General features: G+C 36.9%; 8 protein-coding genes across 11 annotated transcripts in view; 3 read left to right on the top strand and 5 right to left on the bottom strand.

Annotated features, from left to right (window-relative positions):
- Nucleotides 1-17,519, top strand: part of LOC145781048 (uncharacterized) — an 18,014-nt gene extending 495 nt beyond the window's left edge. The window contains exons 2-16 of the mRNA XM_082592770.1: nucleotides 817-977; nucleotides 1,770-1,871; nucleotides 2,303-2,445; nucleotides 3,003-3,147; nucleotides 4,103-4,249; nucleotides 6,002-6,112; nucleotides 7,143-7,337; nucleotides 7,899-8,059; nucleotides 8,812-8,919; nucleotides 12,454-12,634; nucleotides 12,919-13,099; nucleotides 13,908-14,108; nucleotides 16,299-16,465; nucleotides 16,829-16,922; nucleotides 17,274-17,519. Of these exons, the coding sequence (XP_082448896.1) occupies nucleotides 817-977; nucleotides 1,770-1,871; nucleotides 2,303-2,445; nucleotides 3,003-3,147; nucleotides 4,103-4,249; nucleotides 6,002-6,112; nucleotides 7,143-7,337; nucleotides 7,899-8,059; nucleotides 8,812-8,919; nucleotides 12,454-12,634; nucleotides 12,919-13,099; nucleotides 13,908-14,108; nucleotides 16,299-16,465; nucleotides 16,829-16,922; nucleotides 17,274-17,344 (2,168 nt within the window). The 3' untranslated portion in view covers nucleotides 17,345-17,519. The remainder of the gene's footprint in view (nucleotides 1-816; nucleotides 978-1,769; nucleotides 1,872-2,302; nucleotides 2,446-3,002; nucleotides 3,148-4,102; nucleotides 4,250-6,001; nucleotides 6,113-7,142; nucleotides 7,338-7,898; nucleotides 8,060-8,811; nucleotides 8,920-12,453; nucleotides 12,635-12,918; nucleotides 13,100-13,907; nucleotides 14,109-16,298; nucleotides 16,466-16,828; nucleotides 16,923-17,273) is intronic.
- Nucleotides 17,520-20,734: 3,215 nt separating this feature from the next.
- LOC145781167 (uncharacterized) lies at nucleotides 20,735-38,367 on the bottom strand. Of its 3 annotated transcripts, none has more exons than XM_082592942.1 (3): nucleotides 38,259-38,367; nucleotides 23,715-24,122; nucleotides 20,735-22,357 (listed from the first exon to the last, which is right to left on the bottom strand). In XM_082592942.1, exons 2-3 carry the CDS (start codon nucleotides 24,055-24,057, stop codon nucleotides 22,248-22,250), a joined length of 453 nt encoding a protein of 150 aa, XP_082449068.1. In that variant the 5' UTR covers nucleotides 24,058-24,122; nucleotides 38,259-38,367; the 3' UTR covers nucleotides 20,735-22,247. The 3 variants fall into 3 exon arrangements, with proteins under 3 accessions (XP_082449068.1, XP_082449069.1, XP_082449067.1); XM_082592943.1 differs by lacking the exon at nucleotides 38,259-38,367 and adding an exon at nucleotides 36,128-36,148; XM_082592941.1 differs by lacking the exon at nucleotides 38,259-38,367 and adding an exon at nucleotides 36,020-36,145.
- Nucleotides 30,795-41,265, top strand: LOC145781166 (fibroblast growth factor 4-like). Its single transcript, XM_082592940.1, has 3 exons — nucleotides 30,795-31,338; nucleotides 35,036-35,139; nucleotides 38,960-41,265. Exons 1-3 carry the CDS (start codon nucleotides 30,804-30,806, stop codon nucleotides 39,158-39,160), a joined length of 840 nt encoding a protein of 279 aa, XP_082449066.1. The 5' UTR covers nucleotides 30,795-30,803; the 3' UTR covers nucleotides 39,161-41,265.
- Nucleotides 41,266-50,463: 9,198 nt separating this feature from the next.
- LOC145780552 (uncharacterized) lies at nucleotides 50,464-65,225 on the bottom strand. The gene is made up of 20 exons (XM_082592178.1): nucleotides 65,126-65,225; nucleotides 63,747-63,832; nucleotides 63,201-63,312; nucleotides 62,336-62,549; nucleotides 61,891-62,044; nucleotides 60,592-60,647; nucleotides 60,028-60,091; nucleotides 59,761-59,870; nucleotides 59,461-59,542; nucleotides 58,897-59,033; nucleotides 58,252-58,362; nucleotides 57,863-57,934; nucleotides 57,274-57,409; nucleotides 56,915-57,101; nucleotides 56,109-56,272; nucleotides 55,480-55,632; nucleotides 54,791-54,952; nucleotides 54,051-54,198; nucleotides 53,199-53,264; nucleotides 50,464-52,855 (listed from the first exon to the last, which is right to left on the bottom strand). The coding sequence occupies exons 1-20, from the start codon at nucleotides 65,223-65,225 to the stop codon at nucleotides 52,485-52,487; spliced, it is 2,685 nt and encodes an 894-aa protein (XP_082448304.1). The 3' UTR covers nucleotides 50,464-52,484.
- Nucleotides 65,226-78,994: 13,769 nt separating this feature from the next.
- LOC145780550 (uncharacterized) lies at nucleotides 78,995-84,797 on the top strand. Its single transcript, XM_082592177.1, has 3 exons — nucleotides 78,995-79,607; nucleotides 79,842-81,016; nucleotides 84,729-84,797. The coding sequence occupies exons 1-3, from the start codon at nucleotides 78,995-78,997 to the stop codon at nucleotides 84,795-84,797; spliced, it is 1,857 nt and encodes a 618-aa protein (XP_082448303.1).
- A 656-nt stretch (nucleotides 84,798-85,453) lies between these two features.
- On the bottom strand, nucleotides 85,454-92,120 carry LOC145781105 (splicing factor ESS-2 homolog). Its single transcript, XM_082592860.1, has 11 exons — nucleotides 91,939-92,120; nucleotides 90,919-91,084; nucleotides 90,116-90,251; nucleotides 89,593-89,724; nucleotides 89,246-89,387; nucleotides 88,787-88,883; nucleotides 88,029-88,268; nucleotides 87,369-87,528; nucleotides 86,723-86,865; nucleotides 86,327-86,439; nucleotides 85,454-86,106 (listed from the first exon to the last, which is right to left on the bottom strand). The coding sequence occupies exons 1-11, from the start codon at nucleotides 92,047-92,049 to the stop codon at nucleotides 86,017-86,019; spliced, it is 1,530 nt and encodes a 509-aa protein (XP_082448986.1). The 5' UTR covers nucleotides 92,050-92,120; the 3' UTR covers nucleotides 85,454-86,016.
- Nucleotides 92,121-98,526: 6,406 nt separating this feature from the next.
- LOC145781293 (uncharacterized) lies at nucleotides 98,527-116,025 on the bottom strand. Of its 2 annotated transcripts, none has more exons than XM_082593068.1 (16): nucleotides 115,917-116,025; nucleotides 114,906-115,066; nucleotides 114,139-114,240; nucleotides 113,060-113,202; nucleotides 112,223-112,367; nucleotides 107,931-108,095; nucleotides 106,970-107,080; nucleotides 105,701-105,895; nucleotides 104,884-105,044; nucleotides 104,224-104,331; nucleotides 103,586-103,766; nucleotides 102,988-103,168; nucleotides 102,447-102,647; nucleotides 101,737-101,903; nucleotides 100,435-100,546; nucleotides 98,527-98,682 (listed from the first exon to the last, which is right to left on the bottom strand). In XM_082593068.1, exons 1-16 carry the CDS (start codon nucleotides 115,990-115,992, stop codon nucleotides 98,606-98,608), a joined length of 2,286 nt encoding a protein of 761 aa, XP_082449194.1. In that variant the 5' UTR covers nucleotides 115,993-116,025; the 3' UTR covers nucleotides 98,527-98,605. The 2 variants fall into 2 exon arrangements, with proteins under 2 accessions (XP_082449194.1, XP_082449195.1); XM_082593069.1 differs by having other exon boundaries at nucleotides 107,931-108,077.
- Nucleotides 116,026-117,344: 1,319 nt separating this feature from the next.
- LOC145781168 (serine/threonine-protein phosphatase 2A 56 kDa regulatory subunit alpha isoform-like) lies at nucleotides 117,345-143,878 on the bottom strand. The gene is made up of 13 exons (XM_082592944.1): nucleotides 143,631-143,878; nucleotides 143,095-143,189; nucleotides 142,831-142,932; nucleotides 141,405-141,506; nucleotides 140,622-140,714; nucleotides 139,813-139,943; nucleotides 138,965-139,024; nucleotides 138,412-138,520; nucleotides 137,682-137,735; nucleotides 126,709-126,879; nucleotides 124,960-125,087; nucleotides 122,131-122,232; nucleotides 117,345-121,167 (listed from the first exon to the last, which is right to left on the bottom strand). The coding sequence occupies exons 1-13, from the start codon at nucleotides 143,785-143,787 to the stop codon at nucleotides 121,077-121,079; spliced, it is 1,395 nt and encodes a 464-aa protein (XP_082449070.1). The 5' UTR covers nucleotides 143,788-143,878; the 3' UTR covers nucleotides 117,345-121,076.
- Between the last annotated feature and the right edge of the window lie 301 nt (nucleotides 143,879-144,179).

Below are 144,179 nucleotides of genomic sequence, written 5' to 3'. Positions count from 1 at the left end.
GAACGTTTGAATAAATTTTTCTAAAAATTAAATTTTTACGCTTTCTTTATTCTTTTCCCCAAATGACACAATAGGTTTTAACATTCTCACATGTTGAAAAACAAAGAAAATTTGATTTTGTAGATTTTAGTCAGACTGTTAATTTTCAATAACAGTCTGATTTTGCGTTTTTCAACTTACTTTTTCTCATTTGCTACTGCTTCCCCAAGGCAACAAAAAAGTTTTTTGTCGTTAGGAAACCGCAAAAAGTAAAAACATCTCAAAAAATGTCAGTCAAGCAATAGCAGTAGCTGTAATCAAAATCTGCAAAATGTGACAAATCAGGCCGCATCTCCAGGTGGCCATGGCAGAGACTAGAAAATCAAGCCCTTTTTATACATGTAGCTTTAGTCCTAGTTTTGACCAATCAACGACTGCCCATTGAAAAAATAAAGCGCTGGGAGCAACCTATATCTGTAATAGATACAGCATTACACAAAAATGCTTTACTATCAATATTATTCAAACACTCCTAGCCGTGAAAGTATCAATTGATAGGTTTATTTATTCAAACCAAATAATAACAACCATAAGCATAACGCAGCATGCAATCACAATCTTACCTAATTAAACGTCCATCAAATGAAGTAAGTTAGATTGCATCGCACCAGTGAATGACGACTGGCCGCTACAAAGTGATCAAAACAGTCCCTGTCAAAAAGAGTAAGATTTTGGGCGTTTGCAGTGTCCGCTCTTAAAATAACTTGGATTTGGAAACGGGTATTTTTATTGGACTCCACAGTTCTGAAATAAAATGACTTGTTTTCTCATCCTCAGGTAAGGTCGCAAAAGAGCACATACAATGCTTGATAGATTGCATAAACGAATTGTACTCGGATCACAAAAATGCAAAAGAAAAATTAGAAGAATCAGCGATAAGAGCGAATGGACTAAAGCACCGGTATCAGGTCATGGAAAGAGCAGGCAAATTGGAAATGGTTTGTCCCAGAAAGTTGTTTTTTAAATATAAGCTATAGATTTTTGAGTCTAGGTCGGTGATTGATTCGGCGTCTTTTAGCAGTAATTTGTCTGCCAAGCTTAAATGATTCTCTTCATAGTATTGATTGATCGTTATTAACTTAATTACTAGTAATAATTATTGGCTCAAACAACACTCAGAACGAAACGTTTTAGTGACAAAGTCACAACTCAGCTGACAGGACTATAAATTTTACATTGATTCAATGTTTGTTTGCAATAAAATTGAGTTTGTCACCTGCCCAAATGATACGAAGCACACAAGTCATATCATCACTGCCTATCCTCTGTTCAAACCACTCCATAAGGCTATAAAGGTCCAGATTTCCATTTATCAAGATACCAAAATATGACTAACTGACGTGTTCCTTAATATTCAAAGCAACAATACTAAAGAACGAAAACTTATCAATTTACTAAATCTACAGTACAATCGGATCAATAATTCTTTTTGTGAAAATATTTCAAAATGTTACGTGCGTCTTCGTCGTTACGTGGGTCTTCGTGGTTACGTGGGTGTTCGTGGTTACGTGGGTCTTTGTCGTTACGTGGTCTTCGTCATTCCGTGGGTCTTCGTCAATGTTTTCTGCTGGCTTAAGTTGAGTTGTAGGAAATTGATAAACTGCGTAGCCTACTTCAAATAGAGCGCACTTCAATTATCATCAGTAAGGCACACTCCAACTATAAGCATCCATCACATTGCTGTTTAAAGACGAAGCTGTTCAATAAAGAGTGTATGCAATTTCCTGCAGGATAAAACAGCTTCTTTTGCAAAAACGGAAAACAATCTCACGATGGAGAAATTACAAAAAGAACACAATCATCTTGAAAATGATCTAAAAGTAAATAAAGAGGTAAGTCAAGGTGGCTTAATGGTCTTTGGCGGTCTCCAGCAATAGGAAGATATTTGATGAAGTGTTATAAAGTGTCTTTTTTCTTACGTGTGCTATATCCAGTACCGTGCTGAAACATCTTGTTTATCTTTGTATTTTAAACTAGACAACCTCGTTAGCATTATCAAGTTGAGTTACAGGAAGCCAGCTTTTCACCTCTTTTTAACCAGCAAGTCTGACTTGCGTCGTTTCTGAACGGCAATATGATGTAAAAACTGCAATTTTTGTCTTTGGGTTGCAACCAGATGGCTTGAAGCCAATATAAAACAATTTGCAAAGACTCAACGGTAAACGCATGTGATGCCAGAATCAGAAAATAAAATTCCTACCCGAAAACTTAGAAAATAAAACACAAACTTTTCTTTAGTTTGAGTTAACGTGTTATATTTCAGAAAGTGAAAGAAGTGTCCGCTGAAAACAAAAAATTAAGTATATCAGCGGAAACTCAAAAAGAACAAGCGGAAAAACTGTCTGATTGCCTTGGGACTTTCATTTTACAAAAATCAGATAAGCAAATAGTGATCAAACAGACCAGGTAAGTGCGAGTCATATCATTCAGATAAAACTACTCAATGCCAACAGATAAGGATTGGTAGTCAACGTATGAAGTTCCATAGGTTATAGGTAAGCAAAATTAGTTATGTTTGACAAAAATCAAATCTACTTCACCTTTAAAGTTTTCTTCTCGATTTTTTAGTTTTTTATTATTGAAAGCAGGCACTACCTCTTTTGGACGCTTGGTCAATCTCAACAATATGTAGGCTGCCGAGCCCAAAATGTAAAAATTAAACTAATGGTTCGATCAAGTGCTTTCATCTTCAGTTTGTTTTCTGCGTTTAGGGCTTTGTGGTTTTTATTCAAAACAAAATAAATTTTTGAGTTGAACAAACTAGGAAACAAAATAAGTTGTTTATGTTCTTTACAGATAAAAAAGTACGACATAAAACTATACCAATGCAAATTGCCCTTTTTAACAGCGCATGACTAAGCAAACATATGTTATTTCACTAACTTACCTATTTTAATCATTCAGCTTTTGCAAGAAATTATGATCTATATTTCCTAATGTAAAATAATGTTACTTCTGGATAGGTTGGAGACACATGATGTGCAAGAATGCTTGAACTCCATTGCGTATGAATCGGAGGAAATGGCAACAGACTTAGAAGTGTATTGGAGCTATTGTGTGACACAAACCAACGCAATCAATCTGAGAGCAGAATCATGGAAAGAAAAAGTGAGACATATTTTAAGTTGCACTGTTTGTCCTATTGGTTGATTTTTGCTTTTTCTAAGCCTGTGTTGATTGTCTGCAAAAGACTGTTTCAATGTCGCATCAGTAGCCTATCGTCCTTACAAGGCTTAGTTTCAATGGTGTTGCTTTTGTCTAAGGACTGAGATCCAACTTTTTATCAGACCAGAATTATCTTGGCGTATGGGTTCATTTGGTGCTGTTAATTTAATATTTCACTTCGTTACTAGGATTAACCATAAGGTGGTTGACAACATGAAGCTTTCTCACAAAACATTGTATAGGTTAGGCTACACAACACTTCTAAGTTTTTTGCCAAATGGTTTGTAGTATAATCCCCGAAAGAGAATATATGTCTACAGAACCGTATCATCCTGAATGCTTAGAAATGTATTTTGTTAATGGTGGTTATGGTGATCCACGGGTGATGTAACTGAAATGGCACTTCTTGTCTGTCTATTTTTCTTAACCCTACATTACCACTGAAGCAAATCTGCATTTGCTACAGCATTTTTTCGGTCTTTTTGCGACTTTGTTTCAGCATTGCTTTTAATTATTACCCAATGTAACAAATATGCCATAAATTGGAATGGGAGAGATCACATATACCCAAAATGATTTAACCGGCAAAAATAGTGTTGGCTATCGCACCTATAGTAAAAAATTTCTTAAGGGATACATTTTTTTATACAAATATAAATTTTTATTGTTAATTTAAGTACGTGCTTGTCTTACATGCTACCGAAGTTGTTGTTAAACCTTTGTAACTTGAAGTAAACAAGACCCAAAACATATATTTCGTGGTTATTTTTTTAACGAGTAATTTTTCTCTATTTGTTTTTACATTGCTATTTTCTCCTCTACCAAACCATATTGAATCAATTCAACAACTAACAACGTAAATGCAATGTTAACCAGCCCATTTCCTCGTCGTATCTAGATTCGGTTTGCTGACATAGAACTCGCCGACGCTAAAGCAATTTACGATGAGGTAGCCAGCAAAAACTATAACGCCCAAGTGATCAAAAACAACCTAAATAAAATGATTGCAGAAGAGAATGAGAAACTCCAAGGATGTTTACTAAGGGCAAGTATTTATATCCAACAGACTACGTAATGTTTCTCGTAACTATCAGTGCAGGACAAATGGGTGTACCAAATAAAATTGAAGGCATGAAGCTGTAGCCTACTGCACAGTGTCAACAGCTGATGGGGATACATCAGTAGCGTAGCCAGAAATTTTGAAGGGGGGGGGGTGGGGGGTTTGATGACCTACAAAGCCCGACGGCTTGTTTCACCAAGGCGACACCCAGGGGCGGGAGGTCTGGGGGGCCTCTCCCAGAAAATTTTGAAAAAGTACTTTGAATTTGGTGCATTCTGAGAGCATTTTCAACAAAAATGTGGGTATAAATATTCCTGTAAAATGGTGCTGTCCGGTGGCATAGCAAAAGGATAAGATTATGTTTTCTTGGGAATTTTTCGGTAATAGAGCTAAGTATCTATGTTTTCTAGTTGCTAATTCCTGGCTGAGATATTTGAATGTTTGATATTGGCAAAACTCGCTTTTTTAATGCAGTTTCGTTTAAAATTAGGCAAACTTTGTTTTAGAGACATAAAGACTGAAAGCATCATTGTCAATATCGTGACGTCACACGCGTGCCAAATGGGGGGTTGTAACCTCCAACTCTCCCCCCCCCCCGGGCTACGCCACTGGGTACATATTCATTTAATTAACAAACGGAGCAACAACAAATAAAAAATGGTAGCATTAAATAAAACAGCTTTGGGAGAGAGATAATTCTAGAATACCATTCAGTGGTTCTCAACCGGGGGTCCGCGGACCCCAAGGGGTCCGTGAAGCGATTTCAGGGGGTCCGCGAAAGTTTCCGAGTTTTCAGCATGATTGATAAATTACGAAATTTATAAATTGTTTGTGCTTTGTTTATGTATTAGCCTACAGTGATTCTCAAACTGTACGTTGCAACGCACTGGTGCGTCGTTTAAAATTGCAAAGGACTTGGCACAAAGGTTTGGTTTCTTAACTACAAATATCATATAAATGATTTAAACTCTTTAATAAGGCTATGTTCAACTTAATTCTTTTGAGACAGCAGATTATCGATCAATGATTTACTTAGAAATGCAAACGTTAGTCAGCAGTCTATCACCACTCACAGTTTTGCAATGACTGCGATTATAACGAATTAATATTGATTACAAATTAAAAAAGAGAGAAATTCTTTGTAACGGTCGCAAGTATTCTATTGACTTTTGATGAAATTTATAGAAAAACATAAAATGAGCATATGAATTACTGATGTTTGATCCTGTGTGGCGTGTGCCAACATAGCTCATAAGGTAATTTCATCAATCGTCAAGTGCGTTGCGAATTCAGCAAATTCTTCTAAGTGTGTTGCTTCAAAACTTATGAAACATATGATTCCACAAGGAGACGCGATATACCAAAATTTCAAATATAAATTTTCAGGGGTCCGCGACCTCTTTGAAGGCACCAAAAGGGGTCCACCAAGACAACCAAAAGGGGTCCACCAAAAAAAAAAAAAAAAAAAAAACCACCAAGACAAAAAGGTTGAGAACCACTGCGGCATAGATGCTTCATTTCATTCATTTATTATCACCATTTCACGAATATTTGTTTTGTTGTTTTGTTTTGTTTTCTGACGAGGGCAGAAAGTCTTGCCGAAAACTTTCGTACTTAATACATTAAATAACGGTGTATAAAATTATTTAATACAAAAAATTTGAGTTACTTAAGCAGTACACAACATTTCGAATTACTGAAGCAATTGGCTATATCCAACCTCATATGGTTTTGTAGGCCGAAAAATATGAAAGAATAACCAAGATTAGAAAAATTGATTTCGAACAATCTAAAATAGATGTTGCCTTGCTTCAAGACGAAATTGAACAAGCAAAGCAAACTTTTGAGGTGAGTCAACAAGCTTTACAATTTCATTTATACTTTATAACAGGGGTGGGTAACCTTTTCGGCTTAAATAATAGCCGGCAGTAGTTTTCCCTCCCCTACTTTATAGTAAATAGAAACCACACATTCCCATACCAAGCATTGGTGATCATACAGTCACCTGACAAGCTGAATGGTTTAATACAAATGTACTATTTTAAATATTTGATGCATCATCGTATAGCTTAGTTTAGTTACAGACATTCTAAAAGAAATATAGCTTACAGTAGCTGTCATCATTATCATCATCATCAGTTCAGTCGACTTCGGTTACTCTGTAAATCATCTCCACACCTCTCGATTCCTTACAACCTCATTTGGCTCTTTCATGGCCATCCCGCAGTTATTTGTCACTGAATCAAGTTATCTTGGGACCGCCTCTTCCTCAGCTGACCAAACTAAGCATAATATGTTTTTCCAGTGTTGTGCTTCTTACTATGTGGCCAAAATATGAAAGTTTCTGCTGAATGATTTTAGCTTCTAAAGATTTTAAGCTTCGAAGAGAATACCTGTAGAGTAGGTTATTAAATGAAAAGTTTATATATTTACCAGGTTTCTTTATATACAGTGGGTTTTTCTAAAAAGTGTCTTAATTAAGAGCCTGGGGATATCATTGGTACCGGGACCAAAATATCCTCTTAGCAAACCTGCTGAGGCATGAAATAGTACTGTGGCAATTGACTAGTAGACCGTATGGTCGTCTCGTTGTTTCTCTGTCGGTAGGGGAACTTGGGTAACGTTTGCATTGTGTATATTATACTTGCATATTTCAAATATGTATTATGTTCCTGTTACTGACAAATAAACCATTGATTGATTGATTGAGACATGAAATTAAAATCTTCAAGCACTGGGCAACATACCACCCTGTTGCAAATGTTACTTCCTCGGTAGTCTGATATAAATGTTAAAAAATACATGAATAAAAAAGTAAGAAAATGTCTTCCTTGTTAGGTTGCAGCAAACACTCCAGTAAACCAAATTTTATATTTAGAAAAAATCACTTGACCAAGCCAATCGACACAAAGACGTTTTGACTGACGTCGATTTCAATGAGGAAATGCAGGAGAAATTGATCTCGGAGAGGGCGTCGATCAACAGCGAGAAAGTTGCCAAGAAAGATTTTTTATATTCAGTCAAGACTGAAACACAGAGTGAAAAGATTTGTACAAGCAGGGCCAATCAAATGGTGGCTTACCATAGTTCAATTTTTTGAAGATGGCCACTCCTTTATTTCAATTTGCAGCATTTCAAGGAATCAAATTACTGAAATTTGGTTAAATAGTTTTACAGATGATACAGTGGTTTAGGCTTCTAACGTTCAACTTCCTCAGTAGTAGCGTAACCACGGTAGGCTACATCATTTGAGTGTTTCAAATGTGGAGTCAGTCTGGAAAATGTTTTAAGGGGTATGTGCAAATATGTTCAGGAAAAAGCACAGACACTCAAGAAATGACTGTAAAAATGACTGACATGCGGCCTGCGAGTCAACTACTAATCTCAGATTTGCAATATCTTACGATTCTTAGGTTTATGCGTAAATCACTTTGTTTCCTTTGCGTTGCCCCACCTTTCAAAACTAGACGGCCAATATTTTCGTCAATTCTCTTGAGATACTTTTGATTAAGTTCAGGCGGTTGTTTGTTATAGGCTACCTTGATGCTATCAATGAAGAAAAACCTATCAAACAAACCTCATTGGATGAAAAGCCATCAATCATGAGCAGAAAAATTTAACTGCTGTTTTTTAGATGGTAACTGCGATGAACAAATTGGTCGCAGCAAGGTCCAACAGAATGCGATACAAAGAGAAGTTAATCATGAAAGCTGACGCTCGATCAACAATGAAAAAGATCTACGCAAAGACCTTGAGGCGGTACCGACAACACCTTCAATACGAAGTGGAACAAAGGTTTTATTTTGAACAGTACCGTAAACGTTAAATATGATTACAAAACCAAGCACAAACTACCCTACACAGCCTAAGCACACATTGCAGCCTAAAGTTGACTAACCAGTTTCGTGTTTATTCTGAACTGGATAATTTTGTAACCAACAATAATAATTCATTATTATTATTAGAACATTTTGATTTTGTTACAAAGTTTGAAAGGCAAATTTACAAATTAAAGACAAATACAAAACTTTATAGACTTAGTTGTGTACATAAATCGATAAAACGTGGAAAGAAATGTCTTTCACCTTTTTGAGCACTCATTGTTTACACTTGCCCTTCCACAACTATTATTGCAGCAGCTTTCTCACTCTTTTCTCATTCTCCTCACTTACTCACTCTCAGTTGGTGCTGTGACTGGCTTAAGCTATGATGAGCTGCCACAATAACATTACAAGCCAATGATGTTTTAAATCTCTGAAGATGCTAATTCAAATTTATTTGGAAACCTTCTCTTGGTCTATATCTAACGTTTTTCAAATTGTCTTTCTTTTCATCCATCGGGCTTCCATTCTTTTTTCAGCCAATATGCTTTAATAAATTTCATATACGATAGTTGAAGATGCTTGATTCTGTCTGAGTTTTTTTTTTTTTTTTTTAATATAGGCTTCCGTTGGTTCGTTTGTAAACGCAAAAAGTATCTTTTTATACACACAATTGAACAAGGTACAGTTTTTTGCAGCATTGAAAACAGTTTTTATCTCTATCAGAATAAAAGCAGAAGAAGACCTGGAAATCTCAATAGAAATGTTCAAAATGTTTGAAAAAGAAATGGAGCAATTCCGGCGAGACTCCCGAGGTCTTAGTCTGGGAAACAGGTTAGTGACAACCGAGAAAACAATATTTGTCGTTTTATCATTGACTCAACGTCTGCAAACGTTGAATTAATGTAAACAGGAAGAGCTTTTTTGTCTGGGAAACAACTTGTTTAACCATCAGCTGATAAAAACTACAAAAAAAGAAGATAAAAGATAAAATATATTAAACATTATGAAAAGTTATGATATTGAGTAACAAAATAGCATTGTAAGAACATTTAATAGATTTTGGAGAAGGGGAATTTTGGTCACAAGCCCTTCAAAGAATGAATGATAATATTGTTTTTTTATTATAATTTTTTTTTTAATAAGCAAATTTTTATCAAACTAGAACAGTGAGGTGCTGCTTTTCAATAATGCAAACCTGTTTCGACTCCCAGGTTAAGCTAGCTGCTCATCAACACCACTCACCACTGACCAGGCTATAAACACTTAGGCGGCGTATAGTTGCTGAATAAAAATGGCAAAGAGTGAAGAACTAGCCACTTGACTCTCGTTAGTGCCGAAGGCTTAGTATAATGAAAACCTTATTTTCTCATACCTCGATGCTTGGATCAAGTATGAGATTCACCTTTACCTTTACTTAGTATACCGGTAGTCTATGATGAGAACCATCTTCTTGTTTCCCACAGTTTAATAACTAAATATAGGATATTTACCTTGACCCGACATACGCTCAAACTGTCACCAGACTCACCAACCTTCCTTTGGTCACTCAAAGCGTTGTCAATAAATAAATTGAAATACCAATACTTTAGTTGTCATTGAAGATATAGTTTTAATTTTGAATTCAATTTTAACAAAAGATTTATCCTCCACAGCAGGGGTCGGCAAACTGCGGCCCGCGGGCCAAATGCGGCCGCGGACAAACTTTTTGCGGCCCTCGAACGATCTTACTTTTAGTGCATAAACTAAAGTTTCATCATTATCTACGCATGAATTTATTTTACATCATAACAAAAAGCCTTTTAACATGTGTCCCGACATTACTCGGTAACTCCTATGTACGCTACAAAATCTCTCAAAATTGAAAAATGAATTACGCGAAGAATAAACTTCGCACTCGCCTGTCAGATCGTCATTTGAATGACGTATTGCAAATATCATCAACAAAGTTGCCAGTTGATTTAAACACCTTGGCCATGACACAGAAACAAGCAAACAACATCATCCTTCACATTGATAAATGATAAGATAAGGTTTTAAACCTTTTAAATGCTCAACATCAAAATATCAAATTTATAGTTGAAAAATCTGATGACACTATTGCCTTTTTAGATGTTGAAGTAAAAATAAATTATGACTCGTTTGACACACAAATCTGGAGAAAACCCACCAACACTGGCCTACTTTTAAATTACAACGCTTTTTGCCCAAATAAGTGGAAATCTGGATTAATCTTATGTCTTTTATCTCGTGCCCGTTTGGTTTGCTCGACGGACTTATTGTTCCACAATGAAACTAACAAGTTGAAAAATATGCTACTTTTAAATGGATACACGTCATACTTTCTTCATAAGATATTAAAAGCTTTTTTGGATACGAAACCGAAAGATAAACCCGAAGAAGACGATTTTAGCAACTTTTTTGATGTACCATTCTTGGGAAAAGATTCGGTAAGATTTTCAAAAAATCTGGCTAAAATTGTCAAAAAGAAATTTGATTGTGACATTTACCCTGTATATAGAACGTTCAAAGTAGGGAGATATTTCCAGCTGAAGTCGCTTACGCCCTTTGCTCTATGTTCTAATGTCGTTTATAAATTCAGTTGTTTGCGTGATGCAAGCCTGACATACATCGGTATGTCAACAAGACATTTATCGACTAGAGCTGGGGAACACCTCAATTTGAATTCTGTACAGAAAAGCGCAATTAAAGATCACATTTTCTCATGTACAATGTCAAAACAACGTTTCTATCAAGCAATTTGAGATCATGTCCAGAGGCAGGTCTGAGTATCAGACTAAGATCTTGGAAGCCTTGTACATAAAACGTCACAATCCACTTTTGAACAGACAATTGTATGCTTGCGGCTCGTCTTTCTTGCTCTCCGTATTTTAAAATTAGTTTTTTCGCACCTTGCCTTTCTACCATATCATGTGATCTGTTTAACACTTTTTGATGCAGTTACCTTTGATTCTCGTGGAGCCTATATCGTTGAGTTTGAGCTAGTCAGAAGTACTGTGCAGTTTTTGTCTTTTCCTGTTTATAGATTTAGTTAACCATTGTATTTTATTCAGATGTAGTTAAGTTGTTGTATATTATTCCTGAAGAGGACATCTTGTGATGTCGAAAACGTTCGATATTTAATTGTTGCGTAGTTTTGTGTTTTTTGTAAATATAATAATATTTAAATATTTTAAACTTGATAACGTTGCTTGGCTTCGTATGCCTATGGTTCAAATGATAAGTAAATAAAAACCATGCATTGCGTTTTAATACGTGTTTGATAATAAATATGAAACGGCAACAAACACGTCTCACTGTGCAATAGACACAGGAATAGGAGTTGCAGGTGCGCCATGATTTTAAGGATAATGTGGCGATTGTTTATAGGTTGAAATTTATGCGGCCCGCACGTTACCGGAAGTTTGTAGATTTGGCCCAGTAGTACAGAAAGTTTGCCGACCCCTGCTCCACAGTAACGTTTACAAAAACCTAGGCTTTCCAACAAAAAGGATTTTTGACCCAAAAGTACTCGAAGAGACAAAAAAGGCAAAATTTGTCAACACGTTGTTGGAGCAAGCCCCGTTTAATTCTTTATCATTTTTCAAACTCTCGTTTTTGAAACTGTTACACAGTTTATGAGATTTATTTTAAATTGAAATTTGATGGCCCCATTTTTTTTGATCTGTCACTATTTATAACTACAGTGCTAATATTGATAATTCTGCCACATATATACGTTGAATGGGTTTTGGAATTAGTTTCAAGCTGATCCTTGAAACTAAGCCGGGCTCATTTGGGCCTGATATACAAAAGATTTAGAAACTTTTCGTATAAATCAGCTTGTCTTTGCCAATTTCATATATTTAGAAAATGTAACTTTTCGATCTAATTTGGGCTATAAATAAATCTTCTAGTTCAGTCCTAAACCATAGAGCCAGTTTGTAACTCCTAAGTAAGCTTGCTTGGTTGTGCGAATTTTTATCCTCGAACTGAGAAAGCTTCTTTGAAAGCTTTATCCTGGTAGTTTCGCATACTTGTAGAGGCTCCTGATGCAGGCCCGGACACCGAGTTTGACAGAGTGAAGTTTCCGATTGTTAAAGTGTTGTTGATTGTGAATTATTCCATCTCCAAGATGCCGCTGAATTGAGAGCAGCCCCAATATGCATTGTTTAAGCACACACCCCGAGAGTCGAACCAGCGATCTTGATATTACAATTTCTTGGTTCAGGCGGGCGCTTGACTGATTGATCTGGACGGAACTATTTAAAAACATTGTGAGAGAATTGAATGACATGGTACTAAAATTAATTTAACTAATATCTTTTCGATAAATTAGTTTTAATAAATTTTGTGACGTTTTTGTAGGTTCACATGGGAAGCTTTTGAGAAACAAAAACAAATGTTACAACAAGAATTGATCGAAGCAAAAGTAAAAGTTTGGAAACTTCAATTCAGCTTCAATGCGAAGTTTGAAAAGTATAGCGTGTATAAGGATTCATACTTGGCTGAGATCAAAATTTTAGATGAACGTATTGCTGTGCAAAAGGTGAGCTTACAGATATTTACTAATCAAAACTTCTGAAACTTTTCAGAAAGTTCTGTTGCTGAATAAAAATTTCACTTATAATTTTACAATTTTTTTGCAAACGTAAAAGTATAAAGTAAGCTCTTGCCAATGGTCCAACTATAAATGGTCCAACTACAATTTCAACGTCTGCAGACGTTGAATCAATGTAAAAATGACGGATTCTGAGGTCTGGGCTATTTTCAGAAAAGTTAAAAAATATAGAAAGCTTTTTGTTTAAGAACTAAATTTCATTTTATACGCAGGAGAAATTGAATCAATTGGAATTGATCAAAAGTGAATTGGAGCCAAGATATGACCACATAAGAAGCGAATGCCTTCGTATAGAAAACGAACAAGATGAGATGTCACAGCGCTTTGCCCTTCAAAATAATAGACGCGATCGTTTGCTCACGGAAAATATTCGCTTGAGAAGAAAATTGCAAGGTATGGTCCCTAGATATGTCGAAAAACTGATAATAATAATATAAAAACGTTTTAAATCCTCGTAAATTAGTTACACAACACGGCAGAAGTATTTTTAACAGGAAATAAATTGCTTTGATAAAGAGCCAGAGCAAGAAAATATTTTTTCTTTGGGTTTTCGAAAGTGCCATAAACATGTAGCTTAAAAGTGACTCCATCGTTCTCAATGACAAACATGCTTTTTATAACAAACATGACAAACATGCTTAAACAAAGTTTCTGTCGGCTCGTTGAAACTACTTTCATTCACACGAAAACAAAATACTTAGTTTTGCAAATCAATAAACAGTTTGCTAAGAGAAAGTGGTTCATTGCTTTTTGCTGTCTCTCTAAGAGCTTGTTGTCAAAATGAAGTTGGCTTAACCGCAGTAAGGTTAAAAATGACTAATCAGAAAACAAATTAATAAGCTTTGAACCAACCAAAGTTTAGTAATTTTAGAGTGAAATGAAACTGAAACTACTCAACTCTTAATGAAACTAATCCACTTTAATTGGTATATTTTTTTTTCAACTACTCTAATTCTTTTGAATCATTAATTTTAACAAATGAAATAGCTTCTGTTAATATCAGATGTATTTAATAAACTTGATGATAAAATATAAATAAAGTAATTATATATGCTTTAAAACGACTAAAAAATATCTTTTAAACAATTTAATAAAGTAACTATTGAGCAATAAGTAAAACACAAATTTTACAGTTAATTTAAAGCCGCAAAAAGGAGTCATTCTAAATTTAATAATAATAAAAGAAAATCAATGAATCCAGGTCAAACAACAAATGAAAAATCACTACAACCTCAACTGGATGCAATCAGAAGAACTATTGTCATTCACATAGAAAGATGCGGTCGCGAATTGAAAAGCAGTGGGATTGATATCTGTATGAAAATGAAGAGAATGGAAATTTTGACAATGGAAAATCAAACCTTGACAGACGAATCCATACATTTAAAAGAAGAAGTCGATTGTAAGAACAAGTAGTAGGCCTAGAAGAATGAATTCGCTTAATTCATCACCTCAAGGAAATTAGGAAAGAAGTGGCAAATAAGGCGAACTTACGAAATATGCAAACAAGCCACAACGACAAAAATTTTGTCGGACCAACAAACATGACGAATTAGAAAAACTGACGAAATAGACGAATTCTATTGTATGAGGTTATTTTTCAATTATAATGAAATTAAATAACATATTTAAATAAGAACTTACTGAAATCCCCACTTTGGGGGGAAACATAATAGCAAGGTTGCTTTAGCAATACCCTATAATCTTTCATTTACTAGAATTTGCTCTGTTTGATGTTGAATTTGACATTGAATACTCTTTCTGTGGTCTGCCTACCGATAGCATTTGCATGTAACTTCATCTTATTAACATTAGGCACAATTAGCGTGTAGGCTACTATTAATATTATGATCAACAAGAAAACTTGCACGTTATGTTTGGCTTGCTTTTGTGTTGAAGCAGTCATACAGTATGGCATACCTAATTCTAAGGAATTTTTATCACTGCACATATTCTTAAAAAGTGGCTATATAATGCCATAAAGCATGAAAACTATGGAATTGCAAATTTAAGCAAAAGAGGCTTTTCCTGTTACCTCGCTATTGGTTTTGCTTGCTATACAGGCTACTGAACAAAATCTACTTTTTTTGTGTAATTGAGAAGAGGCGGTTCCAGTCAAGTTACATTTTGGTAAGTAAAAATAAAACAGATGAAAAATATTAAAAAATACTTGAATTTATTTTTGAAGCCAGTCAAAGCGTTTGATTTGCATAATTGTGGACACGACGAGTGGCTTCCTTGCCTTCCCGTTCACTAAACCTAAATCTTCAACCACACCGGGTGTAAGCCTGGATACGACAAACAAAAAAACCGTTTGCATAATTAAAATCGCTTTTCATGTGATGTCACATCGGAAACAAGTTTGAAAAGCATAAAAAAGGTTTACAGCAGAATAACTATAAGCTGGTTATCAAGAAACCGATGTCATGGCAATGTACATTGTATATTATATTACGCAAGAAAAAAGAAATTAAAATTTTGTGTTAAATTGTTTTTGTTTCGTCTGAAATCGCACCTTTGTCATTATTATGAGAAACTTTGCAAACCACTCTTGCTTCCCTGCTTTTAGCGCTTTTTTTAAACTTTGCGATCTTTATCGTCCATCTCCCTTAAAATAGCAGGTTTGGGTTATATTCAGAGAGCGATGGCATATGCTATCCATGTTGATTTGCAAGCAGTCTCTGATAGTTTGACGAAATCGGCAAACTAGCGATTGTCTGCAAGTGGTCATTGCGAACACTCATTTTCACTGAGTAAATGACCTGATAAAAGCCCAGACCGACATCATTGCATGATAAATCAGACAACTTCAAACGAAACCTATTTTACACCGGTTAGTTTTTTGAAAAAAATGAAACTAGCAACATAAAAGAAACATGCTTTGTGTTTTGTATTATTTTGTTGTTTATTATTCCCCAAAAAACACTTATTTTATCACTGCGCAGTGCGCATTTTGCAATTTATCACTGCACAAAATGTTATCACTGCGCCTTATAGGCTTAGAATTAGGTATGCATCAGGGGGTAACCTTATTAAAATGGAGCATACTGGAAACTTTGCACGAATAACGAAATGCAATTTAATGCCTTGTTACCGAGGTTTCAGTAGCTGTGGCAGAATTTCGTCATGTTAAAGTGGCTTCCAAAATTGGACGGTTGTCTCTTATAACCTGTTCTGATTGGTTGGCGGTGTCATTGTAGTCATTGGCATCTGGCAGAATTACTTCACGTTAAAATGGCTCCCTTACCGTTTACTCTAGCGCAGCAATTCTTACCATTTTTGTGAACAACGATACTTTTTAAAGAGTAACAAAGCTGCAAATCCATAAACGTTTAAACGTAACTCTGAGTGAAAAATTTCAAAGTTTTTCCTTTAATATTTTTAATTTATTGCTAAATTTCGATACTTTTTCCTGCACCAATGCAACTTCGGATCTTTTAGGACCATGATTACCTTAAAAACTTTCCACAGATCATTATTGGAATCATGAGTTTCGGCTATAGAACCATCACAGATGAATGAAACATATATTGACTTTATGCAGTTGAATAGGTTATTTAGACTTTTGATTTTCTGTTAATTCTTTCATTAGATTACAGCAAAGAGTTGAAACTAGTTCATGCATACCTGATCAAACAAACCAAAAAGTTGTTGCATATTCGGTGTGACCTAGTCCAAGCAGTTTGGAAAGAATCGGAGATTACTAAGAATGCCACGATTATTTATGGGACAAATTTAAACGAATTGATCAACATCCGGGTAATTTTTTAATTTTAAATTTAATTACAGTGTTTGAAAAAAAAATAGCTTAAGTATTTAGGGATATTCCAGAATATATCCAAGATTACGTATATTTATCCACGTTCAGACCATCCTGAAAATGATTGTTAGCAAATTTTTTTTTTTTTAAGGACCAAGTTTTATGCTTAACATCTTTTGCAATTTGAAAAATATCAATGTATTAATAAATTCGTTTTGGCCAGTTTAGCGCAATGAGTTGATTTTAATAATCATGCATTAAAATAAAAAAACTTTACAGCAATCGTGTGAATTGAATCTCTTATTCTGTCATAACTCGGCTTAGAACAAAACTTATTTCTGAACGAACTGTTTTTTCTTCAGGGATACATAGACAGACGGAAGCGAAAGCTCGGATACGCCACCCAGCGATTGTGCGACATAATTAATAACTCACCTGACTACAATACACTTGCAAGTAAGCGATGAAGAAGTTGGTGTCGCTCTCGTAACTGCCACTAAATGTAGAACTTTTGTTTTGGGACAGAGTGACTAGTTAAATAATGTTGTGGTTAATTGTAATAATAATGTTTGATTTTTTTATAGCGCTGTAGCCATTGCAGAACGCGTTGCTCTACAACGCTTTGCAAAGCAGACAGTGTGAAATCAACGAAAATATCATAAGATTAAAAGCACCAAGATTTTTATTTTTAAATATTTAATTTTAATTTTAGGTTACGATATCGTGAATGTAGTTTTTATGAAGTTTACCCAGCTATTCAATCACACCAATGATTGTTAAATAAACCTGTTACTGTGATTGTTTCAGAAACAAGAAAATCAACCAAAAAGAGATTTTCGGATAGTGATGGCCAGGTGCAAAAGCGCCGTGGATCCTGAAGGCTAAATTGAAGTGCTCTTCAACGGAAAGCGACTTTCGTCTCAGTCATCCCGAGTTACATAGCAAAGAAAATATTTATTAAAAAGTTTAATTATTGTCAAGTATTTCATATTTATCAACAGGATAATTTTTTGAAAAAAAATAAAAATATCACTATAAATGGCCTATGAGTTGCCCACACAGCAACTTAAAGTCAGACGTTTGCAGTTCTGACTGATTCTCATTTCATCGCCGTGATCCAGTGACACCGTGAACGTGACCTGGCAACCCTTCGGTCGATTCATACTTCAAAGCATACTTCAAAGACAAAAGTAACAATAATTCTGACAATTACAATTACGAAACACGCGATTATTGGCAAACGTCACAGTTTTTTGTTGGCTTTGTTGGTTAGTTTTTGGTTTTGAATCTTTTATCCTCGAACTGACAAAGCCTTGATTGGTTATTCCTGGTAGTTTCGCATATTGTAGAGGCTCTTGACACAAGGCCGGTTACCGAGATTTGCAAAGTGAAGTTTTCCGATTGTTGAAGTGTTGTTGTCGGAGAATTATTCCATTCACTAGGTGCCGCTGAATGGAGAGCAGTCCTGAAATATTCCATGAAGCTTTTTCAAGGATCTCAAAGCTGATTCATAATAATAAATTGCATGCTGAAATGAGAAATAGGCATGCGAACAGGGGCGTTGACAGGGGGGTCTAGGTGGTACTTTTGGACCCGGGCCCGGAATATTTAGGGGGCCCGGATTTAAAAGATTCCCCGCGACTTCAAACATTATCAAGATCTTGGTTCGACTCTCGGGGTGTGCGCTTGAGCAACGCATTTCAGGACTGCTCTCCATTCAGCGGCACCTAGTGAATGGAATAATTTCTCGGCAACAAGACTTCAACAATCGGAAAACTTCACTCTGCCAATCTCGGTAACCGGCCCTGCGTCAAGTGCCTCTACAAGTATGCGAACAAGTACCAGGAATAACCTATCAAGGCTTTGTCAGTCCGAGGATAAAGATTCAAAACCAAACCAAACCAAAACCAAACCAAGTACCGGGCCCCCTTCCGGGTATAGTGATTTCCCTAACCACAATTTTTTTTTCAAAAACACAAAATATTTTTCTTCACCTACTCTTTAATTCTGAATATATATATTTTTTGGTGGTAATCACTTCTAGCTACTTGCAAATCATAGCCATAGGAGGTGGGCGGGCAGGGGGGCGGTTGCTCCCCCGCTGAAAAAAAATGTCGCAAATTTGGGCAAAAATGTCAAGTTATTTGAGCAAATCAATCTTATCACAATGTTTCGATGCCTCACCAGTTAAAAAACTTTACATAATTGTTGAAATTTAAGAGATACATTAATATTATCCAATGAATGTAAATGTATTATCACTGACTTTGAAAACTGTTGCATGTGGTATTGCAATCTGGGCAGAATAAGTTTAGATTCGACAACTGCAAAATAGAACACTCTGTAAAAATACAGTTGGGAAACAGAAGTAAGCTTATTACTGATATTCACTAACATGTAGGGCTGTAGGCTGCATTTCTTCATGGATAAGATTTAAAAGCGTAGGCTACTGTGTACTGGTAACTTTACGAGGTTTTTTGTTTTTTCTCAATATCCTACTAATGTAGTTGATTATAAAAATCATTTGGGAAAAAATGTCTAGTTATTTGGACAAATCAATTTTTACCATAAGTTTTCAACATTCTACCAGTTTAGTAACTTTATAGTGTTGCATTTAGTATAAAAAACATTTTGCTTTGAATGTAAAACAGAGTATCGAAAATTTGAAAACTTTTATATTTGGTATTAAAATTTGGACAGAATAAGTTTCGATTCAGTATTTGCCGAAAAAAATGCAAAATAATGTTTCGACAAGCTGAGATAAGCTTATTACAGATATTCATTAGAATATCACACTAGCCTACTTTCCTTCATTGGTAGAATTTTGAAACCTTGCTGGGTTCTGGTGAGCATATGAAGTTTTTGTTTTTTCTCTATATCCCACTAATGTAGTTGTTTGTAAAAATATTTGGGCAAAAATATCCACTTATTGGATAAGTCAATTTTACCATGAGTTATGCTATGCTCGCAAAACTTGACTTAAATACTACAAAGATAGCTTATCATTTTTAGATATGGTCAAACAAAATAAGCATTTGTTATAAACTTTAATAAACAACAGTTGTGAGGCCACATACTGTACCGGTATACACCACTTTTGTGAGCATTGATCCCGGCCACTAACTGTAGTTATGTACAAAGTGAAAAAGTATATTAAATGAAAACAACTTGTGAATTTTCCTGGATTTAATTTCATGTTTTTGTAAGCTATATTTTAACTGTTTTCTGTATTGAACTTTTTTGTATGAACTGCTGTTTGTCTTTGCCAGTCCCAGGGTTGATATGCTCAGCTATTTACTATCTATGACACAGTATTAGAGCAACAACGATCAAATATAAAGACACATGTTTTGTTGTTTTGTCATCCAATTCATGACGTTAATATATCAGGCAATGTAAACAGTGCGATTTTTGTGTCATGTTTTGGTAATGTGGTCTGTATTTTGTGGCAACGATTGAGTTGGAAGCTATTATATGGGAGTCATTTTTCTTCAGTGCTTGTGATTTGAGTGGGCCTAGCAGCTTCATTGTGAAGTAAGATTATCTTTGTAATGATCTTCTGAAAAAACATTGACTATGATTATATTGTAATATAATTTCAGTATTTTTGGTATCAAAACTAGTTTTGTTCAAAGGTGGAAGTTTGATGCACATAGCATGGTAAACTGTCCAATTCTTTTCAGGCTGTAGGATTTGAAGCAGCATGGATTAAGTAATGTTACTGGTTTGATAAGTAGGCCTAAGCGGATTGTCATTTTAGTATTTTTCAATGCAAATTTACAAATATTGAGTCTTTGGACTATCTTTGAATTGAAAAGATTGAGCTACTTTTGGTCAGGCCTTTTATTGAAGTTGGGCTGGAGATTTTCATACAATCTGGTGACATAAACATTCAGCAATTATTGTTATCCAGTTATTGGTGAAGTCTCAGTTCAAATTTTTTTGAATCCAGTTAGGCTTAATATACTGTATATATATTTTTTGTGATACATAAAAATGTTTTAATTTGATGGTTCATTTAATTGGGACACAGACAGGTCTATGAACGTAGATTAAAGTAAGTTCAGCCTTGTTTTGCTGTTGTACGTGTTTTTTTTGCTTGTATTTCGTACACGGCCAAGTTGATGACTCTCAGAGGTTGTGAATAATTTTGTATTTTTGAAAATATATATGCAAAGACAAAATTTGGGAAAATTATTTTTGCCCCCCAAAAATGTTTTACTCTCCTACGACTACTCTACTTTACAAAGAATTAATTTCAGTCGAAAACTCCAACAATTTTAAACATATCGACAAAGATCGTGATTGAGAGCAAGGATTTTGCGGTTTATGGAGAAATCCCTAATGCGTAATTGCACAGTTGGGGAAATTCGTGGATACAACAAATGTTTGAGAATATATAAATGATATTCCTCTTAATTTTCTACATTGAACGGCATGTGTCATCCTCATTTTAACAGCACATCAATAAAATTTTGTACACAACCTTTATATTCATAACATTGTCGATGAAGGGGGCCCGAAAATAAATGGGTACCGGGCCCGAGAAATCTTGTCAACGGCCCTGCATGCGAAGACATAATCAGAAATAAATTACGAAACACAACTGATAGAAGAACGACGCATGCAATGATGTCACTAAATAGGCTATGTTTAATTGTTATGAGACAGACAGCTCTGTTATCTTAAATCCTCTCTAATGCGTATGCTACTGCACACTATTTATGGATTACCGTTTTAACTTTGTTGCATTTCGACTTAAAAATTGGTTGAACTTAACAAACATAATCTTGCAAACAACAGTTTGGTGACTTCATCAGTCTGATTCGGAACCGATTCCAAAGGAAATACAGAAGTGGGTCGGCTCTGGCTCCACAAGTATAGTAAAAATATACCGTCAGCGATTCACCAGCGCTTCGAAAGGTAGCCCATGTAGTTAGAAAGTGTGCGCTAGCCGCTGTGGTGAAGTGACTTGGTAAGACGAACTTGGGCGACAATAAAGTTGGCTAAGCTTAGGCTAATGTGATAAAACAAAAGGTTTGCTTATGGTTTAGGACTGCAGTCAATAGACATACTCTTGGTTTGAACAATGTTTTGATGAACTTTGGTTTAAAGTGGAAAAAGTTCTATTAAAAGCATTAGATTTATAAACCTCCATTGCTGGTCTGTGAAAGAAACAAAAGGATTTTGGACTGCTGAAACACTTTGTCTACAAAAGCGAATAAAGGTAGCGAAAACCGAACAATGTAATATACACAACTAAAAATTGTGAACGGTTTCAGTTATACAGCATGTTGTCCTTTTACAAAATAAGTTAGCTCAGTGGCTTACGCAGTACGCACCAGGCTCAAAATCAAGCGGCGCTCGTTCGACTCTCGAAGTGTGCACTTGAGCGACGCATTTTAGGACTGCTCTCCATTCAGTGGCACCTAGTGGATGAAGTAATTTCGCGGCAACAACACTTCAACAATCGGATAACTTTACTCTGCCAATCTCAGTAACCGGCCCTGCGTCAAAAGCCTCTTCAAATATGCGAAACTACCAGGAATAGCTTATCAGAGGCTTTGTCAGTCTGAGGATAAACATTCAGAACCAACTAAACACGATAAAGCAATGATCAAAGCAGTAAAATGAAAAAAGGAATCGGACACCAGTTGAAGGCCGATGCTACAATTCTTGGATTAATAAAAAAATTTAAATTTTTATTGTTTTATAATTAGTTTTTTTTTTAATACACTTTTGGCTTGATCCTGCATCTAAACTTCCTTAACGTGGCCGAAGCTACTTCGCCATCATTCTGTTTACAAAATCTTCGTAATTGATTTGACCATCACTATCAACATCTGCTTGTCTAATAAGTTCATCTATTTCTTCGTCGTTCAAGAATTCACCTGAAAGTTAGTGAGAAATTTTATAATTAAAGAAAATTAATAAAATATATTTTCGTTCCTGTGGTGCTAGTATCCAGTTTCTGGTATTTTGGATCCATCTCAGATAATTGTTGATAATTGATTGTCCTAGCTTAGTGACAAATTCCTGTCTTTTTCTCAAAGTTATTATTTTTAACAAATTCCATACATTGTTTAGCACAATTTTCCCAAAGAAATGACACTTTCTAATTGGCGGTAAAATTACCTCTCGCTGGAGTCCGAAATTAAAAAGTAAATCAATTCTCATTGGCTTATTAAAATCACCCTTAGTAACCATCAGCTCAAACTTGATTTTACTACGCTGATGAGATCGGAAGATCGCAACACTGGCCAGCACTGTCGGTAGTTACTTTTAATAATGTCTTTTTACACATTATTTTTAAAGAATTAAAAAAAGAATCTAAAGTCATGCAAATTTCACTTTATGTGGAGCTACCTGCTACATGTACTTGAGAGGTTACTGTTATTTTTTTATTCACTGGTTGATTTATGCATATCAGTTTATATCCTCTGTAGATCCTTCTTTTGTATCATGGGCCAATTCTGTATTTGCTAGTACACCCCTTCATTTTCTTCGAAACATGTGGGTTTGAAAGTGATTAAATTTTTGTACCACTCATATCAAACAATGTAAGCTAGTAAGTAAGTCACACCATGAGTAAGTTACATCACTTTAATTTGAAAATATAAAAATGTAATTTAGATCAATCGATTGCTTTGTGCTAGTTGGAATTCTACAACAAAGAAAACTATGCTTTTATTCCCAGTTTGTCGGTGTCATCCCAACAACGTAGCCAGATGAAAGTATTGTTGGTAACTGTTGTTAGGTTGCTAATCTATTCTGTTAAGATTAGGCTACTATGCATTTATATTTGTAAAAAAAAGTATTAGTTTTATTTTTTCTGATTACTGTAGTTAGCTACCAAGTCTATCATTCTTAGGCTTCATATATTCAAAGTGTAAAAGTATTGTGTTTAAATTGTATAAAACTGTGGTAAACTAAGTTGATGAAGCTATATACCACCTATTTTAAAATCATTATAACTGTTATACTGTACATAGTGTACAGTTCAAGCAAACGACAAAAATACAGCCTAGCAAGATGAAACGGTAAAAATGCATTTCACTTTTTGTTCTCTTTCTTTTTCGCATTGTTGGAATTTCAAAACATTGAGACAAAAAGCTAAAAGGATTTGCTTTTCACTGGGTCATTTTAATTAATTATCAACTTGCTATCTCAGTAAGTTCAATACTCATACCATTTTAAACACACTACGAAAAATGGTTTTTAAAAATATAGTTTACATAGGCCACTAACCAATTGTTGTTAAAATATGTTTTAACTCTGCAGCTGAAAGAAATCCGTTGCTCTTTCTGTCGAAGACTCTAAAAGCAGCCTTGATGTCCTCTTTGTCATCTACTGGCTCTTTTATTCTTTTTGCCATGACGTCTAAAAAGTCCGCAATTTCAACCCATCCCATGCCTTCCGTATCTCCTTCCTCCACCATGAGTGCAACCTCTGCTTCAGTAGGGAAGAATCCAAGATGTCTTACAACTGTTCCGAGTTCTTTAGTTGGTAAGGGTGTTTCATCATCCTTGCAATGTGATCTGTATGCGGTTTTAAGTTCAGCGATTTGCTCTTCAGTTAAGGTGTCAGCCATATCAAACTTGGAAGCAAGTGTAAAGGCTATTTCCAACGTTAAACAACAATCATTAATTGAGTAATCTGGAAAAGAAACAATCGTTGAAACATTTTTAGACACAAAATAACAAAAAATGACTAAACAGAGTTTCCAAATTTTACATTAATTTTCTGATTGAGTAAGTTATGACTTGTCTGTCTAATGTGGCAGATGAAGTTTGTTTTTACTATTCCAACAGATTTAAAACTGACGTAGTCTTGGAGCCGACCTAAAATTTTGAAAACGTGTTTATGTTGATCTAGAAATATGTCCCAACACGTTTTAGTTTCAACACCACTTATTGAAAACAGGAACTTGATTATAATTATAGAATTGAAGTTTCTAAAGTACGACTTCGAATGCCTAAGCGAGTTTTTACGAGGTTCAAAAAAGTGTTGCCTACCAACAGCTTAGCTGCAAAGCCAAATCGAACTCGGCGGTACAATCTTTTATGCTACAGCCTAGCTGCTATGCTTCAACTTTCAAAAAAAAATATTTAAATTTGGTTTGTTACATCGTTTTGTGCAAACAAAAAAGTTTCATTGACGCAGTTTATGGAACAAGCGAACTTGCATCTTTTTAATTATAAGGTCTCTATCCTAATCAAATGTTATACTTTAAATTAAACGGTTTAATGCTTCTGTGATTATTAGGCTTTATGAATAGCTTGGTTACATTTCAAGGCTTGTGGAGCTTGATTAAGGTAAGCCGGTTGCCCCGGATGTGTTTCTTCGCCAACGGAACTGACCGATTAGGTAATAAATTTTTTTAATTTCTGAAATACCATTTCTTTTCACAATCAGTGAGCGCAAAGTTAACATAAATGCTGTTGAAAAACAATTACTCTGACAATTTGCGGCTTGTTTCAACTGCTCTTTTGTTACTTGACAGAAGAGCTCAGTAGACAAAGGTAAACGCGGTATCATCTTGTACCCAATCGGACGTTTGCTTCAAACACAATACAAGGATCTGCATCGCTGACAGATGGATCACTGGATTGCTTGGGCTCTAAGGCCAGTCTGTTACCTGATTAAACGGTGGCCGTGCTATATCAGGCGATTCTATTAGTCAGTGAGTGTTCACTAAAATAATTGCTCAATATAATATTAGCAACCACACGCTCTACCCATACTGGATAAACCTGCATAGGAAATATTGCTGTTTTGTAAGAGAATGACTTTGACTGATAGTGATAGGACAAGACGAACTATAGCTAAGTGCAACACACCAGCAGAGCTATATGCAGGCCCTGTGATAAGCACAAATTCGATCAAGACCAAAAGTTTATTTGAAGTTTACAACAGTGTTTTTTAACATTTGTTTTCTGATGAAAAAAGTTTGCAAAAGCAAGCAGAGTTAAAGCAAAATCTCTTGCATATAGGTCTAGGTTCGAAGTTGCTAGAAGTTTTTTCAAATTTCCATAACAAACATTCCATCACATGATCAAGATTACTGCTAATTACCAAAGAAAAACATAAAGAAAAAATAATTAAGCTACAAGTGTATTATATAGCCGTTTTCAGGTGTCGGCACATGACTGAGAGCTCATCCAACTAGAGAAAATTATGTGCCACTAAATAAGTGGTATGGTTTGTTTCCGACACTATTCAACTTTCTCACGACTTAATGCGTGGCACCTGCACCATTGTAGAGGCAATGTATAACTTTTCTAATACGATTTTAGAGTTAATACGTAACACTTATGCGATGTATAGGCTATATTGTAGATAGCACAGAAATGTTACCAGCCGTAAGGTTACCACATCATTTCTAGCCGGTTTTACTGTGATCAGCACATTAGTGTTTCTAAGATTAGGCTGCAATACAACAATGTAAGATGGAAAAGATTTTTTAAAGGGTTATTTGTAAATTTTTGTATTTGACAAGTCACTTACATTATACGAAATACACTTTTATTATTTCGGATCCAACAAGTAATCTTGAGGGGGGAGACGATTCCAACAAAACACGATGATGTGTAGGTGTCTACATTATATCGAACTTGCAAATACACCGGGAATAAAATTAATTTTCTGTGTTTCAAAGGGGAGGCGATCGCCTCAAGCGTCACCTCCACTAGATCCACCATTGCATGTGCGCACATTTGAAAGCTCCAATTTGTTAATGGTTACACAACAATCAACATCGCAATTTAGCGTCTGGAATTCATCCAATGCTTTCGGTCCACTTGGAGGTGCTAGTAAGCCTCAGATCGAATGCGGAAACGAGTAGGCTACCTGATTGTACGTTGGCGCAACGAATTTGGAAGGGTTTTATGTAGCTCATTGCACTGCTACTTATACCGCGAATCAATTACTTAGAAATCTGTAAAGTCACTTGCGGTTAAAATGCTTGTTTAACCAGTTTTAAAGAAGATGTATTGACAATGTTAGAAATAAAAGATGTTGGAAAGTTCTGGAACGTCATACTCGCAAGATTTACTCCGAAAATATTAATATTAAGATGACGTCAAAATACACAACACAGTCCGTAACCCCCGAGTCATGTGAGTTCACACCCAAAGGTCCAGTAAATCAAAATCAAGGATTGCTGACGCTTATTGATCAAATAATATTGAAAAAAGTTTAAAGACTGAAAAAATGTGAAAAAACCTAATTTGAGGTGATCCTACAGCTTATGAAAATCTGATTATAATTTTTCAAAATGTAATTTAGTAGATTGAAATCAATTGTCTTCATGGTTAATTTTAGGAAATAAAAAGAGCCAGTTAAACTCATATGGAGCGTATCTGGCAAGATTAAAACACTTATGCTGGCAAACGTTGTATAAAAATCGGACTTCTTACAAGTTTTTCAGTTAGGCTAAAAGCTTATAGTTTGGCTGCAATGCACGTTTGAGTTAAGAGGGCGGCTAACGACCCCAGAAAGCACGATGAGTATATCGTGTACCTATCGTGAGCATACTAGGCTATCCTGTATTGGTGACAATTAATAACTTGCATAACGTTGGACAGCAGAATTGCCTTCCAGTCAATGCAGGCTAAAATTTTCAACCACCCAATATAAGCATGAATACGAGTACCATAAAGTAAATTTAAACTTTTTCAAACCATTATACAATTTTCATTCACAAACCAAGCTGGCGCAGTAAATTAAAAAGTGTTTAATGTCAACTGGAAAAGAAGCACACCACCTATAATGAATAACTTAAAGTAAAAGTTCCTTCGGTAAAACCACGAAATTTCTCTCTAGGTAAAAATCCTGAAACAACCAAATTTGTGTGTTTAAAAACTTTAAAAGTATAACCACAGGACAACTTAACAACAAACATCGTTGGCACTTTACTTACATATTTTATATTTTTTTTATACGATTTAAATTTCCTTTTGTTTATTTTTAAAAGGTTTTTGTGGCAAGCTTTCATTTTCATTTCATAACTAAACGCAGGTATGCTTATGATCAAATAGTCTTCGATTCTTGGGAACAATATGCTCGCTACTATTCAGATATTTTGTAAAATGGTTTACAAAATAATAATATACAGAACTCCCATTGAGACAAGATAAAAGACCGTTACTCTGCTTACGATTCTCTACAGTAGTTGAGCGATTATTATGAGAAAGCGGCACAATTAGAGCTTAATTGACAATAGGCTGCGCCATTCGACACCAACGCGCTCCAACTTGATGACGTAAAGCCAAACCCGATTCGCCCTGAGCCTCAGTTTTCACTACATCTGAAACATTGCTTGAGAATGATATCGTTTTAAAATTGTTGAATAAGTGTGAATAACAAATCTAAAACTGAAAATGAGATGGAATAGTCGAATGGAATTCATATCTTAAATGTTCAATTCTATCGCTTATTGTTTCGAAAAGAAAGCTAAAGAGACTTTTGTCTTTCTCACAAAAAGTGGCAGACGACTCAAAGACAATGGCGAGGAACGCGACTAAGAGCTCCTGTGTGTAAGCATCAGTGGTGGATATTGTCACGTGTTATTGCGATGTGTTTACGTGGTAATGAGACTATTGTGTACATCATTAGAAGTTGGTAACAATAAAAAAGGAAAAAATTGGACTACTTTTGTAAATACGACTGCTCTAAAAAATGTTACCAGAGTAGCAAATGCAGTAGCAAGTGGAACTTCTTTAACCGAGGAAAAAAAGCTTGGAAGATCTATTGAATATAATGTGGGAGAAAAATGTATTGATAACCAGCCGCATTTCTGTTGTCATGCAGTAGGTCCGCGTGTTTTGCCTTTATCCGTTAGGAAGAAACATTGTAATATTGTCTTTACACCACTTAGATGGTCAGACAGACAATTTGAGGGTGGAAGAAAAAAAATATCCAGAAAGATGGTTGGTCTATTTATATAAAAACATTATTGGTTAGGGTTGAAGATAAAATGTATGGTGATACAATTCCTCTTAAACGATAGCTTTTTTAGCAATGGTAAATGGCGCAAAAGAAACTGTGGATAAAAACGTATCCTTCTAAAATAATGGCAATAATACTTGGCTATGTCATTTCATTACAGGATATTCTGTATATGAAACGACATAGCAAAGTATTGTTGCCATTATTTTACGGGATATACTGTATGAAGGGTTTGGAAGTGATAGTTGAAATAAGCCTTTAAACATTCACAAAAACCGAATTAAAATCAATGATCTGCATTTTGCAAGATGCTTATATAGTTTCTACACATTCTTTGTTAAAGTTCACCAGTATGCTGAAGATTTACCAATTGCATCGGCTGCTTTTAACTTTGAATTAAAGTGTAAGGTTTGTTCAACTTTAACCAACTCTGCTTGATTTTTTTTTTGTAAAACATTGGAAATCATTGATCTTAAAACTTCGAAAAGATTCCTTGATCAGAATAGTTTGGAGCTTGCCCCTGATGCTGTTATCACCTCATTGTCACTTACAAAGGAGTCATTTTTGCATCACAAATTGACGTTTTGTTACGTCTACCCAACGTAACACTTTTCAAAAATGAAAGATTGACTTCATCAAAGGAAAATTAAAACTACTTTAATTACCAATTTAAATTCACACCAAAGTCAAACCAACTTTACCGAACTTTCCACTGTTGGCTGATTCCAACATTTTCTTTATTTTTACGTTTATGAAATGTTTTATGATATCGGTCCAATGAAGAAGAATTAGATTTGTATGCCACTAATGAATTTGTAGTTTGCAAAGATACAATCCAACTTGGGTAGAGAGGTAGCGAGAAAGATACAATCGTACGACAAAATCTGCAAGCTTCTGTTTTGCCGATGACGATACGCAGCAAAGGTTGTTTTAAAGTTAAGTATCAAACTGTAGTTGTAGATATGTTTTTTCTAAGGAGGTTACATTACGGAACGCAAAACTCCGCTTTTCCGGCCACATCAAAAGGATCGATTTTCAATTTGATAATTTTTTTACGCCTCGTTACAAAGTTGATTGCAACAATAAATCTTAAATTACTTTAGAACTAACTTCACTACTTCTATATAACATATAAAAAAGTACAATGTTTTGTAAACTAGAAAAAAAAAATGTAACCCTTCTATGGTGGCGGATAAACCAAAAGCGGCTAAAAACGCAACAAATTTCGTGAGTAAAAACCAGGGATTTTAGATCAAAAGATTTTAGCCAAGTGTGCATTTTGCAGCCCTCCAAACAGTGAAATTGTAGCATTTTATCAAGAACTTCATTTTAGTGTTAGCAAGGTAGGCGTTTACAACAGCATTTAATATAAACATCCAGATGTTGAATGACTGGGGGTCATAATGAGGAACAGGAATTGTCGGTTATGCCTTTTCGTGCAAATTTAACTTCTTGGTTGTCTGGAATTGCTTATCCAAAGGGTTAATTAGCGCTATGCACCGTGAATTGGTAACGATATGAGCCTTAAATTATCGTGTGCAGCAGAAGAACGATTAATAGAACCAGGCAATTTGCTGTCAGTTAATTTGGTGCGCGTGCAAAATGAAGAAAACTACCTCAAAAATTACACGTTAGATTCAAAATATGAAGCGCAACAAAATAAAATCTATTAGATACATTACAATATCTATGTGATAGAAACAGTGTTATTAAGGTATCACTGCATCTGTGAACAGGCGACATATTTCGGATGTGTGAGAAAAGGACTTGAAGCGTGCACATTGCACAAGCATGCATATTGCGAGCAATGAAGTTTGCATCATGCTAGCCATCAGTTATTTGACCATCATAAAACACTTGAACAACTTTTTAGCAAAAGCTTCCTTCAATTTAAGCCATATACACGGTATCAATGATTAAATACACCAAAGATGGTCAGAAGCTTGTCAACGCCGCAAAGGTTCCAGTAAATCGTTCGCTTTTTTTCTTTTCCCTCTCGAGCATCTCTGCGAGTGAAAAAAAAATCAGGTGCTTTTCTCTCACACACAACATGGCAAGATGAAATGAACTCCCGTCAGTGATGATTGGTACAACCAGAGAAAAGGTGTCAACTTAGCGTTCCTGAACTAAAATACTCAACGATGCTACTTTGTAGTAGAGATATTTAGAATTCAATATTAGATAAGGCCAAACACTGAATTTCAGCATCAATTCAGTGACACGTTAAGTAATTGTTAGTTTTTTTGTTGTTTTTTTCAGGAGCTGTCAACAAAAAAATGTCAGAATAAAGAAAAGTACATACTGTAACTATGTATTCTTTACTTGCAGATTTTAATTTAATTTGAATTGAACTTTAGTTTTATGTGAAGAAAGCAACTGTTTAGCATAATGCCGATTTGCAAGAAAATCACGATATTGCAGAATATTCTGAAGATTCTTTTTGTTTGTGTCCTCATTTTAGTTATTTTGCAAGTAAGCAGTTCGGAAGCAGGAAAAAGAAATAACAAGACGCGGCAGAGGTGGACACATACTTCGAAGATGCAGGACATCTCTCGAAGGCGACACCGAGGCCACTCGTACCGGGGGTTGGCCAAAAAAGCGAGCCACAGGCTGAAGCCATCTACGCTTTACTCTCTTGGTAGAGAATACGTAGACGTTGCAAATTACCCCTTTAAAATCTCGCCACGTCGATTGCAACGTCATCATCAAAATAAGAACACTCGTACTGAGGTAATCAATGACGCCATTTTGACTCTTCCTGGGCTGTCCCAGCTATTGGATCCTGTAATCACGCAACCCGACTATAAGTATTTGCAAGGGACTGTGAGAAAGAAGCGACTGTATTGCAGAGTGGGCATAGGATTTCACTTGGAAATAAAGGGTAATGGAAAAATACAAGCTAACCATGGCATATCCCCTGATGGTGAGTGCATTATTTCCTTGCTATCTTTAGCGGATTTTTTTGTTAGATATCTTCCAAAACAAGTTGAAAGAAAGAAAGATCTATTTTCGCAAACAAACAATTCAAAAATATAAATTTGTGTTACGAAAAAATAAAAATGACTGTAAGTTATTACAAACATGATGTAATAAAAATTCAGTTTTTACCAAGTTAAAAGTTTGTGTTTCAGTAGAAAATTTTGGGGTGAAACTATGAAGTGAAACAACGATTCTAAATGCTGGAAAAAAATTGCGCTTTGTTAAAGACTTTCCAAAATCTGTATGAGAGGAGAAAGTTCTCTTAGAAATTAATTAGAAAGATTTCGTTGTGTTTGAAATGTAATTCGATACATAAGCACCCAGTGAAAGTAAAGAAATTAATATCTCATTATGGGAACCAAAACAATCACCTTCTGAAGACACTTACAAACTGGCGACCTAGCCCACTTCAGCTCTCCGATGATTGTCTTTTAATTCAATACCCTGGTCACATATTTAAATATCCTGACGCCAGATATACGTCCGGTGATGTAAATGCGATGATAGGGTAACGATTTTTCGATTTCACAACAGTTACACCGTTTCTGTCATAAGTATAAACATTTAAAGACAAACTCATCGGGATCGGGAATCATCGCTTTGTAATTCGGGTAGCTTGGAAATTGTAAGACTTGGTACGTGCTGTGCTTGATATTAAGTAACGACATACAAACCAGGTGGCGAGGATAGCACTAAAGTAAGTACATGATTAAAAAGAGGAACGTGATAACCTTTCAAGCCAAAACGCAGAGTTCTCTTATCAACTTTTGAAGAATGGGAATGAAAATACACCTGTTACTCTTAGCTTCCGATTTGGGTTAAACTGGGTCACACTAAGCGGAGAGCTTTAAAGCTCAACAAAAGATTACTGATGTCTAAACAACATTAATTCAATCGCGTACAAGAAATCGAATGCTAAAGTCTGTGAACCTATAATTCGAATATTTTTGCAGGAGACATCAAGTAGCAGGGAGTAGGCTATGTTGGACTAGTAGAGTAGCTTTCAATAACATTCGCTATCGCCTTATATTATATATTTCGAAATCGGTGAAATGTTGTGGATACTATATTTCTGTTGCCATCGCTTTTTTAGCTTTCGTATCAAAATGGCGTCTAAACTCTTGAGTCACCGCAGAAGAAGGTCGCGTTTTACTCCATGAGTCAGATCAAGTCTTTCGATAATAATAATACAACTAATCAAAAGAAGATGTAATGAATTTCGGTTACATTGTCGATGCTTTGTTTTGAGGGTTCGAATCACTCTCAAAACGGAAACCCGAAATGAAATAAATTCCATTGTACAAAGAAGCTTATGTAACTCAATCCTCGGCCGCAAATAAACATCTACGATCAATGAAAAGTTACAAGACAATTAGTACAGCACGCTTATTCTGTCAAAAAACATTTCAAAGGAGAGCAGCATTAAACAACGAAAATAGGATAACACGAGCGATGATTCCGCCCATTCCATTGTTTCCTTGACAACCTATTGACGTCATCACAATTCCTGACGTCATGGACACACTTTTACTGTGTGAAAAAACGATTAAAGACGCCTTGTACAATAAATACGCACATCATGACTGACAGAGGGCAGATTGTTATTTATATATCTTCTTTACAATGGAAAGGACGCATGAATATCTTGTTTCGATTCCGATTAAGTCAGACGGTCGAAAACCAGTTCCCACTCTGGGAATTGATCTCCGGAAGTCAAACGGAATAGAGGCGCGTGGGCTGGTACATGGATTGAATTGCAAACAAGCATTTAATACTAAAAGACAATTGAAACAAAATATTTTTAACTTCACATGTTTGGACAACGTTTCGATTCTATGACGCAAATGAGAATTAATGTTTAGGTTTAGGGGAAAAGCAAGGACAGGAAAAACGGATAAGGACAATTTGATATGTTTCGAATCAACAAATCTAAAAGAATCCAACAAAACAAAGCCTCAATAAACTGTTTCGTTATTGTTTCTTTTCATAAATGGATATTCATCCAAACAAATATTTCCAAGATTTAAGTATAAAAAGTTACAAAAAGGATAACAATGTAACTTGACACGCAAGAACAACAGGTTTTATAATTTATCGAGATCCGCGTAAAATCGCTTTTTGTCCAAACTTTCACAAAAGAATCGGTGTTTTATAAACTCATAAGCCTGGCAACCACAGGAAAACACTGCTGTGTTTGTGTCTAATTTTAGCTCAGTAAAAATGTTTGGACACAAACGTATCCCAATGAAACACGTAGGATAGCTCTCAAACCGATTTATTACTTCAAGAAGAAAAGATGCTGCATAATATTTATTTTTCTTTACTTTAATATGGTTGTGGGTTTTGAAGTGTAAAGCTTCCATTGCAGCAATAAATGAATGGCACCGGCTAAAGTTTGAGAAAAATTGAGACTTTTTTTTAATCAAGCCATGTTTTCCAACAAGTTAACTTCTTGGAAAAACAGTCACACGTATATACTCGGTAACAACAGTTTAGCCACTGGTAATTGTGATTACGGTAAAACACTGGCTACACAAAATTACTCTGTCAAAACATAACCTTCTACAAACCATAGAATAATAGCTGAACACCCACTGGGTTTAGTTGTTTACCAAATAGGGGAAAGAATATCACAAATACAAGCCAACACGTTAGCGTTCACTGGACCGTGACAACAGCTGACAGCTAAACTCAGAACGAACAACCGCAGACTACGGAAGACGCAAACCCTGTCACAACAAGTAGAAATGCTTGATACTCAAAACAAGAGCAATTTATTGTAGCGTATCCTCAGTTTGCAATTTTAAGGTTAACGATAGAAAGTACAACCTAGAATTGTGTCAACTGTTGAAACGTCAAATGTAAATCTTTTTTTTTTTTGTTCCTTCAAGTTGTAGCCTAAGCCACTTTACAAAACACTTGACCTTTGTAAAGTAAAACAACTTCATTGTATCATTTTTGCGTTACTTTAATAAGGTAAGACATGTAATTTATATCAAAACGGTGACTTTAAAGTTTAAACAGACAATTGATCGATTTACCGAGACAATAGATCACAAAATGAAAAATAAAATCGAAAATTTGAGCTGAAGTATTGAGGGATTACTTGTCTTGTTAATGGATGACTTACGAAACGCGATCTCTGTTTTATGATAATCTGAAGCAAGGGCATTAATAATGCAAATGCTTTGGGTTGGGAGAAATTCCATGCATTCATGCAATGTAATTGCAAACAATACATTTTTCATACATCCAAGTGGTCACATAAGATTTTTGCAAACATTCACTCAAGTCTTTTGATAGTCAAACTTAAACTGATAGGGTTCAATTGATTTTCTAGAAGTGTTAAAATTAAGTTCTGACATGGGTATTGGGTAAAAGGTTCTCCGGAAAGGTTTAGCTTTGCGATTAAATTGCGATTTTTGTTTGAGTGGCAAAAGAATTTTAATAGCCTACGCTGTCAATGCCTTTTTCGATTTCCTGATATTAGGCTAATTTGAAGAATTTTGAAAATACAAATTTTAATAAAAGCATCTATAGCAAAATTTAGAACTCAGTAAATTAAAGCTTTTATCACCCCATATGCGGCCTCACTACACTACTAATTTCATATGCAGAAAACTGGATTGTTTATATTTTAGGTATTCTCGAAATATTTAGCGTCGGAACGGGGGTTGTAGGGATCAGAAGTAGCAGAAGAAGATTGTATCTCTGTATGAACAAAGCTGGAAGTTTGTTTACTCGAGTAAGTAAAATACTCAGCTAATTAATCAAAACTTTCTCAGTAATAATCAAAACTAAATAATCAAATTGGAATATGATGTGTATCTTAATTGCTGATTTCTGTTTTGGCAAAATTCGATTTTGAATGAAATTATATTCTCAAGATAAAAGCGTTGTAATGAGGTTTTATAACAACATAACTGGCACTGGGGAGAAGGCCTAATCATGCTTTGTAGATATGTTATAATCGAAAAAATGCAAAAATGTAGCAAAGTCCAATGTGTGCTTCAAACAATGCCGACTGTCTAGCAATAGAATTAACACTTTAAATTTAGCATTTCAGTAAATGCCGAAAGGAAATGCAGCCTTGGCCTACACGATATTCCACAAACATAGCAAATACCTATTTCGTCACTTTTACATTGATAAAACAACATAACTTTAGTACCAAAAAACCTGTATATCATATTCGTTTATGTTATGTTAAGTTTATGAATAGACTTGTACATCATTTTGAAATCAACCATCAAAGTTTGGCTTATGCGGAAAAGAAATTGCGTAAATATTGTTTTAAAGCGAAAATAATTTCTACATCTCATGGCTTTAGGGGGATATTATTTTGGAATAATTAAACTACACCCATAAATTTACAAACAATCGATACATTTTCTTTAATTATTATACTGTACTTCTTGTTTTCGTTAAAGAGTGCAATTTAATACGTAACGGAAAATTAAAAAAAAAATCTATTTTTATAAAACTTTTCAGTTTTGTTTATATCGTAAACTAAGTTTTTGTTTCAAATTTTAACTCATGTGTTCACGGATTGTTTAGCAAAGCCAAAACATTGTAAATTTATTCACGAACGGATAGAATGTCGCCGACTTTGAAAAATTACAAACCTATTTTCATGTTCAGCTTTAAGCCAAATGTGTAGGGTCTCGGGATGTTCGTATTGAACAAAGAAACATTTTTAAATTCCGCTGTAATTCCAGATCCAAATCACATACGTGTATTGTATATTTCTTCATCATAACTAAAACAACTTTAAGCTTTGTAACTCATGAAAAACGTCCAGAAAACGTTGAATGATGTTAGTTATAAGCTTTCCCGATCTTTAGGGAGGCACTTCCAAAAAGTGCTTCTTCATGCCTAGAGGCAAGCTTATTTCGTCATCACGCTGTAATAATATAAACAGAAGTATAATTTTTCTTTAACTGTCACTGGTTCAGTCGATATGCCTGTCTTCAAAATTAGTAATTTTGTGTTGGTACAAAACAATTAAACGAAATCGGGATTGCTTTTGAAAAGTTGGAAGTTAATTTTTTTAATTCAACAAATTGTCCATGATTCCAAATGTTCCGTCCGGTTCCATTCAATCGAAAACGAGCAAGGCGTGTGCTTTGGTCGTTCAGTCGCGTGTCAATTTGGAAAATAATTATTTCTAAAAGATCAGAAAAACTTTTCATTGAATTAATTGAGCAGTGCACACCATTGACTTTTTAAAAGTTTTAACTTTGTATACTTCTAAAATAACAATAGCATGGAATTAAAAAAGCTCAGATGAAACCTTGAAGCTGTAAGAGTTTAATTGATTCAATAAATAACTTTGCATTTGCGTATATCCACAACGTTTTCGATTGGAAGTGAAAAGTTGCCAAATTTTGCCACTGAATCATAAACCCCTTTACAAATAAGAAATAAAAACTTTGGTCACGTAGTCACTACAGTTCCCACAAGTGGCAAAACTCGTTCAATCATTTTGAAGACTCAACGCGAGACACAATTAGCACCAAGTGTGACGAATATTAAACTAACAACACTAGAAATCTTGTCTCGTGAAATGAGTTTATCAATCTGTGGTTTTGTAAAGCTATCCGATTTATTGCCACACAAGAATATCAATGAAATGTTTGATGTCAAGGAATTGAAACGTAGCTACTTATTAGTCATTGCACTGAACAAAGTTGAAAGGTTACATTGCATCTTGTCCCTTCATTCAGTTTAACATGACCAATGAGCCGAGACCCTCTTATCTCGTTTAAATCTTACTAAAAAGTGTGAGACGTAAGTAAAAACTCGCTCTCTTGGGCTATGGGACAACTTTGTAATTTGGGGGTGTTGTTACATTAATTGAATTATTAATAATGACAATTCAACAGTAAAATAATTTCTCTAGGGAACAAAATGTGTGACATGAGTCATATCATCCCAATTGTTGCAACCGAAAAAAATTAAACAACATTTGGTTATAAAATTGAAGTTTTTTATCAATTCACCCCACGTAAAGAAAATCAAAGCCCCTTTTCAAGTGGGTCTGTTTGATGTTGCATAAGACTGAGTATAGCTTAGCAACACAAAACACGTGGAGTTTTTAGAGTAGACAAATGCTTTTTTAAACGTTATATTGTTCTGAAGTACCCAGTTTTTTTGTTACTTCAGATTAGCAATTGTGAATAGTGGTTTTTTTAAACATGCCTTTTCATGTTGTAGTCTACATAAGAGTACGTTGTAAGCATAAGTTTGTGAATTACCTCAATAAAATTTTATTGTTAGATTTAGAAAATCTGCTATCATAACAAGTACATAAGAATAACAAACGCATATGTCGTCATATGTACGCCTCGACAAAGCCTATGTCCAAAGCTGGTTTTTAAAACCACGACATTAAACGTAAAAGTTCCTCAAATGCAGTTGCTTTTACGTTGAAAGCAGAGTTTTTACAAAACTTATTCTTTCTTGTTTTGTCTCGATTCGTGGGTCAGTAGGTTTGCTACAACACGTTATCTTAATCGAGCTCCTGAAAATTATTCTTTATAGCAACAAAACAACCCAAAACATCTGTCGGTTTAATCAGCTTTAGAAGACATAAATCTATTTCTGCCTGAAACAACAGCACAGCTATTCCAACTTATTACGCAATAAAGAATGTCGTTGCTGGCCTAAACTCCATTTCATTGCCGACAAATTCTTGTAAAGGTTGAACATGAACAAACAACTTTTGAAAGATAATTATCTTCGCATTTTAAACTCAAACTATGTTTGCTGAACGTACCCTAACATTATGGTATTGTAACTTTCATAATTTGCTATTTCTATAACTTTTGTCTGACACTGGACAGTTTTAATGCGGTTTCTCACCTATTCTGAAAGCTTTTCGAACGTTTTTTGCACAGATTAAGTAATTCTGTTCATTCCACTGGCTTTTCCACTGTGTGGAAGCAACTCGATTCAAACCTGCTGCTAGCAGTTTTGAATTTTCTTTGGTTTGAGATTTTACATAATGTAACGTAACAATATGGAAACTAGTTGGCATGGTAACGTGATTGCATTGTGATATCATAGATGAAGTATGTTTGGTTCCAAAAACTAAAACATTACGTGACAGCAACAATGCAAAACGTGTAAAAATCTGATATTTTATTAAATAAGTTATTCCAATATTGCTAAAGATTTATCAATTCATTCCCAAAATGAAGCATCTTAGATTCATGGACCCATTTAATTCACAATTGTTTAAAGTTTTCACCAAAAATTGCGCTCTAAAGAAGGAAATGCAAAATGTTAACAATGAAAGAGTAAATCAATAATCAAAGAGTACAATGTACTGTACAATCAGTACAAAGAGCGCTTTGTCGCTTCTACCTTTTTCTAGACCTCTGCTATGTTTGTCATGTTTTTTTTTCGTTGTGATGGTCAGAAATAACAACAAACTGACCTGTTTGCTTGCGAAAGCACAACTTTAGAGAATCGCAGCTCTTGGTAAAAATTTTTGGTTCTTCCTCCTTCGAGTGAAGTAGATGCATTTTACATTCGATTAATCGGTGTACTTTCTTTTTTAGAAAAACTTCCGTCCTGACTGCGCGTTTCGGGAGCATCTGGAAGGCAACAACTTTAACACTTACGCATCCCAGCAATACAGCGATCACAAAACGAGGAAAGGATATTTTCTTGCCATCACAAGAAAAGGAAGAATACCAAAAAGAATGAAGAAAGTATCTTGGAAGCAAAAGAAAGCGCACTGGCTTCCGAGAATGGTGTGACATTAAATGTGATTTCCTGTGACCATGCAGGAAACAATGTATCCTTGTACGCGAGTGACAACAAGGCAGAGCTGGCTACATCCGGGCCACTGCAATGATGAAACTAGACATTCAGATGCTATGATGGTGGGGAAACGTTAAGGATGGTGTTTTTTGCATCTACTGGCCTCCGAAAGGGCACCCGTTTAAAACTTTATCATGTTATTTCTTTCATATGTACTGTATATACACATTTTCACAATCATAGCCCTTGGCTTACGATAAATGAACATGGAACGTCATAACCATCTAACAAGAAGAAGGCAATGGAGTGTTGTTGCTTCATTGCAACGTAGCCAAACAAAACAAGTTATTATGATTCAAACACAAATTTGTTGCATTTTTTGTTTCTTTGCAGAGTTGGTATCTGCTTTCGTTTAAATTAGCGTCGTGATTTCGTTCATTAACGCAGAATTTCAAATCCCGTTTCTTTCCTATTGAAAACACAATCAAGTGGAAAAGCATCCATTTTGGAAAGCAAGCAGATACTGAAATCACTCGAAACCAAAAACACATCACAACATTTTCACATCGGTTCATAAAGTTTGATATTCATCAGGGATTGTTTTTATTAACAAGACCTATCACTACTATTAGGCCGGCAGTGGGCCAGTTTCAGTCAACCATGACAAAGATGGCAGAGATCATGCTCACCGGTTTGTGTTTGTACAGTTTGTTATCGCGTTTTGCAAGCTGCTCACAGTCTGTTGTGCATACATGGTTTTGTATACTTCTCGCTTTCCTGTAGCTTGCCACAATACTTTTGACTTTATTTCAACGCTTAGCTGCGTTGTTGCATTGTCAAAACTATGATTGGGAATTTGTAGTGGACTTTAGTTGTTCTTCATTTTATCGCTTGCACTGTGCCATAGTTTCTCCTTAAATGCCACCAGATATTTCTCAAAAAGGGAATGAACTGTAAATAGTTCATATTCAAGTGGGTTGTTTCACAGCCGAAGATGTGGAGGAACGGTCGCGAAGATTTAAAAAATCTGAGATATTGCTTGTCATCTTACTGTAGGCTATGAAGCTACAAACATTTTAGTTATTTCACAGGAAGGTTGTATAGAGAAATATTCTGTAAGTTGAAGAACGAATTAGCTTGTGCTTGCAATTCTTAACTTGCCAGAATATTTACAGCTTGTCATATTTAGCGTACTATTTATTTTCTATTTGCATTTAAGTATATTGTGCTACAGTTTCTTTTTTGTATAAAATCTGCATTATTAGGAGATCATGCAGTTCATCATGAGCAGGAAGAAAAAAGATCTATTCGAATTCACCAAAAGAAAAAAATTCAACAAAGTGTACACAAATTAAATTGAATTTTGAATAAATCACAATTACAAATAAATTAACAAAAACAAATAAATTACAAATTATTTAACAGAAGATCATCAACATGGTTTTCTTCCTCTCACGAATATAAACTTGGCAACCAGCATCTTTAGAATATTTTGAATCAGCACGTTTTTGCGTTGACTTTCGCTACTTTAGTAATATTCAAAGAGACCAGCTACCATTTTGTTTACAACACTGTACAGTTTGAGCAAAGAATCGTTGTCTTAACATTGTATTGATATCGGGCGGCTTTTCACAAATGTGAAGAAAGTTCAGTTTACCAGAAGATGGAGTGAGTTTATTCTTCAAGCGTTTGCAAACCATTTTCCAATTTTTCCTTTGCATATTGAGGAAAACAGCTAATGTTAGAAAAGCACACTTTGCTGCCTTACTGCATTTAAATTCATTACGAAAATCAAGTTCAAAAGTAAGTTTTTATTTTTCTTGTTTCCTGCGCAATTCAAACTTGAAAACATTGGCAAGCGAAGTGGACTTGTTTACATTGCCCTGTATAACATATGCGGAAACACCTATTTCAGTTGAAAAGTGATTATGTAAGTAAAAAGTATTTCCAGCAACCTGTTACTAAAATGTTAACTCGAATGCTTCGATACGTTACATGGTTACAATTCAATCACATCAATGAATTTGTACGTTATTGCCAATTTGTGTGAGAGTTTTTCAGTGTTTTGTATTGTTGAAAAGTTGATAATTTATTAATAAAATCGTAACAAATATAGTTGGCTTTGGAAGCTACAGGAGTGACCAAAAAAGACAGAAACGCTTAGTCACTTGACCTGTAGACCTAATCAGAGTGGCCTAATTGAGAAAAATCTAGAAGTTTCAAATAAAAAGCAAAGATATAGTCTAGACAAGTTCGATCGTTTGATTGCGAGACAAATAGATCTTGGATCGGGAGTAGAAAAAATGTCTGAAATATTGGAATTTTCCAGAACCCCAAGTTTAGTCAGCATACGTAAAATGTTCCAGTTTAGAACTTCACGGAATTATCTCAATCAAACGCGTTGATTTTTACACCTTGTAATGCAGAGAACATTGATTGCTGTTAACTACTATGGAAACAAGCGTAGATTACTTTGTATACTGCATAACCTCCAATTTGTATAATTAACTTTCCATCGCACGTGTCGTTTTTGAAACTTCAGGCAACTTTGCTCAAAAATTGCCAGAAAAGTTGCGGTCATTGGTTCTGATTGGTGATTATTCGGTGACAAGTCTTCATCACGTGATGCCATGACACGTCATACAAAACCAAATCATATTCAAATGGACAACACGAACAAGGGCGGCCGAGATTTACATGTGGTGTAAAATTTATGATTGAAGATAAAAAGAGCAAGCTAAAGATAAAAAGAAGTTACAAAGTTGGCAAAGGGACGACGTAGGCTACTAGAAAAATCTTTTTCGATGCTCTGCTACAGCTTACTGAAGTATATTAGTTAAAAAACGACCCGGAGGTACGTCTTTTCGCGGACGCACAAAAAAGAGTTTAGAAACAAAAAGGGGCGTATTCGACAGGTGTAGAGAGGGCAAATAACCCCGCCCTCTGGTATGCCCAATGTAAAAACTAGACCCTTCTATGGCTATAGTTTGCGACAAAGTTAAACCACTAATTGCATCACTGCTTGGGCTGTAAAATAAAAACAATTTACTATAACTCTATAACTCACTCACACTCACAATTTTTTTGTCTTCGTTTTGTCTCCAGTGAACGAAAACAATTTTGTTTTGTTTCAAATTCGAAACGGTTTTTCTGTGACTTATAATTTTGCCTACGAGTGTTCAGCACAACATTTTGAATTGCTCTGTGTCTGCAGAAAATACAGTAGGCTACAATATGTTGAGTTCGCTTTGTTCCGTTGTGGAATCGAATCCTTTTGCAAAAGCCTTCAGTTCGCTTCAATATAAAAAGAAATAGTTTAGAACAACCCGAACCAAGGCCAGTGCCATCTTGGGCTCCATTCCTCTCGAGGGCCCCGACACAACACAAATCTTTACCTACATCACTGTCAGCAGAACAATGTAGGCTAACTGGGTATAACAAAAAAGTTGAAAAAACGTCATGGTTGCTTGTAGTTGCAACAGTAGACGATGATGGCAGTGAATAGGCCTGCAGAAATGTTAGCAGCTAATATATTTGGGGGGTGCGACATTACATTCTATTAAAGGCGGTTTACAAATCCGTAAAAGTTTCACTTAAAAGCTTAGCCTAAGCTTACTTTCAAATGAAATCAATAGAAAAAAAGTTGCTTTGAGTCGCAGCGAAATTAGTCTACTTGTATATAAATAAGACTTAGGCTACATCTTAAGTAATATATTAGATTGCACGATTAAAACAACAAAGTACAAAATTTATGGTGAAACTTAGCTGAATGAAATTCAAATTATTGAAGCTGATTAAAGATTTTTCTACCTAAGTGTTATTTCCCAAAAACGCCCAACTACACTCGCTCATCATAAAATATCTATTTATTTTACCTTGAGCCATTTTGCCATCGGTTTCGTTAGCCAATGGCTAAATTGCAAATCATTTTATTAGTTGGCAAGTGTGCTGTTCGTCAAATCTGAACCATTCGCCATTTTGATGTGTTCAAGTAGTTTATTTTCCGACAAAAAAAGAAGAGGGATTTTTCTACTGATGGGCCTTTCGAGCATATGGTTTGACATTTAAATGGAATTTTAGTTTTTGCCTTTGAAAATAAAAAATAAAATATTTAAATTAATCTGCCGTAAATTAACGCTTCAAGATCAAGGGGTACTGGTTCGACTCTCGGGTGTGAGTTAAGCAACGCATTCTAAGGACTGCTCTCCATTCAGCGGAACCTAATGGATGAAATAATTCTCCGGCAACAACACTTGAACAAACGGAAATCTTCACCTTTCCAATCTCGGTGACTGGCCCTGCGTCAAAAGCCTCTATACAAGTATGCGAAACTACCAGGAATAACCCGTCAGAAGCTTTGTCAGTACCAGGATAAAGATTCAGAACCAAACCAACCAACCACAAACGAATAAACAGTCATAGCATACTTTTACAATAGCCAGACGATAAAAATATGAAATCATTACATAAATAATGTAGTGAATAAATGGCATTAGGCTACATCTTGCACAGTGACACATAGAGATGTAAAAAAACGTTTTTTTTTGTTTTTAAAAAAAACGAGCTCGTTTTTTTTGTTTTTTATCGTTTTTTTTGTTTTTTATTCGTTTTTTTTGTTTTTTTTGTTTTTTTTACCTATTTTGACATTAAATGTCACAATATGCAGCAATTAGTGTAAACTCATTGCAATAGCGTCTCTTTCAACAAAGAAACAGTCTCATAACTCGTATAACTTACTTTAAATGAGACTATATGTCTGGTATAGGCCTATTTTTTCATTGCAATTTTGTAGATCCCAAGTCTCGACATACGAGCCATAAAGATTTCTCACTGTCTCAAATAGCAGTAACAGTGTCCTATGGTTGGCCCATCTCAAGTATTGTCTGTAATTTGGTCGAGCCAGTTGTTAAATGCAGTACCACACTCGTGTACAGTTTTGAAGCCACCTGGGATTTTGGTTAATGGGCATGTTAGGACCAGGTGGTCAGTGTCCTGTTTTTCTACTTAACAAAGGCACTTTTGACCAGCACTCCACACCTTTTCCAGTACAACGTCAAGAGGTTGTTCCAGTTGATGTGCATTTGGTGCCAACTTGATGAAAATCACACAAACGGTTCTCTAGTTATAAGTGAAGTAACCTTGGCCACTAGGTGGCTTCATAGATAAGGAGCAATAGAGAAATGGCAATATCTCAAGAACCGCTCAACATATTTGGATAATATTTAGCTCTACCCCATGTTTTCTGGGGTGGGCTATTTGTTTATGAACATTAAAACAAGTTTTGGCAACTATTTTTTCAGATAAAAAGAAATTAACCTCTTGTCGTTATGCACCAATAAAACCATGATGCGTAACTTTAAAAAAAAAATGGTTTTTTAATTGGGTAGAGGAAAATTTGATGAAAAGTTTGGCAAAAGCAGTGTAGTGCTAAAGCCCCAACTTTTAGCCCAAATCACATTTAAATGTAGTGAAAGATGGAAAAATTTTGATGTTTTTTATTTTCCCTGAAGAGGTTCAATACTCCATTGTGATGTCATAGTCATGTTTGTTTTCCCTTAATCACACCATTGTGCTGTCATAGACATTTTTAAAAGAAGTATGGTTGCACTTATCTATCCAAATTGAACTACTGTAGTTTTCAGGACTTTGAGACTTTAGCACTTTTCTGTTTTTGCCAAACTTTTCATCAATCTTTTCTCTACCCAATAAAAAAAAAAAAAATTAAAGTTACGCATCATGGTTTTATTGGTGCGTAACGACAAGAGGTCAATTCTCACTCCTTTCTACTCCAGCGTAGTTCCCAAATAAAATAAGTTTTCATCTTTGATGTTTGTTTTGTATCTTTATCCTGCATTGCGGTAGCCTAATATGGGTAAAACTTTATTCTTGTCAGGAAAAGTATTATGAAGCATTTATTCACTATGTGAACACTGCGAGCAGTGCTGAAAAACTCCACTTTAAAGGGAAACTTTCTTCATTCATGGTTGGTAGTTACTAGCAATAGTTAACATGGGTGGTGGGCATTTGAAAGGAACATTAACCTAAACCTTTTCTGACAAATGCACTGACTTTTGACAGCTAAAAATATCAGTGATAAGATCTCTTGCATTATGTCACAAATGATCTGCAGGAAGCATCAATGACAAAGTGTCTAAGACCTTACAACACACGAAAAGAATACTTCTGTTTCAACATTTATAAAGCATATTCATCGTTGTTAAGCTATCAGTTAAAAAAAAACATGTTTAAACAAGCTATTGGCAATAGCTTGCATTAGTAAATTACCACAAACAAGGTAATGTGTGTTCTGAATACTGCCATCTTGTTTTTGCCAAAATTTCGTCAACCCATTGAGTGTGTACAAGAATAACCAGTAGGCCTACCGGTATACTAACATCGTAGGCTACCTTCCATAAAGGGCACTTCCATAAAAGGAAAAAGAAATTAACTCATCTACATTATGTCATGTATCAAATTGCATTAATTCAATGTTTGTTAGGTCTACTGCCACAAACATGCCTGAGAATGAAAAAGAAAGTGAAACAACGTAGGCTATAGGGCTATGCAAAAAACATATGCTGCTGCCAAGCACACACACTTAGGAATTTCAGCACACCAATAAAACCAATTTTACTAGTTTAATGTTTTTCAAGAGCACTATAATGAAACTAAGCTGCAAATTGTAAAAAATTTGCAACTTTTCCAGAAAAATATGAAAAAAAACAAAAAAAACAAAAAAAACCAAAAAACGCGTGTTTTTTTTGGCCCAAGTTTTTTTTGAAAAAAAACACGTTTTTTTAAAAAAAAAACGGTTCGTTTTTTTTGCATTTACAACTCTAGTGACACAGCAACAAAATGGAATGATGGTGTTATAGCACTGCAAGTATGGAATGCGGGCATAAAAGATCAAAGCGGTGTGGACAATAAAATCATTGTACCTGCAGCACGCTTCACCAGCTATCAATGGAACAGAATGTTGTTAAGTCCAACCCAGCAGAGTCTCTAATGTCACTCAAGAAACACACACACACCTTCTGACAAAACAATATTTGGTAGATGCTCTGCACTTGTACTCACAAATGGAGCATTAGCGAATGAAAAATTAAAACGACACAAAAAAGTTGTTTTTGTTTGTGGTTTGGTCAAAATGAAGTTTTTACTTTTTTTTTCATTCAAATTTATTGTGATGATATGTAGTCTAGCCTATTATTGTAATGGATCAGTGCCTATGTTTACTTAAATTACGTATGTGGCCTACCTGGTAAATCTAAAATAGACAAAATATAATTTAGTCAATAAATGCCACGTGCCACATACTGCAATACTATCAGGCCTATTTTTAGGCTCGCTATGGTTGGGAAAAATAACTTTTTATTTATTTAAACTGACGTTTTACGACAAGATATAAACACAGTGCTAATCCAAATTATTTTTGGTGTGTGTCTCAAAGCAAACTAATATTGCTTCTACAGATGCATAATTATGACATAACAAAAGGAATTGAGGTGCAAGAAAACCAAACTCATTGTGAGCTAATATCACCGAGGCCTTGGAAGGCTGTCAGAAATCACCTCAGGCGTTGCCTGAAAAAGTGCATCAGAAACGAATGACTGAGCTTGTCAAATTTGGAACTAAATTTTGAAATGCTTGGAAGACATAGGTCTCTTAAATGTGACGCTTTGTTCTGACGAGACTTTGCAGAAAGGGCGTCCAAGCCTCGTCCAGTGATCACGTCTGGGCCAAAAACGTCTCCAGTGGAGATCATTTCTGAAAGTGAAATGAAGTATGAAAGCATCAATGGCTGATGCTTTTATTTATTTGCATCATACACGAAGTTCATATAAGTCACTACAAACTAACACACAAATATATTACCATGCATAGAACTTGTGTGATGAGACGTCATAGGTTACAGTATAGACCCGTAATGCTGAGATTTGTTCAGCGATACGCTACCTCCAAGAGCAAAGTAACACGTAGATGCGGTGGGCTACTTTCCAAAAAAGTGCTAATGTTACGCAACTCGCTGTAAAAGCATGGACAATCAACAGCAGCGAGGAAAAAGAAAATCTCACGCCAGCCACATCCACAGTGTGGTCACCACAAATGATGCAACACATTAAAAATATTCGGTCTTCAAAATGTTTTTTGATAGGCTTAGTGAAAAAGCAAACAATAACTTTTAGGCAATTTGTATTAAGTTGTACGTAGTTTATATGCGTTACCGGTACGAGAAACGTTAGGCTATGTAAAATTCCTGCTATTCAATTTAATCAAAACTTTACTATAATTTTAAAAGGATTTGATTTGTTGCTGTAATTGCAGCTTGAACTCATATCTTGTAATTTGTAAAGCAACAAATTCTGTTAATACAAAAACTTTAATGGCGATAACGTGAAACAAGCAGTAGGCCTCCTTGAAGCTTGCTTATAATGCTTATACCATCTCAGCAACTTCATGATAGGTGTCGGAAATTCTAAGTTTTCTTCAAGAAACTATAAACTAAGCTCAAGATAATGAAACCATTTATAGAAAATGAAACGCCTCAGAAGGAAACATCGTAGACCTTTCCATCCCCTCTGCAGCTGTAAAATTATCCGGTTAAGAAGTAAAATCATTTCGAGTAGTTTACGGATGTTGTAATGGTATTATTAGTACAACATGAATTTACACGAACTACTGCAGACAAACAGGACGAATTGATAGGATTAGCAAAAGGGGATGGAAATTTGTTGAGTTATCAACAAACACGAATCGATAGTGTATTTTTCGAACACCCTATATTCCATGTAACTTTGCTTTTGTTAACATTGAAATTTTACCAACATTCGGGTTCAAGAGTAGCCTATTTCTGTAACAGTTTGCAAAATTTAACTCCTAACTGCAAACCAGGATGCGGTACGCAGGAGTTTGGAAATAGAAGAGTTTGTATTTATTAATAAAATACGAATTAATGGCATAATGCAGGGGTCACCAACTGGCGGCCCGCGGGCCGCATGCGGCCCGCCACGCTGTATCGCTGCGGCCCGCGGAAGGTATCAGCGTACAAGTATAACCAAAAATATTTTTCTTGAGGAGTTGAGCACGAAGGCAAAAAATACTTTCCGGGAAGCATATTTTCGCTTTGCATACGATTCCACCGACCGACCAATCTGATTATTATAGTTCTAGGTGGGGGTTGCTTAAAGTTATTCCAATGCGATGTCCAGCCACACTGTCCCAGTGGTTGATTAAAACGTCTGTTTTCGAATTTTGAAATTGTCTGTGAGCATAGGGTTGCTTATTTTAAGTTTGCAAATGTCATGTAAATTGTAAACACTAGTGTGCGTTTCACCGTTATTGTGTTTTACGAGCAGCGTTCTCTTTATGCAAGTTTTTGTTGGCAAAATAGGTCGGTGTGCCAACTCAATTTATAATAAATTGGCAAAATATTAGGCTATATATAAATTTAAAGACTTTTTCTGAATGTATTATGAAAATATTTAGCTTAGTAGCCTACTGCAAAATGTTTTTTTAAAGAAATATGGAAGACGGTTTTATAGACTTTCACAAAAAGAATGAAAAACCAACTCATTTCTTTTTTAGAGGGAAGACTGTTCATGAATGACGATAGAATTACGATTTTTCGGTGATTTTCACAAGCGTTTGTTTCATGGTGCCTGGTTTCTTTTTCCTTGTTATTGGAGCCTATTTTTTGCTGATATGTTTGCAGGTCACTATTGTTTGCTGTATTACGATGTGTCAAACATTTCCATGTTTACTGAAATTGTTAATTGCAAGATATCTTTTGTGAAGCGAAGTGGCAACACCACTCTTGCTTGGCGATGAATATTCTGATGAAACCGCTCGCCTCGCTATAAGCGCGCAAAACAAGCGGCCTCGTTTATTAGGCATTGTTAAAAAAGTCAAAAGTGTTGTAAAAGGAGCTTGGCCTGGCAGTAGCGCTGTTCGATTAAATTTGTTGCTGCGGTATTCTAACATAAATATGAACAACATGTAACGCTGAATACTGGGTACGAAATGCGTTCTTTTCTAGCATAAGAGTCAACCTACCTAACATTTTATTAGTGCGGCCCGCCACAGCTCTCCTTAGTGCCAAAGTGGCCCGCATGCAAAAAAGGTTGGTGACCCCTGGCATAATGTCTTTTCCAATGTTTTTGTTGACTTTGAAAATTAACTCTACATCAAAGATTTAAAACAATTAAAAACTTTCATAGCCGTTTTGTGATTTATTTATAGCAATTGCTTAAACCAAACACTGAACAATTTCGGAAATAATTGACGATTAGTAAGCTAATTAAAAATTGTTCGAAATAAGTCAAAGATTAGAAAATGGACTATTTTAAAGTAAAATAACCTAATTGTAAAGTATTTTTTTAAAGAAAGCCAAAGTTTTTTTAAAAAATAACAGCAATGGATTGTTTAATGTCTAAAAGTCGGTATAGGCTATCTCCATCATCATAAGTTATGCCCACCTATCTAAGCAAAAAAGAACGTAGGCCTATAATCACTACAGTAGGCCTGCTCTGGTAGCCTAAGTGTTTGGTGTGACGCGACTTGGAATCGAACCCAGACCCATCGGAAGCAGGGAGACGCTAACGAGATGGCTACTGAGCTGGCCAATTGCGGAGTAGGCCTACAAGCAAACGATTTAAATCGTATATTCATTGTAGTTTAGCCTGCTTCTAGTAACAAAAAAGAGTTTTACAATCTAAAGTTTGTTTAAAAGTAGCCTATTAAACCGAAGGAAAGTACAACCGAGTTGAGAGAAATGCTTTTCAAGCAATTGCAAACTCCAAGTATCGTATTTAAGATGCGATAAGTACTTGTTGTCTGAGAAGAAAGTTCATATTTTATTAATGAAACATGCCACTTGAGATCATGGAGAAAGTGTTATCTAGTAAGTCTATTGCTGGTTGTTCCTGTTACCGCTCGGACCAATATTCAAACATGCTTAAAGAATTTAGCACTCGACTTAGAATATTTTATGTTGCATTGTCTCGTTTTTATGTAGATTTGTTTTCGAAAAGTGAGCTCTACTTTATAACCCAATGGAAAGTCTTCTCAATAGATTTAGACGCTACAATACTGACAGAGCAACCTTTTTTTTTACTTAAAGATGAAAACAGCACACACCTGGTCTTTGCTTGTGCTTTGGGTGAGAAGTAGTTTGTATTATGATTACAAATGATGCTGGTGATTTTAATTTAGTCGAACTTGACGCTTTGATGATTCCTGGTTAACTAGTGTGCTTTATCGCCACCTAACGTGTAAAATTACATGGCAGACCTTTAAACCTAGCAAGGAATTTATTTGAATATGGCAACATAAAGAAAGATTAGTATTCATACAAGTATAAAATATTCAATGCATTTTTAAATACGATATGCTTCAAGTGTTTAACATAAAAGTATAATAAAAACTTATGAATTAATAATTGTCATGAATAAACGAAAGACGAAAAATCCCAGTTACAACAAAGGTAGGCCTGTCGCCCTATAGTTATCATAGAAACGCACAAAAAAAATAAAAAAATTTTTGCACAAAATACACCAGAAAAATTTGTGGCAATGGCAGGAAACAAGGCAAATATATAATATTAAATTTCAAGCACAAAAAGTGGATATTAAGTAAGATAATAATAAATAAACTAAAAAAAACTTAAAAGACTAAATAAAAGATACATAAAAATATATATAGCCTAAACCAAACTCAAAGTAAATCGAAAGATAAAGAGTATATGAAAAAATATTTAGCAAACCGAACTAGAACAACTTAACCGAAAAAGATCACGGGAATCACAAGAGAGGCATAGATCAAACTGAATTTCAGTGAAAAAGTTTGAATGAAATGGCCACACAGCATATCTAGCGCGATGCTGTAATGAAATGTATGGCAAGTTGAGTATTGCAGTAATAGGAATCCAATTGCACGAGATACACTACTGTAAAAGCTACTGACATTGCTGTTTGGTTAATAGCAGAGAGGACATACAACAACAAACTTCGATAGTATAACACTTTGTCGAAAGAAGGAGGTCAATTAAAATGATATTTCGTAAAGTGACGCAAATATGATGTTGATTGCAAATTCCCTCATTACAGGCGACTCAATAAAGCTTCATTTTTACAAGTTTTAAAATATCGTTTCCGATGAATTAGAGCAGCGGTCGGCAACCTGCGGCTCTTTTATATTTGCGCTCTGTCTCACGTGATACTTTTTTGTACTAGTTCGTGTCACAATTAAACCATTGTGGGGCAATAATCAAAAACCGAGCAGTGGCGAAAAGGAGGTGCAACACTTTACCTTTGTAGCCAGTGTTGCCGATTGGTACTCTGGAGCACCAAAAAGTAAAAAATTTGGTACTATTGTGGTTGCGTTTTCGATTAACCGATTAGTTGTGTTTCCCAGTCATGTTAAGAGTTGACAGCTGTTGGAATGTAACTACAAATCAGTTTTACAGGGTGCGGCCGAATAACTCGAACAAAAGGCTTTCCTGTAAGCGCTAGGTTTTTTCTGTAAGCAGTCAATTAGATGGTGCGGCTCAAAGCAGGTTTTAGTTTGATGGAGACGAGACCAAATGGCTCTTTGAATGCTAAAGGTTGCCGACCCGTGAATTAGAGCGTCAAAACAACAACGGTCATGTAGGGTTACTGTGAAAAAGATGGCTTCCTATATCCTTGGTAGAAGGAGGGGCATAAAAGCTTAAATATTAATTAAACGTTTGTCGATTAAATGCTGTAGTTTAGTAACTACCACTATTCCAACAGCTTCTTTTTCCAGCCATCCAGTTTCAAACTGTGTGGCGTGTTCGCTCAACATTCCTTCAAAGTATCTTCACTGATTCACGCAAGCAATAACCGGCATATTTTGAACGTGAAGAGATGAGTTGAGTACTTGAGTGTAGCGAACGCCACAGCAAATCTGTATCCACACCGCCTTTGAGTTGTTTCACATTCAAATCATCCCTTAGAATTTCATTAACTGGAACAAATCTATCCAGTGCTTGCAAAGCTGTGTCGCGCAGACATGAATCCTGCATGGAAGCGGGCAAGACGAAGAGGGACTTTGTTACAAAAAATAATTTCAAAGATATTTACACAGATTCCAATCCACACCGTGAAAGGTTTTTAAAATACCAGCAAATCGTATTAGTCTTAAAACTAATGTCGTTATTGGTTTTCCGATCTTTCAACGCACAGTATATGAAACCATGCAAACCTTAAGGATATTTGTTGATGCCTCGTTACAACTAGCATTGCAAGAAAAGTTAAAGAAAACTTTAAATTAGAATCCACCGTAAACCGACTCTTACTGGTTTTAACCGGTTGCCACACTGCTGGTTTTTAAATGTGGTTCCAACCCTGGAACATGAATAGTCATCAAACGTTCCACTGATGGTTGCTTGAAAGTCACGGATGGTGAGGTGATCTCCGCTCCTGATTCCGTATTGTTGACTGGTCGGTTCCTTGCGCTCGACACATCGCTACCGATGAGACTCGGTCGCAATATAGCTGCGCTGAAGCGACGTTGTCGGCTCGAGTCGACCGACAAAGCGTTGATGGTGCTGCGGCGGTTGGAGTGCGCGATGAGCCGCGATGATGCTCGCCTGGCACGGAGAAGCTTTTCATCCTGGTGGATGGAGCTCTTCTTCGTTCTAACGGAGGAGCGTCGGCGCGGGTCTCTAGTCTCTAATAATGAAAGACATTTCATTAGGTTTCTCTAAACATACGTTACGATACGAGAAAAATATAACTACTTTTTAATTATTAAATATTAAAATAAAGTATGTCCCCGTGTCCGATTCAAACTGTAAATCTCGTCTGTTGGAGGAAGAACTGACGAGGCCAATGATATTGTAGGTAAAGTGACTATCTTTTTCCTCATCGCCTCTTTTTGAGGCGATGAGGAAAAAGATAATCTAAGAAAATAAATAAAAAATCTAAGATAATCTAAGAAAATCTATCAACTCAAATGAAGTCAACAACTGTCATACGACTATTCTAATCGAGTAAATATTTGGCAACAGCTTACCACGTGAAACGTTCGAAGCTTGTTTGAGATCAAAACTCTGAGGCTTACGATTCGTTTCATTTACACCTTTTTTTAAAAGAAAATTCGATGTAAACTCATCGCTTGCTTTAACGTTTTAACCTAAACTGGTGGTGGTGCATTTTTCGATCGAAAGTGCACCAGTGGCGTGTTAATCAAAAGTATAAATCAGTTGTTTAAGCGGCGTATCTACAAACTTTGCTACAAGTGGAAACTACCGACATGAATTGATGATTTTAAAAGATGCAATTTCTAAATATGGCCAGTAGGAAAATAAAGGCAACGAAGAAGATATCCAAGCCACGTAGGAAGCTCCATTGGTAAACATCCAGTTGATATCGTTATCAAAAAAGAGACATCATCTTTGCAGAGTCGGCTGATTGCAACAATGTCAACTCAATATTAAAATTTCAGATAATTTCACACTAAAAACGTCAATAACGACAAGCAAGACTTAAATGAATTGAGTAAGTGGTTTGACATAGAGCATTAAGTTGAAAAACTCGAAAGCAACTTTCCGAAATTAAGAAAAAGTAGCCGAAAGACGACATGTGGCCGAAAGACGACATGTAGCCAACGGTTGTAAGCAACAATCGATTGATTGACAGTAGCTTGTTACATAATAAGGATACGAATTTCGATATGAGTGCGACATCGTTAAGGATCTATTTCTAAGTTCAATGTTGCTGGGAGGTGCTTCGTACCTTGCGGGCATAAAATTCGCTCATGCAAAATGACCAAAACTATAATTTAGACCCGAATCAGAAATACTTTTTTTCAAATTCAAGCCCAAAACCGACAACTCTAGTTTACGAAACTTCAAGTCAATGATACCTTCTGGCTTCCTATCCTTGCCGCCGTCCATGATATTGTTCAAATCTTCAAGATCAGTACGTAGGTCGGTGGTGATCCCAGCCAGGCGGTCGGACCTCTCTTTGGTGTCTTGCTGGACGATGGCCAGGCAGTCCATGGTAACGTGGCCCTGAGAAAGATAGCTCGTTGGCATTTCAGTAGATCCAAAGTCAGCATAAGTTGCTTTTTGTACGCTATTACAACGTTCGGCGACGTTGAAACCGTGGCTCGGCAGTTGGTCGAATAATTTTGAGGAATTGATGCATATAGGGGGATTGGGATTTTAGGAATTAGGGAGTAAATGGGATTGGAGTTTGGGGGAGTATTTCTCCAAATGCTAATCTCCTAAATCCACCAATATACGAAAATTACAATTTTCGATATTCCCTTGTCATTTCATGAATCGTTGTTAGACTTGTCGCCGTTGAAACGATTTAAAACAGACCACTCTTGTTAGCACAGAATGTGACATTATCTACACACTACAGTTCCTTTGCAATCAACACTGCAACGTGCTGGTGTGAAGATGTGTGCTCTAACAATGGTACTGTCACCGGTAAGGAATTATGAGATCGCGATATCAAACCACACTTGGCGCGTTTTTTATCAATTGCGCGACACACAGGGTTCAATAGCTTCATGGAAGATAATTGCAAAGAAAGTATGATTCTAGAACATTAAAGCAAAGAGCTGTAGCCATAACTTGCTAAAAGGCTTCTTACGTCTTCGGCTAATTGTTTTTGAAGTGCAACGGCGTAATCCCATGCAACCTGCAGTTGTTCATCGATGTCCGTGAGAACATGACAGAGATTCTTTTGATGCAAGGTGTTGATTTCTATGTCAGCTTTTAGCTCTGCTGCATCGCCTGATATCTCATCCGTGTGCTGGAAGAGCAAAGCACGTGTCCGAAAAAGCAAAGGAAATAAAAAAAAAAAAACGATTATGCTTGTACCATCAAAAGTAGAAAACTACAGTTAATTGTACCACAGGAAACTATGGAATGAAGGAGGCTGTTTGGCTCCAGCTACGGAGCCATCAAGAATCCATTCCCAAAATCAGTTGGTTCTTATCCGCCCAGTTCGTTAACCGTCCGACTTTGCGCGCGAAAAAACGTCAAAGTCAAACAGCGTTAGTTCGGCTCTCGGAGTGTGCGCTTGAGTAACGCATTGAATGACCGCTCTTCATTCAGCGGTGCCTAGTGGATGGAATAATTCAAAAACAACATTTCAACGATCGGAAACTTCAGTCTGCCAATCTCGGTAACTAGGCCTGCGTCGTCAGTGGTTCAAAACTTCCACAAGCGTGCGAAAACTGGCTGGAATAACTCATCCGAGGCATTCTCAGTCCTAGAATAAAGATTCAAACCAACAACTTGAATTTGCTGTTTTACAAAGGCTTCCTCATTACCTACCTCAACCAACACTTCGTTCTCATGCATTATGGCCTCCAGCTTATGAGTGATGAAATACATTCCGGTCTCCAAAATGCTGCTCTGAGTGGAATGCTTTTCCAACTGATTGACACCTTCTTTTCGAAGGGATTTCATTTGAGATTTCATTTCTTCCTGTTGATAAGGATCAAGTTAAAAGTTTCAATGGGATTCGTTGGTTTAAACTAAAGCCATCTGAAATGCTTTTTAGGATGCAAATACCTATAGCGCAGATAAAAATCAGTAACACGATAAAAAACTTGCAGTTTTCTGTGCAATACTGTATGTTCTCTAGCATTTCGTATTTATTGTAGAATTTTTTTTTAATGGCTTGACGAGGGCTAATAATATAGCCGAAAACGTTTGCTATTTGGTTTCTTTCATCATGTTAAATGCTATGTTGAGTTCTGTCTGTATTGTAAAACAATTTTAGAAACTTAGTATTTCCATGATTACTTTTCAACAACGATCTACTTTTGCAGTGAAAAGTATGCTCGTACAGTTGAGCTCGTTTCGTATTCTGTTTACAAATCAACAACGAACTTGATTTTTACATTCATCTTAGTAACGTTAAATAACGAAAGTATAACAAAACCAGTTGGAAAGCTTACCATTGGTTTGTGAAGTTTGCCGATTAACATTTTGGCGCGATTCTTCTTCTGTATCAAAGTCATATGCTTGTTGGACATGGTGATCTCTTTCTGCTTCTGTTCCTGGAGTTCCTCATCTAATGTGTTGACTTCTTGTCTCAACTTGAAATATCCCGGTTGTTTCGCTAAAAACAAAAGTAGTACACCAAGATTGCTAAAGCAAATTTGCCACAAACCTTTCAATATCTAAGCAGCATCAATTCTTTTTCAGTTTAAAATAATCATCTATTTCAAAGGGTCTGTAAACGAAATTGATTTTCCGACAAAAAGAACAAAATTGGAGCACTAAAGTTTATACCTAAAGTAAGTGTTTGGACATGTTGGATAAAGTTGTTTTGGGCATGTTAAAAAGAGCAGCGGACGGATAAACCATTGCCGAGATGTACCAGTTCCTAGCACAAAGAAACCTGGATATCCCAGGAAGACCGAAACTGAGAACATAAAGGATGACAGGAAGCGGTGTCGGATGACCAACACAAGCTCCCTGGATCGTGATGAGCAGAAGCTGAGGATGTGCCTTGCTAGACCCCGTCCTACCCCGACATCCAGGAAATGATGTGGAAAACAGGAAGAAAAGTGCTACATTTTCACTCATACCCACCGATAGTTTTGAGAATTGCCTATTTTGATAACTGTTAGAAATGACCAAAACTAAACAAAGATTAGGTATCACAGATTTGTTTGTATGCAAATCTAACATAGTAACAGAAATGCCTTATCAAGGTCAAAAACAAACACAGCTTCTACAATCTACAACCCTTCCTTACAGTTGTAGAGTTCTAATAATCTGTTTTCTTCATTCTGTATGAGCTTCAAATTTTTTTCTATCTTCAAAAGCTCTTGTTCCGTGTAAGATTTGAAACCCGATAGTTTTACTTGAGTGTCATCCAGCTTCTCACGAAGCGTATCAACCAAGGATTTGTTGCTAACATTCTCACGAAGTAAGTGCAAACCCTGCAAATGCCAACGGATAAAATGACTTTCCGATTGTAATCTGACCATTGCAATTACATTGAACTTTAAAAGTTGTTTGTCTTCCCTCATGATCCTCATGAGCGTGCAGACACTGAATTACTGCAAAAAAAGGTGGATTTGCTAGCTGGCTTATTATTTTCTTAAGGCTTACCCTGTCAGTGAGTTTAATATGATCCGAAGCTGCGTTGTCAAGCTCTTCAGCTTTCTGACTCATATATTCCGCCTCTTCCTTCACAAATTCTTCCAAAGCATCTTCGGATTCATCTCGGAGCTTCTGTGTTTCGATCCTGGACATAAAGTGACCGCAAACGACATAAAAGGGTTAATATTGAAGAGTGACATAATCTTGAAGTTTAATTGCAAAACTCTTCAGCTAAATAAGGAGTTGTTCCATTGTGGCATGCAATCACGAGAAAAGTCTTTTTCTAGCCCAGCGCAACGCAAACTGTGGCAAACAAGCTGCCAATTAACTGATTTGTCTGCTGCATTACTTCATCATGGATTATGTTATTTCTTACTAGTTAGATTTTTAAACATTTTTCGATAACCTGCAAACCGCATCTGCGTCTCTCATCTAATGAATCTTTCTGTCGCCTTACATTTAATACGACCCAGAAAGCAAAGTCAGTCATTTTTACATTGATTCAACGTCTACAGACAGACGTTAAATCAATGTAAAATGGCGGATTTTGCTGCCTGAGGAAATACGTAATTAGCCTACTACTTTTTGTTAATTTTACCTGTCCTGCTTTTCCACTCCAAGTGTTTTCTTCTGTTCCTCGATCTGCTTCTGAAGCAGGAACTTGGCAACCCTGGCCACCAGTCAGTGATATGTTGTAAAGAATAAATTTTATGAGTGTTGCCAAGTTAATAAGCACCGTTCCCTGCAGCCCGGTTTGCTACTCAAGTTTTGGCTTGGTGGCTGATCGAGAAAATTTAACAGACCATATATTCCAATCACAGTTGTAATTTTTTGCACTTACAAATGAACAACACATTTTTAGAAATCGTTGTTCAAATTTAAGAAACGTTCAACGAAAGCAAAACATCGCAACTTAATGCACACATAGAATAATCACAATCAGTCTACAAGTTTTAACTGTTGGCTGATGGCCAGTGACATATATACCTGTGATGTTTCTTGGAACCTTCTATTTGTTCCATTTTTTTCTGATTCTTCTCTTGTGTCGACAAAAATTCATGACCTAACTTTGCCAATTCTTTCTTCAGCTCTGCATGGCTGGAATAAATTGCCAAATTAAATGAAGTTTTCCCTGCAATTTGTGAGCAAAATTTTCAAGAATCTAAATTAGGTAGTTAGCTTCAGCGGCCAGCATCAACAAAGCTTAAACTCAACACAGGATCTCTCTAAATTTTGAAGTGGATTTCACAAGGGAGACACAAAATTTAAGCAATTCTTATTCATCATGGATTATAAAAAAAATTAATAAACAATGTTATCTGCCTCTTGTAGTTAAGGAGAATCTATCGCTAGTCACAAAATCCAGACAGCAAATCAATCGTTTTTTACATTGATTCAACGTCTGCAGACGTTGAATCAATGCAGGCGTCTACAAAAGTTGAATCAATGTAAAAAACGGTTGATTTGCTATGGGAATGGATATACATACATTATACAATATCTTAATTTTCTTTGGTTTTCTAAGAAAATGGCAGATAAAAAGCAGAAATGAAACTTATCGAGCTAGTTTCAACCTGACATGGAAACTACAGGAACGCTAAAAACGGTATAGCAATAAAATAATGGGCCTACATCGTTGACAGTGCTTCCACTTTTTGGACAAGTTTCTTGAAAGTTTTTTTCAGCTTCTCTTGCTGAAGAAGAATTGTGGTTCTATCCTTCACAATCTCCTTGTTTTCGCTTTTAGCTTCGTCGGATTGCTTGCGTAGCTGTAGCACAAAACCACTAACTTACTCCTGAAACTCTATCTCAGCTTGCAAAATTCAATTTTCACAACGTCTGCAGCCGTTGAATTAATGTAAAAAGAAGCTATTTTGTTTCCCAGTATGCTATCGTTTACATCCAAACTTGGAGGCAATTTTGATTTTATTTCTCAATCGGTTGCTTAAAAATGTTACACCAGAAAGCTGAATTTACTCTAAAATGCTGGTTTTTACGAAAAGCAAATCACTTTCTTTTCATGATAAAGGATCTTGATAAACATAAACATCTTGCGAAGAAAATGAACAATTGGTTGAAAAACGTAGCAAAATTATGACCAGCAAGTCTAGAGCTCTTTACTTGCCATCTCATTTCAAGACACTTGCCCGCTTGTGGTAAGAATTGTTAAACAAACAAGGTTAAGACAAGACATACATTTTCCAGTGTCTCTTCCAATGCATTGACTTTTTCCATGTATTGCGTCGTCTCTTTTTCAATGTTGGCTTGAAGTCCCACGCTAGGAAAGAAGTGAATAATAAAATGCGAAATAAGAGGTACGTACAAACTACAGTGCAAGACGATCGTGTGAAAAAAATTGATCTAATTATAACTAAAAGTAACATAACTGAAACAAACCTACAAGAACGTCTCAACCATTTTCTTTTGCTTTTTGTGCCTATTCAAAAATATAAAATTATTTTTGAAATTAACTAGAAGTTCAGTAGAAAAATTTACCTTGCATCCCCAATTTCCGTAATGGTTTTTCGCTTTCGGTTAATTCTAGTAATTAACTTCTTGCCTTCCTTCTTGAGCAGAGGTATGGCGTTTTCCAATTCTGCAATTTCCTGCCAACAGCAATAATTGTTGTAGTCATTGCCTCCCAGTAATCAAAGGTTGTCTTTGTTAGGACACAACGAAACAGGCATATAACTCTTCATCCAAATGAAAATCCTTAAATGGAATGGAAATAAATGGACTTGAAAATCAGAAGAAACGCCTTACCTTTTTCATTCCGCATATCTTGCTCGCTTTTGACAAGGTGAGTTCCATGTAGGTGCGGTTGAGCCTGCAAGGAACACTGTGTTAGGGACTACCGCATGGAGCCACATATACGTCACAACCCAAATGCAACTTCACAATCACAGCAAGCTGTCTTAACTCCAAAGACAAGTTTTTGGTGACAATCTCACAACGATCTACGAATGTATGACAGCCAGCTCGGCATGTAAAATCTACACCATGTCACAGACCTAAATAGTTATTATTATATTTTTACTATTTATCAATGATATTGATGACAATATTTAAAAGTTTGGGTTATAAATAACCGTTCTCAATCTAATCTATGCTTACAGAACCAAATAATGTTGGCCTAGAATGGAAACATCGATGTGTTTATAACAAATGAAACAAACAGCAACCGAAGACGAATGTTATTCATTGTATCGAATGCAGTTCGTTTATCACTCTTGAATCAGTGAAACAATATTTAGCTGACAAGTTGATTCTGACATCCAAAGGTTATTTTTCGTGTTTCGATATGTTACGTTGAGTTAAAATTTATACCTTTTCTCTTCGGCGATTACTGCGTTGTGCTCCGCAAGGGCTTCTTCCACTTCTTTCTGTAAATATTCATGTTGGGATTTTATAAACTAGGCTTTGAACTCCGAGATATTGGGATTTTCAAGGATTTGGTTACTTTTTTGGTTTTCCAATTCCCGGATTTGAAAAACAGAGACATCCATTGTCACAATTTTGTTACTAAGGCAAAAATATTTCTGTAACAGTAATTATTTTTTAATTTGGAAGCATAAATTTGAATGAATCAGGCTGAACATCAAGTAAACGTAACGTAAATTAAAACAGGATAAATAGACTTGCCGAAAATTTTCATTCAACATAAAAAAAAAACATTTCAGGCTAAATAGAAATTCTTCGGTTATATGTGATAAGGAGGGAGGAAGGAAGTTTTCTTAGAAAGGCACTAGATCTAAAGGTGGATAGGAAGAGGAAACGCGGTCGTCCAAGAAGAACGTGGAAACAACAAGTGAAGGATGAGTTTAAAAAAGTCGGACTGAAGGAGGAAGATGCAAGGAACAGGGTGAAATGGAGAAAAGGGATTAAAACAATTGCTGCGCGGAAACAATCGGCCACCCCCACTAGTGGGGAACAAACCGACGATGGATTATGATGATGATGATGTAATGTTTCCCCAGATGGAGTTATAAATTTCACGTTTTCCAAGGTTCATGAAAATTTAGGAAATGAAAAACCCAAGTATACCAACACAAGTAGAAAACAAAACAATAATACTTCCGCAGACGGCAGACACAACTTGTCACGAAAATAGTAAATGTCAATTAGAAAAGATTGAAACTAAACACATTTTCAACGTTTGTTACATCGTTGGGATATCTAATTATCTATGAATCGCGCATTGATATGGACCACTTTGAATCTGATACAAAATAGAAATTAAGATAAATAGAAATAAATTTGAAGATAACTTTCAATCAGAATAAATCTGTGCCTGACAATTGCTTAAATAAGAAACCTAGAGATTGGCTAACTGTTAATGGCTCTTCTCAAGCTTTGGTCATTGTTACAGACTCAACTATGACGCATGGAGCACTTTTGTTTGAAGCTGCAAACATTCTATTTCTACAATAAAATTAACTTATGCACATTTGACAACACCAAGCTGTGGGGAAGCTGGTTCAGCAAGCTAGGCCTCATCAGCACAACCCTGACCACAGTGATGTCCATTACAATTTGCATTGTTTTTGTACGTGAAAACAATTTCTTAACATTAGGACTGGAGAGAATTCAAAATTATCATCAACATTAAAAAAAAACTGAACTTACAATCTCCTGGTTCAAATCTGTTCTGGTGGCGATAGCTTGTTGCCTTTCCTCGCCTATGTCTTCGGCCAACTCGAGCATACCGTCGTCGATCTCATCAATTTGATGTTGGAACTCGTGCAGCATTTGACGTGATTCATTCAACTTTATCTGTTGGCTGCAAAAGTCGCAACACTTTTCTTGGTAATGTTAATGCCCCATCTGCACATTGCTGAAGATCTCACAATCTTATCACAAAACACAAGCTGTGTTGAAATTGGAATGTACAAATGTTTTCTATACACATCATTTCAATTCTTTCAATAGCAGGCATTTTTATAAGTCCGAAACAAGATACCTGGCACCTTTTATCGCTTGTAATTGGTCTCATTAAAAAACATCTAAAAATAAAAATCTCAACTTAACAAAAAATTTATGTCAAATTGTTTCCTGCCATGCGCATACTTACGCGGATCTGTCTGAGATTCTCTTGTTTAACTGCACGACCGTTTCATCATATTCTCCTTGAATTGAGCGACATTGTGGTAGCAGTGCTGTGTTTTCAGCGGATAGCTTCTTATGTCTCTCTTCACACGAAACGACTTCACGTCTGAGATGAATGAACTGTTCTTTCAGTTCTCTAATGATCGAGTTGTTCGTATCTCGAGCAGCAAGCACAGCCGCTGAAATATATACGGTATGCTAAGATGCTCTAACAGAATAATTGAATAATAGCAGAATTAGCTTATATGTGTCATGGTGTTTGGAGACACTTTTTTGAAATTTATGCTAATACGAAATATAAAATGATTGAAAACCTGATAAACCATCCAAACAAAACACAATTTGAACAACTTTTTGGGTGTAGGCCTAATCCAAATGCCATATTTCTTTTCTCGCAAAACTCCTCTTAATTGTGGAAATGAGCAATATCTGTGACAATATGTTTCAGATAGAAATTAGAAAGTTGCTTTTCAGCTTAAAAGTTACGAAATTGCTGTGTTTGTAGTTTCCTGTTAAATTACACTGGGCATGCTAAATTGTAATGTAGCCTACATCTTGATGGTAAGCCATAGTTTGTGCATATGAAACAACAAGTCTCACTCACAATTTGGCAAGAACTCGTTTTTTCATTCTACAAAATATAATACAGTACAAAACCATATCTTCAATTGACATCAACCATAGACAAAAAGTAATAGCCTAGCCTAGTATTCTTAATCGTTTTAGTACGTACACGTTAGGTTCAGACGTAACCAAGAGACAACATCGACAATACAAAGCATGATGCAAAATTGATGTAAGATTTGCAAGTGTATGCTTAAGCAAATTACTTTTCATCTCATCAGCATATTGGATTGGAAGAATTTGGAAACACTTCCTTTTTCTGCACGACTTGATAGTTTGAAGTTCAAGGGCATCATGCACTTCATCTCTCTGCTTTGCCTGTTTGCATATTATTAAATATGACATATGATATATTTACAAAACAAAACTAATAATTAAATAGAAAAGTAATAATATTTTTCATTGTAAAGCTATTATTATAAAATTGCACATTAATTACAAATAGTCAATGTCAAATTTTAGGCTCGTGCAAACAGCAATAACTTAAGTTTTATACAATAGCAGGCTACTAATTTTTTATATGATAATAAAAACTGAATTTTTTATGCCCACAATAAAATAAAAATAAAACTGCCTTTTCTTGCTTATTTCCTGTGGCATTATTTTTGGCTGCTAAAGATAGTCGGCGAGAGTTTATTGACCATCCAAGAAACATGAGTTTCTTATAAATTCAATATATCAAATATCATGCAAATAGTAAATCTGGCAAGGTTTTGAAATGATGCATGAAATAATATTCTTACAAAACCCACCAGCAAAGCAATTTCATTGGCCAAATATTCGTATTGTTTCCATAGCTTTTGATTATCTGATTCATCTCTTTTCTTGGTTTGTAAAGCTAAAATTCAAAAATGGACACAGTAATGAAAAATATTTTATGTCCATTTGCCTTGGCCTTAAATGTTCTTTGCCAATCGCTCAGTATCAGCAATATAGAACAAATAAATGACCTGGTCATGTGAGGAACCAACAAAACACTTTGTGAAATTTTTGTCTTGACAACTGACTTTTGATCAAAATGTGGTTACATGCTGATAGGAATTACTTAGCATCCAAGTGTGGCATGTGTACTGTAGGTTGCCAACTCCTGCTTTAAGTCATGTCAGCTCTGTTTCAAAACTTGAACAAATACAAAATACCATACAGGAATATTATCAACTTAGAAGGGTTAATCAACAAGAAAATTAAATATTTTTTGTAAATATTTAGTGATTTTAAGCTATAACAACCAAACAAATATCGAACTATAGCAAAAAGTAGTAAACACATTTTCACTACCACAATAGGTCACAGAGTAAGCCTACTTGATTAACAACATTACTTAAGTGATGTGATGTCACAAATTAGTGATGAATGTTCTTTACAATGATCTTGAAAATGATGTGAGCTTTCAATATACATTTATAGCAAGCAGTGCAGATAAGTAATAACTACGCTACAGCACAAATTACAAAAGAGTTTCAATTGAAAATTATAATAACACATAATCGCTATAAAGAAATGTTTTTTTCCTCAGGAAGCCTAATATGACATTGTATGATGTATTTCGATGTTCAATGAATTTAACTTTTCAAATATTTTATAGAAGTATCGTAGCTGTATAATCTATGTATGTATTTGCGACAATTTTTTGAAAATTGTATTTGTTAACTTAAACGATTACCTTTTTCTATTTCATTAGATATTTTCATACTTTTAAGCGTGTATAAAATTTGGTGGTATTGTTGTTTGTATTAAAATTACAATATAGCCCATTTTGTGACTGCCGTTTTAATTCCAAAATGCGCCCAAACACCACTGTCATTCTGACGATATACTTCTGCGCAATTCACCTAATAACAACGCATAAAAAATGGACGAAAAATTATGTGATGACAGAAACAACACATGGACCCTAATAAAAGCACTTCTCATTGACATATTTAATTTTATATATATATACTGCTTGAAAATCAGGATATCATATTTTATTTTTATAAAAAACAATTTTTTTCTAAAAATGTAATTTAACTGTCAATTGCAAAATATTTACAAATTTGTGAAGTCGATGCAATTACATCGATGGTCGTAAGTATGCACATGGACCCTATATTAAATGATTAAACATTAATAAATACCCTATTTATCTCACCTAATTGCTTTAGTTTGTTCAACACAGCTTCAACACTTACACTGATAGAATCTTCAGCCTTCTGTGTACAAGTACATTTTAAGCCACATTCTTTTTTCATGCTCAAGTTTTTGTAACAAACCTATAAAAGTTAAGTGTAAAACAATACTTTAAATTTATTTAATTGAGTAAGCCCAACATAAACTAATGATTAATGGGAGCTGGTATACAAGTCCTCCCCCCCCCTTGGTAACTCATGACAAAGACAGGACTCAACCAAACATATAGGGTGAAACTACTTTACCTTTGCTTTACTGTTCACACACTTCAATCCACATGTTTTGGTCAATTCCTCTTTGTCATATGGGCTGCCAATGGGAGGGGGACTTGTATACCAGCTCCAATTAATGAAACAGCCTAACAGACACTTTTAAGAAATACAATTTTGTGAAGATAATATTTTAAACAGCCTAACTTGACTAGGCCTAGATGGAAGACTAGAAAGCAAGGTGAAACAAAAATGTTTCAGTCAATAAAAAATGCTCTCTGTCATCTGTAACATAATATAGTACAGAACACAAGGTTCATGTACAGTACAGAACATAAAGTTCAGGACATTGACATGTCCGTTCGGTGTCCAGCAAAGGGCGTATTTGAATGTTGTAAACTTTTGTACAGTTGAATTGATAGCTATAAGTTTTTTTAAAGCTAAGGTTTCAATCATAACCTTAACTATATTATCTTTAATTTATAAAAAAAATTATCTGCCCTCTTAGGAGCCTTTTACAATCATAACTGTATGGTCGTGTCTTGTCAGTATGGGAACTTGTACCACTTTTGCAGTATATACATCATCATCATCCGTTCAGTCGTTTACGACTCTCGGTCACTTTATACGCCATCTTTCTCCACATCTCTCGATCCCACGCAGCCTCCTTCAATTCATGCACTCCCATACCACTGTCATTTACAATCGTGTCAAGCCATCTTGTTTTTGGGCGCCCCCTTCCTCCGCTCACCAAACCAAGCATGATGTCTTTTTCCATTGATTTGCTTCTCATTATGTGGCCAAAATATGAAAGTTTCTGCCTGACGATTCTAGCTTCTAGGGATATGTCCGAGTTTAATTTGTTCAAGAATTTTCTCATCTGTTATTTTGGCTGTCCAAGGAACACGCAGTAACCTTCTCCAACACCACAATTCAAATGCGTCAATCTTTCTTCTGTCTGTTTTGTTCATTGTCCATGTTTCGCATCCGTAAGTTGCAATTGGGAATATTATAGTTTTGATCAGCTTCTTTTTTGTTTCTAATTTTATATCCTTGCTCTTCATCATCATCATTCCAAATGCTATTCATTCCAACAAATGCATTTCTTCCCAGCGCCATTCTTCTCCTTATCTCTGGTGAGTTATTAGAATCCCAGCTTATTTTTGAGCCTAAAAATATGAATTCATTCACTGTTTCAATTTCTTGATTTTCGATCTTGATGTTTATGTTATCTGCTTTACCAGTTGTTATAATTTTTGTTTTTTTGATGTTGAGTTTCAATCCAGCCCTTTCACTTTTTTTTCACTTTGATGATTAAGTCTTCAAGATCTTGTGCGTTCTCGGCCAAAAGGGTAGTGTCATCTGCATATCTCAAGTTGTTTATAATTCTGCCACCGATTTTCACTCCTATATTGGAATTATTCAACCCTGCTCTCCTCATGACCATTTCCGTGTACATATTAAATAGAGAAGGAGATAAAATGCACCCTTGGCGTGATCCTTTTTCAATTTTAAACCAAGCTGTATTTCCGTATGCTGTTCGAACTGTAGCTTCTTGATTTATATGTTTTTATCTTTCCGAGCTTGTCTTTGGAATTCAGCATTTAGCTTTTTGAATTGTATTCTGTTTTGCTTTCCTTCTATGTTCTGCTATTTTAATTGTTACAGGGGAAATCCATTGAGCAGATTTGGATGTCTTTTTACTCGGTACATTATTTGCAGCTGCGTCCAAGATCTTTTCCTTTATATTGTCCCATATCATATCAGCTTGCTTATTTTCAGTGTTAAGAAATTTCAAACTGTTTTCAACTTCGGCTATATAATTTGGTCCAATCTGTTCTGTGTCATATATCATGTTTCTTTTTTCTTGTTTTGTACCGGCGTTGCAAAATCGTACTTTTAGTTTGGTTACTAGCAACTGGTGATCTGTTCCACAGTCAGCTCCCGGATATGTCTTTGTCGCCAGAGTGGAGCTTAACCATTTTTGTTGGCATAAAATATAATCAATTTGATTTCTGTATTGTCCGTTTGGTGAAGTCCAAGTGTATAATCTTCTTTTAGGTTGTTTAAACACAGTGTTGTACGTTGACGCCGTCAATTTGACGGCGTCATTTGACGGCGTCAACTTTTTGTTGACGCTGAGGCTAGCGCCGTCAAATTATTTTTCAGTTGACGGAAGTGATAGCGCCGTCAACTATTTTGCCGATTTTAAGCGTCAAGCGCTAAGCGTCATTTTTTGTTTTCATGGAAAATCTCATTTCACAATAAGAGTTTTACAATGTATTCTGGCCAGCGCGACTCATCTGAATTACCGGCTTTTGCGTTGGTTGGAATGGCTCCCTGGAATACATGCGGAAGAACTTCGCCAAATGGTGATCACCCATGTATTGAGAACGAGGGATCAGAGACAGAAAGCGAAAAATCCATGAATGGCATCGCGGACGTTGAATATAGCCTACTTTATTTCAAGAGCTCTATGCCCCTGAAAAGAGCGATGTTGGTGCAGTGGACCTCGTTAAAAGATTTATACATGCTAAACTATCACAGCACGCTTGGAGCAGTGATACCTTTCCAACTAAACGTTTTCAACTTGTTTTTGAAATACAACACACCAATACCAACCAGCGCTGCTGTGGAACGCATGTTTTCACTTGGAAAGGACAATATGCGCAGGGGCGCCAGAAGCGGGGGGGAGCAGGGGGAGCGAATGCCCCCCTGCCCTCAAATTTCTGTGGATGGGGAGGGAAGAGGGGGCAATGGTGCCCTTTTAAGGTCATGTAAGCTACTGCACACTTTGCATTATAACAATTTATGCTATTCGCTATTAGCCTAATTATAATGTTCTATTTTTGCCTCAAAATAATATTCACGACACAAAATTCTCCATCACAGTAAGTTATATTACATCATTATAAAATAGCATTATGCCCTTCCGTGCCATTGTTCTTTGTATAGCGGACACTTGTATCATTACTCGACAATGAGCTGATAGATGAGCATTATCGCTATATCTTATCTTAAAACTTACAAAAAAGATTGGCCTTTCAGCAACAAAAGTGCCCTTTTTTCATACTCCTGCCCATCCAGTCAAAAATCGCTCCGGCGCCCCTGAATATGCGTTTCAAACGCAGCAGATTGTCAGACAAACGTTTTAAAATGCTTGTTTTTCTGCAAGGAAATAACTAATAGGCTGAGCAGCTAATTACAATACAGTCTCAAAACATAATACCTGCTCTTTATTTATAGCTATTGTTAGGCTGAACTTGGTTGAAATATTTCCGTTTTATGAGACGCTGGCAAAAAATAGCGCTAGAAATTAGCGCTGACGCCGTCAATTTCTTTAAGAGCTTACGCAGTCCTTTACGCCGTAAAGTTTTTAGGCAATTTGCGCTGACGCCATCAAATTATTTCAATGACGCGTACAACACTGTTTAAACATAGTGTTGGTTATTGAAAGTTGATGTTCTTGGCAAAATTGAAATAATCTTTCTCCCGATTCGTTTCGGTGACCCAAACCAAACCCGCCAGTAATTCCCGGTTCTAATGTACTTCCAATCTTAGCGTTGAAGTCTCCTATAATGTATATAATATCTTTTGTAGGTGTTTGCTTCAAAGTATTATGTAGATCCTCATAGAAGTTATCTAAATCTTGTTCTAGAGCATCTGCTGTGGGAGCATATACCTGGCTGATTGTAACACTGTAAGGTTTTCCTCGAATTCGTATGGTCATTATTCTGTCACTGAATACCTGATAGTTTTCGATGCATTTCGACACTTTTTTCGTTGTAATAAACCCAACCCCTCTTCGTCTTGTTGTATCATTGTCTGAGTAATAAACAATGTGTTCATCAGAGTTGAAAAAAACCGTTGCTAATCCAATGCACTTCGCTTAACCCAAGGATGATAATATTGAGTCGATTCGTTTTTTATGATATATGATATACGCAGTATATACGCAACTCGCATATTTCGAACATGCACTATTCATGACAAACAAACCATTGAATGATTGATTGAAGAAAAACTTCCCTACTGTCGTCTGTTTTTGCAGTTGATGACTGGCGTTTAAATAAGGCAGTGGCTATTTGACCGGCTCCGGTCTTTGAATCTGAAACACTATTTGACCGGTCATGACGTCACTACATAAGCACTTTTTTCTTTCAAAGCAAAAGACGATAAGCGCGTTAAGTTTTAAATTCAACACGTCTTCTTCAACTGAGTCCGTGGCGTATACGTAACGTCTCGGGCTGCCATTCTAGAGGGAATGAGTTCGATACTATCCGGAAGCGTCCTTTTTTTTTTTTTTTTTTTAACTACAAAAGGATACAAACTGATATCAATGAATCAACAGGTGAATAAAAAAGTTTCAAAACGAATTAAAAAAGTTTTTTCTAGTCTTTATTTTTAACAAATTCCTTTCATTTCTTATCACAAATTCTCTGAAAAAATCACTCCTTCTAATAGGCTGTAAGATTACGTTTCGCTGAAGTCCGAAGTTAAAAATTAAATCCAGTGTCATTGTCGCACAACAATCAGTCAAGTTTCAAATCATCATCTCAACCGACCCTTCAAGACAACTTTCCACTTTCACTTTACTACGCTGAAGAGGTCGGGAGATCGAAGCACTGGCCTTTGTCCGTAGTTGCTTTTCATAATGTCTTTTTAGACATTCTTTTTGGGTCAATAATGTCTTTTTAGATATTACTTTTAAAGAAATAAAAAGGAGTCAAAAGGCATGTAAATTTCACTCTGTGTGGAGCTACATGTACTTGAGAGGTTAACTGTTATTCTTTTATTCACAAATTAAAAAAACTTAACTTTATTACTCACATTTGGAAAGATTTAAAAAAATAGGCTGTAGGCTACTCAAATTAAAAATTGACGACAAAAATGCACTTTGGGTTAAAATTTAGTTAAATGAAAAAAAAAAAAGAACGCTTCCGGATAGTATCGAACTCTTTCCCTCTAGAATGGCAGCCCGAGACGTTACGTATACGCCACGGACTCAGTTGAAGATAACGTGTTGAATTTAAAACTTAATGCGCTTATCGTCTTTTGCTTTGAAAGAAAAAAGTGCTTATGTAGTGACGTCATGACCGGTCAAATAGTGTTTCAGATTCAAAGACCGGAGCCGGTCAAATAGCCACTGCCTTTAAATAACCACCGTCATTCTGGCAAAATAATTTTTCCGCTTTCCGTCTAAAAAAGTTATCCCTGAATAAGTGCGAGGCACAAAATGCGACATGACATATAGGTTCGAAAAATCTTAAATAAAACTCTAATCCACAACATGTGCCACTTAAATTTTACAGGGTGTAAACGCCAAGTGTAGACAAACAAAAATTGTCATAAATAAAAACAAAATTAGTCATAAAAAGAAGGATTCAGTGGTCCCCTGGGTTGATAGGAGTCTAGGAGACAGCGGGTTGACACTACAGCAAGATGGGGCAACCTCTCATACCGCGAAGTTGGTCCAGAGCTTCTGCAAGGACAATTTCAAGGGATTCTGGTCAAAGGAACTCTGGCCTCCATCTTCGCCAGATTTGAATCCTACCGTATGGACTTTGGTGTCTGGTCACTATTGGAGCAGAAGGCCTGTGTAATCTTCCACAAAAATACTGATGCACTTAAACGAGCTTTGCTCAAATGCTGAGATGAAATAGATGCTAAAACTTTGCGTGCAACATGTGCCCAAGTTCCAAATAGACTCAGACGTTTAATTCATGCCAAAGGTGGATATTTTGAATAAATGGCGATGGATATTAATCAGTGTGTCTTTGTTTTATTATTTAGCCCTCATTTAATGAAATCTATTCGATATTGACTTATTTATGACAATTTTTGTTTGTCTACACTTGGCGTTTACACCCGTACATGCATTAGATTCAGTATTAAATTACCTTTCCACGGATGTGCACCAATAGGATGGCATTTGGAAGGAACTCCCACAGGGGCGCCGGAACGATTTTTGACTGGGGGGGCAAGATTACGAAAAAAGGGCACTTTTGTTTAGTAAAAGGCCAATTTCTTTTCAAGTTTTAAGATAAGATATAGCGATAATGCTAATCTATCAGCTCACTATGTATTGAGTAATGATAGCCTACAAGTGTCCGGTATACAAAGAAGGGCATCACGCTATGTTATAATGATGTAACCTACTGCCAAGCCTTAAAGCAGCCGGCGGCCATGGCCGCTAAGTAGTGCTTGAATGACCGCCAGTGCTACCTCCTCAATCGGCCAAGTTTGGCCACCGGTCTCTTCTAGCCAATTATTTAATTTCGCAATAGAATGATCGTGGATTAACTGTCGAAAATATGTAGCATCAAAGAGTGACGCAAAATTAAGTCAGCGCGTCATAATCGCCATTGTTGCATTGTGCGGGAATATTTGTTATTCTTCTCTCGTGTTGTCGCTATATGTCAGGCCTGTCAGGGCATCCGTTGGTTAGCCACTGCCTGGTGTCGTCATCGATGGAAACTAGGCCTTCCATACCATGAGGTGGTCTGTATAGCCGGCAATCCTTGATAATGTGGGCTGCCGTCTGCATTTCACCACACTTATTGATGGAATATATTCATCTGCGATCACCAGCGCTGTAAGTCTTGTTTGTAATTTCCGACGTTTATTTTAACAAAGTCTTAATCCGAAGTGCTAATTTACATCGGCTGGCAATATTGTCGTTTTTATGTCGATTCGATGTTGTCGGACATTGAATCGTTGTTAAAAAGGAGAACTAGGTTAGTTGACATCTGAGGAAAAAACATTTTTTGTTCATATTTTGCAAAAATTATGCTTCTTTTAGTACCGGTAATGTCCTTCACATCATTGAAATACTTATTTTATTACCTTGCCGTCATCGTCAACACATGTCGAACGTTGTTTTTCGTTGCTAAAAAGAATTCTAGGGGAATGGCGAACTTCTTTAAAATCAGCCACATTGGAGACACTTGTGCGAGTGTCGTTAGATGGTCCCGCAGTACTGGATTACAATCCCCCGATAAAGCAGTTATTGCGTGGTGCAACGATTCTATTGTAGGACGTCGCCCAGGCCCAGACTTCAACAACGCTAAGTGATGATTTTAGCATTGTTGCAAGTTTAATTCTATTTACTTGTGCTATCGTTATTTTGTATTTTGGCCTCCAAGCACGTAGATTTGGCCGCCGAGAAGGAGCTCCCGGTAGGCCACGATGGCTGCCAAAAAACGAGTTTTAAGGCCTCTTACCTTTGTTGCAAAATTTTGTGCCGTAAATATTATTTTGAGGAAAAAATGAAAGAATATAATTTAGCTAAAAGCGAATAGCAGAAATTGTTATATTGCAAAATGTGCAGTAACTTACATGACTTTAAAAGGGCACCATTGCCCCCCCTGCCCCTCCATCTGCAGAAAAATTGAGGGCAGGGGGGCATCCGCCCCCCTGCCCCCCCGCTTCCGGCGCCCCTGAACTCCCAGCAGAACGCTTCAAAGATGGAGGATATGTTTACGATAAACATTAAAATAATAAGATTTTTGCAGAATTGACACCTTTTCAAACATCTTCGAATAAAACTATAATCCGCAATACGTGCCACTTAAATTTTACGTGCATCGGATTCAGTATTAAATTACCGTTTCAGGGATGTGCACCAATAGGATGGCATTTGGAAGGAACTTTCAGCAAAACGCTTCAAAGATGCTGGAGGATATATTTACGATAAACATTGAAATAATAAGATCTTTGCAGAATCATCACCTCTTCAAACATCTTCGAATAAAACTATAATCCGCAATACGTGCCACTTAAATTTTACATGCACCGGATTTAGTATTAAATTACCTTTCCAGGGATGTGCATCAATAGGTTGGCATTTGTGAGAAACTTCCAGCAGAACGGTTCAAAGATGTCAATTCTGCAAAAATCTTATTATTTTAATGTTTATCGTAAATATATCCTCCAGCATTTTGAAGCGTTCTGCTGGGAGTTCCTTCCAAATGCCATCCTATTGGTGCACATCCGTGGAAAGGTAATTTAATACTGAATCCGATGCATGTAAAATTTAAGTGGCACGTATTGCGAATTATAATTTTATTTGAAGATGTTTGAAGAGGTATCAATTCTGCAAAAAGTTTATTATTTTAATGTTTATCGTAAGTATATCCTCCATCTTTGAAGCGTTCTGCTGGGAGTTCCTTCCAAATGCCATCCTATTGGTGCACATCCCTGGAAAGGTAATTTAATACTGAATCCGATGCATGTAAAATTTAAGTGGCACGTATTGCGAATTATAGTTTTATTTGAAGATGTTTGAAGAGGTGTCAATTGTGCAAAAATCTTATTATTTTAATGTTTATCGTAAATATATCCTCCATCTTTGAAGCGTTCTGCTGGGAGTTCCTTCCAAATGCCATCTTATTGGTGCACATCCCTGGAAATGTAATTTAATACTAAATCCGATGCATGTAAAATTTAAGTGACACGTAGATTGCGGATTATAGTTTTATTCAAAGATGTTTGAAGAGGTGTCAATTCTGCAAAAATCTTATTATTTTAATGTTTATCGTAAATATATCTTCCAGAATTTTGAAGCGTTCTGCTGGGAGTTCCTTCCAAATGCCATCCTATTGGTGCACATTCCTGGAAAGGTAATTTAATACTGAATCCGATGCATGTAAAGTTTAAGTGGCACGTATTGCGAATTATAGTTTTATTCGAAGATGTTTGAAGAGGTGTCAATTCTGCAAAAATCTTATTATTTTAATGCTTATCGTAAATATATCTTCCAGCATTTTGAAGCGTTCTGCTGGGAGTTCCTTCTAAATGCCATCCTATTGGTGCACATCCCTGGAAAGGTAATTTAATACTAAATCCGATGCATGTAAAATTTAAGTGGCACGTATTGCGGATTATAGTTTTATTCGAAGATGTTTGAAGAGGTGTCAATTCTGCAAAAATCTTATTATTTTAATGTTTATCGTAAATATATCCTCCATCTTTGAAGCGTTCTGCTGGGAGTTCCTTCCAAATGCCATCCTATTGGTGCACATCCGTGGAAAGGTAATTTAATACTGAATCTAATGCATGTAAAATTTAAGTGGCACATGTTGTGGATTAGAGTTTTATTTAAGATTTTTCGAACTTATGTCATGTCGCATTTTGTGCCTCGCACTTATTCACGGATAACTTTTTTAGGCGGAAAGCGGAAAAATTATTCTGCCAGAATGACGGTGGTTTTAAATATTTGGATAAACTCAGAACCACTGAAGCAAGACTATTAAAAAAAGTCCGATTGCGGAAATATTAATTATGAGACCAACAAAGCAAATAAAACACTGAATGCCTCAAAGGTATAATAGGCCTACACCACAATTTCATCTTTTAGTAAAACTCATCTGCATTCATTGGAAATCAATAGATTGATTTTTTTTATCTTTGTTGAAAACACTTGAATATTTTTTGTTAAAAAACGTAAAAAAAACGGAGAAAAGGTTATTCCTCATCATTCATCCATGAAGAAAGCGTTTTCCGTTAGCAGAATCAAGGACTTAGTCTTCCGTCCATTCGCTATACCACCGTAGGCCGTAGAATCACGCTTCCTCTTTTTTAACGCTCTGCTGTGATGGTAAGCTGAAGACAAAGTGTAGTTGTCTTAAACGTTTGGACTCGGAATCATTTTAGTGGCTCGGAATCTCTCCAGCGCCTTGAAACTGTTCTGTTGGTTTTAGAGACAAAACAAAAAAAGCAAGCACTTGGAAGGAAGCAAAGCGTATGTTTTTTCTGCACTGAGTTTGCCTCCAATCCTGGTTATTTTTGAGACAATCTTTGCCTTTTGGGGTGAAAGTGAAACTACCCATTTTGCTGATTGCTTTCCTGGTATTTTTATCACTGGAAGTGCTTGTTTTAATAATAGGGCTAATGTCTTGTTGTACCACTTCTGGGATTAGAGATCTTATTTGTAGCCTATACCGATCCCAAAATATGCTTCCAACAGAGATATTTAAAGCAAAGGGATGCAAATGTTGTTATTATGTCTGACAATAGAAGGACTTCTACAGCTCCAACTGTTTTTGCCTAGGCTATAACTGTCGGACTCAACCGTTGACAGGCTATTTATTTTGCAGCACATGCTTGCTATATTTGCAGCAAACTATCATACAGAAGGCCACTGGCCAATTGGCTTTGAAAAAGATAGTTTTACACTTAGCCTATTGCAAAGGCTTTAAGAAAAAAAAACCTTAGTCTACTGATAACCTTTCAATTTTGTTTCCAAATAAGTAGGCCTATTTTTTGACTTATGTTCAGAGGTGGGCAGTAACTAGTTACAAAAGTAACTAGTTACTGTAACTAGTTACTTTTTGAGTAACTGTAACGGTAACTTCGTTACTATTTTCCAAAAGTAACGAAACGCGGTAACTAGTTCCTATTTTAGCACTTTTTCAACAGTTACAGTTACAAGTTACAAGTTACTTTTGTATTGAAATTTTAGTTTTTAATTGCCGTTTATTTCTCTGCACGTGTTTGTGTCTTGTTTAGTGCGTGTTTGCTGCGTTTTGCGCAATAATGCATTTTTCTCGCACAGGTAGCGGCGCAGCAATGCGCATGCGCGGTTCTACTTTTGTTTTGTGGTTTGGTGGAGAAGGGTTGCCATATTGGCGAATTTATCGCCAAAGTCCAGAAATCTGGCAATTTTTTTAAGACGTTTAGCTTCATATTTATGATTTGGCTCTTTTTTGGCAATTTTTGATAACTGATTTGGCTAAATTAATTGTTTTTGGCGATTAATCAATATGTACCAAAGACAGGCAAGACACAACAATACAACAGGGTTGAGCATTATAATAATATATTTTACTGTACATATTTACAAATGAGTTTAACAGTCAAACATTTTCGGTTTAACTTAAGCCCTCATCAGGAACCTGAAAATATTTATAAAAATGCAGTAAATTTCAACTTCTTGAAGGTAACTGACTAATGACTATAAGCATCAAGAAACACGCAGCGATTAAAAGCAATTTGTTGATGCTTATAGTCAGTTAGTTAGTTAGTTACCTTCAAGAAGTTGAAATTTATTGCATTTAGTGTAACGCTTGCAATGCCTCTAAAAAGATTGTCTGACATTAAAACCAGAGCAACAGCATTGCTGTTTTCTTTCCGTTGATGGACGTTCTTGTGGAAGCAATACAAACCAGATTTGGTCATTGGTTCGAGGACAGCGACTGCATTCCACCCACAATTTAGACTTATCCGTGTTTAATGCCTGATCATTAAGCGACAATGCTGAATGGAAGACCAAAATAAAACAGAACATGCTTCAAGCACTTGAAGAAGCAAACTGCTCTGCTGAAGAGGGGAGTAGCAGCTGTCATATTCTGTCTGTTTTCTGGTGTATTATATACAGAAATAACATGCACTTCTACTTTGATTAATTACTGACAACAGAATGTACTTCCGGGATACTTGCCAGGGTTGCCAAAAGATAATCTGGTAACCGGTCATAAGCATAACATAATAATCACATTTCAATACACTACATCCCTTCCTTCTCGGATTAAAACGTAGTTTTCAAAGGCATTAGGCCTACTTCTTTCGATAAAAACCTATTTTACATTAAATGATTATAACAGGTGATGATAACCATGAGCACTTGAACCAAAAGACGCATCATCATTAGGTTTCGATTACGTAAGCATCATTCATGCAATCTATGATATACACAGATTAACTTTAAGTACCAACATTTACTGTCAAAAGCAATATAGCCATACACTAAAGATCATAATTTACACGTTTGCTTCCACTTTAAACTTGAAATTGTAGTGGTGAACAATTAAATAGATTACCACTCAATTGACGTGACGTTTAAACAAATAGACAGGCATTCCAAAGCTAGTCTTTATAACGAAAGAACAAAAGGAATCATAGACATACAAGTCTGCATTCTTAATAGTCACTTCAGGTTACATAATCATCAAAGCGGGCAGGTTTACTGACATTACGTGTCGGACGAGTACGTACAGGTATTGAGGACTCATTCAAATCAGCGTTCACGGTCATGTCAGCAGGAGGTGAGTTTACATTTTCATCACTGGTGTTCAATTTCTTAAAAAACGACAAATTTCGTGTCAATTGAACCCCTTCATTGTTTTGTACTGTCACTTCCCCCCTTTCCTTCCTAACTACCTGTTGGGTAGCGCTATCAAAATTTGCAGAAAGTTTATTTGATTTTTGACTTTTAACCAAAACTTCATCTCCAACCCGAATATCTGAGTCGACAGCACGTCGCTTAAAGTCAGTATATAGTTTACCGTCTATTTTACCCTTCCAGTCTCTGTCTCGAATCCCTTCATCAAAGATCTGAGGTTCTCGGCACAGTTCAGGTAATTTAGACTTCATTTCTCTGCGAAACATCATATAATAAGGAGTAGAACCTGTAGAAACTTGCGGAGTTGAACGATATGCCATTAGAAATTTGTTGATCTCATACCGCCAATCTTTCTTTTCAACTTGAGCAACTTTGATTGCCTTTAACAATGTTCGATTTTGTCGTTCCACCTCACCGTTTGCTTGAGGCCATAATGGTGTTGTTTTGCGGTGTATTACTCCATATTCTTCAAGAAAATTCTCAAAATCATTCGATACAAATTGTGGACCATTATCAGTTCGCAATGAGTAAGGTACTCCAAACCTTGAAAACATGGGCAGAATCGCTTGAATCAATTTTTCGCTTGTGATTGATTTCAAGATTGCAATTTCGTAAAAACGACTAAAGTAATCTACCACTACCAAAATGTTCTCACCACTTGGCAATGGACCAAGAATATCTGCCGCACAATCTTGCCAAGGCCCACTTGGTGGCAATATCCGAGCAATTGGTTCTGGTCTGCAAAAGTCGCTGGTGACTTGACATCCGTGACAAAGTTTACACATCTTTTCTGCATCAGCATCGATCTTTGGCCACCATACCTTTGTGCGTAATCGATGTTTTGTCTTGACAATGCCTTGGTGACCCTCGTGTGCCAAATTGAGCACTTTTTCACGCAATGTAGCAGGTATAACGAGTCTTGTCCCTCTGAGCAACAAGTTTCCATATGTACACAGTTCATTTTTTACATGCAAAAAGCTTGTGTCTGTACACTTGGACCAATTTCCTGAATGAATATAGTCCCTAATTTCTGACAACCGTGGATCAGCAGCTGATTCTTGTTCAAGTTCTTCTGTAGATAAAGCGACTGGCATACTTTGAAGAACAATAGATCTCACATAATCATAAGGTTCTTTTAAATCTCTGCTTTCTTCATAGGGCTCTTTATTTAGCCTTGACAATGCATCAGCAATGTTAGTTTTCCCTGGACGATAAATAACACTAAAATCAAATGATTGTAAACGCAATACCCAGCGTTCTATTCTTGCTGATGGTCTTGATTTCTTCGTGTAAATGTATTGCAGGGGCTTATGATCTGTTTCAAGATCAAAGTGTGAAAAGTAGAAGTGCATGTTATTTCTGTATATAATACACCAGAAAACAGACAGAATATGACATTTGGCGACGAGGAAAATATTTAAATCTGTAGCCTATTAGTTCAAGAGGTCCAAGCAGACAGTGAATTGTTCTTATCGTGTTGTCCAAACTACTAGTGAGCATCATGAATGGAGCTGCAGTTACCTGCGAGGTGTCAGCTGTATTACCCTTTGATGTCAATGGTGATGCACAAAGCCAGGGACAACGTTGGAAGCGATGGAAACGGGCGTTTTCATTGTATATCACTGGAAAAGGTGTCACCAGTGATGAACAAAAACAGGCTCTGCTTCTGCATACTGCTGGTTTGGATGTGCAAGAAATTTATTTTTCTTTGGTTCCAGACAATGAAGGTAAAACTCTTCAAGAGACTTTAACATTGTTGGATGATCATTTTCTTCCTAAGGCTAATGTACCTTTTGAACGCCATGTTTTTAGGCAATTGATGCAAAAACATGATGAGCCGGTGAACAAATTTGTTTGCAGACTGCGACAACAGGCAGCTATGTGTGAATTTGGTGATTCATTGGATACCCAACTTCGTGATCAAGTAATTGATAAATGTCATTCCAATCATTTACAACGAAAGTTTTTGGAAAAAGGAGATGTGCAGTTAAATGATATATTAGCTATTGCTAGAGCACATGAAGCAGTTAATTCACAGGTTAAGATGATGGAAAGAAAATCATTAGAACCAAGCATGCAGCATGAAGTAAATTCAGTTCCTATACAAAGAAAGAGTAACATTAAGTCAAAACAGGGAAAAGACACACAAGAGTGTTTTTCATGTGGATTATTTGGTCATTTCAAACTTGACAGGCAGTGCCCTGCAAGAGGGAAGAAGTGCCACAAATGTGGAAATCTGGGACATTTTCAAAAGAAATGCAGATCAAAAGTAAGGAATACAACACAGTTTTATCAACAAAGAAATGCAAAATCTAAAACCTTTTTAAAATCTAATGCCAATCAAATAGATAATTTAGGATTGGGTGAAAATGAATTTGGAGCATCAACTAATGTCTTTTCAATGAAAAGTTCAACACATGGGCTGTGCAGTGTAAGTTTAAACATTGGTGGTGTGTCTGTGGGAGACATGTTAGTTGATTCCGGTGCATCATGCAACATTGTGAACAAGCAAACTTGGGAATGGCTGAAGACATGTAATATTAATGCAACAACAAGAAAATCTGCTAAAACATTGTACGCGTATGGAAGTAAGAAGCCAATTCCAACATTAGGAACATTTACGGCAAAAGTTGAATCAAAAGTTACACAAAAAGTATGTGTTGCTGACTTTGTGGTAGCAGATACCGATGGACACAGACTATTGGGCAAAGACACCGCAGAGACTTTAGGTTTGTTGCATGTTGGTCCAATACATGTAAATGGTGTTAAATCTGGTGCTAATAATGTTGAACCTCAAGTTGATAATGACATTGTGTCTAAGTATGATGGTTTATTTACTGGTGTTGGCTTGTTAAAAGATTATGAGTTAAAATTGCATATTGATGATTCTCTTAAGCCAGTAGCTCAACCTGTTCGAAGAATACCATTTCCGCTGAGAGAAAAGGTAGATGTAAAGTTAAATGAACTGCTTGATGCTGATATTATAGAAGAAGTCCCAGAAGGACCATCAAGTTGGATCTCTCCATTGGTAGTCATACCTAAGAGTGATGGTGACATTCGCATTTGTGTTGATATGCGACAAGCCAATCAGGCTATAGTTAGAGAGAGACATCCAATTCCCACTGTTGAAGAACTGTTGTATCAACTCAATGGTAGTACTGTTTTCAGTAAGTTGGATTTAAAATGGGGCTTTCATCAGATAATGTTGGATGAAACGAGCCGCCATATTACAACATTTGTTACACATCGAGGTCTATACAGATATAAAAGGCTAATGTTTGGACTGAGTTCTGCTCCTGAAAAATATCAGAAAATTATTTGGGATTTATTGAAGAACTGCGATGGTGTTGCTAACATTGCAGATGACATTGTCATTTATGGAAAAGACAGGACAGAACATGACAGTCGATTACATGTGGTACTGGAAAAGTTGTTAAAATCTGGATTGACTTTGAATAAAACAAAATGTCAGTTTAGAATGTCAAAGCTTACATTTTTTGGACATGACTTGCACCAACAAGGGGTAAGTCCCAGTGCAGAGAAAATTGCAGCTATTCAAAAAGCACAACCTCCAACTTCAGCTAGTGAAGTCAGATCATTCATGGGTCTTGTTCAGTTTTCAGCTAAGTTTATCCCATCCTCGTCGCCAAATGTCATATTCTGTCTGTTTTCTGGTGTATTATATACAGAAATAACATGCACTTCTACTTTGATTAATTACTGACAACAGAATGTACTTCCGGGATACTTGCCAGGGTTGCCAAAAGATAATCTGGTAACCGGTCATAAGCATAACATAATAATCACATTTCAATACACTACAGCAGCGACACTGAAGTGGATGGTGGTAGGTAGAGCCACGGAGGACTTTTTGCACCACTTTACGCAAAAAACTTAGAAAAGAAAGCAATGCGCGTTGAATCTGTTACAGGAGTATTTGGAAGCGGACCCTGAGAACAAGTTAAGCGGATCCAGATTCACAATTGGACCGATGAAAAAACTGTTTTAAAAACATAACACTCCCATTCCGTCAAGTGCTGCAGTAGAAATATTGTTTTCATTGCAGCACTTGTTCATCACCAGACTTTATTCGTTCATCCCCGACGCCGACACACTCTCTATTGACCTGACACTACCAAGACAGGCATGGGTGCGCCTCAACCGTCTCCGTACGGGCGTCGGGCTTTTCCGCTCAACCATGCACCAATGGGAAATGGCCTCTTCCTCCTCCTGTGAATGTGGTGCCGAGGAACAGACCGCAGACCACATCATTGATTGATTAAATCTTTATCCTCGGACTGGGAAAGCTTCTTGCAGAACTTAATCCTGGTAGTTTCGCATACTTGTAGACTAAAGGCTTTCAATCACTGACGTAGGCCCGGTCACCGAGATTGACAGAGTGAAGTTTCCGATTGTTGAAGTCTTGTTGCTAGGAAATTATTCCATCTATTAGATGCCACTAAATAGAGAGCAGTCCTCAACGTGCGTTGCTCAAGCGCATGCCCTGAGAGTCGAACCATTGTCGCTTGATCTTGAAGCTTCTTCGTTCCAGAAGTGACGCGCTAACCAATTGAACTATCGGGGCGGACATCATCAATGACTGTAACATCTTCAAGCCACCTAACGGAGTGGAAGGTTTGCGTGTCATGAATGATGAAACCAAAGACTGACTGCTCTCTAGTAGCCTTCCAGTGTAGTCTGGGAACATTGTGAATCTGGGGCGGTAAAAGGATAGACTCTCGGCCCCAGAGGCTCACACGACGACGACGATTGGGCAAGGAAGGACATTTTAAAGCCCAAAAGGGCAGGCCTGAGTGACGAGCACTTTGAAATGCTCGTATTTCTCAAAGGAAATAAACATATAAGCCACTGAGTATTTTTTTTAAATAAAACCTTGTTGGTTTTGTATTTGTGCTGTTATGTTAGCATGGATGGCTCTAACACTATATATCAAACATTGCGGTTAAACTGGACTTGCATGCAGAGCTGGCCAGGTGCAGAATTTTATGTTCAGATTTGTGAGTAACTGTAACTAGTAACGGTAACTAGTTACTTTTTAAAATCGGTAACTGTAACGGTAACTCAGTTACTATTTTGGCCAAGTAACTGTAACTCAGTTACTTTTGAAAGTAACTTTGCCCACCTATGCATGTTCCACATAAAACTGGATAGGCCTATTATGTCTTGATTGTCTTCTGACTGCACCAGCAGCACTACACAACTTTCTGTAGTTTGAAAAGAGCGACCATGTTTAACCGGTTAGGCTATCATTGTATCATTAGCGCCTTTCTAGTGTGTGAGAAAAAGGCAATCGCTGCGAGGCTAAGCATTCCTCTGTTTTATATTTCTCTACCTCCCAAGAGCCCTGCTAAAAACTACCTTAGTTCGTAGGCGATAGCCTAATAAGGTGCTTGTTGCAGAAAGCTGCAGTGAGTAAAAAAAAATAAGTTGGAGCCAACACAGTCAAATCAAAAAGCACCACGAAAACAAACTTGAAATTTGTAGGAGTGCAGTTCCAGTAACAACTTTGTTTAGAAAGACAAACTCTTTGATCTATTGAAATCCGATGTAGCTTGACTACTACTCAAAAACTTTGAATTTTGGCTTTAAAGTTAGGCTAGGTGGCATATCTCCAGAAAATAATTTTTATTTATAGGCTATGCTGGCGAAAATAAGTCATTTCCAAAACGTTTTCTTTTACAATTTTGAGTTTAGAAGTTTTCAAGAATTCTCACAGGTCAGATGTGTCAACATCGCAGCACAGCGGGGTCAGGTAGACCAAAACTTTCTTGGGAAGAACTTGTAAAACGTGACCTTGTAGCCCTGAACATGGACTCTACCAACCCAATAAATCGCGAGGTGTGGAGGGGAAGACTTCGTTCTCGACAGACAGACATAGTGCAGTCGTGGGAACTTAAAAAGTATTATTTGTGGAAATGATACTTTTCTTAGACCTTCCCCATATTATGCAGATGGCTCAGAAAAAAATCCTCATCAATCGGATGATGGGAAACCCCCTTTTGGACCCATTTTCCAAATGACGTTACAATCCCTTTATGAAAATTTCAAGTTTTTCAAAATAGGACATATTATACATCATTTTTTAGCTTTTTTCAAGGGGGACAACTTTTTCTATTAACAAGAACCCTGAAAATGTATAGAAAAAGAGTTATTACCGATTAAGCAAAAGAATAAATCTGTGAATTTCAGGCAAATCTGAAATTATTCGTCACTGTTGGACTTATTCTTCTATATTCTATAACAAAAATTAAACAAAGTAAGCGAAACGTAAATTGAAGCTATCATCTAAAACGACAAAGATGTTGCTTTCCTCCTCGTCCTGTCCCGTTTCATATCTTCATTGTACGAGAATTCCTTTTCTTTGGTACCAACATCGACGTTATGCAGAAGTGAAAAAAAGTCTTCACTCTTAAGTTTTTCGTCTAGTCTCTGGAATATGTCGTTTATACAAATTATTACTTAGATACGAAAAAGATGTGGAACTATCTTTGTATTTCAAGCATACTTAGGCTACTATACTATTACATTCAACACCATGACATTCACCACACGAAAAACACATGCCATTCCATAATTGCGACAGGTGCAAGTTTTCGTTCCACATGGATTTTTCGTTGATTTCTTACATCTGCATCTAATTACTTTGGTCAGTGCTTCTGGTGCTACAGGCATATCCGTCATTATTGGGACAAGTTCGTTGTTGCTATTGTTTCTCCATCCCCATTCACAAACATTGAATTTAAATTCTAAAGACGTAACCCATGGAAGAAGGCTGCTCTTTAGCTCGGTGGTAGCTTTTCCGGTGCAATTTATTATCCCTTCGCATGCCATATACATGTAATTGTCATGTCTAAAAGTAAACAAAGATAAATATTACATACAGGGTATCTAGAATTGGACAATATCTTAAAAGTGTAAACATTATTATATATGGTAATCCCTATGTAAAAATACATACCTGAGTTTAGCAGGCTAAGCGTTGAATCTTCATTGCCACAATACCAGATCTTGAATGCAGTTATAGAGGCTTCCCGACCTCGTTTTGGGAACTCCAGACATTGCTGATAATTGCAGAATTCTCTTTCAGCATTTCTGATTTTCGCAAAATTCTTTTCCCTTTTCCAAATATCGATGACGTTGTGTCGCATCCTGACCATGCATGGAGGAAAAGAAGATCTTCTTCAATACTTGGGTTGGCTTCTTTGATTTTCCAGGCTTTGTTGAAGCGCTCCTTGGTCGAAGTAAATATCATCATGAGTGTCAGTCTTCCAATGATGCAGTAGCATAGTAACTACATCAGTATCATCAGCAATGACATTTAGGCTACTGGACCTTTACGAAGAGAAGCATAATCAAGGGATTTCGCTACAATGGAACCGTCAGCATCATCAGAGCATTTTGCCTCGCGTAATTAACCGCCATGCGATGTGCCTTTCTCCTCTGCTTTACAGTTTCATTTTTGTGCATTTCGTTTTTCAATATTCATTCCTTGAAAAAAGCTAAAAAATTATGTATAATATGTCCTATTTTGAAAAACTCGAAATTTTCATAAAGAGATTATGACGTCATTTGGAAAAGGGCGGGTTTCCCATCATCCGATTGATGGGGATTTTTTTCTGAGCAATTTGCATAGTATGGGGAAGGTCTGAGAAAAGTATCAGCTTGATAAAAAACATTTCCCACAAAAAACCTCCCACGACTGCACTAACAGGCTACATCCTCGACATGAGGATTAATTCATGGCCTGTATAATCAAAATTGGTTGATGAAGATGAGACTATCGTAAAATTTTACTCAAATTTTCGACAAATCAAAAGTTTTGAGGGTGTGACCGTACCACCTGGATCTCCCATGTTAAAACGTATTTTGTGTCACGTTTGGACATAATTGCCAAATCTACAGTCCGCCTCTAAATGTTTCTACTTCTTGTATTTGGGTATCACGATGTGGACCACTTTGGAGTCCGGTGCCACAAATAAAAAGGGAAACAGTAGAAGGTCAGCTCTATAGAAGTCAAAAACGGGCTGCTACAACTCGGTTACAGGTAAAGTAAAAATAACGGTGTTCGTATCATATAATCACCATCTAGCCAGCGAATGTCCTTTCTTACATTAATTCGACGTCTGCAGGCATTGAACCAGTGAAAAAATAAACTAGATTTTCTGGGTAGAAAAAAAGTTTCAGTTTAATGTTGAAGCATTTGAAAAAAAAACACTGAAAAACCAAGACATCACCCTGAGACAACTGCAATGTCAGTTTCTTCCTGATATCCAAACCACTCCGGAACCAACCACACCAAGATGGCAAATCAACCGTTTTTGTACATTGATTCAACGTTGATTAGTTGTCTGGGTAGCGACATGCATGTGGCAATTATAGCATGGGTCTACGGTCACATGTTCACCACCAGATGGCGAAAAGTGAGGCATCCTATCCCCTGAGAACAGCACTCATCTCTGAGGTGTCTGATCAACTTCCAGGCGGAAGAAATGAATGTAGAGATCAGAAAAAATCTCCAGCTCTTTTTCTTTTCTTGTTTGGAATGTTCAAAAGATTGTCAGTGATGTCACTTCTTCCAGGAGTTGAAGTGTTCTGAAAAAAATGGAATCTCTCGTTGCAAAGCTGTTGATGCAAACAAATGTCGGACATTCTGAACCTCGACGGAATCGAAAACGTTACAGTCATTTATTTTTGTCTACTATGTTTGTTATAATGTTGTTTGATTCTATACGTTTGTGTTTACACAAAGCTTTGGCACTAAGTCAAGTCCGCACAAAAGCTCTCGTAAAAAATATTCCAAACATATTCTTACCTTGGGGGTTTTCCGCAAACTGGAAGGTGTTTTGGCCAGGGGTGTTTCATTGCCTACTCTCCCTCTCAAGGACGGAGAAGGAGTGTAACTTGCTTTCAGTGCTTTATCGGTACCTGCATGCAGGAAGTCGTCAAAATCGCACTAGATTCATGTCACTGACCGGCGACCTGTGTGGCAGGAATTAGTGGTGTGATGCATATAAGGTCAGAAACGGCCATCTATGGTTGCCATTTCTGCTATACCCGGCTACCGAGAAATCAGCCCAGAAAACGATCAAACCGTAAGCATTGAATACAAGCATGAAATTATAAAATAAAAATTATGTATGTAAATTTGCGCAATCAAAAAAGAGGTAAATCATAACAGAACTGCCCAATAACAAGAACTGAATCTTACCAAGGTTGAATTTTCTATTGACAAGCCTTCTTGCTGCAGGCGATAAAGTATTAATCCTCTCAACACTCATCACCGAGCCTACCCTGCCAGGCGTGCCAAGGACACTCGCCTTCATCTGCTTTAGGGCGGCTTGCTTCTTGGCTCTGTGTGGACAAGTGTCGTTTCAAAGGACATCCCAGACAGTCAACAAATCAACCCACTTTTTTACATTGAATGTAAAAAACGGTTGATTTGTTGTCTTGGATGTATGTTCAACGATTACATATCGGCGAAGGCCATCAACATTCTCTTGATTTGTAATTCTTGAAGAGCGCATATCATCCATCATAACCTTCTATGAGTGTACGCAAAATAGAAAGAAATATAGACCAACACGGCTTATTTAATAATGATCTTCATGTGAGTGGTAGTAATAATCACTACCACGGTACTTCTCACGTATTGGTAAAAAAATTACCTTACCGACTACAATACATACATCTACGTGGATCAAAGGTGCATGAAGTAAACGCTATGTATGTGTCGTTGCCTACATGCTGCTCATATTGTCATAATGAAAAAAAAATTTAGACTGGAAAAATATTTTATTTTAGTTAAATACACCACAACAGTCTCTTGCAGTAACGATGACACGCAATGAAATAACCTTTTCTTTTTTGTATTTTCATCCACCATCTTGTGCGTGAGCTTGTCTCGCTCGCTCTCTTCAGGAAAGCGAAATGCCGGCCCAGGGGTGGAAGAAGGCTCCAATCGGGCGGGGGTACTCTCAATCTCTCCCCATGTCATCAAGGGTGACTCGTTCGCTCCTAAGCAATGGATCACAATTTCAATGAAGAAACCACACGGACGAGTACCAGCGCTAAACTGATGCATCGCATTCTTGTGCATACCGAATGCCATACGTGCGTTGTCATATGCGGCTAAATCAGCAGTGTATGAACTAAACAAATGTACATTGTACAGTGTGCACCAAAAGCAACGCATTCATGGCCGCGAAGGAAGTTGCTTAAAATTATTTCCTTAAATACACATTTGAACCACTTTAAAAATATCTTTAAAGTCGTAGGAGTTATGTAAAACAGGGCTACTCAAACGTTTTTATTGTGCAACCCCATTTCAGCAAATAATTTTTTTATGCGACCCCTTAGTAAGCAGTTAACAGTGTAAACTGCCCTACCCACTGTTGGCCCACTTTTAACTTGTTAGGCGACACTAAAACTGTGATTTACGACCCCGTTTGGACTCACGACCCATAGTTTTAGAAGACCTGATGTAAAATACAAGATTCTAAGTCTAGTTATCCTACCCGGCATGGGGGAAGGTGTGGCAACAAATCCATAATTTCCAACGCGTGGTGACTCTTGTGGAATGATGGTTTTCCCATCTGGACCTATCTTCTCTCCTGCCATACTTTTGTTTTCATTGAAATGTTGAGCTAGTTTGCTTTTGTTAATCGCGTTCTTGAACGGATCTTCTTTAAACCCCGTGTTTTCGTGTTTAATTAAAAGCGGTTTCTTGAAGATCTCGTCATCAGAAGGCTCCAAACCTACGTAATAATCACAAAAAAGGTTGAAGCAGTCTTTCCAACGCTTCTCAGCAGCGCAAAGTCACAAAAAAATGCGTCCTGTATTTAAAGAAGCGGAATAAAAAAAAACGTATTTCTGTAGAAATGGCATCAGAATCAAATAGAAAAATCTCATGGAAGGGATGTTATTTGTATCACCGACATACCACTTTTTCCAGGATATTAAAACTGGGATTTTCAACCAAAGTGAGATTAAAATGCAATAAGAAAAAATTACTGAAAAGAAGGCGGGGAACGTTGGTGCGCTTCAATGGCGCGAAATTCAACGGAAAATCCCGACGCCTGAGAGGAAGCGATTAAAGAGACAATAGCCATCTGTGCCATCGCTGCAAGTCATGTGTGGCCCATTGAAGGTCGTAATCGCCGAGAAATAACTTCACCATTATTTGATGATGACTCCATGCCTTTAAATTCTCTTCTACATGCCGTACAGCATCATTTGCATATCCACATTCTACCTCACCTTCGGGGTGCCTCACCTTCGGGGTAGTACATTAATGAGTTTTTGTTCTTGTATTCCCATGTGTTGATTGGAACGGTCGCTCGAGTGTTTTTCGAATGGGATGCTTCCTGTACCTACGCAAAACGAACACAGGTGAAACAAGTTTTTTTTGCTGGTGTGGCAAACGGCAGCGTGATAGTTGTAATTAACAACACTTCTTTTAGTAAATTTCTGAAGAAATATTAACGCTTACAATTTGCAATTTCACAAAAAAAAATGGCATAGGACATCGTCTGAGATGGTTGGGACATAAAGGGGTGGATGGAATTAACTAGGCTTGTTTGGAATAGGGTAAAAATGGGAAAAAGTTAAAAAGACCACATAAAGCCCAGAAAGAGACAGTTTAAGAAAGATTTTAAGTTTTGTCACGAATTGTGTACTAAAATAAAGAATATAAAATAAATTCACAAAAAAACTTATGCAACGCAAAATCCACCTGTGTTGATGAGGAGCCATCTGTGAGAGCCAGTGGTTTATCAGAGTTGTCTTCTAAACGAAGAATTTGTTTCGTAGTTTCGTGGTGTCGCTTTTCTGCTTCGTACAACCATGCATGTTTTTCTCTTCTTGCTTGATCGGATCTGTATAATAAACATATCGAATTGTATACAACCCATGACTTGAACAGTAACAAATTATAAATTTATCACCACTGAAACCTAGCAATGCTTTCTAACAATTTAATATCGATGGTATATGGCTGATGAATTTAAAATAAAATTCAAACAACTTTACAAAATAATTAAGATCAAACTCCAATGAAACCATGATAATTGCTGCATTTACTTGTCCATGATGCCTTCAAATGAGTCATTGTCTTCACTGGTGTACTTGGCAAGAAATTTATTGAGGCCAGCACCCGTGTCTTCTTTCGTTACACCTTCTTCTTCGGTGGTTAAAACCTCTTTCTTCTTGTATCTGCAAAGAATGACATACTTCTACATTGCTGCTTTCTCACATCGTTTATGTAAAGTATCAGCATAGGTGAATTCATAGCACCATTCAGTATACTTACCATATTATACTAATTGCAACTGCATTTATAACATAAGTTACCCCTGAGAAAAGTATGCATGGAACGATGGAAGTAAACACAAAGTGTTATTCACCATCAATCTGCATAAAACATCATCAATACAGTTTCTTAATCTGAAGTTTTTTGTGCCCTACAATGGGTTCCTGATCCGCATGATAAACAACAGAATGGCAGCTCAATAGCCTACTCATTCTTAAAACAATAATTCCACATCACAAATAGTTTGTCTTGAAAAGAGCACCTAAAGTCCTAAGCGATAATACAGTACCGTACCCTAAATTATTTCCCTCAGCTTCGTCATTGTATGATGAAGATTCTGTTTGTTTGTTCTGAGTGAGTTGAGGTATTGTCTGTTCTTTCTGCTGTAATGGAGTTTCAAAGGCAGCAGGAGATGGAAGTGGAGTGCATCCTATATTGTAAATGGCACAGTGCATCGGCTTATTCTCGACACCTCAACTATCTTGTTAAAAAGTACAAGCTGATCATTTAGTTATGAATGATTGCGATATGCCGGTGTCCATATCTAAAAAAAGAATGTTATGTACAGAACTCTAAAGGCCATGGGCAAGCCTACCTACACCATGCAAAAGTTTTTGAAAATATATTATGTTGTTGTTCACAACAAAACATAAACCATAAAATACTATGGCCGATAGCTCAGCTGGTTAGCGTTGACTTCATAAATGAAGAAGCTTCAAGATTAAGTGGCACTGGTTCGACTCTTGGGGTGTGCGGCTGTGCGCTTGAGCAATGCACGTTAAGGACTGCTCTCCATTCAGCGATATCTAATGGATGAAATAATTTCTCGGCAACAAGACTTCAACCACAATCGAAAACTTTACTCTGTTAATCTCAGTGACCAGGCCTGCGTCAGTGGTTCAAAGCTTCTACAAGTATGTGAAACTGCCAGAATTAATCTCTCAAAGAAGTATTCCCACTCCCAGTTCGAGGATAAGGATTCAATCAACCTATAGTAGTTTTTTAAAGTCATAAACTATGGCTTGAGACATTATAACAAAACGTTTCAAAAGTTAATGTTAAAATACAATGGATACGACAATGAAAGAAACACTTACGCAAGTTAGCAGGAGTAGAACCACGATAGCCCACAGCTGCAAATTTCAGAGCAATTCGCCGCATTTTTTCATAATCTTTATTCTCTTCTGCTTCCAAATAATCCTTTTGGTCTTTCAAATGTTGGTGATCAGGAAAGAAATCACGAACAATGATCCGTTCCACATTCTACACCACATAACACTATGTAACAACAAACAACTACAATATAAACAAAGAGCTCAACAGCCTTCATTAGCGATAACTTCTATGTGCTTAATGAACATCCATACAATCCAAATTGTGGCATTAGTGTCACAATAAATTAGTTAGTGCAAAAACTGGACTTTTGGAACAATTCAAAAAACAAGGTGATGACTTTAAAAGTCGAAATATATTTAGCCAATTTGATCACAAATAATAAGCTAATAACAATATATATAGGTCTTTATATTATATAGCACTATCTGTATTGGCAGATATGCATTGCACTCAGTGATTGAGTGAACCCAAGGGTAAGGCTATATATACTAATTTAGATGCAGACACATCGAGCTTGAAAAATGTTGTGTAAAATCTGGGAACAGTTACTTTATTCAATGATATAGTCCAGTACCATATTTAAAACATTAAATTTCATTACAAAAAAATTAACCAAAAAACAAATTGCAGCAAATACGTATCTAAAGAAAAAACCTTAAAAAGTCTGGCTTACCCCAGAGATCAAACTAAAGCAGATAAATTAGGAATGGTTGCCGCTGGCAAAACCATGGCATTAAAAAATTGATTGATTGAATCTTTATCCTCGGACTGGGAAAGCTTATTGTAGAATTAATCCTGGCAGTTTCGCATACTTGTAGAGGCTTTGAATTACTGACACAGGCCCGGTCACCGAGATTGACAGAGGGAAGTTTCCAATTGTTGAAATCTTGTTGCCGGGGAATTATTCCATCCATTAGATGCCGCTGAATGGAGAGCAGTCCTTAACGTGCGTTGCTCAAGCGCACACCCCGAGAGTCGAACTTATAGTAAAATAATAATACCTCCGAGTATGTTTCTTCATCAAGAACTTTCTTTGGTTTTGCTTTGACCTCTTCATTATCTTCAATGTTGCAAAGAACAGAAGAGGTTGGTAAAGCAACACGCTGATCCATAGCACAAGGAAGTACCGGTATATATTATAATCAAACTACCTATATATTATGTGAAAGTGATGAAAAACTCCCTGAACTGCAATGAGAGCAATATGCTATTCCATTTTCTCCATTGTGATAACACTGATAACCTATAATTGCAAATGTTAGCCTTTGTTACAATAGTTACACTTGGTACCTACACAATACCGTATCACAGTTAGGTAGGCTACTTAGGTAGATGTGTGTCCTTATTTCTCCTGACTGTGGATTGTTTCTGGTACAAGCATTGTAGCCGAGTTACACTACTCCCTTGAATAGCACATCAATTTGGTGCTGCTTTTTGTTTTGTTTACTTTTTGGAAATTATGATCAAAACTAACAGCTAGTCAGCTACAGCAGCAGCTTCAATGTAAACTGATCAACAGAAGATTAACAGTGTTGCCATAAGTTTCTTGACAGCCGATTGTAGCAAGAATTGACAGTGATTGACTCCGTGTTTCGCCCATGAGGCTGGGCTCGTCAGTAGGCCTATCGCCAGAGATGGGCGTGATCTTGATCTTGAAGATCACAAGTGATCTTGAAGATCAAGATCGTGATCTTGATCTTGATCTTCAAGATCACTTTTTTTTTGGTGATCTTGATCTTGATCTAAGATCACTTTTTTTTGTGTGATCTTGATCTTGAAGAACAATAAGATCAAGATCACTTTAAAATTGAATTTTACTTCCTAAATAAAGGCATTTTTTTAGAACTCGTACTGTACAAAGCAGTTAGTGGCAACTACTAACATTAAGCCACTGTTAATATAATATGTGTCCAACAAAAGACGATAGTCTCCGTCTAATCTGGTCAGTGTTGCCAGGGTTTTTTTTAAGGTTTGGTTTGGGTGACCGCTAAGTAGTTTTAAGAGGCCGCAAGTGTTTCATTTAAATACCAAAAAATAACCAAAAAATAGCCACAACTACATACAATCAACGCAACATAAAATGAATTATTCGACAAGGCACAGCTTAAATGATTGTGACAGCGACCAAACAGCCTGCCCAACACGGCCGCCAAACAAGTTTGCTGCACAATCAAACAAAGTGTGCTTGTTGGCTTCTGCTTGTTATGTTTCCACACGTAAAAACTGATCATTATGCGCCATAAATCAGAAATAAACATTGACGAGTATCGAAGGTGCACTTCTTTTGTGAATAACTCTTTGATTCAGCTGTTAGCTGTACCTCCACTTATTCTTTTTTCCGGACGTGAACTATTGATCGTAGGCTATATTCGTATTATCGACAAGACATAGCGAGAAACAACCATTACTTTTCTACTGTAGTTGCAAGTCCAAATTTTGGGAAACCGCTGGAGAAATTTGGGGGACCGTTTCGGTCCCCCAAAACACCTTAAAAAAAACACTGAGTGTTGCCATTTCAAAATTGAAAAAGTTTTCTGTGTTGGTCATAATAAAGAAGTCAACTTCCGTGTACTTTATGTTGACGCATAATAAAAAATGATTTAACTTTGTTCACAATTTCCATGTGTGAATTTTAAAGAAATGTTTTCTTTCTTTGACTCAATTTTAGATGTTTCAAAAGTCTAGAATGGCGGCGTTAAAAAATCTGGACTCTAGGACGCCGACTTTGGTCATGTAAAGTGGTGTATTGCAGCAAATCAACCAGACCAAGACTTGTTTAAGGTCTGAGTATGGAGCGGTTTGTCTGACCTCAGGCCTCTGAACTTTTTTGATAGCAGACAACAGCATCAAGGTTGCCAGATAGGTTAATGGTGCAATAAACATTGACATAATACAGGGAAAGTTAAAACTGCTTAGTAACACGAATAAAAACTCCCACGAACCAGACAAAAATTTGGTAAAAAATGATGCAGTTTAAAGTTTATTTTTATTTATTTATTATGAATAAAACGTATAAAACTAATTGCAAATTTTGCGACTTTTTCAGAACAACTGTAATTAACCTCGGCCTTGGGTGTGACGTTGCGATTCTACGCAAACTACATCAACAATTGATAGGCCTAATAGCAACAGTCACTAACTTATCACAATTCTTAGGCCAGCGATCGAGTAGTTAAAAGTAAAAGTTAGCAATACCAACTATATACCTTTACCCAGGTTGCTTATAGTAATTATTTTTTGCAACATCACTGATCAAAAACTTCATTTTTTTTTCAAGTACACAAAAAGTGATCTTGATCTTCAAGATCACGATCTTGATCTTCAAGATCACGATCTTGATCTTCAAGATCACCAATACTGGTGATCTTGCCCATCTCTGCCTATCGCACCACTAATTATTCACAATTCCTTTTTTCACAATGCCCTCCCTGGCGCTTGCTGGTTTTGTTGGCTCTATTCTTTCCACAAAGGTAAGAGTTAAACTGAGATTTCGACATATTTCTCTATCATTAACTTGCATAAATTAGAAATTTCTAAATTTGTTTTTAAATTTAAAAATACGCTAGGCCTTTGAACTATTACTTTGAACCTTACTTTCAGGAAATTACAGAAATACATTGCCATGGAACAAGATCTTCTCAAAAAGCAACTTTCACTTACGTAGGTAGTGTCAGCTCAAAAAAAGGTCAAGGTAGTTTGAAATTCTTGGGCCAACAAGTATGGAATGATTTACCTTCAGAAATAGTTGGGGATACCAGTATAAAAACTTTTACGGTACGAAAAAATTTAAAATTTATTATGTGAATAAACTTTGTCTGGACTGTTTTTATTGTGACAACATTGACGACTGTTTTGCAAATTGTTTCGGATTGAACATTGTTGGTACCGTACTACGTAGGCCTAGCCTACTAGGGTAGCCTACTTACTGGTGTTTACTAGTGTAGCCTACGGTAGCTACTTAGCCTACTTACTAGTAGCCTACTTACTTACGGTACTTAGGGCTACTAACTGGTGTTACGTAGCCTAGGCTACTACTTATTAACGGCTGTGATGTCATTAACTGTATTCAAGTCGACCTATAAACTGACTGATTTTGTTAAAGTATGAAGTTATAAACTATGATTAGGCCTACTTTTATTGTTTTTGCTTCGTCCTTTATGCTAGCAGTTAAGAGTTTTTGTTTTAGCATATAGGCGTTTGTTTCGTTTTTTTCTCATACTACTTTGTAGGGCATGATATTTTTTTATGTTTGAACAAAACCACAGGAATTCACTTGATTGTCGCAGCAGTAGGCCTAAACAACTTCTTATTGTTTTAATTTTACGGAACTTAAGCTTATCTTGTTTTCAACATAATGTTGAGCTGTGGTCACAGCGGTAAACCATAATATCTTCGTGGGAAAGTTGTAACATAAATTTCCCGGATCCTTTCGTCTGTATGTGATAACACCGAAAAAATACTCTTCTGGAAACGTCTTTCAAGAATTGTATTTCAGCAAAAAATAGCCACTGGCTGTCGAAATATCTTCGTGGGAAAGATGTAACATAAATTTCCCCGATCCTTTCGTCTGTATGTGATACACCGAAAAAATACTCTTCTGGAAACGTCTTTCAAGAATTGTATTTCAGCAAAAAATAGCCACTGGCTGTCGAAAATGGAGTGCAAGGCGATACACCACTAAAACTTGTCACCACAATACAAATTAGGCCTACTTAGATAAAAGACGGAAATTTCGTCTAGTTGGTAAGCACAAGCAAACAGTTAATATTCGACCAACTTTTCAAAACGACAATTCTAAAATGACAAATTGATTGCGATATTTCAACTGCACGTAACTAGCTTATGTGACGTAACAGTGATAAGCATTATGAAGCAATTACAGCGCCAGGTAAATTTGGCTTACGCAAGATTTTGCAATTCAAGATTTAAAATGATGAAATATTTCACAGGTGTTTCAAATGATGGTGAAATCTGTGTCCATTTTTAGAAATATTCCCTGACGTAAGACGCCAGGTCAAGCAGACCATAACGGTTTTATGTGACGTTTGATTTGTACAGAGATTGTCCGGAACAAGCTGATGCTTTACATTTGTCACGTTAAAAACACGGAAGCAGCTGACTCGATGACTATTAGTCTTTCGCTGCTTCGTGACTGATGTTGAATATGTTTGTACCGGTTTATTGTTGTACCGTTTACTATTTTCGCAACAGACGAAATAAAAGGTTTGTCTCTCTCTGACTGGTAAAAGCGGCGGTCGAATACCCTTGTGGCAAGAATTATAGTGGTGGCGAAACTGCCAGGATTAAGCTTTGCAAGAAGCTTTCCCAGTCCGAGGATAAAGATTCAATCAATCAAAAATCACGATGTGTTTTACATTTCTTATCACGAGCAGAATGAGCCAAAAAATGGTGGAGCTGCAGCGTCACAGCAGTGACAGCACCATTACACGAGCCGCCACTGCACTCAACTACAAAACAATTAAATTGGATTGTTTTATTGTTAATTGACATAGCCTATGCATTGAAATATAGGTTATAGCGTATAGGCTATTAGTCTAGGGCCCTAAGGCCTAGACCTACACTCTTGGCTATAAAAAAGTGATGGGAACACTCCAGACAGACTTACAGTAGGCTAAGTTATGAGATTTTAATTTAAGACAACACAATAGCCTACTAAGTTACTAACTTATCCCAATCTTCAAAAAATAAATTATTATTGAAATCTTTCTATGATCGTGAAAGAAAATTGCTTAAAAGCTTAATTTTAAATCAAAACGTGTTTAGGCCTACTCAAACTTCCGCAAACATCTTGGATAAATTCTGTCAAATACGAAGTGTGCGTCTTGATCAAAAACATTATTGGGCATAAAAATTCACAAAAAGCGATCAAAACAAGGTTGCACTTGTCAAAATAATTGGAGGCAAGGCAAGCCTCCTCACCTCCTACAAATATCTTTCTTTAAAGTCAACTTTCAGGTAGGCTACCGGTAGGCCTACATTGTCTTGTGTTAAAAATTTTGCTTCATTGAAATTTCCTCCAATTAGGCTATTATTTAACCGCCGGACAAACTGGATGTAGCCTAAGTGGGCCCATAATTTTGAACCTTTTTATTACCCGTTTGAAATTTACGTTTATAACTGCCTATAGTGACTTTCAAAAACAAGACATTGAAAAGTCTGTTATGTGTTGCCGAAAAATCTTACACGCTTAATTTTATAGTTGTCTGCACCACGAACATGGGCCTTTTGAACGACTGTTTGCATCGAAATCATTTGTGCTACACAAATATTTTACACACGCAGGGGCGGATTTACCTATGGCGCCCCCCTAAAATTCCAATTTATTTTTTTATGTGTGCATGCAAATTTGCTCAGCTGAAAGATCGTTTTCCGCCCTGAAATTGCTAAAAACAAAAATACGTAGCTGCATGCGTGAAGAAAGGATGTCCAGTTTATTAATCACATACTGCAACAAAGATGTATCGGTTACGTCAGACGAAATCTTAGGCGAGTTCGCAAAAGGTGACAGAAAACTGTTGTTATGAACAAAACTGTGTTTTATTATTCAACGTTGATAGATCGGCTAATCCCATTTTGTTTTCGAGAAACTTGTGTATACATAAAAAAAAAAACTTTTTTAACTCAAGTTTATATAATATAATGCATGGTAGCAATCCAGATTTTATGGCAGTTTAGGCAGAGAGATAGGATGGAATGCCATACATCAACCTTTTGGACAGTAAAGCTGGATCTGGTCTTGAACACATCTTTGCTAAATTTATTACGTGTTTTATTCAAAACATGTTTGTGATCGAATTACTTGTTTGAGGAAATCCAACGTCATTTTTATACGTTGTTACAAATTACAATTACGTATTGAGACGTTTTTGCAACATTATCAGCATGAGTAGTTTAATCGTATTGTTATTTTGCTCAATTGCATCATTGTCAGTTCACAATATTTTGTTTTGCTGATAGGGCATAGGCCCGATTTTGCTTATTCTACAAAATAGAAATAGTACACTCTTATTGCTGCAAGCGCTTTGTTCATATTTGAATTATTTTTTTATTCGCAATATCTTAACTGAGTAGCCTACCACTCACTTGTACAAAGTACACCTAGGCCTTACCGTTTGAATGTTTTTTATAATGCATTTTTTTGGGCTATGCACCAGTGAGCAGTGAGCTTAAGGCACTCTAGATTGGTGATTTATTGAAATGGATTTTGGTAGTTACCCCTTTTCATTCACTTGGAGCAATCACTGTTGTATAGCCTAAAGTTTTAGTGGAAAATACCTAAATTATCATTTCACGTTCGTTATTGCTTTTAATTGGCACGAGCGGCATTATGGCATTGCCTCAACTTTACAACTGATTGTCACTTGTGGTGTTGATTTGTGATGAGGGAATGACTGGTAGCCTACCTGACTTAGATAAGCAATTTTATTGATAAAAACGCAAAAAATTTTCCCAAGCCGTTTGCGGCGAGGTTGTTACATACTTCTTTGGCGCCCCCTAAAATTTTGCCCTAAATTCGCCACTGTACACACGTTGGTAAAAATTCTTTTATTATAAAAGAACATGTCGGTTAAAAATGTGAATAGAAAATCTGGGAGAGCACAATCTGAGCGACGGATTTTCAACAAATGCATATCCAAAGAACGCCGTTCAAACGCTTGTTCGTCTCACCTCTTTAATCATTGGCATTTTGCGCGGAAGCTTTGCGTACATTGAACGACGTTTGACTACAACAGCAAATTGGATTAGCAAAACTATTAATGGATTTTATCACAACATATGTTCATTTTCTCATCTAACAAAATGCGTTTAATTTATTTTATTTATTTGCATCAGACTCAAGATGGTCCATATTACAATCAAACATAAAAAGTAGAAACAAAGCAGATACTCAACTCCGAAGAGCTGAGTTGTAATGTACCAAATACAATATAATTAGCTTGTAGTTGTAGCCTATGGTATACTTTCGTTTGTTTGGTTGGTTTTGAGTGTTCATCCTTGGACTGAGAAAGCCTCTGAAAGGTTATTCCTGGCAGTTGTTGTACACTTGTAGAGGCTTTGAACCACTGACACACACAGGCTCGGTTATCGAGATTGACAGAGTGGAGTTTCCGATTGTTGTTGATATTGTTGTCTGTGTATTATTCCATCCATTAGGTCCCACTGAATGGCGAGCAGTCCTGAAATGCGTTGCTTTAGCGCACACCTCCAGAGCCAAACCAGCGCTGCTTGGTCTTAAAGGATTCGTTGTGTTTAAAGTCAGGCGCTTAACCACTGAAATAACGAGGCAATTGATAATAATTTCTCCATATAGTACTCTACAGTCTTACAATTTTTAACAACTATCAGCTTACAATGTTACTTTTTTGACACCCTTAAAAAATTAAAGGCAAATATCTTACATTTTTAAATGAAAAAAATGTAAAATCGAACCTACAGAAAGAAGTAATACAGTCAGCATGGTACCACAATACCACATAGGTTTCCTACAATGTTAGTAATCGTTCCTGTTTTCTAATAGTTTGCTCATATCAATACCGCATGCAAAAGTTCGATAGCTCAAGTAAGGCCTATACCTGTATACTGCATTACTCTAGTTCAGCGGTTCTTAACCGGGAGTCCGCAGACCCCCAATGGGTTCCCGAAGCATTTTTAAGGGGTTAGTGATTGTTTCCGAATGTGCAGCATGATTGATAAATTACAACATTTAAAAATTGGTTATGGTATTAGGTAGCGTACAGCGATTCTCAAACAGTGTCGCGACGCCCTGGTGCACTGGTGCAGTGTTTGAAATTTCAAAGGGCATCGCGCATAGCTTCGGTTTCCTATAACTCAAGAAAGCTTCATGTTAAAAAATTAAGTCTTTTTATAAGGCTTTGTTATGTACAGTATGCTCGACTTAATTTTTTTGAGACAGCAGGTTGTTGATCAATGCTTAGTTTAGAAATGCAAACATTAGTCAGCAGCATATCAGCACTCCCAGTTTTACTATGACTGCGATTAGGCTATAACAAAATATTGATTACAAATAAAAAAAAAAAGTGAGAAATTCTTTGTAAAGGTCGCAAAAATTACTGATGAGTTAAATTTAGATAAAACTTTAGAAAAACATCAAATCGGATTAGGCTACTAACTTTTGATTTTGTGTGCCAACATACGCCTATAGCTCATAGCATAACTTCGTCAATGTCACCAATCGTCATAGAGAAAGTGCGTCGCGAGTTCAACAAATTCTTCTACGTGTGCCGCTTCGAAACTTAGGAAACAGTTCTTTCCGTTCCTATAGGCTACTAAAATTTCAGAGGAGTTTTTGTAAGTGTCCGCGACCGCTTCGAGGGCGCCAAAAGGGGCCCGCCAAAAGAAAAAGGTTGAGAACCACTGCTCTTGTCTATAGCCTATCAACAAATTAGGCTCTTAGCAAATCTAAATAAAGCTTGTCGTGGAACTAGTCTAGGCTAATAGTTATGCTGACGTCATACTTGTTTGTGCCCGCATCATTTCCTTCTGGATGGCTTTGGTGAAGCTCTGCATAAGATTTTTCATCTCAAAAATAGTTGAGTCTGCACTGTCTTTGCGTTTGTCAAAGTAATCCTGAAAATGATATAAATCTGTTTGTTATTCTATTGAAATTTTATGTTTGTGTTAGAAAGACATTGATTACTGTGCAACCGTATCATCCAGGTCATCACAATCACAGAATCTCCACATTCTCGTCACCGAATTCTATTTCGATGAGTAAATTCAATATATTTACTCTACTGAACCCACAGCAAGTACAACCTATTCTGATCCACTAGCTCATTTGTTTTTGTTAGAGCCATTTTGTGAAAATACTCAATTACTATCAGTGGACTAATACACCCTCTGGTTCCTCAAACTATGCTGTTGCCCATATTAGTCCAGTGAAAGGCTGCTGCTGTAGGCTGTATGTATACTTTTAGTTTTACAACGGTTTTCCTAGCTTGCCAAAGGGCTGACACTGACAGACTGGCCATATGTAATTTCCATATGCAATTGTGCCATATAAGTCCTCTCCTTTCTAGTCGCCTTAGTACCAGAGGTACCTTGGTACCAAAACCACAGAAGAACACAAAAGTTACAACTGTGCCAAGTGTAGCCTAAATATTTGTACGCTAAAATATCTACAGGCAAAAAATCAGACTCCGGCTCCTGTTTTAGCAACAATCTCAGCCTCTGGCTTCGGATTCACTCTGATTCCGGCTCCTAAATACTTTGAAACTCCGGTTCCTGTACACCACCGCTTGGTAGGCTATAGAAATTGAGCTGGTTCGATCTAAAAATTATAGCTGGAACATGTACAAGCACGCTGCCAAAACTTGCTGCATGTATTGTACAATTCCTCTAAAGAACTAACCACACGACCTACTTGCAGAGATGTAACTGATATAGGAGATTCCGGTCCTACTGACAAAGTAGGCTAAATTTAGAAATTTAATTTTTGGGATTTATTGTGTGTTAAAGATTTAATTTGAAAAATTGATTTGAAAAAGATTGGAAAAAAAGATTTGAAAAAAAGATTTGAAAAAAAGATTTGAAAAAGATTTGAAAAAAAAATTGGAAAAAAGATTTGAAAAAGATTTGAAAAAAAAAATTTGAAAAATATGAAGAAGAGAACACTTTCAGCTGCATTGCCTTATGTAACATATCTTCAGTGAGGTCACTGTTTGCTTGAGACAGGTATCTTCTCATACTTTTATCAATCGTAACCACACTGCGTACCTAGCATACAGGTTCTGGTAAACTACGTCGACTTTCTTTACCTTGATTGATACAAACTGGTTGAGGTCTAGATGACTTTTCATTTTAGCTTCATATGATATGCTCGACCTAGCCACCGAAACGGCAAACATTTCCTTGCGAAGCCGGGATAAGAAATACGAAATATGAAAGAGGCTCTCTTTTCCGTAAGCGATTTCCTCGCGGTCATCTTAAAACAAGTTAGTTTGGAAAGTATTAAAGTTTTTATTTTTAAATAGCAAGAAAAGTTTAAAAAACTAAATATGATGACACAATAACACAGCACCACTAAACCTAAGCATAATTTGATGAAAACATTCTTCACGTTACTCCAAGACTAAGCATCAAATCTGGAGTTAGACAATTGATGAGTAGCAAAAGTGGTTTAGGCACTCCTTTAAAGTATTGATTCATAGTTGGGGTGTAGACTAATTTTTTGTATCTGACCAGAAAAGTCGTTGGTAAAAAATAATTCTAGATTTATATTCTCAAAAAGTCACAAAATGCTAAGCCTAGCTCTGTTGAATTTTTGTCAAGGAGAGACATACCTCAGAGAAAAAGTTTCGAAAAGCCGTTGATCTTGTTTTGTCATTGAGAATTACAAAAGCTTACTTGAAGTAAAATATTGACGCTTACTAGACTGCAAATTTTGCCATTTTTACATCGTTTCAACGTAAAGCGTAGTCGAAACTATATAGACATGAAAACTTTTGCTGTCTAGATACTAGCTTACATTCTACTTCTTCTTCCAAAACTTCACATGCTTGTTCCAACAGCGTGTTTTGTTCCTGGAGTTTTTTGGCTTTATGCATCAGCGTACAAACTTCTAGGCCCGACTTGTGCAACTCATCAGCTTGTGATTCTGCCCTCTCCGCGGCGAGATGCTGTATTTCGTCGAATTTGGTTTTCAATATGTCGTGAACCGCTTTTGTGTCTATTGACCAGAAAAAATTATTTGATTTTAAATCATTCTGTTGAACCTGAAGTCTGTTTTAAGTGAAAAGAGACGAGCAGGCAACCAAAATATGTTGTTTTTACATTCGTTCAATGTTTAAGGACGTGGACGTTAAACTAATGTAAAAAAATAATTTGATAATTGGGAAAAAAAAATTATCAAAGAATAGCTGGCAACGCTGCTATCGGAAAAGAAGGAGCAACCCACCTCTCTTGCAAACCAATTGTAAAAAGTGCTTGAGCCTATCCGAAAATTCTATATTTGTTGATTACACAAATCAACCTACAACTCTTATATTTCAAAAGTATAATATACTTACCTTCACATTGGAGCTTGCAGTTCTTAATATTCTTGTTCGTTGTCATTCGTTTGTGGTACAAGTCAAAGTACTCTATCTCGGCGTGTTTATGATGCTCGATCTCATCTTTGTGCTTCTCCAGCATGCGGTTAAACTCCATCTCTCGCAGAAGTTTGAAATCTCGAACTTTTGTTACTTCATTCTACAGACATAATGTTATGAAACTATAGTCTCTACAAACGTGGTGTAGACTTTGCCGAAGCCTTAGTTATTTTTCATCAGCTACAAAAAACACTATTTGGTCTATACTACATCCACTTGAACTTAAAGTATAGCGTTAGATTAAAAGTGTGTTTCGAAAGCTAGTGACAAACCGGTACTACCACAGCAAACCCGCATCACCAGGCTAAAACAGGTTGCTTGTATCTACATTTGTAAAGTAAATAGTATTCTACGTTGACGAGAGGTTTTTGTATTAAGCTTAAAGGTTTTCATCTACCGGATTGATCGAGAATAATTCCTGAAACAGCGGCAAGATTTGTAATGTCTTCCGTACGAGAAGTTTCCGTTATAGATTTGTCCAGGGTCAAGTTCCGACAAAATTAAACCGTGAACTGACCTGTTTCTCTGTTAAGCCCTGGACGATAACATCCATTTTGCCTTGAGCTTTCTCTTTTCGTTTTTTAATTCGGTTCTTTGCTTCCACAACATCATCTTGAAGACTTTTGATTTTGCCTTTCATGTTGGTCATTGATTCGATTAGTTTGAGTTCTTGGTGTTTGAACGCTGACCACATTCCCCTAAACCGAAATTCATTTAAAAAGATTTCAGAACTGCTGCTAAAAATTAAGACTATTTTGAAAGTCTGTAAACTGCGAAATTTGATCAGTTTTTGTTGGGATTTTTACACTACTGTGACAATGTGCTTGGCGCTCTTCTTAATGGTAATGGACTAATAGAGCATTTGACCAATTCATTAGTAGCTTAGTGTGTTTCGTATTTTCGATCAACATATACCTAATAGCAAAAGATACGAAAAATGTCAACAACATTTGAAGTTTTTTAGACGACAACACCTCCACTGTCCTTCCCTGAATGTTGTTAGGGCTTGCTGGTAAAGCGTCTTTTTTCGTTTATAACACCAAAACAATTTTTTTATAATAAACCAAACGATACACAAATAGGTACATCCATTCAGCTCTGGCTTGAAACGTTTTGAAATATAAACATTCATCATCTCCAAATTAACTAACTTACTTATTTTCCGCATGTTTTCCAATTGAACTGCGTCGAAACTGCAATATTTCTGCAAGACTTTTTTCGAGGAGAGCGAAGGCCTTTTGGCAATCATCTCGCAGTTGTGCACTGAAAGATATGATTTTTAAACATCACTTTTCAAGCTACTCTAATTGGTCTGCATCACATTTTATTCTTACTCATGCAATAGCAATAATTCGTCTGGTCTTACTTTGATTTATGTGTACCAGAAAGTCGGCTTTTAACCAAATACAAATTAATTTTAAATTGACGTACACAAAGGCCAAAGAAATAAAACCTATACGTCATTTTGGCAGGGCTGTGAAGTCGGTCGAAAAATATACGATTCCGACCCCTCGCTTTACAACTGGCTGACTCCGGACACACCAAAATCCCTGCGACAACGGCTCCACAGCTTTGCTTTTTTGGACGCTGTACGTGTATAGCCTACCCATAGCAAATATGCATTGCTCTGAACGCTTTACAATTTAGAATTTAGATCAAAAAGCCTATTAGCTGTCCTAAACAATTTCATCTCAAGGTTTGATGTAATATTGTTTAAAAAACTTACAGTCTGTACAGTTAATTTGAGAACTTATTGCGTGGACTTATCAACATTAAAACTATAGGTAGGCTATACAAATATTTCTCTTGACTGACTTTTTATCTCTTTCTCTTTCCAGTTGATCTCTCAATTTTCTGTAAGTCGTGGCATAGACTCTCTCCATCGTCTCTCTGCCGTCTGCGACGACGATCAATCTTTCTTGCAGAGACATCCGTGTTGCTCTAGCATTCGCTACAATCACCATCTCATCATCCAACTAAATACAAAACGCAGTGCTGTCTATTTCCGTGACACAAAAATTTGATTTCAAACAGTCTTTTTGAGCAGACTTTCAAAATTTGTCTCGTTTTTAAATTGAGAGCAATCACTTTTTTTTAGCTTTAGTAAAAGAAGAGTTTTGATTTGATTTTGAAGTCTTTTTAATTTGGGTGGTCTTTCAACAGTTGTCTTGTTTCTAAGGTAATTCCTGGCAGAAAAAAGTTTGGATCAATGTAATAAATAGGAAAATGTCGCTTCTACGTTTTTCTAAACCTCTGCTATATTGAAATGTACTATAATTATTTCCGTGATGTTCAAAAAACTGAACACTAGAAGCGGATAAACTAGAAACAATTAAGCATACCAAGCAAACTATAGTTTACAAAAGCTCAACAAATTGCAAGGGTTCAATAATCGATACGCAGCAAGCTTAATATAACAAAAATGTGATTTACATCTGAGTTACCATCGTATATCAAACTTATGACAGGAATATCAACAACTGGATCATCACTAGCCAACTAACTAATCCTTTTTTGCATTGATTCAGCGTCTACAAACGTTGAATCAAATTAAAAAGGCTAACTAGCTGGCTGGAATGCAAGATAATCCCTCAGTACGTCATGAACTGCAGACTTTTTTGTGCTCACTCACAATGTTGTTTAGAGCGACCGTCAAACCCCGTTCTTCTTTCACTATTTTGCTGATCATCAAAAGTGAGTGTTTTTTCTCATCCACCACTGTTTGAGTCAACTCCTTTCTTGTCTTGACTTCCTCTGTCTTGCGCTGTGCGTGTTTTGTTTCGGTTTCGACAAACGCGATTTCGTCATTTGCATCCTGGATTCGCGTCTAGGAAGTGAAAAAATGAATTTTATTGAGATGTAAAAACGTTGTAAAGCATAACCATTTTTCATGCTACTATACGAGCCCTGCGTCGACCCTGCCATACAGTACGTTAGATAGGCTTGATGCTGAACACGATAAATAATATAGTTGATGCAAAATGTTAGCTTAGTCATCAAGTACGGCATTAAGAACGCCTGCCCTCATTTCATCAGCCAGGGATGGACAATTTGAACGATTTTTCATTTTAGTGACCATTTAAAGCCACTACTACCCAAACAACTACATCCTTCATTTTTACATTGATTCAACGTCTGGCTGTCTAGATCAGAAGTCCGCAAATAGTGGGTTGCGACCGAATTTGGGTCGCGAGACCATCCACTCTGGGTCGCCTCACAGTTTAGACTTACTACAGTATAAATATAACTTGTTTGGCAAAAATAAATACAATAATATACTCTGTGATGTTTTATATAAGTTTGTACAAGAAAATTTATACTTTCAATGGTAGTAGTATACCCCGCTTATTAAGCCCAATTTGGTCTGTTCCGGAATTCCAGAATGTATAGGAGTGGCAGAGAATTGTCCCCCGCTCAACATACCCACCAGCATAATCAGCCCAAAATCATCCGGTCCCGATGTGGGCTTAATAAGCGGGGACGACTATATTAAAATTGATATTAAGTTGCAAAGTATTTTGGGCAAAATTATATGCTTCCGAAATGTTTGGGTCGCGAAGATTTAGATTTTAGAACGATTGTTTTTGGGTCGCGCCAACAAGTATTTGCGGACTCCTGGTCTATAGGTAAGTAGCCTATTTACAAGGTTGGTTCGTTGATTTCTCACCAGCTTTAACGTCGTGTTCTACTATTATATGCCATGTTTTAATCACCTGTGGAAGGTGAAACTTTATAACAGTTGCAAACATCAAAGTTCAGGAATAACTTAGCTTACAAAATCAAAGAATCAATATCAACTTACAGCTGAAGCCCTTAAAAATCCGTCATTTTTAGAATGATTCAACGTCTGCAGACGTTGAATCAATGTAAAAATGACGGATTTTGATGTCTGGGAACTTACCTCATAATCGCTGGCTGCGGTTTGTGTGACTTCATGTAGGGTATCGTTTTTTTCTTTCGTATCTTGCAGCTCTTTGCGCCTTGTTTGTAATTTTCGCACGAAGTGTTCATGCTGCAGTTAAAGGACTCTGATTTAGAAGGAACATAAGAATCAACAATCGTCCACCACTATTGAAAAATAGCTGTTTTGTTTTAGAAAAATTGCAGGTTTTTGCCATTTTACCAAACTGTCAAAGTGTGATCACTGAATATCAAACCACGCAAATGTTCAAAATTTCAGTTTTACTTTGATAAAGGGACAAAACCAATTACTATTGCCACATGCTCCTCGGATTTTCAGCACAAGTGGCAAGTTTAATCTTTGCGTAATAACTGTACCACAAAAGTTGCCCAAAATCATAAAAAAAAAAACAAAGACTATTTGTCGTCCGCCCGCTTAGCTTAGTGGTAAAACGCCCGACTCAAGATCAAGCGGCGCTGGTCCGGTTTTCTGGGTGTGCGCTTGAGCATTGAGCAACGCATTTCAGGACTGCTCTCCATTCAGCGACAATTAGTGAATGGAATAATTCCCCGGCAACAACATTTTAATTATCGGAAACTTCACTCTGCCAATTTCTGTAACTGGCCTTGCGTCAAAAGCCTCTACAAGTATGTGAAAGGACTACCAGGAATAACCCATCAAGGCTTTGTTGGTCCGAGGAGATAGATTCAAACACCAAACTAAAGTGTTAGCTACTACTAACTAGCAACCTAAACCTACGACTCTGACTGCTATATTAACCGTAGAAATCAACCTCGACACATTTGAAAGCCAGCACGTTAGCATAGCTTGTATGTATGGGTCACTATGGTAAAAATCAACGCTGGAAAAACCTACAAATTTAACATCTAGTTTGTCAAAGGCAGCCTCGGCTGTGATGAACATGATGTCATTTGTGAAGGTGACACTGGTTTTTACTTACTCGAACTTTAAGTCCTGCAAGCTTATCCTCCTCCTCATTAAAAGAGTCCTTTTCAGCCATGTACCTTATTTGGCTCTGCTTGATATTTTCTTGAAGTTTTTCAACAGACTTTCTTACTGTCATCACTTTCTTGTCCGATTTATCAATCTGTGGACATTCAAAATCCTTCATTTTAAGATAATAATTGACAGTAACATGCTGGAAATGCTGGATTTGGTTGTTACTGAGAGCAGCCAAACAGGAAGGTGAACATACCTACGATTGATTGCAAAGATTGTTAGTATGAGGCAGACGTTCTCAAACTGTGCATCGCAACGCCCTGGTGCGTCGTTTCAATTTTTCAAGAGCGTCGCACAATGATTCCGTTTGGTATCTAAACTCAGTTGCGGTGATAGAATGTTTACATATATTATTACCCCTTGCATGTGCATTGTGCATTCGAACTCATTATTGCGAAACTGTAGCAATTGATTATAATTTAACAGTCACAAATAGAGCAATTCTAACTCACTTCGCAGCGAGATAAAAGGCTAGAGACACAATAAATATAAATTAGTGAAATTCCTATCGCTGGGTACGTCGCAAGTCAAGCAAAACTTTTTAAAGGAGTCACAACGAAAAAAGATTGGGAACCACTCAGGAACCACCAGTATAACCAATAATTATGTCTACGGAGAGATTAAATTTGTCTGTTTTTTTAAAATAAACGTTTTTAAATCCATGTCAGTGTTTATTAGGCCTACTTTATAATTTCCTCGACGGTACAACTTCACCATTTGTTTTTGTGTATATGTAGCCTACGCATACTACAAGCTTGAAGGTATATCTAGAAGAAAAATCGCCTGCAGCCTTACACCAATACATTGAAACATAGGATTTTCATCCATGCAGCAGCACATCAAACACTCAGGTTTTGATCAAACAGGGTCAGGCATAGAGATGTGAGTTGCTTATTTTTTAAACGTTTTTTTTGGAGAAAAACAAAAAAAAACAATCGTTTTTTTTGTACAAAGAGTTTGTCTAAAATTTAAATGTCAGAACAAAATTTGCGATTTTTTTCTGACATATTTTTTCTGAAATGATCGAGACATAGATAATAATTTACCAAAATATCACTAAACGTTTCATCAAAATCTTCCTTTGATTTCACCAATTAATCAAAAAGGACGCGTAGTGTGATAAAGTAATCAAAAAATAATAAGTATCTCAAAATTGGCTAATTTAAGTTTAGGCTACTAATTTTGAATTAGAATTGAAAGAACTTAAATTCGCCAATTTAGTGTGGTACTCTCTACTTTTTTTTATCCATAAGTTAACCTGTATCCGTATTTATTGTATTGTGTCTCTTTGCTGTGTCATTTGTTCAAGTTGTTTGAAAGGCTGATATTAAACCGATTGCAACCTCTCATAGAAGACCAACTCATTAATGAACAAGCAGGTTTCCGACCTGGTAAATCCTGCACAGGACAACTCTTGAATCTAACACAGCACATAGAGAATGGGTTTGAAGAGGGTTCCGTCACTGGAGCTGTCTTTGTAGATCTATCTGCAGCGTATGACACTGTCAACCATCGTCTCCTTATATCAAAGATCCTCAATATCACCGAGAACTTTCGATTCACTAAGCTGATACAATCATTGCTTAGCAATCGCCGTTTCTATGTTTATTTTTGTGGCAAAAATAGCAGATGGAGACAGCAGAAAAATGGTCTACCACAAGGAAGTGTTTTTGCCCCCATCTTGTACAACATTTATACAAACGACCAACCAATCCATCCTGGTACAAGAAGCTTCATATACGCTGACGATTTGTGTATAACAACACAACACAAACACTTCACTTCCGCGGAGAGAGTACTCAGCGATGCTCTGGATGGGCTGACAACATACTACACGGACAACCACCTGCGTGCCAACCCCAATAAAACCCAAGTTTGCGCATTCCACCTTAGATCCCGGGATGCATCACGCCAACTAAACATTTCCTGGAATGGAACCAAACTGGCACACTGTATCAATCCCACATACCTCGGTGTCAAATTAGATAGGTCCCTCACATACAAATCCCATATCGAAAAAGTAAGAGCTAGGGTGGCCTCTAGAAATAATATTTTACAGAAACTCGGAAACTCTGATTGGGGTGCCCTTCCTGACACAATACGGTCAACTGCTTTAGCCTTATGCTATTCGGTTGCAGAATATGCTTGCCCAGTGTGGGAACGCTCAGCACATGCCAAGAAAATTGACCCCATATTGAACCAAAGCTGCCGTCTGATTACAGGTTGTCTCAAACCAACCAACATCACGTCGCTGCACATTCTGTCTGGAATTGCTCCCCCCAACATCAGAAGAAGCGTGACCAGCAGAAAGGAAAGATCTTGTCAGGACATAGATTTGAGACACCCACTGTATGGCCAAACTCCAGCACACAGGCGTCTGAAGTCAAGAAAAAGTTTCCTTGCTTCAGTTGTCCCATTAGGTCATGATGATGTCGCCGGCAATGTGCGGGTTCAACTATGGCAGGAGAGACTGGCAGCCGGACCGACATTGGCCAATATGGAGCTCACACCCATGGAGAGCCTTCCTCCCGGAAAACGTGAACCGTGGAAGTATTGGGGATGCCTCAACCGCTTAAGAACTGGTATTGGCAGGTGTAAAACCTTGATGAGACACTGGGGGTATTCCATGGGGAGCACAAGTTGCAAATGCGGACAGGAGCAAACGATGCAACATCTACTCGAATGCCCTGACCTAAAAGCAAGGTGCTCTGCACAGGATTTGGCCGAGTTCAACGATAGAGCAAGAGCCTGCGTGATGCTCTGGGCTACGGCCGTGTGACACACGATGAAGAAGAAGATCTGTATCAGTCGGCCAGACTGCAGATTCATCAATTAGATTTTTAAGGATATTTTCGCATCATAGTACGCTATTAGCAATGAAAGAGATAACGGACTAAAATGAAAAAATAAACAAACTAAAAGAAATTGAGACAAGTAACAAAGGAGGTTGACTGTTATGGTCAGTATTGGGACTATGTGCCAGGATTTATCATCTAAAAAGTCTTCATCCTCATCAGTACCGCACTTAAAGTTGGGTGGTTCATTGGAACCACTTGCTGAGCATGCCGCCACATTTCTGACTTATAGAACTTACTCAAAACTGCAGTAAACTGATTCATAATAAGTTGATCAGCAGCTATGATTTGACAGTTTATTTTGCAGTTCTTTGTTATGACAAACGAAAACAGTTGTTACTTGAAAATATATATGGTACGATGGGACATAGTATAAAAAACGAAAAAAACTTAAAAAAAAAATGATTAAAAAAAGGACCAGAGGTGGGCACCCGCTACTTTTAAAGTAGCGCGCTACCCGCTACCACTATTTCTTCCGCTACTTTTGTCTAAAATGACACTAGGAAACACTCTTCAAGTCCCTAGTGACGCAAAAATGACCTTGAAAACGAATGTTATCATTCGTTTACACTGTCATTTTAACGCCGTTATAGAAAACACATTCTAAGCAAAATTTATTGTTACGCATCTTTCAAAAACACAAGCATTTCAAAATGAGAGTCACTAAGTCCTGCCCGCTTTCGCTTAAACACATCGTTTCCAACAGAAAAAAGTCTCTCCACCGCAGCACTGAAAGGAATGGGGGTGTTGTATTTAATGAACAGATATTTTAACTCGGTATTCGAAAAGCTCAAGGACCTGCTCCTGTCCGAAAAAAAGGCGTCCACAATTGCTGTTTCCTTCTGCACCGACGTTTCACGGAAACATTGTCGATTTCATACCTTGATCGCAGGATCGCAGCTCCACACCAGAAAACGAGATTCCCAAAAGACCAAACTTTGCAACCAAACCGATTATACAGCTGCTTGACCACGCTAGTGTTGCCAAACAAACGAGTATTTTTTTCACTTTAATTTAAAAAGTAGCGGGTAGCTGGAGTGCGACTGAAAAAAGTAGCGCCGCTACCACTACTTTGGAAAAAAATAGCGCCGCTACTCCAACTAAAAAGTAGCGCCGCTACCGCTACTTTTACCAAAAGTAGCGCGCTACTACCCACCTCTGAAAAGGACGACTAAAAAAACGTTTTATACTCATGCCGAGTCAGGCACTCCAGCAAAACAAAGACTAAACGAGAAATAACAACTATCGCATGGGGATGCACAAACGAGCAAAAGTTATATAAACTATTCAGCATAATCTACATACTCAATAAGTACCTACGAAACAAAAGCTCAATGCCAAGTAGCCTAGGCCAAAAACACTAAAGCAGAGCATAGACCTGTAGTTTCCACACGTCTGCATCCTTGCTAGTTTTAGTTATCTCGTCTTTAGATGTCTCTATGAATTCATGCGTTTCTATGGCAATTTCCTCAACATCATGTACAAGCTTCTCCACTCGTTCGTGAACATCTCCAGTGGTCAACCTATTGCATATTTATCTTGCATTAAATATCACTAATACTCTCTACAAAGAACCTTTTGATGATCTCAATAAGGGTCAAACATAGTAAATAGTAACTACATTTGATGCATGTTTAGCTTATGCAGCCATTAGCGTTGGCAGGGGGGTCCAGATGGTACTTTTGGACCCGGGTCCAGGATAGTTTTAGGAGTCCAGAATCTTTTTAAGGGCCCCTAAAACATGAAGAAGAAGAAACCACCTCGAATTCATTGGATTTAGTGCGGCTTTTTAGAAGTGTCTAAATTTAGGGTCCGATAGTCTCATTAGTACCGGGCCCTAATTATACTCTCACCGGCCCTGTATGTAGCTCAGCCTTTAATTTAATTTTAAGCAAAACATTGTAGATATGTTGCAGTGTGGTTTGACATCAGCTTGAGTTGTTTAAGTGGGCACTGGTGCAAAATTTGGTGCTCAAATATGAATAAAAACGGCACCTTCCTCCAGGAGCGGATCTAGAGGGGGGGGGGCTATTCAATTCAAACTTGATCATTTGGATTATCACAAAAAGTTTCTAGCAAACGAGGTCAATGCTGGCATGCAAGCATGCAATATGCTTTCCGAAACATTACTTGAATGAAGCAATAGAACACCAATGTCTCTGCGTTTGATTTGAGTGAAAGTTTTTCTACTTTAACAGCGACGTCATGAGCCTACCTTGTCTCAGTTACGTTGATCTTTGCTCTGGCCTTATCCTGTAAGACGATGCTCATACATTGAGCAAGTTGCATCGATGTCTCTGTGACGTCTTGGGCGATCACTGACAAAGTTTCATAATCCCTTTGAGTTTTTTTTAATTTCTGTTCAAATGTCAAAAAAATGAAATGGATTAAAAGTGTGAACTTTTCTCCAGTAAACGTTCTATAGACTATCCTTATAAAATGACAAATTACTTTGAAATTTTATGTTTTATACTTCACTATATAAAAAGGAATAAAGTTTAAAAAATAGGCTGCTAGAAACATTGCAAAGAAGGGAAGGCAGTAAACCAGAATTGCACGTCCAACAAAAAGATGTTAGATCTGTTTTCAAGGGATGCGTGGATGCTCAAACCTTAAGGTTGTTATAAAATGCATCACATGAGAAGCTATGCTTGTTTACCGGTTGTACCAAAGTTCTGAATTGTAGGTTGCTTTTACTTTTCAACCATTCTAGAAGGAGGGGTGCGAGAACTGGCAGGTAATTTTAAAATGGTGCCAACAAGGAAAAAGGTCAAGAACCACTGTAATGATGACACATTAAGTTACATCAAAAAAACTGTGAAATGAATGTTGGTTGGTTTAAATTTTTATCCTCGGACTGACAAAGTCTCTGATAGGTTATTCCTGGCAGTTTCGCTTACTTGTAGAGGCTATGAACTACTGACGCAGGCCCGGTCACCGAGTTTGACAAAGTGAAGTTGCCTCTTGTGGTTGTTTGTCAATTATTCTTTCCACCAGGTGCCGCTGAATGGAGAGCATGTCAGCCAGCGATCTTAGCAAAACTTGGGAATATTTATCAAATCCCGAGTAGCCTATCAGAAATTTAAAGTTTAACTACGTCTTTTATAACTTAAAAAATTCTACATTGAGCTATGGCGGGGTTGCAGTAAACCATCCAACATCTTGTTCGTTTCCTGGAATTACTTTATAACAAAAACATAGAACTTAATAAAGAACCAACAAAACTCCGTTATTACGGTTGAAACACCTTGTGTGTCTTTTGTTCTAAGCTAAAGAAAAAAAGAAGGTATTTACTCCATTTGTTATACGAAGGTCCTTCATCGCTTTCAGGCTTTCTTGTTTCAATTCTTCCATTAGCATTTGGTTGCGCTCTCTTGTCTCCGCAACTGTTCCTCTCTGAAAAGAAGAATCGAAAATGTGGTGCAAAGTCGCATTGATTGCATGACAACGCTCCAGACAGCAAAATCTGTCATTTTTACATTGATTTAACGCTTGCAGACGTTGAATCAATACAAAAATGACAGATTTTGCGCTCTGGGGCTTGCATGGATTATAGCTGACGGGGCAGCTGAAAAATACGTGATTTTGACCATGTCTGCTTCAAGCTTTTTTTTACCGTTTCCGAGGTTTGTATTTTTCTTTTAATATTTGAAGATGTAGAATTAAGACGAAAACTGCTTTCTGAAAAACTATTTTGTTTTTTCCAAAAGCAATGATGCAATCCCAACAGACAAGTTTTTCTGATAATTTTTTGTCTTCTTTGGCTAAATGTAAAATCCTCAATAAAACAGCCTGGCTTGATGACCATTTAGCGGAATTTATTTCGCTGGCCACACTCGAGGCAGAAACCGCAAATTAAGGTCACAATGAGCGGTGACCTTGAAAGCAATTTCTCTTCTTGACAAATAGCCTGTTAGCTAGTTCATAACAACGTTTACATTTAAACGGGGTCGACACCATAAATTATTGCAACTTGTATAAAAACTTTTCATCTTTGACGAAAGATCACATAATTGTGCCACTGTCTGTGTATAAAAATATACGTATAAGAAACGACTTACCCTTTCATTGTCAATAGTCCTCATAATAAAACTGTACTTGTATTTCTTCCGGTGGGTTCGAATGGTTGCAGACTCCAGCTTATGCTTCAAGGCCTGAGTGGAGGAGAACAGGTCGTGGATGCAGTCGATCAGACACTGGACATGCTCCTTAGCAACTAGAGCTGTAACCAAGACCAGTTAATGTTTTTATTATTATTTTACATTAGTTAAATAGGCTTGTTCAAACCAAAAATATAATAACAGATAAGTAGGCTAATAGGCCTACAATATGTTGCTTTTATTTCAACAAAAAATATTTTTGATGTTAAAACTTCGATTTTTTACATCTGCGAAGTTGTACATTGGCATGTCAGATTTATCTTGCCCGGGGACTGTTTAAAAAACGTTCTTTTGGCCAGATATAGATAAGCCTACGAGGGGTATAAAAACAAAAAAATAACGTCATACGTTCTTTAGTTATCCCCTATTAATGCAACAAAGTATAATTTCCATCCAGCAACAAACTGCATAACGTTTAACCTTGTTGAGTATCACTATTATGACGTCATTAAGAGATATTTTATTGCAATAAAAAATATCCTAATTTTATGAGGATGTGATGAAAATTGTAGAAGGATAAATGCCGTTAAAAAATGTAATTGGAGCTTTTCTGTCTCAGTCATGCATGATGAAAACCATGCTATTTACCGGCACTTCATAAAAGATGTTTAGTTATTAGCGCTGTAATAGCCCACAACGAAACGAAAACACCCACAACGAAACGCCCACATGCATAAACTAAAAGCATGAAGTTCAACCTATAACATATAGCGTTGCGCTTTGACTGTAGTTAGTTGTTAACTGAATTCTAACTCTTGCAGCATAAGACATTTCAAAATATTTAAATTAGAGAAAGCATTTGTGGAAAAAGGTTTAGTCTAGTTGTGTTATAAACATTCCACACGGACGAATTGTAGCTGCGATGCATCACTGTTTTAATGCTTCTTTCAGTCGTCCGCTGCTGATACTTACATTCTTTCAAACCATCTTCGGACCCCGCCAAACGACTAAGCAACGTGATACTGCTCCTCCACTGAAAATCTTTCATCTTGTCTTTGTAAAGAATCTTCTTCAGTGCATTGAAACGCTACCGTAATGCATTTAAAAATGCTGTAAAATTGGGCAATTAATTTTTCACATATTTTCACTTATTATGACTGAGAAACGTCATAATTAATTTGAAACTTAACATTTCTCAACATTAAAGTTAAGTTGTATGACATAAATCAGAATGCTTCAAAGTTCAGTTGCTGTGCAAAACAACAAATAAGTCATACTTCTATAGAATTGTCGAGGGGCCGAACTGTCGAGCCCCTATTAAGACTAGCTCATTTTCTCACATTCTGGAGACCACAGCCACTCATAGCTTAAGCCTTAAAGCTACCATATTTTCCTTCTACCTTACTCTCCGGTGCTGGAAACTTCATTCTGCACTAGCGGGTCTGTTCAGGATTCATAATCTGATAACTTTCGTCTGCAAATCAACAGATAAACTTAAATAGTGGTTTTGTCTGGTCAGCCAATTACATCTCATCCTTCAAGACGATGAATGTGAAAATATACTGATTGTTGGCTGTTGGTTGATCTTGTTGGACTGACCAGCTGACAAGATCCGCTTTCGCACGTGGTAGTTCTGTAAACTATCTCAGACAACAAAATCCGTAATTTTTTCACTGATTCGACGCCAACTACTACGTCAGACGTTAAATCAATGTAAAAAGGTCGGATTTTGCCGTCTGGGTATGCGACGTTCGGCATCGAGATGCGAGCAAAGAAACTTGAGATTTTGAAATAAATTTAATATTTCATTCTAAACAACCAACATTCTACAAGCACATGAACAGGAATGATGACAGAAGATCGATTCGCGCAGACAATCAAATGTTCTTGCTTCAGTTCACAATAAACAAAGTCGTTTTAACATTTGTGCTCATTCTGCAGAAAACAAGAGGCGAAAATACAAGTCTGTGAGCTCTTTTGCAAAACATCACATCCTCCAAGGCTAACACAAAACTATGGTAGACATTTTCCTGATCAAAGAGGTAGAGGACCTGCCTAGCCAACAAATCAACGCTTTTTTACATTGATTCAACGTTGTATCAATGTAAAGGATTGATTAGTTGGCTGAGCATCTTGCTTCTTTTATAAGATTTAACTTATTACTAAAATCGTTTTGAAATGGTCAGTGTTCAACCACAAAATTGATTGATGAAAGATTGATCTTTTTCTACGAGAGTCGGATTGGCTTTAACCCTGGGTATTGGCCTACTAATGGGGGGGTGCAAGAGAAAGACAACTCAAACATATTCAATCAAGTGACACGAGCAACAAGACTACAACTTGAGGATATAAACAGCAGTTTCTTGGCTGCCTAAAATCAAACAAAGACGTACCACAATGTACAACGTGACACAATACACCAGAATTTATAAACTCGACGGTTTAAAAATACAACCACTAGCATGAAGTTGCTTCTGAATCGACGATAACGAAAAACAGGTCCAGCCAGAAAATCAGTCGTTTTTTTGAATTGAATTAACGTCGTCAAACGTTAAATCAACGTAAGAAATGTCCGATTTACTGGCTGGCTGGGCGTAGAAGTACGAATCAAGATAACAATCACACTCATCCAACTTATAGCCGCAAAACCAATGCTGTAACATTTCAAAATTCTATGTCAGTTTCTACATTTATATTAAAATTGTGAAATAACGAAACTCCAATAGATTATTGATCTGGGCTGCATGAGCAAAATTTTCAATTTCACGTTGTTGATGCTACGATGGACGTCACTTTAACGACAGACGATATTATCAACTAACAAGGCCAAATACAAGGCAAGATTGTTACATGGAACAATCTTTTTATCAAAGTACAAAAAGAAGAATACCCAGCTAGAACAATTGGTAAATTTCACATTTAGTCAATGTCCGCAGACGTTGAATCAATGAATAAAGAATTTATTTTAGCCAGGTGAAAGATAAGTAGGCTACAGAACACGGAAGCGAATAGTGCTGAAATTAAATTCTAATTAATCAAACAGTGAAATCACATCATTTCATCGTGATGTTACATTGACTAAAAGTTTCAGAAAAAAAAAATATCAGCTAGGTATCACGCAAGTGCAGGTTAACCCAAGGCCCAACTCTTTAACTGACCCAGACAACAAAATCCGTCATTTTTACATTGATTCAGCGTCTGCAGACGTTGAATCAATGTAAAAATGACGGATTTTGCTGTTTGGGGAGATGGTAGGATGACGAGAATAACTTTTCTACAAAACCAAAGCATCATGTAACGTTAGATTAACGCAAAAAATGTCAACAAGTTTCAAGCACAGTGTTGAAATGTGCAACATATCAAAGCACAGGCACGACTAGGGTCAGGAGGGATGGCAAGCCAGCAAAGAAATCAGTTCCATTCTTACGTTAACTCAACGCCTGCTGACGTTAAATCAATGTAAAAATGGACTGATTTGTTCGATTGTTGAAGCTGTTGCTTAAAATTTCGCTTCATCATGAATTGGCTTAACAAGACTATGGATTGAGTGGATGAAAATTGGGAGGTGACTGGGTTGTATTAAACAAAAACGGAATGTGTTCTGTTGATGCCATATACTTTTTACGTATGATTCATTGTTATCAAAAAAGGAACTACTTGTAATTGACCAAATTTGGTGTCCCTAACAAAACGGGGTCGAATCGACAAATAAAATTTTGAAAAGCATGTGCTTTTACTAACTTTTTTCTTGCATGTGCTTTTACTAACTAAAATAACCCCAAACTTTCCACATTGGCTTAACGTCTCTCGATGTTAAATCTATGTAAAAAAAGAAGGTTTTAAAACAATTTTCACACAAATAATTGATGTTTTTGATGTGTTATGAGACCGACTGTCAAGTAACCGTTGAAGACACACAACAGAAAAACATGCCTAACATTGTTTGTCCGCTTCTTTCAAAGCGGACAAGGCTATTTGCATCTCAACGAAAGCTGATCGCCAACGTGCAAAATATCATCGCTGTTAGTAATTTCGTTGTTTTGAGGAAAATTGAACAATAAGCCTCAGTAAGGTGGATTTGCAAGGTCACAGATAACTTGGCGTGAAATTGTTAACTGATAACTTGAAGCTGACATCAGGCATCACACGACAAAGCAGCACACGCCTAACAAAAAGACAAATTTTGTTAGTTGTGTGACGTAGGGTGGTTCCAAATGCATGGACTCGTCGTATCTTGCGAATCTCGGAGGAATAGAAGCCACAGAATGAATGGAATTAAACAATTATGACCGTTCCATAACCGTCAGTTTAAATCGTAGAGAATGCGAGTGATTCGTTTAAAGCTACCCCAGACAGGAAATCAATCGCTTTTTACATTGATTCAACGTCTGTAGACGTTGAATCAATGTAAAAAGCGATTGATTTGCTTTTGGAACATCACGTCCTATGGTTAAGGTTGAAAATCCCACTCATTTCTTGACACGACGACTTTCCTCAACATAACATAAAAGATTGCTAGCACATCCAAGCAAGATAATTACACTACGTACACCTCTACACACGTGCTGCTTGATAGGCACCAACGATAAGATGAAACTTTAACAAGACTGCGACGGGACAGATTGCTTGGGAGCATCCCAACTTGCAAAATAAATCTTTTTACATAGATTCAACGTCCGCAGACACTGAATCGATGTAAAAAGGCCGAGTTTTGGTAGCTTGGATACCAGTAAAATTTAGAGTAACATTAGGAATTTCGATTGTATGCAGTATTTTAGATACTTGCTTCACCCAACCACATCATCTAACTTCAAATAAATTGCCATTTAAATTCCCTAGACAGCAAATCAGTCGTTTTTTACATTGATTCAACGTCTGCAGACTATCAATGTAATCAAACGATTGATTTTCTGTGTGGGTTTTTGCAATAAACCCGGTCAGTGTCAAGTCACAGAATAGCAAACTATGGTGGAGACTCCATGCGCACATACAATGAAGCGTTTTATTACATTAATTTAACGTGTGCAGACGTTGAATCAATGTAAAAAACGGTTGATTTGCAGTCTGGGGTAACTCCGTTTAGATTGAGATAATGCACCACAGATGTCATGCTTCATAAAAGTGTGCGTATATTTTGATTTCATCAAACTGAACTTAATGAAGTCAAACTTAACCTAAGTGCAACTTAAGTGCAAGCATTTCTAAAGAAGCGGTAGCTTGCTACGACATAATTGAGTTCACGATTACATAAAAATTATACATTGGTTAACATAGAATAAACGCAAACAATAATTCTCGCACCAACAATCTATACAGCACAACAACATTCATCAACATAATTTAATTGAAGAATATCTCATAATTTATAATATTCACAACCGATAGCTGGAACAGTAGGATCATACGTCGGACACAAATGTTGCTATCTTTACATCGTTTGAACGCTATTAGATGCTGAAGCTATGTAAAAATTGCAACCTTTCAGTCCATGAAAAGCATCGCGTAAAAAAACACACAACTATACAAGCTTTCTTGTATATAAGGACACGATTAAAGTCTCTTCTATTTCTCATCAGAAGATTAAAGTTATGTTGTTGAGATAATAAAAGATGAAGCAAACAGTTACAAAAAAAACACTCGAAATAAAGAATAAACATGATATAAAATAGTGGGAACAAAATCAACGGCACGCCATAAAAAATTAGATGAAAAAAATACAAAGCACATTTTTGCTCCACTCACATTCGCGCCTTTCTGCTAACGTTCCAGACAGCAAAAACCTGCAGATTCAACGTCTGCAGACGTTGAATCAATGTGAAAATGACAGGTTTTGCTGCCTGGGTTGATGACAGCCAGTTCCAATGCATGATACTCTCGCTAACAAAACAATTAGCATGGCACGATGCAAATACTATGCATTTTGTTTGCGACTTCAAAGGAAACGTCACAAGAGCGCAGAAAACAACATATCGATGGAAAATCGTTAAAATCTTGATCAATATAATGCTTAAGGTATATCTTAAAAGGGGTTTTCTTCCACAATGCCTTTGAAACGTAACAATAGCTCATAGAGATCGCCGCAAAGCAGGGTTGCCAGTAACCGCTTGTGTGGATTGTTCTGTTCTTGCGTGACTATGTTGAATTAAGTGGTTTTTTCTTCTTCACACACATATTGTCCAATTTTTTCCACAGCTCTTCTCTCTCTCTTTGCTTTTTCACTTTCCTGCAATGCAACAAGAACAATCATAAAGCTAACAAATCAGTGGCATGGCGATCTATAGTGATAAAAAAGTTACTGATGACAAGCGGCTATCCCACAGGGCAGTCAGGCCGAACCGTTCCTGTGTTGAAGTGAGTGATGCGATATTGGAAACGAATAAAAAAACATCAACTTTTCAATACTTAAACTAGGAGCAAATCTTTTTTACGTTGATTCAACGCCTGACTGACCATGAATCAATGTAAAAGAGGACTGATTGGGTAGCCGGCAAGAGGTTCGAAACATAATTAAACCATCTGAAGATCGAGCGACAGCAGTTCGATTCTTGACGTGTGCGGTTGAGCAAAAGCGCTTTGAATTCAGCTAACTACTCAACAAAACACAACGACTGGAACAAGTTGTTGGGAAATGATCACTGGTTACGCCACTTCAAGTGTGAAGGAAGCTTTCAACTTCCAATGTCAGAAACTGGGCTTGCGTCAGTATTCTGTGTCCCTACGAATATCTACATTGCACAAAAACGCACAATTGTACCATTAAGCATTTCCGAGCTGTAAAAAGGGTGACGCGAGATACCACCGATTCACGATCCCATCAAGGGTGACACAGGCTTTTGAAGCTTTTTCGGAGGAATGATAATCATATTTGCTGTAAACCGCTTTGATAAGCTTTTGCCTGCTATTGAGCAGTCTTTTTGTATTGTTGTTATTGATATGCATTGTGCAATGAACAGTGAATCACATGAAATTGTAGGATTGACAGACAACTGCTCATCAGAAGCACAAAGCTAAACTACAACTAAATCGCATATATGCACGGTTCTTTAGAGCCCATTATACTTGCGCAAAGCATAGTACTTGTATCGTTTGCATCTTAGAGAATACAAAAAATCCTTTTTCATTTTTAGCTATCACATTTGCGAAGAATGACAGTTCAGCAAATGAAAAAAATACAATTGCGACTTACTTTTGTCTTTCAGCTTTATACGAGGCCGTTAAACTGTCGAAGAGAGCAGAGTCCATCTCCATAAAGGTCTTGAGAACATTGTAAACCAGCGCTACAATCGTCCTGCAATATGCAAGCAGCCTTTTACGACTTATCAGAACAGGCTCATGCCAGACAATGACAATTCCAACCGGCAAATCAGTCTATTTTCCATTTACTGTTAAAAAGGACTAATGTGATAGCTGGAAACCGGCACTGCAGAAACATCTGAACATATTTTTCTTGCATTGGTTGCAAGTTGCAACGCTCACTCAATGAAATAGAACACCACGACCCTTCTTTTACGGAGCTGTTTATTGCGTCGGGTCAGCATTCTGTTGGCATTTTTAGCAAAGCAGATAAGCCAACTTAACTGACAAAATCTGTTTCTTTGCATCAGGGGTTCTCAAACCGGGTGCGTGACCCTGCGGGGGTTGTGTGTGGTCCGTGAACATTAAATTGAGTTATTTTTGTAATTTACAAAATAAAAAGAATTTTCTTCTAGTCTCAAGACAACTAACTAATGTAGCACCTCGCGTGGGTTTCATTCACTGTGGCCAAACATTTGAGATCTCACTTACATATTAGGCTAAATCATGCCATTTCAATCTGTAATACATGGCCTGACCACAGTATTTACGTGGGATGCTGCATATGAAAACTATCAACCGCCAATTGCGTCATTTTTCAACTTGCAGCGAGTGGTTTTGAGATTATGTAAATGAAAAAATTGAAAAACAAATTGCGTTTGCCATTTGTTAAATTTAATGAAACAACTACCCTAACATGTGCAAAGTATGAGCGAGAAATCGGGATTGTCCTTAAAAACTATCGAGTCCGCTTCTAGATTGCAGTTTTTGCTATATTTGCTTCATTTGTGAAGGTTTTTCGCAAACCACTTCAAAAGCAAAGAACAAATAAGTATCCAGGATTGTTCAAGTGTGGAGACTTCCTAAGTCAACAGAATATTTGCCTTAATGCGCAAACACTGGTAAGAAATTTCAAGTAACACCCTTGCTGCGGTGAAGGGCTAGTCGTAGTAATTTGCTTGATTGCGCTCAAAAGAAGGCAATTGTAAGCCAGCCAACCAAGTAGTTTGAACAAGGATAGCCTAGCCTGAAAACACGTTCTTATCAGGCAAAATTGATTCAACGTTTGCAGACGTTAAATCAATTTAAAAATGATGCATTTTCTACGTGAGAGCTGATCGCACCACAGGCAGGAATGGGCAATGGGCAATTCCTTTTCAATGGAAGTGTTGGAATTTGATCAATTTTCTAGAATCTCAGTCTTCGTTTTTTAGTAACTCTACCATAATTGCCATCAATGCCTCAGTAGTTGTTTTCGTGTTGTCAAACGTAACAAGATAAAGCAGAAATGTTAATTATTTGCATTTAACATAAAACACAAGTAGGGATCCACAACAGTTCATGAGATTGTTCAGCGTTTGTAATTAACAAGTCGTGGAACTTTTGCTGCCACAACACAACTGAAGACAGTTTGCAATAGGATGGTAGTGGCATAAGTAGCCATACAACGGATAAAAAAAATAAGAATCATAATTTTTGATGCTTTTCAAGCAGATGAAATGATCATAAAAAGTGATTTCTTGTGGCAAAGTTATTTCGTTGGCTCTTGTTTTAGCAAGCTCATTAGGCTGGGTACCGTCTATGGGGCAACAGTTGTGAAGGATCACCGCTGTGCATACGCAACACCTTATTCAACAACCTTTGCAAGCTGACAGAGTCACTGATCATCACCTCAGCATAAACCACCATGATTAAAGACAACAAGATAATGTCGAATGTATCGGATTTGAATCTCCTATGCCATCTGTTGCCATGGATTGGAAACTAAAACACTTCAGACTCGTATATCAGCAAGTGGTATGATGAAGCATGTGTTTGAATGATAAAGCAATCGTTCTCATGACAGGTATCCAGAAGCGGTTATCAGCAAGCAAAAAGGGTCACTTTCACGTCTATTTGATGCTAAAAAACGTTTAGTGAATGTTGAAATTGTCAAACCTGGTTGACACAATGGCTTTAGAAGCGACCACAATACTGTATTTACTTAGAAAAACCCACAGACCACATAAATCATAGTTACAATTACTACCGGACTGGCTTGGCAAGATATTGGCCTTTTTATTTGCTTTGCTTGACAACTATGTAACTTAAATGGGTAATATATTTTTGCACAGGAGAAATCAAACGTGCCTTTGAAACAAAGTGAACCATCTTTACTGGCTTCGTCAAGCCAATCTAACAAATTTTCCTGGATTGGTTCACACACCTCACACTCACGATCAAAAGGCAAAGATTACAGCTAACAGGTCACTACCATAGAAGTCCACAAGAAATTTCTAACATTCTTCTTTGGAAACCAACTTATGGCATAAGAAACAGGGGTTGGTAGGCGAAATCCTTTCTCCGCTAATTAGAACAGGACACTGGAGTGCAGAAACACGAACTGTCGAGCTTGATGAAGGACAGCGGTGTTTGGAAAAACTTGGATTTCAATGGTGTACAAGTACGCCCAAACGGACAATGATGGTGAAATTTCGCAGTTGTCAGCTTTCGATTTCAGTCAGAAAAATAGTCTTTCATGTGTTTATAAAACTTTATTATGGTAATTGACCGCAATCAGACTTAGCACAAACACAAGGTAGTGCCAGCGCGGCAATTTTGGCACAAACGTCAGAGACAAGGGAGAGGGCAGTTTCAACATCTTGGTTATTAGGAAGGTGTTATCCTGCGTCTTGCTGAGTGAGAACAGATATGTTTCTGGCTGAAAGCATGTTCAACTTACTGGTTCCAGTGCTCCTTCGATATCTGGTATAAACTTGGAAACATTAAAGGCAAAATCTCCGACGAATTTTCTTCTATCAGCCCCAAGATGTATTCGTTGTTCCAAAAGTACAAAGCTCTTTCCGCAACCTGCAAGAAAATAAAATATTTCCAGATTGATCATCTGTTTGCGTAAAAAACTAACCAGCAAAAGGGCGTTTTACATCGTTTCGACGTCGTCTTACGCGTTACGTACAAAGGTCATTTGAAGACGCAATTTGTACAGCAACATGCTTTAATCCTGCTTGAATTTGTATAAAAGCCCCTCAAATAAAAAAATTGAAAGTACGAAATATTAGACGCAGAGTTATAAAATTTTAATTTAGCTATTCATTTTGTTCATTTACTCAGAAACTGTGTCACTGCGTTACAGTATTCTTAATATGAGGGGCCCAACATTTCTGGGTAGTTTGTACCTCTCATGATAACTACAATTGGACATGGCTGCTACAAAGGCGAGCTTAAGCAGGTTGCCAAGGCAAAAAAAAAACACAAACCACGTTACAGGCTCAGTGGCAGAGCGGCAAGCCTGAGGAAGATTCCAGGTCAAGTCTTTAAAATAAATCTTTTTAAAATAGGCAATGGTGTTTTTCTTGCGTCAAATACCCCGCATAAGAATTTAGTCATGGTACTTGTCATTCTCACAACCTTAGCTATGAAGCTATAACATGCATGACTGACAAAAATTTACGCATTTTATCTTCTGATTTTCAAAACGTTCACCAACAGTGTCACTTATAAAACGTGGGCTGGTCGTTGGCAAATTTTCTAAAAGTGATGAAGATACAAATTTTGAGATGGCCTGATACTTTTCTTAAATGATAGTATAGTCTACCTTATTGATAAAATAAGCTTTTTTGCGTTAATTCAACGTAAGTAGACCTTAGCCATGGTAGACTGCACACCAGTGCAAACGCAAAAGGTGTAGCGTGCTGAGGCAATTCAATAGTTCTATGACAGGGGCCAGTTCCAAAGAAACTTTTCTCAAGCATATTTGAATGTAATTAAGCTATCAAGAAACACCTCTTAACACCACCTAAGCTGGCAAAATTACCATTTTTCACATCCTTTTAACGTTGCCAGATGTTGAAACGATCAAAAATGAAAGCATTTGCCTGCCGAAATTTGGTTTAAGTGATGCATTAAAATCCTGCTAAAAAGTAAATTACGGCTAATCTGGCCATAGCCATCATATCACAATCAAAGTATCCAACGCAATTACGTATCAAGTCACATTAATGAGTGAAATTGTGACCCAGACAGCAATCAGTCCTGCAACGTCTGAAGAAGTTGAATCAATGTAAAAATGGCTGATTTGCTGTCTGGGGACCACCAAGATGAAAATGCAAATCGCTGAATTCATCATTTTGTCAGAAACGGTACGATTTCAAAACACAAGCTGCATCGCTTGCGTCATGTGAGGTTTCACCTTACTGCTTGCAATTTATGGAGGTTGAAATGCAGAAGTTGAGATATAAAAGCATGGTGTGAGATTCATAAAACGTAATGAAGCTAACAATGCAAGGCTATTATGTTATGAAGCGAAAGAAATCAATTATGTTCAAGCTTATCTGAAGATATCTAGCGATCTGACGACTTCGAACACAAGGCACAAGTAATGTAAACAATTTAGGTTATAAAAACGTACGACAACGATAATAATCTGTCAAAATGTCAACGCTGAAAGTGATGCATGGAACGAACTCCATACCTGAAAATGCGGGCTCGATACGCATTTAGAAAGCTGAGTGAAGAGGTCGCTGAGGATAACCTTGAAATGAGCCGATCCTATTACATCCAATATCTCCTCCAGTTCACCAAGGAACATGACCTCCTTTGAGCTGCAGGTCTGTGGCCAGTACTTGAATATACCTTGCAGAACCTGAAACGAAAAGACGACGGTAAAACAAAGTACTAAAGTAGCACATTCAAAGAAGCTTCAAACTATTTACCCTCAATCACTATTGGTTAGATTTATGGCGGTAGTAGAGCCTTATGGTGTGCAATTGTGCATATATATATTGTGTTTTAGATTTTTTGCCCAGAGTGTGGATACATCGCTAAGATCAAATTACTTAAACGTTGTATCCGCAGTATCGGCAGAGTCCTCATCTATGCCGTGTTTGTACACTGCGGACATGTTTGTTAATAAATCTACTGGCTATTACCAACGTCAGAAGATGTTGAATCAATGAAACTGTAACCAATTTTGCTAGCTGGGATAAAAGGACACTATCTTTAAAAATAAATTGTAAATTATTTTTGGCAAAGATTCTGTGTGAAAGAACCGAGCTGCATGGAAATTATGAAGGACCATTCAAACCGTGCCTTTATTACCTTTCTTAAGTGTGCCGGCGAATGTACTTTCAACCGATCGTGCGTAGTGGCGCTATTGTGAGGATCGGGCTATGGTTGCTTCAAGTCCAGCCAATAAAATCAGTTTTGCACTGATTTAACGTCTCCAGACGTTGCATCAATGTAAAAAAGGACTGATTTGTTGGCTGGGAACTGGAAGAATACCAAACAGATTATTGCTCGTCCAATGCCGCGTACAGCAGTGGGACTGTTGCGAAGGGTTTTGCAATGTCTTGTGTGTCAAAATCAATCGATAGAAGATTGTGAAACGCATTCATTGAAGTGATAAGGGCAGCAGCAATCGACTGAATGCACACATCTCCAGAGGTGCGATAGTGCTGTTTATCAACCATCTGACAACTTCAATGTTTATCACAGACATTTCTTCAATAATAACAAAATGTTGGAGCAGAATGGTAAAAGCAGTTAATCAATCTGAATAAAAATGATCAAATCTAAGAAGTTGACTATGATTTCAATCGCAAAATAGCAAAATACACTTTTATAAAGCTACAGCTTAAGATAGAAGTATTAAACAATAATAACCCGACAGTTTGTCTGCAACTTAGCAATGCTTCAATGACATTGAAGTTGAATTGGGAGCCAGAGTTGGATCAACCACACAATTTTCATTTCAATTACTTTACAATTACACTGTTCTGAAATTTTCAAATTACAATTTCAATTACAATTACTTACAAACGTAATAAAATCATTAATGTCCCGAACGAACGAAAATGGAAGACGCCATACTCAAGTTTCATCTTTGTTTTGGATCATCAGTGGTGCATACCCATGTGTCTTCAGTGGGAATCGAACTTCCAACTTGATTGGACTTGTGGACGTTTCAGACTTGTTTGGGAATCAAACCTTCGTCGAGATTGTACTACAGCGTCCACGCCCAGTATGCCGTTCCTAACCAAGTCTGAAACGTCCACAATTCCCATCAAGTTAGAAGTTTGATTCCCGCTGAAGACACATGGGTATTGAGTATGCCCCACTGATGATCTCAAACAAGGGGGAAACTCAAGTATGGCGTCTTCCATTTTCGTTCGTTCGATTGCAGTCTTTATGATTTTACAAATTCCTACATCCCCTTAAATGTACACACATTTCAATTGCAAAAATTAAATGTTTCAATATTTTTGTTCATCGATGATTTTTACAGTTTGATTTTATCAAAAACAAGTAGAATTGCATTGACAAAGATTAGTTTGCAATGTAGGTCCATTTTGAACCCCAGCTAGCGGCTCAACAAAAGTACTGATATCATGCGTGCAACTTACCGAATACAGGCTAATTGTAATTTGGACCAAAAGTTTTTGAAATTACAAATCCAAGTACAATTACACAACGACAAAAGTTTCAATTATAATATAATTACAATTACATAAAAATGTGTAATTAATAACATTCAATTACAATTGTAATTGATCCAATTCTATTGTAAACCGAAGTTTGTAACTAGGCCCACCCATTGGACTGACTCTCTTACATCCAGCATTTACCAGTGGGTGACTATAGATGATTGATACTAAGCAGAAAGTCTTAAAGCTATATTTTAACGTGACTTCCACGCAATTTGATGTCAAATAGAAACGCTGTGTACGGAAATACCCACAAAGCAAATGGAATGACAAGCTTAAACAAACAAGATTCCAAGACAACCCAGCCTGGGAAGTCACACCTGCGCTGGCTAAAGCGGGATACATTCCATTTCACTGGAAATGCTCAGCCATCTCTAACAAAAAGACTAAAAAAATATCTCGGCAGTGTAGATAGTAGAAATAGAACTTTTTTTTTTGTGAGCAAAGCGTTGCATTTGCAAGACACAACACGATCTACAAACAGTCACGGCCATTGCTTTGTATAGAAAGCAAATAGATATTGAGAACAAAGCAACACGTTACAAAAATATCTGTGAGCAATGAAAGATGTTGCAGCAACACAGTAGGCGTAAGTAACACAAGTCGTAGGTGCCAGGGCTGTGGTTCACAAATGCAATAGCATCAACCTCATATACCAATGAAGAAAACTAAAATTGAATGGTATTTGCTTGTAGAGGTGAGGTGTGCTGTGGTTTTTAAGAACAGTGATGAAAAGTGGAAGTCCAAATGCCCAAGTTCGCCACCCTACCAAATTCCAGATTACTATGATCACTTCGGTACAATGACAAACTGTCAATAAAAAATCTGAAATAGTGAAAGAGCTCGGTTACAAATGGCTCTGTTAGACTGTTACTTACAATGATAAAATATGATCACCAGTCCATAACACTTGCAGCACTGTGTACTGTGTAGGCCGACTCTGCAATGAAACGCTGTGGGCGAATCGCGGAAACGTGACATTAAAATGTCACAGAACTGCAAGTGACCTCATCAACATGAGGTCACTTGTCAATGATCAGGTATTTCAATATACAAACGAAAAATATCCATTAACCATTCATCAGGAATGCCATTATTGTAGCTTTTACCTTAGCCAGAATGCTTTGCATCTGTAGACGTTGAACAAATGCAAAAAGACAACCTTGACAACTCAGTAAACGATTGACGTAAACGTCAGTCGTTGACCAGACAACAAATCAACCGCTTTTTACATTGATTCAACCTCTGCAGATCAATGTAAAAAAAACGATTGATTTGTTGTTTGGTAAACGTCAAAATGACGCAAAAACGTCAACTTTTTCGAGAGGAAACGTTATTAAATAACGTTAAAAGAAGTAATTATCACAAAAGCGAGAGGGATACCAGAGTTTTCGGTATATCTTCATCAGAAATGTGAACAAACAAAATTTCGTCACATGTTGAGAATGATTGTGTTCGACTGGAAAATTACACATAAAAAAATCAAAATCATGAGCAAACTTGTAAAGCTTGAGAACTTAACACAAAAGCTGCATGGTTTGTAGCTTTTGTAACAGAAGTCACATCACCAGTGAGGATTTCTTTGATGTTTCAAAAATTAAAAGGTCTTAATTCAATAACGTTACCACAGTATCAATAACTTTGATATAACTTCACCAAACATAGGGAGAAACGGTTAGGGAAAAGTCGTTTCCTCGTTATGCTGAACAGGTTGACATTAGCCCATAAAAGCAATGTAACTAATCAGCGACGGGCACGTCACAGATTCCTGTAAGCAATTTTACGAGAAAATAAAGCGACGGGATTTGATTGAAGCTTGCCTGGACAACTGTCTGAAGCACTCAGGATGTGATTGGTACTGATGGCAGAAATCAAACAACGACAGAAACTATGTTGGAAATTCTAACCAATAAAATCAAGAAAAGAACTTTTAGAATAACAATTGTTGAGTGAGTATACGAAAACATAACATTTTGCAAATGAAAGTTAACGTAAGTTGGCAAGAACTGGTATTCCAAATAGAATTTTTCAAAACGTCAACTATGAAAACAAAACACTAACTCACTTCGTAAAATTAGCATTTTTGAAAGTAACCCAACCTCGGTTTGTCACAAATGTTGCGCAAACAGCGTACTAAGATGCCCAGCGGCTACTATTATCACCGGTACACGTAAGGTCAGTAGAATATTCAAATTAGTGTTTTCATGGATACAAGAGAAAACAAACTAACAGGCTTCGCGGTAAAGTACAGATCATAGAGAGTCACATATAAAGAAAATACTACATTATATTCTTACCAAATACCACATACTCTCATACACACCAAAACTGTTTATGGTATATGGTTTAAATACGGGGGGATATGGGCACAAGGCTAAAATATAAAACAATAAAATACAGTTTGTAACCGATTGCTCACTTACCAACCACGTAAATTTACCTGCCAGACGATGTTGAGGCAGTACTTTAAACCAGTAGAGAACCTTAAGGACTCTATTTATGTGATAGCAATGACTGCTTCCATGGTACGGATCTCAGAAGCATAAAGTCAGACGTTTGTTCTTCTCCAATATTAAAAATATAAACCAATAAACATAGTTATTACTATCTGAAGCCTTTACAAATTGTTTCACCTAACGGATCATCAGAAGGTCTTATTCAAATAGAATGAATTCATTTAATTGTTCAAACATTTTATTTCTATTTTTTTCTGCACGATTTGAACGTTTAGCGACGTTAAAACGATGTAAAAGCGGCAATAATAATTAGGCTACGGTACCCGATAATTTTCAAAAAAAATTTCAAAAAATCTCCGAATAGGGAACTCTCCGAAAAAGGCTGTCTCCGAATAGGGAACTCTCCGAATCGGACTCTCCGAAACGGGCCATTCCGCGGAGCCGCGGAGCCAACGCTTTCAATGGAACCGGTGTAACGGTCCAGGAGTTACTGCGGTCTGAAAGTTACCGTAACTTCTGGACCGCGTATACGCGGTCTGAAAGTTACTGCCAGTTCAGAAGTTACTAAAACAGGGTTTTCAGATTTGACGCTTGCAGCAGATTTGTATAAATGATTTCAACATTGGAAACATGTTGAACTTGAAGACTTATCCACCATTGCATCTTAAATGATTTACAGCAGAAACGTAATTGCGAATGAAGCGAAAATAAGATGAAAGTTAAAAGATGAGTTTTGTACCAGAAATTGTTGCTGTTTTGGAATGAAATTTGAATTTGTAACCTAACAATTTACGTAGGATATCATTTTAACCTGATTTGTTTGTATTATACCATTTGAAGTTGTGTCCGTGCCTTACGTGCGTTGGCAAATAAATTTGCATGAGGAGTTGATTGACTAGATCAGGGGTCCGCAAATACTTTTTGGTGCGACCCAAAAAGCAATCCTTCGAAGTCTTCGCGACCCAAACGTTTCGGAAACATATAATTTTGCGCAAAACACTTTGCAAATTAATATCAATTCCAATACGGTCGTCCCCACTTATTAAGGCCACATCGGGACCAGACGATTTTGGCTGCGGGAGACAATTTTCTACCACTCCTATATCTTCAGTAATTCCGGAATGGACCAAATTGGGCTTAATAAGCCGGTGGACCTATTAACCGTGCGCTTCGTCGTCGTGCAAGCCTCTGGGGCCGAGGGTCTACTCTATCCTTTTACCAGCCCAGACTCAAGATGTTCCCGGACTACACTGGAAGGCTATTAGAGAGCAGCCAGTATTTAGTTTCATCATCCATGACACGCAGACCTTCCACTCCGTTAGGTGGCTTGAAGATGGTACAGTTATTGATGATGTGGTCTGCAGTCTCTTCCTCGGCATCACATTCATAGGAGGAGGAAGAGGCCAATTCCCCAATGGCGCATGGTTGACCGGAAAAGCCCGACGCCCGTACGAAGACGGTTGAGGCGCACCCATGCTTGTTTTTGTAGTGTAAGGCCGATGGGGCATGTGTCGGCGTTGGGGATTAACGAATGAAGTCCGGTGGTACTTGACTTCCTTTCAGAACTCCATTTATAGTCCGCCCAAGTAGCCGCAGAGATGAAGTTCATCTGCTGCGTTGATCAGAAGTTGAGCGGCTGGCACGAATGGTTGTCTTGACTTCAGTCGACTGGGGCGCTGGTTTGGGGAAGCAGAGATCTTGTGGTGGAGAAGATGGTTAGGCTTTAGTGCCCGTCGGCTAAGAAACAGAGTGGCTTCTTCGTGACGAAGCTCAGAAAGTTGGATGCCAGCGAGAATGGCAAAATTATCCAATGGTGTGGGACGCATGCATCTGGTAACTGTGCGCAGGGCGCTGTTTATGGCAGTGCCGATGTTATGGCAGTGTGCACTGCAGCACCAAACAGGTGTACAGTACTCTGCTGAAGAGTAGACAAGGGCTAAGGCTGCTATACGCAAAGTGTCAGCCCTCGCCCCCCAGCTATGGCCTGCCAGGCGCTTGAGTAGAGCAGCGTGGGATGTCATTTTCTTGCGCAGTGACACCAAATGGTGGCGGTATGTGTACGATTTGTCTAGTGTCACCCCAAGATATTCTGGTTCGGGGCAGAAGGTCAGAGGTTTTCCATTGTTCTGAACATGCAGCTCACGATCAACTTCCCGACTGTAGGCTATAGGTGAAAAGCTGCCGCCAAAGTTTTGTTTTCGCTAAGTTTCAGTCGCCAGTTCTGGAGATAGCCTAAGCTGAGAGAGTTTTCATGCCCTGGCTCAAGCTGTCTTCCAGGCTATATATATAACCGTGGGCTTAACTACTGTACTACAATCGAAAGTATAAATTTTCTTGTAGCCTACCAAATTGTACGAAACTCAGCACATCAAAGACTATATGATTGTATTTATTTTTGCCATACAAGTTATATTTATGGTAATTTTAAACCGGTTTGCGACCCACTGTGAATGGTCTCGCGACCCAAATTTGGGTCGCGACCCAGTATTTGCGGACCCCTGGACTAGATGACCACTTAGCCTATAGTCTTTTGCTGTCATCCTGATTGTGCTATAATGCAACCTACGATTCACAATGTAGTATTATGAGTGTTTTATTGACTCATTGTAGGCTATATGGCTCTGTTGAAACAAATAATTTAATTGATCATCGCTCCAAACATTTCAAAGTTTAAATCGGGCTATACGTGAATCGGTGGCATTTATATATCGTACAAAGTTTGCATTTGAAGGCTGACTTGTTAGCCGTTGATCTTGAGTTGTAGTGGACGAACATAGTCTTTGACTATATTTTATGCAGGCCTATTTCATGAAAGTTAAAACCAAAGTTTTCTAGTGAATAAAGCACTGAGCCTATTTTTGGTCTGGTTTTTCATAACTACCGTTTTGAAGAAATATAAAGTAACTTAGGCTACATGTAGGCCAACCAGTAGTCAAAACGCCATCAACCTTCAGTGAGTAGGCTATCACAGTCTCACACGCGGGGAAGGCTTTAGCTTTTACGAAAGTGTTGAACACTTTGAGATTCCAATGAATTTCCGTTGGACTCCCATCGAAAACACGTGGCACGAAACTTAAAAGTCTAGAATTATGGTTTCGTGGTGAGAATATTTATCCTTGGGATTCATCTTTCGCACACTTGCAGAGGGTTTAATCTACTGACCAATTGAAGTTTCAGTCCATTTACAAGTTTTTCCAAAAGAATTTCGAAAAAGCACACCCACTTACAATAGCAGTAACTTTTGGACTGCTTCTGCGGCGTTGCAGTCTGGAAGTTACTGTCAGTCCAAAAGTTACCAGCGGTGCCAGGCGTTTTCACAATCGATAGAAAAGCGAAAATTGTTTTAACTAAATTTAATGAATTCATTGCTCTCAAACTAATGCAAGCTTTTCAGTTAACAATACAAAATACTTGTATTTATTAATCTGACCTTTTGAGAGGTTAAAATTTAATTATTTTTTTGAAACAAAATTAAATAAAATTTAAATGAAATATTTGGCAACTCTTGTAACTTTTGGCATGCAGTAACTCTTGGACTGCTACACCGGGGCCATGGAGCCAAGTGTTTTCAATGGAGTCGGAGCTTTTAACTCCGCTTGCTGTGGAGTTGGAGCCACAAAAAATGTAAAAGCTCAGGCTCCAGCTTTGGCTAAGAAACTCACAAGTTGGTTTTATTAAATCTATGTGACGAGACACTATGAGAGATGACCGACTAGGAATAGTGACACTGACAGACCATGTCACATTGTGAAGCATTTTTTACTGAACGGATTGTTTCGTCACAGATCAACTAGTAAATTCATACATACAAATCATGCCATACAGTAAACAGTAAACACGGTATCTAAACGTTGAATCAATATAATATGGATGAATTTCGCTAGTTGGTAGTGAAATAATGAGCCGCTAGGCATTTCGTGTGGTGAGTGTGTGTGAAGTAAAACGCAGTTAGTCGCAGGCAAGCCTAATAGCTACCAGCAAGCCTAGCACCTCCAGTCCTCCACGTAGTAGTCTCAAGACACATAGCACATGCAAGCAACTTATTGAAACAATATAGGCTAGGTGGATGATTTGTTACTTCCCACAAATTACTTATGAGTAGAGTTACCACACTGTCCACATTTCTTATTTTTTGTTGTTGTTTCGAAGGGCAGTGTTTTAAAAACTTCATTGTATTAATTCTAAAAAAGTGTGTATTTTGGACACACGTGTTTATTTTCTCTCCGAAGCTGGAGTCACTAGCATGAAGCCTGACAGGTCTGGAGCCACACTTCTTTTATAGCAAACTCCGCAGCCCTGGTAAAAAGGGCCACTTTTATTAGCTGAGATATACGCCTTTGTGATTTTCTATTCGCATAATGAAAACAGAACAGAAAAAATTCCAGTTTTTTTCGCGCCTGGGATCCTGATCTTCGAAATACGCTGCTTCAAACTACAGCACATTGAAAAAGTAGAGGCAAATACTCCGCATTGCTGTGATGATCATATTCGAATGGTTTAAGGGGGCGCACTCCGGGCGCAGTCATAATAAATTACAAATTTAGAGCCCAGAAAATGTGGAAGCAGAGAGCGATCAAAATGAAACAGAACTTGTCAGAATGTCCCTGAACGAAGGCATGCCCCAGTCTCCACCTAGATCTGCTACTGCTGGAGGTAGGTAGTCAAAGGAAATGGATAACAATGAGCTCACTTACGTACTACCCAGTGCCCACTAGGCCTACACCAAATCAATGTTGTGAACTGATTAAAATATTTATCTTTTTAACCAAGCATTCATTTTAACTTCAAAAAAATTCAACAACGTAGCTCGGTTTATTTTGCATTAAAATCGTATTTGAAGCTTTACTGCTAATAACCAAAATCAAGACATTTCGTCTATGCTGAATTGAATCTGATCAATGCTTTAAAAAGTAAGATTTATTTACCAGAACTGGCAGTGATGGGCGTTGGCATTGACATACAAGATTTGACAAAAGCAACAGACAAAAGGTTAAACTTAATATCATATTATTTTACGGTGAAATAAAGCTGCTTTTCAAGGTCACACACGTCACAAACATATCTTCCAACATCGCAGGTTTTCAACTGACAGCTCGGTTGCAGTCTGAAGAAAAATTTGCGAATGGATTTCTTTCATTGTTTAGCCACGAAGTTAAAAGTACACGACATGTCACGACTACGGAAAGGAAAGTCATGATACAAAGACAACGGCATTCAACAGAAAGCATGGTATGGCATGATGGCTCAGCTCGTCATCCTGCTTGGCAAAGTCCAAAACAACAAAGTAAACAAATTGCCGAAAACTAACAGAAGTAAAAGCATGTGTACTCAAATATTGAAGTTTGACGTTGCGGTGAGTTGTGAACGACGCAGATGCCAACAAAAGTAAATAGAATAGGTTGGATTTGTATAACGTTACAGAAGTCGTTGACAGCTTCACCCAGCGACCGGAGGCTACAGCGCAGCACAAACATAACCAAGCCGGACTGAAGCTATTGGCTAAACGTTAGAGTTAATTGAAAGATGACAATCTAGTTCTCATCCGGTAGACAGTAAAGACATAGACCCCGACTGCTACTAGAACCGCACAGCATGCAATAGGGATGATACTAACAAGCAACGACGTCGACCACTTAGCTCAAATGAGGCGAAATAAATGAGGAAACGTTTATATTGGAAGATGACGTGAGAACTCGGAATGGCCCGCAAGGTGCATTGTATTTCGCAAGGAAAAATAGTCACACAAGCCGTGTCACTTGGGTAAGTTTTTTTTTCCATTAACAACATTCAATGATGTTGAAAAAACGTTGCTGCAGTGCAAACGTGCGTTACAAACACTCCTTGTAATCTCCTCGGTCTTAAAAAAACTAGGCAGCACAAAGTAAGAGCAGCTAACGTGGTTACAATATAAATCACTCAAATGCACATTACTGGAGTCTCAAGCCAGATGTTACAGAAAGCGTATAAAATAGCCTGTTATTACAACAGTACGACTGAAAAGATTTCATTCAAAGACGACAACACTGGCATATCCAATAACGCCCAGCGCTCAACACAATGACAAGCCTTACCTTGAATGAACTTGAAATACAATACTATTCAATCACCAAACAATCACTTTGAAGCAAGCCGGCTACTTGCCCCAGATGGGTCAGTGTTTCAGCTGACCGAAGGAAAACACTCAAAAGAGTAATGTCCCATTGTGAAAATGTTTGTAATTCTTCGTTTTCGCATTGTTAGTATCCTATTCCAACTAGCTAGAGGTAAAACTAAGCGTTGAACTGACTTGAAAAAGGTAACTTTTGCAAGCTGGTATGATCGACTTTATATCCAACTTTTAATAACAGGATGAAGTTTCTTCACAAAAAAGGAGTGTAAACTATAAAGTTAAAAAATAAATGGAAAAAAATCTGCAACACCGGTATGTTTGAACATTTGTCCACAGATACGAAATGCCACTATAGTCAGTTCCTTAGTCAATCTTATTCTGACAAGTCCACACTCACCGACTGAGTTAAAGCAGGATCTTTTTCCAAGTACTGAACGATGCAATAAGCAAGCTGCAAAATAAATTACATTAAAATGACATCAGCTTTATGATGTCACAAGTAATTGTCTAAGCCTTCTGGAATATAATAGCTCCGACATTATAATTGATTTAATCAGGGAGAGTGGCTCCGAGGAGTTGAGCACATTATTTAAGTAATGTTGGCAACTGCCACCCAGCAAACAAACGAAGTTCTTTTCACACCGCTTCACTATCGCCAAACATTTAAGTGATGTAAAACTGCGCAACTTTATAATTTTTATTAGCTGGGTCACTGTCAACACACAGTCAATGGTGAGTGGCCGAATGAGGTGAGCGTTGGGCTCGACCAACAATTCTCAACTTGGGGTAAATTTCTTCATTCTTAGGGGTAAATTTGACTGATGTAAACGACAAGTTTGTCTTCCCATGCACCACATAAACTAAATCATCAACACCGAAACTTCAGCTTAGAGTTGATAAAAATCTTGTCACCAAAAAGTCGTATATAACCTATTACATATACAGCATTTATGTCTGTTGAGAAAATGTGACAACCAAAAACAATATCAAATGAAAACTGATGATTATTTTAAGACAGTGACACAGATTGTCATTGAAATAACTCTTTCCAAGCACTCTGTTTTTATTCTTGTTAATGTCTTTTTTAAAACCTTAATAAAAAAAACTATTAAAACAACACAACATACTTGTGCATGAAACATAGCTAGGCCTCGTGTCTTGTGTAATGGGACAAGAACTTTCATCAGGAATTGCTTATGCTCGGTCTTCAGTGGCAGTGCGAATCCATTGATAATGCTGCGTGTAGAAGTGATAGCTTTATAAATTGCTTATATAATCACGGCAAGGTTCTATCACAGTTAACAAACAACACCCGTTTTTTACTTTGATTCAATATCTGCCAACATACAGAAAGGATTTTGTTGTTGGACATACTGGAATGGCACTCCATTGCCTTGCTGAAATTTACACAACAATACTCTAAGCATTACTTATCATGTACGAATCGATGAAGCTACAAGTGCGAACGAAAGTTCAAAAACGAAACAATACAAATGGAAAACAAAGAATGCCAGTGAAAAGGCCACTATGAAACGCTAAGTGACATGATGAATGAGCTATAAAGTGTCGGAGCGGTGCCTGCCTACTGCCTAACAATGGCCCAAACCTTAATTTCACGCTGTGTTGTTTGGTGGAGTAAAACAGCATAGATAACACAAATGCGTAAAAATCAATATTTACCTTCCGAGGATTTCTAAAAGCTCTGGTACGCCGGCAAACTGTTCGTTTTCATATATAAACCTGAGAAAAGAGAGTTGCAGTTACTGAAACAGAGACCCATGGTGATGGCAGCTTCTAAGAACTGGCATTAGCGGCACTGCGGAATGCCCAAATCTTATATAAATAGTTAAGACGCAAACAAGACATTCCAACTGAAGGTGAAGTGGCAAATACTGCATGGATGCATGTTTGTCTTCGTGGGTCAATGAAACAAGGGGCGTTTTTTACAAACTACAATCCAGCGGAAAAAGGTTTAAAACTTTACATTGTTTCAACGTAGAGTGCCATCGAAACGATACAAAAAGAAAACTTTTGCTGGGAACTTTTTTATTGGGAATTCGGACCAATGACGTGCCAAAACAGTTTTTTAAGAGTTTACAACCTATTTGTTTACAAGCGCAGTTGTTCATTACTAATAACCTCAAAGACAAATTACGCAAGTACAATAAACAAACTGGTGTCACAAGCAAAATTTCCATAGAGAGTGATGGAAACTTTACAGGAAACAAAAATTGTTAGCTTAGTAACCCAGCGAGCGATTTTGGTTTGAGTAATGTTTTTACATTGATGCAACGTCAAACCATTACAACGTTAAATCAATCTAAAAAAATGCCAATCTTGCTTGTTGGGAAATGCCTGGAAATAAGCATGTGAAAGCGTCAGTGTCACATTACCTTGCACCTTGTCTAACTTCGAAATCAAACTACGTCTGAAAGCGAACTTAGAATGAAATAAACTTTGTTTCAAACAAACATGAAAAGTTTCAGACAAACGGGAAAAAGCATTTGGTTGATACAATAATCACTTACGTCAAAAATATGTTATTCATCTGTCTCCGAATAAACGCTCGCAAATTCAAAAATTTTCCATAGATCCTGTGAAGAACAGTTTTCAAAAAATCTCGTTCCCTGGGATCCTCGCTTGCAAAGAGCTCCAACAACTGTAGGAACATTGACATCAAGTTAGAAAAACATCTTTCAAAAAATCATTTTCGCCATTAACGGGACTGGGAGAAATTCAAGCAAATGCTGAACCAAAGGTTCTCAACCCGGGTAAATTCCATCTATTAGGAGGGTAAGTTTACTACTGAAGAAAATACAGAAAAATACAGCACACATGAATAAAAGTCCAGAATTTGGTTTAAAAAACTTTAACGGGAGTAAATTTACCTTTAGAAAGTCGGCAAGAGGCAAACAAAGGGCAAAAAGTTGAAAATCTCTGAACTGCAGTATGCAATTTACCAGCACACCACCAAACAATAAAAAACGTTTGTTTGAATTTCTAGGGCAGGGTGTGTGTCTTTACCCCACACCAATTATTGATGTTACTCGAAATGCACAGAAAGACTACGAAAGAACAACCAAGCTTTGGCTGCATCATCCAACACATGTACAGTACACATTGCACTATATTTGATGGATGTAAAGTGAATCAATGAAACAAAAAGATGACAAAACCAAATGAATTCCGTAACACGCACCTTGCACCATCATGACAAACATGGCGCAGTGTGTTGTCAACATGGCGACCTTTACATTGAATAGATGTTTATCGATCGCTACAGTTGTTAACTAAAGAAAAAATATAGCTGTAGGCAGGGTGGTATTTCAAACCCAACCTGAAGAATAAACTTTTGGTCGATGAATTTCTTTGCGACCGACGGCTGGAAATCCGACGATTCCATGACGCGAAGAAAGAATTCGTACACGAGCTAAAGCAAAGGAGGGATTGGGTTGTTTTTGAGGACATTATCAAGAAAATCTTACACGTAACCTATACGGCATTGTGGTACTGGAAAATGTCGATACCATATCGCTTCGTATCAACCAATGATAACGATATAATAAGTTAAGTAAAAAATTTGAATTGAGGATAAAATTCTAACCGTTTAACTCAACCTAAGTAAATTATATCATATACTGTAAACTTTCAACGCATGTAAAATGCTATAGTGAATTACTGAATTAAGAAGTAAACTGAGAACATTCACGTTTTTTTTTTATGGTAGCAAAGTTAAAACGTTGCGATAAACACGATTGAGCATAGACTTAGCGCATATAATAAGAACACATCTATACTGTTGCTTATGATATATGCAAATTACAGGAAGACCAACGGCAGGTAGCTGTGCAATTGTTTAACGCAGTCAGCATCTCTCGGAGACATATAATCTTCTATCTTGTAATCGCTTCACTGATTCAATGTGAATGATTCTAATCTATGATATCCAGATAACAAAAGTTGCTCGTTTGCATCGTTTCAACATCAGACAACGTAGAAATGATTTGAAAAGGATAACTTTTGCTACCCAGACACTAAAGTCAATCATTTTTACATCAACAGACGTTGAATCAACGTAAAAACAACGGATTTTTGCTGTCAGGGTAGTTGAGAAAGCTACCTGCAGATGAGGCCAGGATGCCTCTAACGTCGGATCATCATCTTCCGGATCAAAATCAACTTTTTCAGATGGGGGAAGAGTTCGGAAAATATTCACAGAAATCTGGCGAAAGAAAAGTTTGCATTAAAGAGTAAGTCACTGACAAGAACTTTAAATATTTTTTAGATAAATTTGTTATAGTACTTAATTTGCAAACTTAAGAAAGTTCTGAGAAACAAACAGCAGACCATGTAATTAAAGCCTGCAGCATCCTTTGTTCAAGAACAAAAGGTCTACTCTACATGCCTTGAATAGCTCTTGCATAGGGCCATCAGCTTGTGATTAGATTCAAGCAAGAACCGGTGGCTACAAGTATTTCATTCAACAAAATAAAATTATACTTCAGCTATAATTTGCTTTCTTATTACAGTAGTTTTTGCTTCACAAGTCTAGCTCAGGACTGGGCCATTTTGGACTTAGGAAGTGAGATGTGAGGTTGGACAGTTGGACACTTTGGTTCCACTGAACACAATACGATAAACCAGATTGTCATATTGCATTGTACAATAGCCGGTTGCATCAGCGGTTGATAAAGTAAACCAAGATGTTTTTCACCAGCTGTGACTTAAAATTGGTGCTAACAAAAGACAACAGGGATTAAGAACCACTGATGGAGAGGCTGTTGAATGACACCATCGTCTTTGATTTTCCACAAACAGTGGAGTTAGTGGCAGGGTCTGCTACTATTCGGTGAGTCCGATTCGGTGAGTCTGATTTGGTGAGTTCCTAATTTCTAACCCTTAACCTGAACTCCTAACCCCTAACCCTAAAACGGCAATGATAATTAGGCTACGGTACCCAATAATTTAAAACAAAAAATTGAAAAAATCCCCCGTTAAGGGATCGGACTCACCGAATCGGACTAACCGAATCGGACACACCGAATCGGACTCACCGAAACGGGCCATTCCGTTAGTGACAATACCAACCACGGGTTAACAAACCAATGCTGAAAATTTCCAACAAACCTTCACAAATCTATCTCTACCTGATTTGATCAAAATCTCCTCCAAAACTCAGTTGATAAGGAGGGTTGGGCAAATACAGTAAAGAAGGTATTTTAAATAATAAATACATGGGAAATGTACTTGGACAGAATCAAATTGCACTTTCTAAAGCAGGAACTACTGTAGGCAGTGTAGGGCCTATTAGCATTTAGTAAAAAAGTTTACTACAAATTTTGAAATCCCATCAAATACATTCATCAATCAACACAAAGTGTCAAATTTCAAATCCAGTTATTTTTACCCTTCAAAATCAATACAATAAAACTAATACAATATTATGGTGACGCTTTGGCAGCATAAAAGTAATTAAAAAATATCAACAATTTAAAACTCAACACACGACAGACGTGCAATAAATTATATAAGTCAAACAAACTGACCATTTTTATGATATGGGGATAAACTGCTTCTGAGAGAACTCCATTAGATGATGACATGTAATCGACGATCTCATTGAGACTGGCTCGCTTAATCTCTTTCCCCTACATTCCAAATTAGTATTATATATAATGTTCAAAACAAAAAGCACAACTAACTAAATAAACAAAACAACTAAAGGTGTTTCAGATGATAATTAGCAAACATATTCAAACATTCCATTAATACATTGATAAATTACCATAAAAATCTTGTAGTATACTGACCTGTAAATCTTCTATGCTTTCCATGAAGTTAAAAATTACTGAACATTGCTGTAACTTGCTTATGAAAAGTTCCTGTTGCTCTGACGGTGAAGCGCCTATGAAAAGTAGACAATCGATAACGTATTTAAGTCAAACAAGGTAGTCAGTTTTATATGATCACTAAAACAAGAATTTATCACTTAACAAATTTACTCTGGAATAAGAGCTTGACAATAAGGTGATGTAAAAAGACATCAAATCAAACATCATCCTCATCATGGAACAAAAATTAAGCAGTACTTGAACAAACAGTAGAAATCAAGCGTATTAACATACTTTTCAAAAATTTAATTAATATTCAACAAACTCTTTAAAAGAATGAAAGTGTCTGGTTCATATATCTTTTAGCATCTGTTTTTCAAACAATCTTGAAAGAAATATGGTCCTAATACATATGTTACATTATCAGCATTTTTACTACCAGATACTTGGAGACATATATTAAGAACAACAAACTAGAATACCACTACAAAACCCTCTAGGATGATATCACCCACTTTTCAAAAGGGGAAGAGGTTTTAATTCCACTTTAGTTTCTTTATTGAAATTTGATGAGCTTTGAGACCGCCGTTGAACTGGCATCTTATGCACTGACTTGCGATGAAAAGTGGCATCTTTCCCATGATCAATGTGCATCGCCATAACGCTCATCATAGATTGTTAACAAAACAAAATATCACAAGCTCAAGTCAGCACATCCGGTGAGTCACATGAGAAATGGCAAACCAATATTCATTCCATTAAATTTATCTATAAACTTAACCTGACATATTAAAAGTAACTTAATAGTCTTCATTGCATTTCAGATAACACCATCACAAATACATATGGTAGGTAACTAGGTATATGGTATATTGTTTACGATAATAACCAGACACATCTGACTTCATCAATTTCTGAAGACAGGATAACTGCAACTTATAAACAGAATATCAAACATCTTGTAACTTTCTTGCCATAGTATTATAATCACTGTGTTCCAGAAAAAAAGAAAACAACCATTATAGCATGAAATTATTGTCGGTTAAAAACAAGTGTACAATTTT

Source organism: Aplidium turbinatum, chromosome 12 (assembly GCF_918807975.1).
Source record: "Aplidium turbinatum chromosome 12, kaAplTurb1.1, whole genome shotgun sequence".
NCBI lineage: Eukaryota > Metazoa > Chordata > Ascidiacea > Aplousobranchia > Polyclinidae > Aplidium > Aplidium turbinatum.
Note: the sequence above shows the minus strand (reverse complement) of the source record. Positions and strands in the feature narration are given on the sequence as shown.

Coding starts and splice junctions, on each gene's coding strand:
- LOC145781105 (XM_082592860.1), bottom strand. CDS start 92,049: ATGGATCAGCGTGTTGCTTTACCAACCTCTTCTGTTCTTTGCAACATT. Junction 91,085..91,938: donor ATGAAGAAACATACTCGGAG/GTATTATTATTT, acceptor TATGTGGTGTAG/AATGTGGAACGGATCATTGT. Junction 86,440..86,722: donor CAATAGAAAATTCAACCTTG/GTAAGATTCAGT, acceptor TCCTGCATGCAG/GTACCGATAAAGCACTGAAA.
- LOC145780550 (XM_082592177.1), top strand. CDS start 78,995: ATGAATGGAGCTGCAGTTACCTGCGAGGTGTCAGCTGTATTACCCTTT. Junction 79,608..79,841: donor AGTTCCTATACAAAGAAAGA/GTAACATTAAGT, acceptor CCAATCAAATAG/ATAATTTAGGATTGGGTGAA. Junction 81,017..84,728: donor ATGACTTGCACCAACAAGGG/GTAAGTCCCAGT, acceptor TTGATTTTCCAG/GCTTTGTTGAAGCGCTCCTT.
- LOC145780552 (XM_082592178.1), bottom strand. CDS start 65,225: ATGAAAAAAGAATGTGGCTTAAAATGTACTTGTACACAGAAGGCTGAA. Junction 62,550..63,200: donor ATATGCTGATGAGATGAAAA/GTAATTTGCTTA, acceptor TATATATTTCAG/CGGCTGTGCTTGCTGCTCGA. Junction 56,273..56,914: donor ATTATTAGAACTCTACAACT/GTAAGGAAGGGT, acceptor TTTTGTTTTTAG/CGAAACAACCGGGATATTTC.
- LOC145781293 (XM_082593068.1), bottom strand. CDS start 115,992: ATGAAAGATTTTCAGTGGAGGAGCAGTATCACGTTGCTTAGTCGTTTG. Junction 108,096..112,222: donor CAGACGTGTGGAAACTACAG/GTCTATGCTCTG, acceptor CTTAAAATGAAG/GATTTTGAATGTCCACAGAT. Junction 105,045..105,700: donor CGGTCGCTCTAAACAACATT/GTGAGTGAGCAC, acceptor TTTTGTATTTAG/TTGGATGATGAGATGGTGAT.
- LOC145781167 (XM_082592941.1), bottom strand. Junction 22,358..23,714: donor ACATATTTTAACAACAATTG/GTTAGTGGCCTA, acceptor ACTAACTTTCAG/GTGAATTCTTGAACGACGAA.
- LOC145781168 (XM_082592944.1), bottom strand. CDS start 143,787: ATGATGAGCGTTATGGCGATGCACATTGATCATGGGAAAGATGCCACT. Junction 141,507..142,830: donor ATCCCCATATCATAAAAATG/GTCAGTTTGTTT, acceptor TTCTTTCGCCAG/ATTTCTGTGAATATTTTCCG. Junction 137,736..138,411: donor TAGCTATGTTTCATGCACAA/GTATGTTGTGTT, acceptor TTTATTTTGCAG/CTTGCTTATTGCATCGTTCA.
- LOC145781166 (XM_082592940.1), top strand. CDS start 30,804: ATGCCGATTTGCAAGAAAATCACGATATTGCAGAATATTCTGAAGATT. Junction 31,339..35,035: donor CCATGGCATATCCCCTGATG/GTGAGTGCATTA, acceptor TTTATATTTTAG/GTATTCTCGAAATATTTAGC. Junction 35,140..38,959: donor CTGGAAGTTTGTTTACTCGA/GTAAGTAAAATA, acceptor TTTCTTTTTTAG/AAAAACTTCCGTCCTGACTG.